Source organism: Moschus berezovskii, chromosome 1 (assembly GCF_049115385.1).
Source record: "Moschus berezovskii isolate FMDL1 chromosome 1, NW_MosBer_1.0, whole genome shotgun sequence".
Taxonomy (NCBI): Eukaryota; Metazoa; Chordata; class Mammalia; order Artiodactyla; family Moschidae; genus Moschus; species Moschus berezovskii.
In genome coordinates this window covers 1,204,681-1,346,486 of record NC_142460.1, presented here as the reverse complement: position 1 = coordinate 1,346,486, position 141,806 = coordinate 1,204,681, and the positions used below count along the sequence as shown (strand labels likewise).

At 49.8% G+C, this 141,806-nt stretch overlaps 3 protein-coding genes and 1 long non-coding RNA gene across 10 annotated transcripts in view; 3 read left to right on the top strand and 1 right to left on the bottom strand.

The window, feature by feature from the left end:
* U2AF1 (U2 small nuclear RNA auxiliary factor 1) overlaps positions 1–9,659 on the top strand; it is a 12,641-nt gene extending 2,982 nt beyond the window's left edge. Inside the window, exons 2-8 of one of the 2 annotated variants that reach the window (XM_055414750.2) lie at positions 633–720; positions 3,939–4,005; positions 7,256–7,305; positions 7,449–7,547; positions 8,044–8,177; positions 8,262–8,354; positions 9,382–9,659. In XM_055414750.2, the coding sequence (XP_055270725.1) occupies positions 633–720; positions 3,939–4,005; positions 7,256–7,305; positions 7,449–7,547; positions 8,044–8,177; positions 8,262–8,354; positions 9,382–9,520 (670 nt within the window). In that variant the 3' untranslated portion in view covers positions 9,521–9,659. Of the gene's footprint in view, positions 1–632; positions 721–3,053; positions 3,121–3,938; positions 4,006–7,255; positions 7,306–7,448; positions 7,548–8,043; positions 8,178–8,261; positions 8,355–9,381 lie in introns of both variants that reach the window. The other variant, XM_055414754.2, reaches the window with a different exon arrangement.
* Positions 9,660–29,996: 20,337 nt separating this feature from the next.
* CBS (cystathionine beta-synthase) lies at positions 29,997–53,088 on the top strand. Of its 5 annotated transcripts, none has more exons than XM_055414699.2 (17): positions 29,997–30,295; positions 34,138–34,360; positions 38,172–38,278; positions 40,503–40,637; positions 41,117–41,196; positions 41,291–41,425; positions 41,943–42,012; positions 43,133–43,224; positions 43,974–44,099; positions 44,729–44,813; positions 45,122–45,227; positions 47,021–47,098; positions 47,265–47,399; positions 48,227–48,335; positions 50,322–50,406; positions 50,790–50,831; positions 52,256–53,088. In XM_055414699.2, exons 2-17 carry the CDS (start codon positions 34,146–34,148, stop codon positions 52,411–52,413), a joined length of 1,758 nt encoding a protein of 585 aa, XP_055270674.2. In that variant the 5' UTR covers positions 29,997–30,295; positions 34,138–34,145; the 3' UTR covers positions 52,414–53,088. The 5 variants fall into 5 exon arrangements, with proteins under 5 accessions (XP_055270674.2, XP_055270646.2, XP_055270685.2 ...); XM_055414671.2 differs by lacking the exon at positions 29,997–30,295 and adding an exon at positions 30,644–30,800; XM_055414692.2 differs by lacking the exon at positions 29,997–30,295 and adding an exon at positions 30,865–31,110.
* A 3,095-nt stretch (positions 53,089–56,183) lies between these two features.
* LOC129548175 (uncharacterized) lies at positions 56,184–66,026 on the top strand. The gene is made up of 3 exons (XR_008684283.2): positions 56,184–60,630; positions 62,357–62,536; positions 65,914–66,026. It is a non-coding gene; the product is annotated as an uncharacterized LOC129548175 (long non-coding RNA).
* Positions 66,027–66,171: 145 nt separating this feature from the next.
* Positions 66,172–111,571, bottom strand: PKNOX1 (PBX/knotted 1 homeobox 1). Of its 2 annotated transcripts, none has more exons than XM_055414724.2 (12): positions 111,441–111,571; positions 92,175–92,243; positions 91,128–91,234; positions 88,620–88,747; positions 86,478–86,649; positions 84,578–84,748; positions 80,616–80,715; positions 79,542–79,639; positions 75,899–76,027; positions 72,172–72,248; positions 69,893–70,065; positions 66,172–69,217 (listed from the first exon to the last, which is right to left on the bottom strand). In XM_055414724.2, exons 3-12 carry the CDS (start codon positions 91,176–91,178, stop codon positions 69,006–69,008), a joined length of 1,311 nt encoding a protein of 436 aa, XP_055270699.1. In that variant the 5' UTR covers positions 91,179–91,234; positions 92,175–92,243; positions 111,441–111,571; the 3' UTR covers positions 66,172–69,005. The 2 variants fall into 2 exon arrangements, with proteins under 2 accessions (XP_055270699.1, XP_055270707.1); XM_055414732.2 differs by lacking the exon at positions 111,441–111,571 and adding an exon at positions 93,280–95,366.
* Positions 111,572–141,806: the final 30,235 nt, after the last annotated feature.

Here is a 141,806-nt window from a genome sequence, read left to right as displayed (position 1 = left end):
AGTGCCAGCTCTCTGCACAGTCAGTAATCCAATCCCAGTTTATTTAACCTCCAGTCAGCCCTTCGTGTCTGCTGTTCTGAATCCTGTGATTCATCCAACCATGGGTCCTGTAGTATTGCAGGATTTAATAACTGAAAAATCTGAGTGGAAGTTGTTCAAGGATCAACCGTACTTGAAAATGAAGGGGATTTGAATGAGGAGGAAATCAGGTTAGAATAGAGTGCCATGTTTGAAGAGGGGCAAATTGAAGCTAAGCAAACCAGAGCTTGCCAGGGTACAGCCGTGGTGAAGAATCTGCCTGCATGCAGGAGACGCGAGGTTTGTTCCCTGGGTCAGGAAGCTCTTCTGGAGGAGGGCATGGCAGCCCCCTCCAGCATTCTTGCCTGGAGAATCCCATGGACAGGAGTGTGATGGGCTACTGTCCATGGGATCACAAAGAGGTGGACACAACTGATCAGGTGGGCAGGCAGACCTAAAATATGAGAAAGTACCCATTACCAAGAAAAACAGCGTGGCTAGGTCTTTGTGAAGTAAAAGAAAAGTAGTGTGGTGGCATTTGTCGTGTTGATGACATATTTCCATCTATTTGATGTCTTTCCAGCACAATAATCAGCTCTCGTTTTCCCTTACAGAGTCAACTGTTCATTTTATTTCAAAATTGGAGCATGTCGTCATGGAGACAGATGCTCTCGGTTGCACAATAAACCGACCTTTAGCCAGGTTTGTTTGTTTTTCCTTTTTTTTTTCTGTTTTCATGTAAATTATCAAGACTTCATGTACTTTGCTGAGGCAGTTAGTAATTTCCATGTGTTAATAAGCAGGGTTTCTTTTTTTCCTCTAGTTTTATTTTTCTGTTTGTGTTCATAAATGTGTTCTGTTTAAATGAGAATGAGGCAGTGAAACCCCAGCAGAAGGTCTGAGAGCTCCATTCCCTGTTTTTATCGTTAGAGAAACTTGTTGGCTGTGACTGGTTCTCACTGCCTTACCACCCTCCCTGCCTCTAATAGACGTGTGTTGGGAGGGGCAGCCAGGCCAGCGCTGACCTTGCCTCTTCTCCAGGCTGGTAGACGTAGAGGTAGGCGGGGCCCCCTTGAAGGAGATTGCCGTGCTCTGCACACGGGGGCTCTCCAGTACTACTGGGCATGTCCCCTTAAGACCCCAGCCAAGGACACAGCCAGTTGTATCGTGTTATAGAAATATGAAAAATGAAATTTAACCTTAGAAGGTGGGCACGTCCCTTCGGGTTAATGGCCAGTCTGTTCAGTTAATTGAGAGATTGGGCTTAGCTCTGTTGGAAGTTTAGTCAAAAATTGTGATTTTTGATAGTTTCTTTTCGGCTAATTGTACAAAAGGCAGGGGTTTACACCCTTCAAGTGATCCGGTGAATTTAAGGGAGATGGCACCTCCGAGAGGAACAGAAACCTTCTGCCCACGTTCACCTGAACATTTGGAATTTGAAAAAGATCTAGACTTCAGTCTTTCTAGACTGAGGGCTCTTGAGCTTCTTCAGATGGCCCGTGAAGTCTAAGTGTGCAGCCTCCACACCAGTGGATATGTTTACGAAAGCCAGCCAGGTGGTGTAAGAAAAAGACAGTGGTTTCTAATTTAATTGCTTTGAGCATGTCTTTTTTGAAATTCAGAATATTGAAGGATTTGCTTTACATTTGTTGTAATATTTTTTCTTTAAGTGCTTCCATTTGTGAACTAAGTCTCCCCCACTAGGCCAGTGGCCATGATTCCATAAAGTTTGGTGGGAGTCGGCTGTATGTGTTAACTTGAACATCTTGTTTTGATTCATTTGGTTGGTTTCAGGTAATCCTGACCTCCTCTGATTTTAATGGAACTGCATTACTCCCTTTAAGTGTCATTTTATTAAACGGTCACTGCCAGATGACCTGGGTGAGATCTAACAGGAGTTTCCTGTTGGAGAGTTGGGCTCCGTATAGCTGTCCATCAAACTTGTCATGCTCAGGTGGTTTTAGTTAAAAGCCTAGTGTGGTTGGCTTTGGGGAACAGCCAAGGCCTGAGATAGGCCGTCAGTAACGTGAGGGAGAGGCCAGGCTGGAGGACGAGGCTGTGTTGTGTGGCGGGTGGTCATCCTCCCCAGGGGGTTTCCCGGAGCAGACCTTTGACTGGGGGGCTCTCTCACAGCCACTTCCCTTGAACACTCGTTTACAAGTGGAACAGGCCAGTTTTATAAAACCACCACCAAAACTGCTTTGGATACATGTTGAGACTGAATATTTATTTTCCTAAATTATGCCGTTTATTGGTTCAGCTTGTAAATCTCTAACATAATGTCAGTGTGGGTTTCTTTTTAAGCTTCTTACAGTGATGTGGACATTAAGATTCATGTAATGTGCTAGCCTACTAACTTAAACATGGTTTGTTTTTTCAGAAAACTTGATTTTAAGAAGAACGGTACAATATAAGGTTTCAAGTCTGCCTGATCCAGTTTAAAGCACAAGGGCTAAAAGGATTTTTTTCCCTTAAAAGAAGGATCGGAAAAGAGCAAATGTTTTAAGCTATTGTATTATGTAAACAGAGATCCCACCAAGAAAATGTAAATGTGCTAGATGCCTCTGAGAGTTAGGAAACCCATTCGTGTGCCTGTTTCCTACGAGATCAAGAGAGCTTGATGGACTGCATATGCTTGAGTTACACATTTGGTTTTAAAAACATAATTTCATATGGGGAATATGATTATAACATGAATTTTTTTGACATCATAGTGTCTGCTAGCTTGAAGCATAAAAAAATGTTAGTGTTCTGTTGCATTAAAACACTTCAATAACATGGGCCTACTCAGAATAACAATTTCTTCTTGGTTGCTGGCTGACTTGACCTAAGTCACTTGACCTAAGTCACTGCTCAAACTCTGTTTTCATAATATGATGGTTTGGGTGTACTCTTCAGAAGACAAGTGTCTGATTTGCAGGAAGCAAGCAAACAGCAGGCGTTGAGCCATTTGCAAACAAGTTGTCTCTTTGCAATTGTCTGATATATGCACAGCAGCCAGTAGAATTCCCCTTTTTATTTTTTTTTCCCCGCAGACCATCTTGATTCAAAACATCTATCGTAATCCCCAAAACAGTGCACAGACGGCTGACGGCTCACACTGTAAGTCCCACAGTTGGAGAAGTGTTTTTAAGACAATGGTGTTAAAGAGCCCACTCTTAATTGAGACAAACCATGTTGGCTTCTGAGCTGCTGACATAGAGCTGTTGCAAACAGGACACGGTGCCGGAGGTCCTTGGCATTCACAGTAAGAACTTGATACTTGGCCGAGGTCAGCAGGCTGGCCGGGGAGGTTGCTGGCCAGGCCTCTCCCGCCCTGGATGTTTGTTAGCGAGAGGGGCCCGGCCCTGTGACAGTCGAACGTCACCAGCCAGTTATTGGTGTTACCAATGGCTGAACCCCTGGCAATTATTAAGTTCTTTCTGTGAAATCAAAAACCTTAGGAATATGTAGGAATCAATAAGGTAAGTTGCCCAGTAAGTGTGGGTTTTATTTCACCATTACGATTTTTCCTCTAGGGAGTGGAGATTTCATGATATGTAATTATTGTATTTCTCCAGTCCGTTTATACAGGCATGCTTCTTTCTCGGTTGTTCATTAAGTTTCCTGTCACAGGAATGGTTTTCGTGGTAGCCTGCGGACTTGTCTGCATTCTTAACTGAATTGGAACTTTGAAATGGTAACTAATTCTAGTCTGTGACAGAAATACAATACTAGCATATCATGGGATCTCTGTTACACTGAAGTGTTAGGGCGCTCCAGGACAGCCATCAGCTGAGAGAAAACATCACTGCTTCAAAAGAAAATAACTTGCTCTTTTTTCAGCACTGAGTCTTGACTGAAGCGATCGCCACAGGAAACCGGTTAAGTGTTTACATTTAATTTTCCATAATATAAAGTTGTTGCGTTTTGTATTTCAGACCATTGCCCTCTTGAACATTTACCGTAACCCTCAAAACTCTTCCCAGTCTGCTGACGGTTTGCGCTGTAAGTTCATACAAGTTCCTTCCCTGGTTCCCTGGGCTTGCGCGTCAGAGCTCAGTGTCGACTGCGCCTGGTCTGCCGCTGTAGTGTTGAGGACCGCCTTTCACTGGAGGTGTCAGAGCTTGTCCCCCTGAGCCCGTGGAAACCTCTGCTGGAGGTTTGACTGTGCCCACTTAGGAAGGAGTGAGTGCCTAGAGAGGGTGCCCTTCCCAAGAGCGCAGAGCTGCTGCTCTTCTGGGACCTTGGCCGTCATCCGGGAGAATGTGTGTCAGCTTAAATGTGGGCTCACGTTTTTCCCGCTTAAAGTGAAAGTCGCTCTAACTTTAAAAAAATAGTTCTGAAATTATTTTTTCAGGTATTATTTCTTACTAGAGTTCTTTTCCCTTAAACTCCCATTTGGAGATCATGCTTTTCACTGTGAAAGCATTGTCCTGGGCGTGACCCCAGTAGGGCCCTCCCAGTTGCACTGACCTTCAACACCAGTCCTATGCGGGCTCTGTTTTCATCAGATATATCAGATATTTTACCTAGGTGTCTCCTGCATTGGGGAAATAAAGGATACTTGGCAGGGAATAGCTGTGGAGTGGGCATTCAGTGGACATCACTCCTTTATGTACTGGGGAATGCTAAAGTCAAGTCACGGATGTGGTATTGATGGGTAGTTTTTAGGGAACAGTAGAAATAATAACTGTTGAACTCTAGAGTAAATGTAGTCATTTGAGGATAAGCTAAAACGAACATCCTGGACTCGTGTTAAAATCAAAGGGTCCAAACCAAAGGGTAGGTGCTTCTCATTCACCAGTTCGTTTTAAAGCTGTTTTAAAAAAAATAGATCACAGAATAACACCACGAAGTACCTTTGGTGGCCACATGCCTGGATCAGATACACCCTTGGCCCAGAGCCCCTCATTTTGTAGGGTGACCTGTGGTGGGTGAAACGGTCCTGGCAGCCGCCACCTCCCTGAGCTGGTCCAGACTGGGAGGCCTCCCAGTTCTGTGCTGTGGTGCGTGGCACCTGCGTCCAGGGGAAGGGACTGGTGCGCTTTTCCTGCCAAGACACTAAATGTTTTTCAATGCTAATACTGACCTGATAAGAGAATTTCTTTCCTTGAATCTGATGGTAGCAGGACTTGGTAGCCCTTGGTGTATTGTTTTTTTTAAAGAAACAAGATCAATGGGTGAAAGAAACTGTTCCTGTTTGGATGGTTAAGTCATTTTGTAACAGCTCTACCCTGGGGTAGAAGCGAATGAGAAGTAGGGGACTGAGTAACACAGTGGGTCTTGTTTTTGTTTGTTTTCTGGGGGACGCGCATGCTTTATTGACGGAAGGATGTTGTATCAGTTCTCTGTGTGTATATTTGTGATTCACAGGACTCTTGTTTTGCATATGCTACAAAATAAAAAGTTTAGCTGTACTAGATGCTGCAGTTCTGGAGTCTAGATTGTATCGATACAAATTAAATGCAATTCTGATTCTACAGTTTAGCTACTAGGTTCATCACTGCTGGCTCTTTAATATAACTTTGTATCTGCCGAAAAATAAACTTTCTATGCTTGGATTAAACTTAAATATGAATCCCAGTTTAACAATGTTTCTTTAAGAAAACTGGGTACTTGCAAGTTGTATTTAAAATACACTGAGTCGTGTTAATACTTTAGTTGAATAGCTTTTTTAATCAATCACTCACCTCTGCCTTTCAGGTCATTTTGATTGACTCAAAAAATTTTAACCAGAGTATAGGAGATAAAATATGTCCACTAGGAAACATTTTAAAACATGAACTTTATATAAGTTATTAAAATACAATATTCTGTTTATGTAGTAACAGAATAGAAGTACCAGTCCCACAAATACAGCCAATAGTTTAATGGCCACCAAAATGTGATTCTCGGTATTGCTAAGACTTTGAGCGTGAATATTTTCTGTCTTCCCATTTTCCTAATGTGGAGAAGGAAATTAATTTTAAACATTAAAATCTGCCCTTTGGAATGGGCTTCTCTTGACTGGCTTTTCTGTTTAGACTTTGGTTTCTACTCAGGGAAGGAGATACACTCATTGTAACTTTTAAATCAAGACGAGCTGTCCGGAGTGGCGTCACCGCATGTGTTCACTGAACTCTGTTGTAAAGCGAGCTGGGTTCCTGGAAGTTCAAAAACAACTAAGATGCAGGGACACACCCCCACCCCCACCACCCCCACCAATGGCTAGAAAGGGAACCTAAATCATTGCCAGAATCGAAAGATTGAGGTTAGTTTTTATCCTTGGAAACAGTTTACGGAGAGCTAAGACATTGTGGACAGAGCCCATGGCTACAGCCTAGGGCCCTTGGTAGGGGCCCAGAGGAGGCTGCCAGTCCAGGAGGATTCCTTTGGAAGGTGGCTGTTAGCAACAGGCTGTCCCCACTGTGAAGCTGCTGCCAGTCTGGCTGTTGGGAATAGCAGCTTACTGACACTCCAGCTTTCTGCTTCCTCAGATTTAGGTTCAGAGAGTGTCAGAGTTTGAATGGTAGAATGTCATGAGGACGGGATGTGAATTTGCTGAATCTGTCCACAGAATGGACAAGAGTTCACTTAGTGCATGTGAATTATGAAGGATAAACTTGATGAAAACAGTTTGGCATCTAAAACAATGCTTTCTGCAGCGAGAACTGTAACTTCCCCTCTGTGCCGAAGAGGGCACTCAGACCGCTGCAGGTGAGCCTGGTCGTTTTCCTGCTCAGTCTGCACTTCCCATCATTTGGGTTCTCATCGCATCAGAAAGAATTAATAGCATTCTGTGTAGCTGACAATTGGTAAAAGAAGCTGGTAGGGAGCAGCGATTTTAATCATCTCCCCTGCCTGATTGCCACCTTTCATTTTAACCTAAGAAAGGAAAGGGGGAAAGTCAGTATGATTACTTGCCCTGCATCTTAAATCCAAAAAGGAAGAGAATTTTAAATTTAAAAATTTCTTTTGAGAGTCAACCTTTTCCTCATGCTTTCTGAAAATGTTGGCCCTTTGATGCTGATGAAAACTTGTCGTGATTTTAATATTTTAATAGCCAGAACTGAGGTGGTCATAAGGGGCTTTTAAAATCTCACCACACTTTAAAACTTTAACAAGTGGCTGTGTGACGCACTGTCTTCAGTCTCCAGTAGAGTGCAGCTCTGTTTTCTCTCTAGATAAGCTGATGTGTGTTACATAGCAGTTTAAGCACAGAGCTCTGGCGGTCACAGTTCCCGGCTCTAACCAGCAAGCTCTCTGTTGTTCACAGGCGCTGTGAGCGATGTCGAGATGCAGGAACATTATGATGAGTTCTTTGAGGTGAGCTAGTGACTGAACCCTGTAGACCTGTTCACCCCCCGTGTGGGGATTGGGACTTTACTCCATTAGTAAGAATACGTACTCGTGAGTTCTGTTCCATTTTCATCTTTATTGTGACCCTCTAACCCCTGTTCTCCCCTTAGGAGGTTTTCACAGAAATGGAGGAGAAGTACGGGGAGGTGGAGGAGATGAACGTCTGTGACAACCTCGGAGACCACCTCGTGGGGAACGTGTATGTCAAGGTAGGACTGCGGCGGCAGTTAGGGCCGAGGCGTGAGGACTGCCTGCCTCCCCTTAGCTAACAGCCCTGCTCAGATCAGGCCGGAGCCTTAACGCCCTGACCAGCCTTCGTTGGCCACGGCTCCTGTCCAGCAGCTGGCATGTGGGTCCCGGGAGGATGGGTGTCTTAGGCTGTTGGTTAGTGGTTGTGGGACTGTGGAGAAGAAACTGAATTATATGTTTGGTTTCTTTTTCCTTTTTTTTTTTTTAAACTTCTCTTGCCTGGGTAAATCACATTTGTGCTTTTAACCAATTGAATTTGAAAACCAAGGCAGCATGCATGGCATGATCTTGGACTGTTGTAAAAGTAAGTCATCGTTAATAAAGGATGGTCCAGTTTTTAAATTGCTCTCTTGCATTATGCCACCTGTGTGAGCACGTGATACATATTCGAATCAATCATTGAAGATGCTTGTTACTGAAGTGTGGGTGGTGAGCAGTTCTGCTCTGTCTTTTCAGTTTCGCCGTGAAGAAGACGCGGAAAAGGCTGTGATTGACTTAAACAACCGCTGGTTTAACGGCCAGCCAATTCACGCCGAGCTCTCCCCCGTGACCGACTTCAGAGAAGCCTGCTGCCGCCAGTACGAGATGGGGTAGGTGTGGGCCGGCCCCAGGGGAGCGGGCAGGGAAGGAGGGGTTGTGTACCCTGCTGTTCTGACTGTTCTGTTCTCCTGCAGGGAGTGCACGCGGGGAGGCTTCTGCAACTTCATGCACCTGAAGCCCATCTCCCGGGAGCTGCGACGGGAGCTGTATGGGCGCCGGCGCAAGAAGTGAGTACTGGGGCCTTGTCTTCAGAAGGCTCTGCTGGGAACGTAGTGACTATTCCTGGGCAGGCTCAGCCCCAGGGCCTGCTCTTTAGAAGGCTCTGCTGGGAACATAGTGACTGCTCCTAGACAGGCTCAGCCCCGGGGCCTCCTCTTCAGAAGGCTCTGCTGGGAACATAGTGCACGCTGTGAGATATAAAAGGCACTCTGAGGGACATTCCACACACGTCTTCCTGCTTGTCAGGTGGAGATCAGACCTTGTTAACAGGGACCCATCACGAGGGTGACCATTTAAAAGTAGATTTGTCTGCACAGGATCTTATTCTGTCCCCTCCATGTCCGAACTTCTTTTTTCCATTGGATTTTCTTGGTTTGGCAGGTCTTTGGTTGTGGGCTGGGGTAGGGGGCGGGCACTGTCCTGTGAACCAGAGAAAGTCGGGCACAGTCACATGGCCGGTCCTAGTGCTCAGCTGCAGGTGGGTGCTTTTCTCAGAAGCAGAGAAAAGGCGGGGGTGTCAGTGTAACAGTCACTCTTCCAGCTCAGATTGTGTTCTGGCCCCCAGAGGGGTTCTCATCCCTCTCCTGTTAAACATATGTTTGGAAATCCATCATTGGTGATCATTTTATTGTTAGCAGAAAAGTGTAGGAGAGAAAGAACCCTGTTCTCTCTTCCCCACAGTGGGCTGGTGGGCCCGTTGCTGAGCTGAGAATATCTGAGAGGCTTAGCTCATGTGAGATGGTGTGCATGCCCCTTCCATTCTGGGTTATGGCTCCTCTGGCCACTTGAGTTGGCTCCACAGGCGAAGGGGGAGAAGGTGTCATTCCTCTTCGGTCCCCAGTTGCCCGTTTTTACCCCCAGACACTAGACTGTCTGAAACCAGGGCACGTGGTCCAGTGTCCCCTGTGGCTCCGTCGGCAGCGTTTCTCCCTTCATCAGTGTGACGAGCCGCCGTGTTTAGGTGCCTGTCACTACCCTGCTAGGTTGCGTGCTGTGGTTTGGGTGCCACGGTTTGTTTCTTGTTCTCTGTTGCAGGCATAGGTCGCGGTCCCGCTCCCGGGAGCGTCGCTCTCGGTCTCGAGACCGTGGTCGCGGCGGCGGAGGTGGCGGTGGCGGAGGACGGGAGCGCGACAGGAGGCGGTCGAGAGACCGGGAACGGTCCGGGCGATTCTGAGCCATGCCATTTTTACCGTATGTCTGCTAGAAAGTGTTGTAGTTGATTGACCAAACCAGTTCATAATGGGAATTTTTTTTAAAAAACAACAAAAAAAAACAAAGATGGGTTTCTGAATAAAATTTGTAGTGATACAGTGTTCTTGTGTGACTTATTTCTTGTGCACAGTCTTTGTTTTAAATCTTTTCCTTCATGTCACGAGTCTTTGAAGCGACAGTATTACACCAGTCACTCTGGGTATAAATGACAGATTTTTAAACTTAGGAAATGAAATAAAACACCTCCCAGTTAAGGGGAAATTCTTAGGAGAAAACGTCAGACCTGTTTCTTGTTTCCTTCATGTTAACAAGTGGTCCAGTGTTTCTCTCCTGAAGCTGTTAGTAGGCTGGCGTAGAAGCTGCCAACAGTGCTGGCTCTCAGAACAGAGCCAGTCCTTGGAGAAGATGTAGTCTGTGGCCCCTGCAGGGGTCGGCTCTCATATCGTGAACTTCTAGTGTTGCTCCCAGAGCCACCTTGTGTCCCTGAAACTTGGGGGCATGTGACACAGGGGCATGCCCAGACCCTCGCATTCCTGTTTCACCCTGACAGTAGCAAGACCACCAGGGAAGCAGGAGCACAGCCCTGTCATCACATCTGCCTCTGCAGAGCCTTCGTGTCTGGTGTCCCCTCCCCAGACCTTCGTCATTGATGAGGCAGGGCAGTGTAACTCACTGCAACCATGGACTTGTTCCAGGTTCCTGCCATGGCCACACATTGGCTAGGGTCACAGAGTTTCTAAGAGAAAGTCTTAACCCAAAGACCAACCAAAACTTAGTTCTGGGTGGTCACCTCAGGGCAGCACGCTGCGTCCCTGTGCTGGCCCATAGTAGTCCTCCAGGCACTCACTCGCATGCCGCTTGGTGACATGAGTTCAGAGGTGTCCCGTCTGATCCCCTTAAATCCTGTTCATGGGAAGGCTGCCAGGAAATCGCTACTTCCGTCAGTTTGCTTCATGGACATCAATTTTTTTTTATTATAAAAAAGCGATTCTAATGGCTGATAGTTCTGTTCAAGTTTGCTGTCTTGAAATTACTGTATTTTTTTCACAACAGTAGAGGATTTTGGATAAATGAGTGGCACTTTAGGTAGGCTAGGAAGTTTTAAGTCATCTTAGTTTTTCTTCTAGAAAAGTAAATACCAGTACTTCAGATCTCCCTGAGTTTGGTCTGAGTTGTAGAAATACTACCACTGCCACTCCATCTGAAAGAGGGAATGTGGTAGAGTTTAACTTGTATTAACTTTAAGTTGGAGCAACCCCACGTCCAAGGAGTGGTGGCTGCACGGGCGCAGGAGGGCCAAGAGGAGCTACTCAATGTTCAAGGTCAGGAGGAGCGACCTCCTGCAAGGTAAGGGGCAGTGGCTGCGCATTGCTGGAGCGGCCATGAAGAGGCCCACGTCCAAGGTAAGAGAAACCCAAGTGAGATGGTAGGTGTTGCAAGAGGCCATCAGAGGGCAGACACACTGAAACCATAATCACAGAAAACTAGCCAGTCTGATCACACGGACCACAGCCTTGTCTAACTCGATGAAAGCAAGCCGTGCCATGTGGGGCCGCCCAGAATGGGCGGGTCATGATGGAGAGGTCTGACAATGTGGTCCACTGGAGATGGGAATGGCAAACCACTTCAGTAATCTTGCCTTGAGAACCCCATGAACAGTATGAAAAGGCAAAATGATAGGATACTGAAAGATGACTCCCTAGGTTGGTAGGTGCCCAATGTGCTACTGGAGATCAGTGGAGAAATAACTCCAGAAAGAATGAAGGGATGGAGCCAAAGCAAAAACTACCCAGTTATGGATGTGACTAGTGATAGAAGCAAGGTCCAATGCTGTAAAGAACAATACTGCATAGGAACCTGGAATGTTAGGTCCATGAATCAAGGCAAATTGGAAGTGGTCAAACAGGAGGTGGTGAGTGAACGTCGACATTCTAGGAATCCGCGAACTAAAGTGGACTGGAATGGGTGAATATAACTCAGATGACCATTATATCTACTACTGTCGGCAGGAATCCCTCAGAAGAAACGGAGTAGCCATCATGGTCAACAAGAGTCGGAAATGCAGTATCTGGATGTGATCTCAAAAACAACAGAATGATCTGTTTGTTTCCAAGGCAAACCAATATCATGGTGATCCAAGCCTATGCCCCAATCAGTAATGCTGAAGAAGCTGAAGTTGAACGGTTCTATGAAGACCTACAAGACCTTTTAGAACTAAAACCGAAAAAAGATGTCCTTTCCATTATAGGGGACTGGAATGCGAAAGTAGGAAGTCAAGAAACACCTGGAGTAACAGGCAAATTTGGCCTTGGAGCACGGAATGAAGCAGGGCAAAGGCTAATAGAGTTTTGCCAAGACAATGCACTGGTCATAGCAAACACCCTCTTCCAACAACACAGGAGACAACTCTAAACATGGACATCACCAGATGGTCAACACTGAAATCAGATTGATTATATTCTTTGCAGCCAAAGATGGAGAAGCTGTATACAAGCAAAAACAAGACCAGAGCTGACTGGCTCAGATCAGAAACTCCCTGTCAAATTCAGGCTTAATTTGAAGAAAGTAGGGAAAACGACCATTCAGGTATGACCTAAATCAAATCCCTTATGATTGTACAGTGGAAGTGAGAAATAGATTTAAGGGACTAGATCTGATAGAGTGCCTGATGAACTATGGATGGAGGTTCGTGACATTGTACAGGAGACAGGGATCAAGACCATCCCCATGGAAAAGAAATGCAAAAAAGCAAAATGGCTGTCTGAGGAGGCCTTACAAATAGCTGTGAAAAGAAGGGAAGTGAAAAGCAAAGGAGAAAAGGAAAGATATACCCATTGAATGCAGAGTTCCAGAGAATAGCAAGGAGAGATAAGAAAGCCTTCCTCAGCGATCAATGCAAAGAAATAGAGGAAAACAACAGAATAGGAAAGACGAGATCTCTTCAATAAAATTAGAGATACCAACGGACATTTCATGCAAAGATGGGCTCGATAAAGGACAGAAATGGTATGGACCTAACAGAAGCAAAAGATATTAAGAGGTGGCAAGAATACACAGAAGAACTGTACAAAAAAGATCTTCACAACCCAGATAATCACGATGGTGTGATCACTCACCTAGAGCCAGACATTCTGGAATGTGAAGTCAAGTGGGCTTTAGAAGCATCACTACAAACAAAGCTAGTGGAGGTGATGGAATTCCAGTTGAGCTATTTCAAATCCTGAAAGATGCTGTGAAAATGCTGCACGCAATAAGCCAGCAAATTTGGAAAACTCAGCAGTGGCCACAGGACTGGAAAAGGTCAGTTTTCATTCCAACCCCAAGGAAAAGCAATGCCAAAGAATGCTCAAACTACCGCACAATTGCACTCATCTCACATACTAGTAAAGTAATGCTCAAAGTTCTCCAAGTCCGGCTTCAGCAATACGTGAACCATGAACTTCCAGATGTTCAAGCTGGATTTAGAAAAGGCAGAGGCACCAGAGATCAAATTGCCAACATCTGCTGGATCATGGAAAAAGCAGGAGAGTTCTAGAAAAGCATCTATATATGCTTTATTGACTATGCCAAAGCCTTTGACTGTGTGGATCACAACAAATTGTGGAAAATTCTTCAAGAGATGAGAATACCAGACCATCTTACCTGCCTCCTGGTCAAGAAGCAGCAGTTAGAACGGGGCATGGAACAACAGACTGGTTCCACATTGGGAAAGGCGTACAAGACTATATATTGTCACCCTGCTTATTTAACTTATACGCAGAGTACATCATGAGAAACGCTGGGCTGGAAGAAGCACAAGCTGGAATCAAGATTTCTGGGAGAAATATCAATAACCTCAGATATGCAGATGACACCACTCTTATGGCAGAAAGTGAAGAAGAACTAAAGAGCCTCTTGATGAAAGTGAAAGAGGAGAGTGAAAAAGCTGGCTTAAAATTCAACATTAAAAAACCTAAGAGCATGGCATCTGGTCCCCATCACTTCTTGGCAAATAGATGGGGAAACAGTGAGAGACTTTATTTTCTTGGGCTGGAAAATCACTGCAGATGGTGACTGCAGCCACTGGATGCATGGCATCCACTGGTTGGATGGCATCACCAACTCGATGGACGTGAATTTGAGCAAGTTCTGGGAGTTGGTGATGGACAGGGAAGCCTGGCGTGCTGCAGTCCATGGGGTCAAAAAGAGTCGGACATGACTGAGCGACTGAACTGAACTGCTCTGTTGATTAGAGAAAACTCACTTCCTTTGAATGAGACAGCACTGGAGAAAGGGTTGCTGGTGGGGTCCCTGCAGTACCACTTCCTCCTTTCTTAGTTCAGGAGTTCTTACCCAAAAGGGGTGAAACAGCAAATGATTTCTTTTTTTAAAAAAGTCTATGCAAAACACAGAAAACCAGTATTAGAAATGTGCTTCTAAAGCCTTTGTGATGCAAAATCAGCAGGGTCTTGGCAGTCAGCGTCACGTGGGACTCAGTGTGGCTGACCCTGGTGAGGTTAGCTTTGTGTCCGACAGGTCCCAGACTTGGGGTTTTTCACAGACCATGTAGATTTTCCTAAAGAAAGCAGGATTGTGATCGACATAGGATTCTCAATTTCTGATTTTCTAAGTGGGACTATTTAGATTGCTCTCATTAAAGTCCACCCATCATTTCATGAAAGAAATTTCAAGTTTTTATCATAAAGATTTTTAAACATACTCAAAAGTAGAGAAATTGTGGCAAAGCCTGATATACTTAAAAGTTGTGTACGTAATGTCCACATCCCTGACTTTTACCTTCTCAGCAAAGCACAGCCCTCCAGTAAGCTTGGCTCCATGAACCACCCCCAAAGGTGCCCTGCCTGCCTTGCCTTTCATCTCCTTGGGCCAGGGTGTGGCAGCTGCATCCATCAGGGTATCTCGGTGTGTGTGTGTGTACTTGCATGCATGAGCACGCCTGCACGTGTGCCAAAAGTGAGCAAGATGGAATAAACGCATTGTTGGCACCTGGCATTTCAGGGTAGAAATAGGCTCTACCCTGGAGAAAAGTATGGTCAGCCAGAAGAGGTGGTTCAGAAGACCAGGCACTCCGAGAACTGGTAGGTCCAGAGAAGCAAGTTGGGAAGAGACTGGGCTCCGTCCAGGTGCACAGGGATTTAGACTCTGAAGGCTTTGGACAGGGCAGCATGAACTAGCCCTGGGGGCTGGTTCCTGTCCCTGCCCAGCCAGACACTGGCAACGCAGAGCATGTCGGGAAGAGATGGCATCAGCTTCTTATCCCAGGTAATCCACATAACCTTTTAAGAAATAAGAGAAAACTGCTCGGAAAGGTAAGTATATTGATAAGGTGCAAGTAGCAGCAGATACGGCCTTCCAACCACAACAGTAAAAGATGATGTAATGGCTTACTGACCCACAGCAGACAGGCTGCTGGTTATTTCTCCAGCAAAGATGGGCTTATTCGGGATCTGCAGAGAAGGCAGCCTTGAGGAACACCTGCAAGTCCCCACACGGCCAACAATATGACGAAAGCCGGGCTCCAGCTGTATTTCTCAACCAGCTCCAGTCCCAGCCCTTAGGGGTTTGTGTCGCTTTGGGCCAATAACGAGTGGGCTGCAGCTTCTCCGGGCGTCATACTGACAGAGGAAGGACACCTTCCCCCAAGACCCCCAGCATTTCAAAGCTCATTGACCCAAACTGGTGCCGCTTATTTGTCTAGTCAGAAAATGAACAGCTTCCAAATTCTTCACATGAAATGAGCATGATACTGACAAAACCTCACAGATGGAACACACACAGAAAACCACAGGGGAGTCTCAGTTCTAAATATAGATGCAAAAGTCCTAAATACTGGCAAACAATCTTGCAGTACATTAAACATGCTAAATTAAGTGGGATTTAGTCTAGGAATTAAGGATGAATGATACAAATGTTTAATTTGCTCTGCGTTTTCTTAGACTCCCATTCACATGTGTGCTGTACCCCTTAGCCAGCTCAAACACTGTATTTCTCATGGGCTGCCTGATGCCTACAACACATTTTCAGAAACAGTTACGAGGGTATGAGCCCCCGAGTAGGTCCTGCCCAGTCAAGAAGAAGCTGCATGGGCCAAAGCCCAGCCCAGCCTCCTGGCCACAGAGTTCCTCCTCCCTCCTGGAGGAAATGGCCATCTCAACATGTGGTCATGGTCTTGCTTTATTACCTTAAAAACTCTACACAGATATGAAGTAATTCAGACAGAGAAACACAAATATATGACATTACTTATATGTGGAGTCTTAAAAAAATGGTACAAATGAATGTACTTACGAAACAAATACTCAGACAGGAAACAAACTTCCGGTTACCAAAATGAAAAAAGGTTGAGGGAGGGATAAATTGACAGTTTGGAATTTAGATATAAAATACTACATATAAAATAGATAACCATATGGCAGAAACCAAAACAGTATTGTAAAGCAATTATCTTCTAATTAAAATCTATTAAAATTTTTAAAATGCTGCTAAGAACAAAAAAAGATAACCAGCAAGGACCTACTGTACAGCACAGGGAACTATATTCAATATCAGTAATAACCTATGATGGAAAAGAATCTGGAAAAGTATATACATATCCACACACATACAGGTGGAAGTAGCGACAGATTCCACCTCTTGGGCCGTAAAACCACTGTGGACAGTGACTGCAGCCATGAAATCAGAAGACAATTGCTCTTGGCAGGAAAGCTGTGACAAACCTAGACAGTGTGTTGAAAAGCAGAGACATTACTCTTGACGACAAAGGGCCATATAGTCAAGGCTACGGTCTTCCCATATGACACTGAAAGATGAACTCCCCAGGTCAGTAGCTGCCCAATATGCTATTGGAGAAGAGTGAAGAAATAACGCCAGAAAGAATGAAGAGATGGAGGCAAAGCAAAAACAACCCCCAGGTATAGATGTGACTGGTGATGGAAGTAACATCCTATGCTGTAAAGAGCAATATTCCATAGGAACCCGGAATGTTAGGTCCAGAAATCAAGCTAAATTGGAAGTGGTCAAACCGGAGATGGCAAGAGTGAACATTGACATTTTAGGAATCAGAGAACTAAACTGGACTGGAATGGGCGGATTTAATTCAGATGACCATTATATCTACTACTGTGGGCAAGAATCCCTTAGAAGAAATGGAGTAGCCCTCATAGTCAACAAAAGAGTCTGAAATGCAGTACTTGGCTGGAGTCTTAACAACAGAATGATCTCTGTTCATTTCCAAGGCAAAGCATTCAATATCACAGATGTCTTAGTCTATGCCCCAACCACTATGCCAAAGAAGCTGAAATTAAATGGTTCTATGAGGACCTGCAAGAACTTCTAGAACTAACACCCCAAAAAGATGTCCTTTTCATCACAGGGGACTGGAATGCAAAACCAGGAAGTCAAGAGATATCTGGAGTAACAGGCAAATTTGGCCTTTGAGGACAAAATGAAGCAGGGCAAAGGCTAACAGAGTTTTGCCAAGAGAATACACTAGTCATAGCAAACATCCTCTTCCAACAACACAAGAGACGATTCTACACATGGACATCACCAGATGGTCAACACCGAAATCAGATTGATTATATTATTTACAGTCGGTGATGAAGAAACTATACAGTCAGCAGAAACAAGAAGTGGAGCTGACTGTGGTTCAGATCATGAACTCCTTATTGCCAAATTCAGACTTAAATTGAAGAAAGTAGGGAAAACCACTAGATGATTCAGGTGTGACCTAAATCAAATCCCTTACAATTATATAGTGGAAGTGACAAATAGATTCAAAGGTTAGATCTGATAGACAGAGTGCCTGAAGAACTATGGATGGGGGTTCATGACACTGTACAAAAGGCAGTGATCAAGACCATCCCCAGGAAAAAGAAATGCAAAAAGGCAAAATGATTGTTTGAGGAGGCTTTACAAATAGCTGAGAAAATAAGAGAAGCTAAAGGCAAAGGAGAAAAGGAAAGGTATGCCCATCTGAATGCAGAGTTCCAAAGAATAGCAAGGAGAAATAAGAAATCCTTCCTCAGTGATCAATGCACAGAGAGAAGAAAACAATAGAATGGGAAAGACTAGAAATCTCTTTAAGAAAATTAGAGATACCAAGAGAATATTTCATGCAAAGATGGGCACAATAAAGGACAGAAATGGTATGGACCTAACAGAAGCAAAAGATATTAAGAAGAGGTAGCAAGAATACACAGAACTGTACAAAAAAGTTCTTCATGACCCAGATAATCACGATGGTGTGATCACTCACCTAGAGCCAGACATCCTGGAATCCAAAATCAAGTGGACCTTAGAAAGCTTCACTACGAACAAAGCTAATGCAGGTGATGGAATTTCAGCTGAGTTATTTCAAATCCTAAAAGATGACGCTGTTAAAGTGCTGCACTCAATATGCCTGCAAATTTGGAAAACTCAGCAGTGGCCAAAGGACTGGAAAAATCAGCTTTCATTTCAATCCCAGGAAAGGCAATCCAAAGAATGTTCAAACTACCACACAATTTCACTCATCTCACATGCTAGCAAAGTAATGCTCAAAATTCTCCAAGCAAGGCTTCTATAGTACATGAACTGAGAACTTCCAGATGTTCAAGCTGGATTTAGAAAAGGCAGAGGAACCAGAGATCAAATTGCCAACATCCGTTGGATCATTGAAAAATCAAGAGAATTCCAGAAAAACATCTACCTCTGCTTCATTGACTACACCAAAGTCCTTGACTGTGTGGATCACAATAAACTGTGGAAAATTCTTCAAGAGATGGGAATACCGGACCACCTTACCTGCCTCCTGAGAAATTTATTCAGGTCAAGAAGCAACAGTTAGAACCGGAAATGGAAAAACAGACTGGTTCCAAAGTGGGAAAGGAGAGTATGTCAAGGCTGTATATTGTCACCCTGCTTATTTAACTTCTATGCAAAGTACATCATGCTAAATGCCAGGCTGGATGAAGCACAAGCTGGAATCAAGATTGCCGGGAGAAATAGCAATAACCTCAGATAGGGAGATGACACCACCCTTATGGCAGAAAGCAAAGAGGAAATAAAGAGCCTCTTTGTGAAAGTGAAAGAGGAGAGTGAAAAAGCTGGCTTAAAACTCAACATTCAAACAATGAAGATCATGGCATCTGGTCCTATCACTTCATGGCAAATAGATGGGGAAACAACGGAAACAGTGTCAGACTTTATTTTCTTGGGTTGAAAACCACTGCAGATGGTGACTGCAGCCATGAAATTAAAAGACGCTTGCTCCTTGGAAGAGAATCTATGACCAACCTAGACAGCATATTAAAAAGCAGACACATTATTTTACCAACAAAGGTCCGTCTAGTCAAAGCTATGTTTTTCCAGTAGTCACATATGCATCCAAGAGTTGGGACTAAAAAAAAGCCGAGCACCAAAGAATTGATGGTTTTGAACTGTGGTGTTGGAGAAGACTCTTGAGAGTCCCTTGGCCTGCAAGGAGATCAAACCAGTCCGTACTAAAGGAAATCAGTCCTGAATATTCATCAGAAGGGCTGAAGCTGAAACTCCAATCCTTTGGCCAGCTGATGGAAAGAACTGATTCACTGGAGAATACCCTGACGCTGGGAAAGACTGAAGGCAGGAGGAGAAGGGGTCAACAGAGGATGAAACGGTTGGATGGCATCAGTGACTCGATGAACATGAGTTTGAGCAGTCCCCGGGACTGGTGATGGATAGGGAAGCTTGGCATTCTGCAGTCCATGGGATCGCAAAGAATCAGACACGACTGAGCAACTGAACTGAACTGAACTGACAGTCTTCCCAGTAGTCATGTGCACTTGTGAAAGCTGGGTTATTAAGGCAGAGCGCCAAAGAATTGATGCCTTTGAACTGGGGTGCTGGAGAAGACTCCTGAGAGTCCCTTGGACAGCAAGGAGATCAAACCAGTCAATCTTAAGGGAAATTAACCCTGAATACTCATTGGAAGGACTGATGCTGAAGCCAAAGGTCCAGTATTCTGGTCACCTGATGCGAACTCATTGGTAAAGTCCCTAATGCTGAGAAAGATTGACGGCAGAAGAAGAGGGCGTCAGAGGATGAGACTGCTGGCTGGCACTACTGATGCAATTGACATGAACTTGGGCAAACTTCGGGAGATGGGGAGGGCCAAGGAGGCCTGGCATGCTGCAGTCCATGGAGTAGCAAAGAGTCAGACATGATTGGGCAACTGAACAACAACATACATACATATAACTATTTACCTATATAACTGAAGTACTTTGCTGTATAACTAGGAACTTTCCTGGTGGCCCAGTGGTTAAGAATCCTCCTGCCCATGCAGGGAACATGGATTTGATCCCTGGTCCTGGAAGATCCCACACATGGCAGAGCAGCTTAGCCTGTGTGCCACAACCACTGAGCCCAGACTCTAGAGCTGAAGAGCCTCCACAAGAGGAGCCACTGCAACGAGAAGCCCACGCACTGCAACCATAGAGTAGCCCTCGCTTGTCACAACTCAGAGAAAGCCCATGCAGCAACGAAGACCCAATGCAGCCAAAAACAAACAGAATTTTAAAATAATAATAAAAACAGAACTAAAAAACAATCTACATAGGCTTCACCAAACATTACAGTTTTGCCTGTTCTTAATTGCTACATAAATGGAATCATTCTGTATCCCCTTGCCTTGCTTTGGTTCAGCTTGTCTGAGGCATTCGATATGTTTTTGGACTCAGAGAACTTGGAATTTGCAGCTTGAGGATGGAGTGAATAGCACTGAAACATGTGTATTATCATATGTGAAACAGATCGCCAGTCCAGGTTCGATGCATGAGACAGGATGCTCAGGGCTGGTGCCCTGGGATGACCGTGAGGGATAGGATGGGGAGGGTTGTGGGACGGGGGTTCAGGATGGGGAAAACATGTACACCCATGGCTGACTGATGTGAATGTTTGGCAAAAACCACCACAATATTGTAAAGCAATTAGCTTCCAATTAAAATAAATAAATTTTTTAAAAAAAGGAATGTGGTAAGAAAGGCATCCAGTAGTTCACACGTGTTTCTGGCACACCTGACCACCTGGAGGAACAGGAGGAGGAGAGGTCAGTGGGGCAAGTTCCCCGAAGCAGGTGTGAGCTGCACATGCGTGGATCAGGACAGGCTGGCACCAGCCCAGTGCTTGGAAACACGTGGCCCATTCCCCTCTCACCCCATGCGTCCGCTGAGAGCCTGCTGACATGACTCCCACCGCTGACGCCTTCCCTCGGGACAGCTGGTGAGGCAGCTCTTGCCTGGATGGAGCCCTGCCAATCGCCAGTGCAGAGAGAGGGGAAGCCCTTGCTGGTTCTTCAACTCTAATCAGGGCAATGGATGAACTTCCACATTTCACGGGTCAAAGCAAGTCACATGGCTTCTCAGGACTGTGGTCAGGGGGCGCCAGAGGGAGGGCAGGGGGGTCCTGGGATGCCGGGTGGACAGCAGCGCCCTCCAGAGGGCATCCAAGGCACAGCAGGAGGGAAAAAGGGTGTCATCACACAGGGCCTTGTGAGCTTGGGTAGGCGGGACTGGAGCTCCTCTGAGTCGTGGGCAGGACAAAACGTTCTGACTTATATTTTTAAATAAGTGACGTCTCACTGCAGGCTGGAGAAGAGACTAAAGAGTGGACGGTGGGGACCAACGTGGACGCTGCTGCTGTGGTCCAGGCAGGCAGGGAGGGCAGGTGGGGCTGTGGGGCCGGGCGTGGAGGGGAGGGGAGGCTAGAAGACAGTCTGAGCCCCCTTTGTCTTCCAGCTCCTCCACTGGGGCTGCAGTGACAGTCACCGGCTTCACCGGGCACGTCCCCAAAGGATGGATGAGGCTGCTGCCTTTTCACACCGCCGGCGACGTGCATGTCTCTGTGAAGCGCCTGTCCAAGCCTCTTCCCATCTTAAAATCCAGTAGTTTATCTCTCTCCTGTGTATTTCTAGGAGTTCTTTACCCAGTCTGACTCCTTTGCTGATGGGCGTTGCAAACGTCTATCCCCGTCTAGGGCTTCCTTTTCCCTCCCAATGGCATGTTTTGAACACATGTCTTCAAACTCAACTAGTCCTGTTGAGCAGTATTTCTTCTAAGGACAATGCTTTCTGCATTCTGTTTAAGACATCTTTGCTCCTGAGCCCCCACTGATATTCTGGCTTTCAGTTCAGTTCAGTTGCCAAGTCCTGCCTGACTCTTTGCAACCCCATGAACCGTAGCACGCCAGGCCTCCCTGTCCATCACCAACTCCCGGAGTTCACCCAAACCCATGAACATAGAGTCGGTGATGCCATCCAACCATCTCATCCTCTGTCGTCCCCTTGTCCTCCTGCCCTCAATCTTTCCCAGCATCAGGGTCTTTTCAAATGAGTCAGCTCTTCGCATCAGGTGGCCAAAGTATTGGAGTTTCAGCTTCAACATCAGTCCTTCCAATGAACACCCAGGACTGATCTCCTTTAGGATGGACTGGTTGGATCTCCTTGCAGTTCAAAGGACTCTCAAGAGTCTTCTCCAGCACCATAGTTCAAAAGCATCAATTCTTCGTCGCTCGGCCTTCTTTATAGTCCAACTCTCATATCCATACATAACCACTGGAAAAACCATAGCCTTGACTAGACGGACCTTTGTTGACAAAGTAATGTCTCTGCTTTTTAATATGCTGTCTAGGTTTGTCATAACTTTCCTTCCAAGGAGTAAGCATCTTTTAATTTCATGGCTGTAATCACCATCTGCAGTGATTTTGGAGCCCAGAAAAATAAAGTCAGCCACTGTTTCCACTGTTTCCCCATCTATTTGCCATGAAGTGATGGGACCAGATGCCATGATCTTAGTTTTCTGAATGTTGAGCTTTAAGTCAACTTTTTCACTCTCCTCTTTCACTTTCATCAAGAGGCTCTTTAGTTCTTAGGGTGGTGTCAAATGCATATCTGAGGTTATTAATATTTGCCATAAGCTTATTATCTTCCCTGCACATTTAGGACTAAAATTCTTTTCTGATCGCTTTGTGTGTAGGGTGTAAAGTTGGTTGTTTTTCTACATGGAGAGCCCATGGCTTCAGCATCTTTCAATGTGGAAATAGCCACAACCTTCCCCTGCCACACCAAGGGGGCCTCTGTAGATGAGGTGACCACACACATAGACAAGTGTGTTTCCAGGGTCTCCTGTCCAGCCAGGAGAGGGGGACAGGAGAGCCAGTCCCCAGGGTTTGTCCCTCTTAAACTGACCAGTGTCCTGCAGTCAGGCGATACAGACAAGTTACGGTCATCCTCCGAGCAGACACACCACTCTCCTTTCCTGAGAAAGAAGGGATTTGGGAGGAGAAGGGAGGGGTGGCGGGTGCTGCTGCTGAGCTAAAGGGTTGTCACTCCCCACCCCTGGATCCTTAGTTCTCCCAGCCCACTGCACAGAGGCCAGGGGGGTCCACAGTGGGCTGGAGGGGGAATGTCCCTCAAGACTGCCCTTCCTCACACACAGGCCGTGTCCCCAGTACCCCTCTCCAACCTTCCTGTTGGATGGCTGACTCTATTCTAAGAAAATCTGAACAGGTAAGAACTGTGTGGTAATCAACTCAAGGGCTGCCCTGAGGTCCAGGCTGAAACCTCAGTCCCTGTCCATTGGTCTCCCCTGTGGCTCAGTCCTACTATCCAGGGAGGCTCCCCAGCAGCTGGGCAGGAGACCTTATGAGAACAAAGCCAGCAGTCTGAAACTGTTGGAACAGGGAAATGTAACCCTCCTCCCACGTCAAACCCCTAAGACAGGGCACGTCCAGAGCTGAATTCTCCTTCTCCTTTAAAGTTCAAAGACATTGACGCTCAAGGTCTCTTCCTCCCACGGCCTCTTACATACTGGAGGCTTCTCAACCAAACAGTCCCGAGGCCAGCAGGTGACTGCCCTCCCTGCTCCTGTCACCAGTTCCAGGAGCTGCAGGACAGGCCTGGAAACACAGCCCTGCCAGTCCACGAGGCAGGCCCTGCTCAGGGACGTCAGAGCCGCACCCAGCCCTGGTGGCAAGTTCCCGGAGGCTGGATGACTCATGCAGATGTAGAGCCTGGCTCTCGGGGAGACCTACCTACCTCAACATACCTTTGGACTTAGAGTGAGCTTACCCCAAAACAGCACCCCCATCTCAAGGCAGACTTCAGTCTTTTGCTCAGAAGGTTCCTCCAGGTGAGCCTGGCTTTCTCAAAGCTGCTGCTTCCTCTAGAAAATGTGTTCAAACCTTTCACGACAGAGCCTTAAGCTCAGAAAATCCTCACCTGTACTGGTGAACAAACATTCCAGCACCTGCCTCAAATCCCGGATCTTCTTTTTTTTTTAAAAAAAAAAAAAAAGCAAGTTGAATGAAATGAAATTGCTGGGTTTTGTTAGGCTAAAAATGGTGGACTTCCCTGGTGGTCCAGTGGTTAAGAATCTACCTGCCAATGCAGGGGACACGGGTTCGATCCCTGGGTCGGGGAAGATTCCAAAGGTTGTGGAGCAACTGAGTCCATGAGCCACAATTACTGAGCCTGTGCTCTAGAGCCCGTGCTCTGAAACAAGAGAAGCCACCACAATGAGAAGCTGGCAGGCCGCAATGCAAGTGGCAAGCCTCACTGCATTTAGAGAAAGCCCAAGTGCAGCAATGAAGACCAGTGCAGCCAAAAATAGATAGACTAATTATTGGTAAACATTTATTTATATACTATTTGGCTTCACTGGGTCTTCACTGGGGCACACCAGAGCTCTACTTGCAGCATATGAACTCTTAGTTACAGTATGTGGAATCCAGTTCCCTGACCACAGTTTGAACCCAGGGCCCCCTGCAGTGGGAGCACAGGGTCTTAGCCACTGGACCACCAGGGAAATCCCAATAAATTAATTTTTAAAAGTGGTCAAACATCAGCTGCTTCATGGGGTTCAGCCTCACATATCCCAACTGCCATTGCAAAACAAGCAAGGAAGTCAATGAAGAAAAGCAGAGATGCAGGCGTCTGACAGCCTGGGTGGAGTTCTGGCTCTGCTCCCCATTAGCTGCAGACCTTGGGCAAGTCACTGGCCTCCTCTCCGAGGAGAGTTATGAAGACTCCATTAGTTACTGTAGGGCAAGTTCCTAGAACAGTGCCAGGCATGTGCTTAAGCTGGGTTAAGCTGTTGTTATTAGTGGAAACGGTATTAGTAATTGAAGGTAGGACATGGTGGTGTGGAGAAGGGTGAGCAGAGGAAAAACCAGGAACCCTAATAGGCCTGCTTTACAAAGTGAAGACTGGACAGGTGCTGTGTGAAGTTACTGAGTACAGGCCTATATGGGCAAATGATCTAGAAAAGTGGACAAATGATCTAGAAGAGTGGACAAATGCACATGTATAACTGATTCACTTTGCTGTAACCTGAAACTAGCACAACATTGTAGATCAACTGTAATCCAATAAAATTTTTTTAAATAAGAAAAATTTTAAAGAACTTACTTAGTATAAAACTTACACTCTGAAATTGACAAAACATCATGGGGAAAAGTAAAGTAGACTTAAATAAACAGACATCCTATGTTCATGGACCAGAAGACTTAATTTTTTCCCCCGGCTGGGCCAAACATTCACACTTATTCTTCCAAATTGACCAGTCAGATACATTGCTCTTCCTTACCTAGGACAGAGGAAGCAGTGGAGACAGGCTGGGGAAATTCCTCCACATGCATACACGAGAGGAGAGGGAGACATCTGCCCCCAAGCCGCTATGCAACAATTAATATCAACAGTTAAACCCACACTCTGCCACTCCTTCTCCTCTTCTCCATGGCAGCATGCTTCAGAAGACTTGATGTTGACTCCCTAAATCCAAAAGAATAGAAGAATTAGGAATAAACTTAATCAAGGAAATGTAAGACTTGTACACTGAAAATTACCAAAAAATTGCAAAGAAACTAAAAACAAAACAAAACAACTAAATAAATGAAAGGGTATCCTTTGTTCACAGATCTAGAAGGTTTATCATTGTTAAGATGGCAGTACTCCCCCAAACCAATCCACAGATCCCAATCAGTCCCTCTCATCATCCTAATAACCTCCTTGCAGGAATGGAAAAGCTGATCCTAAAATTCTGTGGAATTGCAAGGAACCCTGGGCTTTCCTGGTGGCTCAGATGGTAAAGAATCCACCTGCAATGCAGGAGATCTGGGTTGGATCCCTGGGTTGGGAAGATCCCCTGGAAGAGGGCATGGCAACCCACTCCAGCATTCTTGCCTGGAGAATCCCCATGGACAGAGGAGCCTGGAGTCCATGGAGTCAAAAAGAGTTGGACATGACTGAGAGACTAAGCTCACAAAAGTAAAAAAAAAAAAAAAAGTAAGTAAAGTCGCTCAGTCGTGTCCGACTCTTTGTGACCCCATGGACAGCAGTCTACCAGGCTCCTCCCATGGGATTTTCTAGGCTCGAGTACTGGAGTGGGTTGCCATTTCCTTCTCCAGAGGATCTTCCCTCCCAGGGATCGAACCAGGGTCTCCTGCATTGTAGGCAGACGCTTTACCGTCTGAGCCACAAAAAGAACCCCAAGTAGCCAAGACAATCTCAAAAAAGAACAAAGTTGGAAGACTTACACTTCTGGATTTCAAAATTTAGTACAAAGTCATGGTAATAAAAATGGTGTGGTTTTGGCATAAGGACAGATGTACGTTGTTGTTGTTCAGTCACTAAGCTGTGTACAACTCTTTGCAACCACATGGACTGAAGCACACCAGGCCTCCCTGCTCCTCACCATATCCTCACCAGGATAGATGTAAAGATCAATGAAATAGAATTCAGTTCAGTCACTCAGTCGTGTCTGACTCTTTGCAAGCCCATGGACTGCAGCATGTCAGGCTTTCCTGTCCATCATCAACTCCAAGAGCTTGCTCAAACTCATGTGCATCAAGTTGGTGATGCCGTCCAACCATTTCATCCTCTGTAGTCCCCTTCTCCCCCTGTCTTCAATCTTTCCCAGCATCAGAGTCTTTTCCAATGAGTCAGTTCTTCAAAACAGAATTACAGGTCTATAAGTAAACCCTAACATCTATGGTCAATTGCTTTTGACAAAAATGTCAGGACCAGTCAATGGGGATAAAATGGTCTCTTTAACAAATGGTGCTGGGACAACTTGTTATACACATGCAAAAGAATGAAGCTGGACTCTCACTTCACACCATAAACAAAATATTTGCCCAAAGTAGGACTTCCCTGGTGGCTCAGTGGTAAAGAATCTGCCTGCCAATGCAGGAGACACGAGTTTGATCACTGATCAGGAAGATCCCACATGCCGCAAAGCAAACAAGCCCGTGGGTCATAACTGTTGACTGTGTTCTAGAGCCCGTGCTTCACAACAAGAGAAGCCACCTCAGTAAGAAGCCCGCACAGTGCCACTAGAGAGTAGCCCCTGCTTGTGGCAACTAGAGAAAAGCCTGCGCAGCAACAAAGAATCAGCACATTTATAAATAAATAAACTATTTAAAAATTTACTCAAAGTAGATAAAAATCTGAATATTATAATTAAACCCATGAAACTCATCAAAGACAACACAGTAGATCTTCACGATCTTGGATTAGGCAATGGTTTCTTAGATACGACAACAAAAATGCAACACACAAAAGAACAAAAAGTAGGTAAACTGGAGTTCATCGAAATTGAACACTTCTGTGCATCAAAAAACACTATCAATAAAACGAAAAGATGCCTCACAGAATGGGATAAAATATTTGCAAATTACATATCTGATAAAGGATCCAGTATCCAGAATATAAAAAGAACTATTACAACTCAACCACAAAACATCAAGCAACCCAATTAAAAATGGGCAAATGATCTGAATAGACATTTTCCCAAAGAAGATATACAAATGACCAACAAACACATGAAAAATGCTTCACATCACTTGTCATCAGGCAAATACAAATCAAAACCACAACCAGATACCACTTCACATGCCCTAGGATGGCTGTGATCAAAACAAGGAATGATGACTGGTGTTGGTGAGTGCGTGAACAAATTGGAACCCTCCTACATTGCTGATGGGAGTGTAACGTGGTGCAGTTGTGTGGAAAACAGGCAGTTTCTCAAAGGTTAAACGTAGAATTTCCATATAACCAAGCAACTCTATCTTTAGCTATCTATCCAAGAGAAATGAAAACATATGTCCACATGAAAACGTGTCCATGAGTATTCAGAGCAACATTAATCATACTAACCAAAAGGTGGAAACAATATAAATGTCCATCAACTGACAAATAAATAAAAAAAATATGAGCTAGCCATAAAGTATCGATACGTATAACAACACAGATGTACCTTGAAAAAACTCTAAGTGAAGGAAGCCAGTCACAAGAGACCACATGCTATATGATTCCATTAATATGAAATGTCCAGAATAGGCAAATCTAGAGAGACAGAAAGTAGATTAGAGTTTGCCAGGGGCTGGGGGTATGGAAAAGGTATGGAAAGTTTGGTGTGGGAGTGATAGCTAAGGGGTTAGGGTTTCTATGGTGATGAGAACATTCTAAATTGACTGTGGTGATGGCTGAACTTTTCTGTGAATATACTAAAAGTCATCGAATTGTACACTTTAAATAGGTGAATTGTAGAGTATGTGAATTGTATCAATTAAACTGTTGGGATTCCCTGGTGGTCCAGTGGTTAAGACTCCAGGCTCCCAATGCAGGAGCCCTGGGTTCAACCCTGGTCAGGGAACTAGATTCCACATGCTGCAACTAAGATCTGGCACAGCCAAATCAATAAATTTTAAAAATAAAACTGTCGCAAATATAAAAAGTTGTCAGCATAAGAAAGAGCTTTTTTTTTTTAAGCTGTGCTGGGTCTTCATTGCTGCATGCAGGCTTTCTCTAGTTGCAATGTGCAGGCTTCTCATTGCAGTGGGAAAGAGAATTTATTTTTATTGTTTAAATAGGTATGGTCTGAAGTCCATAAATCAAGAAAAGAAACACAGGATGTTGTCTACATAACGGTGATGAATACCATTTGAAAATGTGTATGAATCTAAGAGAAAGAGATACACACAGAAAGAAATGCAAAGCAAATGTAATACAAATTTAACACTTGGAAAATCTGGATGAGGGGCATCTGGAAATTCTTTGCACTATCTTGCCACTTTTCTGAGAGTCTAGAATTATGTTGAGGACTTCCCTGGTGGTCCAGTTGTTAGGACTCAGCACTTACCCTGTTGAGGGCTCAGGTTCAATCTCTGGGTTGGGAACCAAGATCCCACAATTTGTGCAGTGCGACCAAATAAAATAAAATGATATCTGAAAATTTAAAAATTTTTAACGTTTGCATTTTAAAACAACACAAACTTACTGTCTCTCACAGTCCTAGAGGCCTCACTCCCTCTGAGGGCTCTGGCAGAGGGTCCTCCCTGTCTCTTTCAGCTCCTGCTAGTTGCCCATGTTCTTGTCCTGTGCCCAGATGACTCCAGCCTGTGCCTCTGTCTTCACGTGGCTGTCCCCCCTCCGTGGGTCTGTGGCCACATTTCCCTCTTATGAGGACTCAGTCTTTTTGGATTTAGAACTCCCTTCTTTGTCCAGTACAACCTCATCTTGAGTTGATCACATCCTCAAAGACCCCATTTCCAGATACCTCACACTCTCTTAGTAAAAGTTTAACATCTGAGAATCCAATTCTCACACTATTCTTGCCACTTTTGTGGCGATCTGAAATTATGCCAAGAGAAAATAATTTGAGTATAATCAAAAACTCCCCACCGGGAACCCTCTCAAGTGCCCCAGGTCATCGAGGCCTAAGTCAGAACCCAGGTCCGGCCCCAGCCACCCCTCCCACCCTCTGGGCACTCCTGTTCCTTCTCTGGCCACATTGACCTTCTCTGGATCCCCTGCTTCTGGCCTTTGCACTACTTCAGCCAGGGGCCTCCTTCCCCGGAACAAGGTGTGGTTCCTAAGCTCCCTGCTCAAGGGTCACTCGTCCAGAGAGCCTGCTGACCACCTGATCTAGGACTCCCATTCCTGCCCCTTTCCATTTATCTCTCTCACTTTGTCATTCTTCCTATCAGTCTCATTACTGGAAGCTTCTTACAAAATGATGTCTGTCGAGCCTGCTCCCCTAGAACAGCAACCGCTCAGGCGCAGAGGCCGGGTCTGCACTCCCTCTGTTTCCCCAGGCAGGCCCCGGTGCAGTGCCGGCACATGGTCGGACCCTAAACAGTTGGGTACTGGGCTCAGTAACTCCATCCTCTGCCCAAGCCTGGCGGCCCCGCCCCTGACTTAGTCACTACCGTGCAGGAGAAACTCAGTGTTTCTCTATTCAGCTCAGGAAACTCAAGAGAAACGCAGGCTCTTTAAAAATCGAGAGCAACCAGTTTGGAATACTATTGCTGGCGGTGGCCTTCCCAACGGCCAGGGCCATCCTGGCGGTCAGCCATTGGCTCCCGGGGCTGGGGACAGCCTGCCAGCAGCCCGGTTCACAACGGCTTTGTGGCTTATGCCATGTCCACGAGCGCTCAGCTTCCTCCCTCATGGGAGCGGTCACCGGGCGCGGCCGGCGAGGCGCTGTATGTGCCGGCCCCTTGGACCACGAGGGGCAGGACAAACCCGCGGTGATGGATCCGAAGCCCAGGTGCAGAGCGCCTAATGTCTGCGCGCTGGGCCCCCAGGTTTCGGCCCCTTGGGGTCCCGCGACCTGAAAGAACCTTGTCGGGTGGTCGCGGGACTGGGGCCCGCGTGATACGTGCTGAGGCTCATCCTCACGTCCTTCCTCGCTCCAGACCGCAGGCTGAAAGTAAGAATGTAAGTATTTCTTACATTCCCGCAGAGCAAGGAGTTACCCAGGTAAAACAGAATCGGGACCCCGGGTACAGAGCCTTCGCTCCGGCTGCGGTCTCGGGGTAGAGAAGCGGGGGAAGGGAAGGGGTAGGCGAGGCGGGTGGGGGTCCCGGGAGCCAGCGGAGAGGACGAGACTCGGGCCCCCGCCCCTCGGGGCGTCTAACCCGAGCCGGGGTGGGGCAGTGGGGGTGAGGCGGTGGGGGAGGGAGGGGGGCGGTGCGCTGGGGGCGTGGCGAGGGGGCGGGTACGAGCGAGGTGTGTGTGTGGGGCCCTCCATCTGCAACTTTGGATTGGCTGGGTGCAGGCCCCGCCCCCTTCTCTCGGCCAATCGCCTTCCTCCCACTCTGGCCGCGGGGTGCGGGGTAGCCAGCCAGCCTTGGGGTCGCATCTCCGTGTCGCAGCTTTCCCGACCGCCGCTCGCCGCTCCCCGACGCGCCCAGCCCTCTTCTTTCTTCGGGTCTCGGTCCAGGTGAGCACCTGTAGGACCGAGACTCGCCTCACCCCTAGGCGGAGGGATCTGGCTGGGTTCTCGGAAGGGGTCCCCGCCGCCCAACCCTGGGCCAGTGTTGCATCATCGGCATCTGCCGGGGCCGCGCCTGGGCGTCCCAGACCCACTCCTAGCGCGAGTCCAGACTCTCCTGAAGCCGGGGTTTCCGCGCCAACGTGGCGTAGGGCCTCCGCTCCAGCTCCCGAGACTGAGCAGGGGACGGCAGGGGCGCGAGCCGGGGAGCTTGGGGCCGAGACCTGGCGAGGGAACTTTCGGAAGGTGCACTCTAATGGTGCGTGCCATCATTGATTTTTTGCTGCTTTTTGGATGAAAAATGGTCGTTTCGTAAATTGCCCTTTTCCGTCAGTTCTATGAAGTGGAGTGTGTGTGTGTAAAATATTGATGTGGTTGCGCGCGCCGCACGAGCGCTGGCTGCCCGCGGGCGGGGGTAGGGTGGCGAGGGAGCGCAGGGCACGCAGGGCCCTGGCCCTGGCACAAACCAAGGGAATGGGGGAGGGTGCCATTCGACCCCATACTTTGAGCCCTAGGCGGGGTGGGTGGCTGAGCTGGACAGTAGGGAGGGGAAGTGGAGGAGGAGGAGGGGCGGGAGCGCCAAACGTAGCCTCCCAAGGGTTACTTGGGGGTGTTTATCCCACACGGTATCCCCAAATGCCCCTCCGATAGGCTGGGTGACTCGCGGTCTCCAGGTCCACTGGGGAGGCTCGATTTCCCGCCTGGAAAGTCTCACTGGGAAACAGGAGTTTACGACCTTCCGCGCCCTTGGCCCTGACTGGACGCCTGGACCGACTGGGGCGCGTGTGCAGAGTGCGGGGAATGCGGGTGCTGTCGGGGGTCGTGACCCCAGGAGGGTCTTGCGGTTTGAGGTGCGGCAGGAGCCGGCAGGGCGGCGCTAAGTGAGCCCGCCTGCCCCGGACGCACATGCGTCGGCGCGCTGGGCGCTGTGCCTGCGTGGAACTGAGCCCACCTGGAGCCTAGCCAGGCTGGGCAGGACCGAGTTCGCGGGTTCGGGGCCCAGTCGCCCAGCGAGCGTCGCGCCGAGCGCCTGTGGGTTCTGTAGAGACTGTCTGCTCCAATCTGAGTTCCCAGTAGCTCCTTACCTTCCGGAGGTTGCTCGAGGCGAGGTAGGTCGCCACCTAGGAGGCGCGGGGCTGCCTGCGTCTGCGGGGTATTGTGGCCAGTCCCCCGGCCTGGGGCTGCCGGCCTGTGGGCCTCTGATGGGGAGAGAAGTCTACGACTGGGGCGCTTTTGCGTGATGGAAGAACCACCTCCCCCCGCGGCGGGTGCCCCGCGGAGCTAAGGCAGTGTCCCGCTTACCGCACGGGCTTTTTGATAAGGAGCAAGAATGACGTAGGCTATCCTTGCAGCGTTTCATGAGGGGACTTAAACCCCTGAAAAAATATTTGCTGACCCCAGGGTTTGAAGGAACCACTGCTCCAGGCACGTTTCGGGCAGACGAGCTGGAAGGATGATTTCTGTCCCGGAAAGCCGGGGGAGAATTTGAAAGGACATTGGGAATTTGAAATGGATGTGATTGCAAAGGGTGGGGGTCTCCGCCTCCCTAGGCTTCCGCCTGGGCATCTGGGGCGACCTGCTGGGCTCTGGTCTGCACCTGACCCTGCCTTGGGAGACAGGGAACCAGCTGGGGCTGCCTCTACTCTTGTTGATGGCAGCAGTACCCACAGGGCCTGCTCCAGAGGAGAGAGCCAGCTGGTCAGTTACCCTCCATGTGTACTTCCAAGTGTGGGGCCAAGTTCTGCCTGGACTACTCCACCTGTTCACAACATAACTGCTTTCCTAAGCCTCCTGGGGAGCAGAGGCACAGGTCTGGGGTCTGGGGTCCCTCTAGCTTCCAGGAGGAGGGCGGGATTGGGGGCTGCACTCAGAGATCACCTGGAGCCACATCTCTACCTTGAGCTCTTCTCAGGGACCTTCAAAATCCACAGGTCTCCAGATAGGTTGGGGAAGGGGAACTTTAGATTTATAAAAACCTTGGGAAAAGAACAGAGTTCTCACAACCCAACCCCCTCTCCGCCCCACCCCCATACACACATAGGCACAGTTCCTCCTCTTATTACCATCTTAGGTTTTTTTTGCAATCAGTGAACATTACTGTTAATTAAAGTCCATGCTTACTCAGAGTTCCTTAGTGTCCCCTTTTCTGTCCTGGGCCTCCTGGAGACCTCATTCCATTCAGTCTTCACTGCTCCCTACAGAGTTGGAGCCGTGAGAAGTTTTCGGTCGTCAGCCTGGTGAGTGATGGCTGTCCATTCCCATTTCTTTCTCTCCTTTTTTTTTTTTTTGTCATCTGTTTTAAGGTTCCATGAGATTTTAAAAGTTTGATGAAATACATGTAATATGTTGTTTATTTTCACCATTCATAACTGTACAATTTGGTAGCAATACTTACATTCGCAGTGTTATGCAACCATTACTATTATCTGTGCCCCAAACTTTTTCATGGTAACTCTATCCATTAAACAGTGACTCCTTCCCTAGCTCCTAGAAACCTCTGTTCTCACTGTCTCTGATTTTGTCTGTTCTGAGTACCTCGTATAGGTGGAGTCACAAAATGTTTCTTCTTTGTCTGATTTACTTGACTCAGCAGAATGTTTCCTTTAATTAGGGTAAAAATATATTTATTATCTTCCTCTTCCTCTAATTATTTCCATCATTAAATGTAGTCTTTTTAACACAACATTATTGAAATATCTTTGATGCATAAAAGTTGTGTGTATATTTAAGGTATACAACTTGATGTTTTGATTTACCTATGCATTGTGAAAAGACACCACAATCAACCTATAAGATAAATAACATTCATTACCTCTATATAGCTGCTGTGTGTGTGTGTTCATAGGTTGAGAATTAAAACTTCATTCCATTTTTGTGACCAAATACAATTCCACTATGTGGATAAGCCCCATTTTGTTTATCCGTTTGTCCACTGATGGACATTTGGTTTGTTTCCATGCTTTTGCTATTGTGAATAGTGCTGTTATGGATGTGGTGGACAATTACCTGTTTCCATGTTTTTGGGTAGGTGTGTAGGAATGGAATAGCTGGGGCACACAGTAGCTGTACGTTTAACCTTTTGGGAAAGTGCCCAGTTGTTTTCCACAGCAGCTGGTGCCTGCATAGTTATGCCTCTTCTTGTCCAGCTTCTTGAGTGAGAGGAACCCCACACCCAGAGCAAGCCGGGTGAGCAGAAGTCCCCAGATGAGAGCTGTAAAGCAGCCTCTTCTGCCGGAATCTGGAAACAGGCCGAACTGACAGCTTCTCCTCCCCTTCCCTTTGGCAGGTCTCATCATGCCTTCTGAGACACCCCCCGCAGACACCCTCTGCAGGTCTGAAGGATGCCCCCACCTCTCAGAGGCACACTTAGGGAGAGGGAGCCTGGAGAAGGAGCCTCTGGAGGACAAGGAAGCCAAGGAGCTGCTGTGGATCCGTCCCGATGCCCCAAGCAGGTGTTCCTGGCAACTGGGCAGGCCAGTCACCGACTCCCCACATTGCCATGCTGCCTTGTGAGTCCCCCTAATGATCATAAGATGGCCCATCTGTTACCCTGGTGGGGAGGGTCTGTTTCCTGGAAGCCAGATGGTCATGTGGACCTGGGGTATGACCCCCCCATTCCTTTGCAGTCACTCTAGGTGGATGGTGAGTTGAGGTGGGAGGTATTTCATAGCTGAGTCCCCCAAGGCTCAGAGAGGCCAAGGCCTGTTTGTGCTGTAGCCCAGCACCTAGGTGGGGCTTCTCAGGTGATAAAGAATCCACCTGCAATGCTAAGGATGTCTGAGGGCTTCCCTGATGGCTCAGTGGTTAAAAAAAAAAAAACTGCCTGGTTAGGAAGATCCCCTGGAGGAGGAAATGGCAACCCACTCCAGTATTCTTGCCTGGGAAATTCCATGAGCAGAGGATCCTGGCAGGCTACAGTCCATGGGGTTGCAAAGAGTTGGACATGGCTAAGTGACTTAGTATGCACACACGCTAGCACCTAGGTGGGTGCCCTCCCCCTCAGGAGCAGATCCTCAATAAATAAAGGGATGAGCCCAAGTCACACACTCTGAGTGACAGGAGGGAGGGAGGTTTCTAATCCAGATCCATCTGACTGCACATTCCTGTAATTAGGACCATGTCTGCCTTCTCTCCTTAACTCCAGGTTATGAAATATTTTTTTGTAGTTGGACTGAGACTGTTGGATGAATAAACCTTGATTTTAAGCACTCTCAGGCATTCACTGTGTGCAGTGATCTCGGTTTGAAGAACTGCAGTGGAAAATAGAGTTAATTTAGTGCGTGTGTCTTTATTAGGCAACTCCTATATCTGTGCCCTGTTCTAGGTGCAGGAGATCAATCAGTGGGAAAGACGAAAAGGCAAAAATCCCTGACCTATTGTGAAACTCAAATCAAGTCCACTACATCTTAGGATTATCTTTATTTCCCTGGTGTAACCTCCCAACAGTAGAATAAGAGTGTCATAAGAATGTACCTTTCAGGTGCTTGATTCTTACTCCTTATACACTGCTATGCCAATGCTGATAATTATTGATCTTAGATTCAGAATTGGGGATGTGCAGGGGGTGTGCTCTGAAGTGGGATCAATGGACAGAAATGACATTTACAAACCCAGAAACTCCCGACATTAAACATGTCTCGATGCTGGGAGCTCAGGAGGCCAAGATGGCTGCTGGCCATATGTCATGAGCCCTTGCTGCCAAAGCAAACCAGGGCAGGGGGTGAAGGGCCCATGTGAAGCTGGGGTTGGGGAGGCCTGGATTCCCGATGGCTCTGTGAGCATCTCACCTGGGCCTGGACACCGTTGTACGGAGGCTGTAACCTGGCACCACACCTGCGCTCCACGCGGTGGCCTAACCCTCCTCTAGCGCCCTGGAAGGATTGCTGTCCCCCCCAAACCACTTGACACAGCTCAGGTTCACTGTTTATGAGGAGCTGGGCTTGGGCCCGAGGCACTAGGGCTCACCTACTGTGGGACTCTAGACCTGGGTCCCTGGAGGAGACAGCCTGGGGTTCCTGGTGGGGAGAGCATAGGGGTGATGAGACGGTGACGTGGCCACCGGATGGCATGGCTGGGTGACTCGGGGAGACTTCAGGGGTGGCACCTGGATGGGCAGGAGATGCTCGCCATGTGGGTATCTGAGGAAGGGGATTCCAGATGGTTCCCAGGTGGGGTGGACTTAGAAAGAGGAACAGAGTGGGAGCACCAGGCCAGGGGAAGAGCGCGGAGGGGAAGGGGAAAGCAGGCCCCTCCTGGTGAGGGGTTTCAGGTTTGTTCCAGGGTGCTGTGGGCTCTCCTCCAGGAAGAAGGGAAAGCAACTGAAATGAGGTGTTATAAGTCTCCCCGCAGGCTCCTGCCCTGGTCACCTCAGGCCAACTTCTCCCGTGACTTTCTGGCCCCCAGGGCCTAGTGCTGAGTCGGGAACTCTGAGTTCTCCGCTTGCCCATCAGCCCCTGCTGGGGGAGGGGGGTGTCGGTTATAGGCAGGCCAGGCCTCCCGCTCCTTCTAGTCCATCAGCCTCTGCTGGGGGTAGTTGACTCAGCCACCCCCTCCTGCCCTCCCCAGGTGTTTACTTCTCCTGCCTTGGCTTTAACTAGTTAATGAGTCAACCCCAGGGTTAACCCTAGGACTTGGTCTCCCTCCAAGGCTGGCGTCAGGAGCCCTTTGTCCCTGCCCAGGCTCTCTGCCCTCACCCCAATGCCCGCACCTCTATTGGCTGAGCCTGCCTCCGGGGCGGCACAGGGCATCTGTTTTAGCTTCTCGCCACCTTGGAAGGTGCAAGAGTTCCAGCCGGGCCATGTCACCGCCTGTCTGGGCTAGGGGAGGAAGGCAGCATTCTTGGGGAGCTGGCTCACCACCGTGGGCGGGTGAGGAGCCCACATGGTTAACGGGTTCCTGCCGTGGGGGCCAGGGCGCCTTCAGCCGTGGGAGCCATGGGGATGGCACAGGAGAGATCCAGGGCATAGAAACCCTTTGTGTTTCTTGGAACTTGGCTCAGTTTTGCATATTCCGGCAAGAATATTTGGTGGCACCTCCTTGGCGTGGACGGGGCAAGAGTGTGGGACCTGAATCTGTCCTCGAAGGTGAAGATGGAGGGTGCGTTGTGGGGGCCACTTGGGAGATGCAGGTTCAAGGTGTGTACATAGCTGAGCAGCTGCTGGGCTGTCCCACACCCTCTGTCACCTGTCACCAGCTTCTCAGCTGGAAGAACTGCTGCGGGGGGTGGTCACTCAAATTGAAGGGGGACCATTGACCCATGAGAAGTGAATCTGACTCTGAGCCTGGAGGCCCACCTGGGAGTCATCTGACCCTAGCCCCAAGCACAGGGATGACCAGCATTTGTTCTTCAGCCTGCGAGTCGAGCTTCCCACCGCCTGTGCCAGACATCCGAGTGATGCCTGGGTGGGCTCCGCAGTCACTGTCACTGTCTGGTGGCTGGACCCTCTGAGGGGTCCCTGCCCTCCGGGCCCCACTAGTTTTTTCATCAAAGAGAAGGAAAAGTGGTATTCCAGGAGCCAGGAGTTGTGAGAGGAGATGAATATGAAAAGCCTTAAAAAGACTGGGGCTTCCCTGGTGGTCCAGTGTCTGAGACCCCACACTCCCAGTACAGGGGCACAGGTTCCATCCCTGGTTGGGGAACTAAGATCCCACATACCATGTGGTGCAGCCAGAAAAATGAACAAACAGAACCCTGAAAAAGATAGACCAGGACACGCTATTGTTTTGAAAAGTGAAAGTGTTAGTCACTCAGTCGTGTCTGACTGTCTTCCACCCCTTGGACTGCCAGGCTCCTCTGTCCATAGAATTCTCCAGGCAAGGATACTGGAGTGGGTTGCCATTCCCTTCTCCAGGGAATCTTCCTGACCCAGCGATCGAACTCGAGTCTCCCACTTGGCAGGCAGATTCTTTACAATCTGAGCCGCTGTTGTTTTGAAGCCAGTGTTTAACTTTTTTATTTGGAAATAACACTCAAAAGAAGTTGCAGAAATAGCAGAGAGAGATCGTGGGGACATTCACCCAGCTGCCCACTGATAACATCTGTTACCACAGTGCGTTTTCAAACCCTGGAGACACTGGTGCTGCTATTAGTAAATTGCATTCGTTTTCATGGGTTTTGAGGTGCAGTTGCCCGTGTGTGTGTGTGTACGCCATTTACCAAGTGTAGATTTGTATAATCACCATCCTAATGCTTGTGAAAGCCAATTCTTTGATTTATTTAAAAGAATGTGCTAAAAAAATAAATAAATAAAAGAATGTCCTGGGATGCCAAAACCGGTTTTGTTTTTTTCTGAGTAATCACTGACTCCTCCTCTGTTTAAGGGCAAAATCTCCAAAAATCTTGCCGGATATCCTGAAGAAAATCGGGGATACCCCGATGGTGAGGATCAACAAGATCGGGAGGAACTTCGGCCTCAAGTGTGAGCTCTGTGAGTGCTGGCCTCCTCACCCTGTGCAAGGCTTGTGGGCCTGGGGGCCCCTAGGACCCTGGGTGGGTGTCCCTGCACATTGGGTAAGGCCAGAAGCATACATGACAGGGAGGGGTGCTGGGGGGTGACCAAGGCCACTCCGGAGTCTTCAGTGGTAGAGAGCTGAGACCTGAGTGTGGAGAGCAGTGTGTCCAGGCAGACGTTGGGGGTGGTACCCAAGCGGGGACTGCGGGTGATGTAACCCGGCAGCTGCAGAAGAAGGAGGCTGGAGCCCAGGAGCAGAGTGGGACCCTTCTGTCCTGGACCGTCACAGGGAGGAGCAGACACGCCATGGCTTGGATGGGCTGGCGTGACAGTGGGGGCGACTATTGTGAGGAAGGTCTCAGCCGCCAGCCCGGCAGGAAGTGGCTGCCTTGGTGCTTAGACAGACACTTGTCATTCATGAGACGCAGTGGGAATTTGGGAGCTGTGTTTGCCTGGGCCCCGTACACAAGGGGATCACCCTTGAGTCTCCTCCAAGTCCTCTGGGGAGGGGGTGTTTTTGCAGGGCTATCTCCAGGAACACAGGAGGGTCCGGGGCTTTCTTCACCTCCACTCTTCTGGGCACGGAACCCAGGTAGATGTCAGCCTTGACCCAGAGGAAGTGGCAGGTGCAGAGGTCCTGGTTGGGGGGAAAGGGGACCAGGCCCAGTGCTGGAGCAGAGAGCCGAGGAGGGGAGAGTGTGGGGGTCTAGGGGCCTGGTGCCCCCTAGAGGGACTGAGGCCCTGTGGTCGATTCACCCCAGAGACATCATCATTAGAGCCTTTCTGCGCGCTCCCTGCCCCTGCCCCCCGCTCCCCCGGCAGTGAAGAGTTTTCTCCAGAGCAGTGAGCAGAACACACCACCCGGTGGGGGGGTGGGGTTCGCTGCTGAGGCTGTGCCATAGTGGGCTCCGTGCTCTCACGTCAAATAGAAGCCATTACCTAGTACCCTGTAGGCATGGGCCTGCTGCTGCTGCTAAGTCGCTTCAGTCGTGTCCGACTCCGTGCGACCCCGTAGATGGCAGCCCACCAGGCTCCCCCATCCCTGGGATTCTCCAGGCAAGAACACTGGAGTGGGTTGCCATTTCCTTCTCCAATGTGTGAAAGTGAAGTCGCTCAGTCGTTTCCGACTCTTCGAGACCCCATGGACTGCAGCCTACCAGGCTCCTCTGTCCGTGGGATTTCCTTGGCAAGAGTACTGGCCTGCTGTACCTCAACTTGGCAAGAGCCCTTGAAACAGATTTTAGTGTGTCCATTTTACAGGTGGAAAAACCGAGGCTCAGATTGGTTATGTGGCTTGCCCACGGCCGATCAGCTGGAATCCCTGCCTTCGTGCCAGCCTTTGCATGGGCTCATTAGAATTTTCTAATTCAAGTGTGTGGCGGCAAGAGTCCAGGGTGCTGGCCTCCTCAGTGGTCAGACACTTGAGAGCCCCCCTTCACTGTCCCAGCAGGTCCTCTGAGTCCCAGGGAAGAAAGCCTGTCTCTGGTTGTGGGATTTCAGAAGCCAGCACAGACCAGGACGGAGTGCCATCTATGGGCCCTCCAGGCCGGCCTGGGCCCTGCCAATCACATTTGGAGCCACATCGCCCCCTTTTACTGACGTGGCGTAGTTTTAAGAGGTGGGAGGGAGTGCCCCTACGGAAAGACAAGCAGAGACTTGGGCACAGCAAGGGCAGTCCTGTCTGCAGGATGGGGAGGATGGCCGAGAGCCCCGCTGGGCCAGGAGGCACGGGGGATTGGGGTGTGGAGGGTCTGCCGGTTGTGGTCCGGCCATGTGATGGGGGGGCTGTTACTTCAGGATATGAGGTCATTTGGCAGGACCACTGGGCACGATTTAAGCCTGGAGTTCCAGTCACCACCCCACCCTGTGCATGCCCAGCATGTCTTTGGGACTGTGCTGCCCCATGGGGGTGGCTCTGCTCTGTCCATCCAGTGGGGGGCCCCCTTGGCTCCTCTGTCTCGTTCACCTGGAGTCACCGCATGGTCCACGGCGGGTGGGATGGACAGGTGGGAGAAGCCACAGTGGGCCAGCACCTTCGTCCAGGTCAGGTGTGGGAGGCGCAGTGGAAGGTGACGATTTTCAGAACCCCTGAAGCCTGCCTGCCGCTGCATCCCGAGCGTATCAGGTGATGGGAAAGGGACGGCAGGCATCAGTTAGAGCTCACGGCCTCTTCCTCTCGTGATGCGTCTCTGGCTCCCAGTGGCCAAGTGTGAGTTCTTCAACGCGGGTGGGAGCGTGAAGGACCGTATCAGCCTGCGGATGATTGAGGACGCCGAGCGTGAGGGGACCCTAAAGCCTGGGGACACGATCATTGAGCCAACGTCAGGGAACACAGGTGGGCTCTGCCTCCTCCTCTGGGCCCGTGGTGGGGGTGGGAGCGGCAGTGCCCGACTCTGGCTGCATTCAGGGTCACTCTCCCCTCTGGTGCAGCAGCCCCTGGGTCCACAGTGAGCCCCACAATGCTGCTGTTGCTTTTTGAAATATTTATTTACCCATTTGGCTGTGCTAGGTCTTAAGTGTGGCATGTGGATCTTACTTGTGTCATGTAGGATCTAGTTTCCTGACCAGGAATCAAACCCAGGCACCCTGCTTTGGGAGCTTAGAGTGTTAGCCACTGTTATTATCACCTCCCGAGCTCCCAGTAAGAGCTGGAGGAATTGGGGTTCACGATGTGCACCCCTTTTCTTCCCTCATTCGAGGGCAGAAGGGGGTGATGGAGGGCCTTTTTTCAGTGCCCTCTCCCCTGGGCCTTTGGGGCTGGCGGTGGGGCCTGGAGGGTGCCATGGCCCCTCTCACCCCACGTCCTGTCCCCAGGGATCGGGCTGGCCTTGGCTGCTGCCGTGAAGGGCTATCGCTGCATCATCGTGATGCCGGAGAAGATGAGCACGGAGAAGGTAGGCAGGTGGGCGGGGGGTGGGCAGCTTCTGGGCCTCGGTCCCCACGCTGCAGGCCCGGCGGGGAGGTGAAGGTTGCCACGTGCCTCTGCAGGTGGACGTCCTGCGGGCCCTGGGGGCTGAGATTGTGAGGACTCCCACCACCGCCAGATTCGACTCCCCTGAGTCGCACGTAGGGGTGGCCTGGAGGCTAAGAAATGAGATCCCCAATTCTCACATCTTGGACCAGGTGAGTTTGGGGCCGGGGGGTGAGCATGCTCCCAGAGGTTTAGACCGAGTGTGGCCTTCCCTGGGGGATCTCTGTTGGGGGCTTGCAAGTGGTATCACCTCTGCAGGAGGAGGGACGGGGTGCAGAGTGACCGATGTGCTGGCATGCAGTTGCTGCCCTCTCCCGGCCCAGTGTGTGGCCAATGTGGTCGGCGAGTCTTTGGCTCTGCTGCCCGTGTGCCGGCTTCAAGGGCTCACCTTAGCACACTGGGTTGGAATGTCCCTTGCAGAGGACCCTGGGAGCTCTCTAAGACATAAAATGCATGCAGACCTTTTAACTGGATGCTCTTCTTTGTCATTCACTCCACTTCTGGGTTAATTCAGAAATCTCATCTTCTGGAGAGCTGGTTTTGATGCTTGCTGTCTGTTGAACCACAGGATCCTCTCTGGCTTGCACTGAGTCATTTGCTTGGTACCCTGTGGCTGCTGCCAGTTCTGTGCATTGACCTCATCATGGCCCCTTTACTCTTTCCTGGCAGTACCGCAATGCCAGCAACCCCCTCGCTCACTATGACATCACGGCCGAGGAGATCCTGCAGCAGTGTGACGGTGGGTACTTCTAACTCTGTTGTCCATCTTGACTGGGAGTGTACACTTACCCGCTCCTTGGTAAACTCCTATTCATCCTTCAAAACCCAGTTCAAATATCCCTTCTCTGTGAAATGCTGTCCTGAATATTTCCCAGGAATAGTTTCCAGTTCTGCCCTCTTGGACTCTTCCCATGCCTTGCCTACAACACCCAACTTATCATGCAGTCATATCTGTTTACCTAGTAGTCTTTTCCTCCAAACCTGTAGGAGCTCCTGAGTGCAGGGAACAAGCGTGTCCCAGGCTGATCCTGGGCTCACAGTGGGGGCTTCACATTGCTGAACGGCACTGACAGCAAACACCAGTGTGGGCACTGAATTCAGCGTTTGGGTTTTCTTGTGTGCAGACCTGGGGTGGTGGCTTGCAGCTTGGCTTCTTGGAAGCTCTCTGCACATTTGGTGCCAAGCCCCATGGGGGTTGCAATGTTCTCTAAGGGCTGTTTCCTAAGAGAGTCCTGGGAGTGGCTGCCAGGGGCTTGGCACCTTTGGCTTCCTGTTTGGAGCCTGTGTTGGCTAAAGTGCCCTCATTCTGTGCCCAGGAGCCAGGCAGCATGGTCCAGGCATTTGATCACCGAGGTTTTACATGTGAGAATCCTCTCATTTGGCAAAAACAGTGCGTTTGCCTCAGCACAGCTGCCTGCGCTGACTTCTCTGCTTGGTGCCTGAGCTGGCCACCAGGTGCCGAGAGAGCCCAGACAATGTCAGAGCTGAGCTGAGTGGTTCATTTTAGCTCCTTTGATAATTCAGTTCACTTACCCATGTCGTCTGAAACCAGACAGCCCCCTGTGCCCCACCTCCTGCAGGAAGGTCCCCTGTTAATGGATTCACAACTCTCATGGGGGTTTTAGTGGCTGGCTGCCGTTTGGATTAAATGGGGCTTCCTGGGTCCCATTACGGTGAATGCTTCTTCAAGGTGGAGGATGTGATGAGAGGTTTCAACATGAGAACAGGTCTGCTTTTGCCCTTTGAATGACCTGCCTTCGTCGTGTGTATGAGAGCGTTCTTGATTCCTATGAAGAGTTGGGGGGGCACGGCCGCTCCTTCCTGGGGATGTCCTCCCTGACACACTTCTCCACCTCCAGGGAAGCTGGACATGCTGGTGGCGTCAGCGGGCACGGGTGGGACCATCACAGGCGTGGCCAGGAAGCTAAAGGAGAAGTGCCCTGGGTGCAAGGTGAGGGACTTTGAGGGGCATGGGCACCACCCCGTCCTGCCCTGCCCAGAGATGGGGGCCTGGACGCAGGTATGTTTCCCACCTGTGGCCTGAACTGCAGCCAGAGGCTTCGCCATCAGTCTGCTTGGCCTTGGGCACCCAGAGTGGCCTCTGCTTTAGAGCTGAAAGTTCTCGCTCCCGACTCTTCTGCCTCGATAGGCTTGTATCTTGTAGGGTGTGTGTGCCTGTGCCTGCCAGGTGATAAAGGACAGCAGTGCATGACCCGGGTGCCCAGATGGGCTGGGGTGGGAGAGTGCAGTTGGGGGGCCTCCCAGGATTGTCCCAGAGCCGTAAGCACTCAGGCTCAGGTCCTGGACTCTGAGACAGGGGAGGGGCACTTGGGCCTGGGGAGGGGCTCAGACAGACCCCACTGGTGGTGCCCGCATCGTTTCTCATTGTCTGTTCCTCTGATGTCCAGAAGCGGTCATCCCAGTGCCGCCCCTCACCCCAGCCTCCCACTGTCCATAGGTGTCTCTCCAGGGCTGTCCCAGGCACCCTGCACAGGAGGAGCTTCCCGGAAATCCACTTTCCCCAGCCTCCCACTGCCCCCACCCCGAGTGCCCCGAGCTGGACATTTAATGTGTGGTCTTCCAGCGCCTGGGCCTGGGCTTCTGGGTTTTGAGTCTTGAGGCCTGGGAGCGGGGCTGCACCCTGATGCCAGCTGGGCATGTCCAGGTGAGACTGGAGCCCTAAGGACGCCCACTCCTCAGATTATTGGCGTGGATCCCGAAGGCTCCATCCTTGCAGAGCCCGAGGAGCTGAACCAGACGGAGCAGACGGTCTACGAGGTGGAAGGGATCGGCTATGACTTCATCCCCACGGTGCTAGACCGCACGGTAGGCAGGGCAGCAGTGACGGGGCCAGCCTCAGCCTTGTCCTGCTGGGCACGGGTGGCCGGCCCAGAGGGAGCAGAGAAGCGAGTTCCAAGCTGTGTAGATGGCGGTAGACGAGGTGCCGTCCCAGGGGCCCTCACGTGGTGACTCGCGGTACCGTGATCACTGAGCTCCTGCCATGGACACCGAGGCCATGGGTGGGGGTGCGGCACGTCCTGTCTGTGCACAGACCTCCCTGCAGAGCAGGGGAGCTGGTTGGCTGGGGCAGGTGAGCATGCCGAGGAGGGAGATGTGAGGAGCACAGAGAAGGCTCCTTTTAAGGACCGTGAAGGGAGCTTCAGGCAGAGAGACCTAGACGAGAGGGTGGCCATGCCGCAGGGCTGGCAGGTGGTTTAGGCATCGTGGGCACACTGTGCTGGACCCTGGGGCAGGGGGAGGGGGAACGACCTAGGTCTGCAGAGTGAGTGTTGGATCCCAGACAGAGGCCGGGCTGCATCCCCGGAGGTCACGGCCACCTGGACCACCGTCATCTGCGAGATTGCAAACTGGGCCATGGGCCCCACGCCCACCCCCACCCGACTGCCGAGTGCTGGGCGCTGCCCAGGCTGACTGCTGCCCTCGGCTTCCCGCAGGTGGTGGACAAGTGGTTCAAGAGCAACGACGAGGAGGCCTTCGCCTTCGCCCGCATGCTGATTGCTCAGGAGGGGCTGCTGTGCGGTGAGTGGACGCCGTGCTCCACCCTGCCAGTTTCTGTCCAGCGTGCGACAGACACCCTCTCTCTGGCCACCCGGTAACCTGCCCCCAGGGCTCTGAGTTCTGTAGGAGGTTTTGGTGGTGCAGTGCGGAGCAGACGGGAGACGGAGCAGGGTGTGGACGCACAGTGAAAAGTGGGGTCCCCCAGCACCCCACGCCCAGCTCCTCCACCTAGGATCCCTCCAGAGCAGGTGTGGGCGTGCCCACACCTGGGTGCACATGCAGCCCCCCCGCCCCCCAGGCAGGCCTGACCCCTCCCGCCCTCTCGGCAGGTGGCAGCTCTGGCAGTGCCATGTCTGTGGCTGTGAAGGCTGCCCGGGAGCTGCAGGAAGGCCAGCGCTGCGTGGTGATCCTGCCGGACTCCGTGCGGAACTACATGTGAGGCCTCCGTCCTCCCCTGGCCTCCGGTGCCGGCACCGTCTCTGCTCCCGGCCGCGCCCCCCAGATCCTGGCCTCCGGTGCTGGCACCGTCTCTGCTCCCGGCCGCGCCCCCCAGATCCTATGGCAGCGGCCCAGGAGCCTGGGGTCTGCGGCCCCGCTCCGCGTCCCTGGAGTTCACGCGTTCTTGGCTGCCTTGTCCCCGGCTTGGGTCTCCCAGATGCCTTTGGAAGTCTGTTCATCGTGGCAGCACTTGGGGGCCTGGAGGGACTCCCCAGGGAAGGGACCCCATGTGCCCGCTCACTCCTTCGAGCTCTCGGGGCCTCGGAGGATGAGGACGAGGATGCGGCCGCCCTGAGAGCAGCTCCCCACCCCCGCCCACTGGATCCTTTGCTCACTCACAGTCCGGCCCTGAGCTGGGGGGACCCAGGCTGGGGTCCGTGGCCCCCGAGGCCCCTTCGAGTCCAGGGGTCCTGAGTGTCTGTGCACCTGCCGCATGTGCCCCTGGAGCTTGCTGGCTCCTCTGGGCTCACGGCCCTGCCTGGGGTCACTGGCCGAAAGCACCAAGGTTGGTGTGTGGGCAGGAGGTCACAGGGGCCTAATGCCCTCCTCCATGGATGCATGTACCCTCTGGTGTCCTCCCTGACCCAAGAGTGACGGGCTACACACCTCGAGTGAGCTCAGCTTCCCCCAGGGGGTCATTCTATAATTGGGACTCCAGCTGGGGGTGAGTCACCTCTGGGTGTCCACTGCCAAGTTGCCCTGCGCCCGCTACCCACCCACACTACAGAGTGTGTGAGAATGGCCATCTCCCCATGCGCTTGGCTGGCCTGCTGTGTGGGCGCACGTGTGTGCCTGTGTGCGCGTGAGAGATCGTGTCCTCAGGCACGGACGTCTGGGCTGGGGGCTGGGGCCCTGTCTGCCCCTACTGTGCTGGCCCTCATCTGCCTTTCGGGGCAGGTCCCTGGCCGTCCCTGAAGCCTGGCCTGGTGTCCTCTGACCCCTGGTGGGACAGGCTCCCCCTGCCAGAAGCCCCGAGGGGCTGTGATGACACGGGATTCGGGACAGAACTGTTACTGACTAGGGTCTTGGACCCTTTGATCAGTAGAAATGGATCCGAGGCCAGACAGGAAGTTCAGGCAGGGCTTTACCGGGACTTGTGCTGCAGCAATGGGAGCAAAAACAATTATTAACGGGTTCCCTGGCTTGCTCCCTGAGTGTGGGGGGTGGCGAGCTGGGTCCTTACACGGGGTGGGTCGAGGGGTCGGGCCGGAGGGTGGCCTGGGTGGGCTGCCCACTGCTGGTGGTGGTGTGCGCAGGGGGCATGAGCAAGACCCTGCCTTTGCTCCTGACACATCGGACGTGGCAGTTGGGTTTTGGGTCTTTCAGCTTCTTGTCCAGTTTGTCCCAACCGCACACACACATGGTTACTTCTGGTCCCTTCTCACTTCCTTGTATCTGTTGTTGGAGATGTTTGTCCAGGTGCAGGCACTGCAGCGAAGGGTCCTGCGTCCCTTTGAGGGGCCCATCATAGACCCTTCTGCTGTGCTCTGGGCTTCTTCAGTTCGGTTGGCCAGATACCTGCACCGACCACCATTCCCTAGGAGGTCTTTCTGGCCTCCAGCCCTCAGATCTCTTCATGGAGCCTCCAACCAGCCCCTTGGGGTCTCTGCTGGACGGTGGGGTCTGGTGAGGGTGGGGTCTGGGCTTTCTCTGAGCCCCTCTGCCCTCTTTGGTGGCGGGGGGGTGGTATTGAGACCCTCCACCCAGCTCTGTGGCTTCTGATGCTGTAGGTCCAAGTTCCTGAGCGACAAGTGGATGCTGCAGAAGGGCTTCATGAAGGAGGAGGAGATCTCGGTGAAGAAGCCATGGTGAGGACACCTCTGGGCAGAGACCGTCCGGGTGGGGCTCAGGACTCGAGGGCCTGGTCCCCAGCGGCACGTGCGTGGGCCCCCACCTGGCTGGACGCCCCCGCGGGCTCCCTGTTCTCACTCGCCTCTCGGTTCACAGACTCCCTGGCCCGCCCTCTTCCCTCAGGTGGTGGCACCTCCAGGTTCAGGAGCTGAGCCTCTCGGCCCCGCTGACTGTGCTGCCCACCGTCACCTGTGAGCACACCATCGAGATCCTCCGGGAGAAGGGCTTCGACCAGGCACCCGTGGTGGACGAGTCGGGGTCAGTCTCAGCCTCCGTCCAGCGCTCTGCCCTACCGGCCCTGCCTGTGTGCCCCTCTGCTCCATCCGTGCCTGCTCTGCTGGGCAGGGTGGCCCAACAGACCCCACAGCTGGCCAGCTGACCTTGGTCACTCTTCGTCCAGATGCTCAGAGCATTGGACAGCTGGTCCCTGAGCCCTGGCCGGGGTGGGGGACTGGTCGTATTAACCCTTCCCACCCCACTGCACCCAGTGTGTGCACGGGAGCACGTGCCTGCCTGGAAGACCATGGCAGACGTGCAGTGGTGACGGTCCCCCATCAGGACTCTCCCAGGACTGTCCCAACTCTAGCACCAAAAGGTCCACATCCCAGGATGCTGGCCAGTTGGTGACCCTTGACTCTTGTCAGAATGGAGATGCCCAAAGGATTCACCCACTGGTTTGCTGTCTGCCTGCACCGGACAGTCAGCTCCAAGGGCGGGGCGTCGGGTCACTGCTGTGCTACACAGAAACCCTGGGCAGACAGTGTCAGTGTGTTAGTCGCTCAGTCATGTCCAACTCTTTGCAACCCTATGGACTGCAGCCCGCCAGGCTTCTCTGTCCATGGGATTCTCCAGGCAAGAAATCTGGAATGGGTTGTCATTTCCTTCTCCAGGGATCTTCCCAACCCAAGGATCGAACCCGGGTCTTCCACATTGCAGGCAGATTCTTTACTATCTGAGCCACCAGGGCAGATAGTGGTTGATTCCAAGAGGAGTCTGGGTTTGGCCCCAAGGGCAGCTGTGCTGAAATCTGCCATATTGTAGGGGAGGCACCAGCGCTGACCACTACCCTGTGTCCACTTCTGCAGGGTGATCCTAGGGATGGTGACCCTGGGGAACATGCTGTCGTCCCTGCTCGCAGGGAAGGTTCAGCCATCGGACCAGGTTTGCAAAGTCCTCTACAAGCAGTTCAAACAGGTACGTGCCCCGCGTGACCCAAGCAGGCAGTGCTGAGACCAGCTCTGTCCTGGAAGGCGGGGCGGGGAGCACTCTCAAGTGTGCTGGGTCCCTGACGCTCAGCTCATCAGGTCCATAGATCAGAGGCTTTGCCCTGGCTTCACAAAGTGAGACACCCCAGGTGGGGTGGGAAGAGGCCGGCATCGGCGAGGTCTCACCCGCGTCCACACCCAAAGGCTCCCTCAGCCCTCTGCTCCCGGCCCGCTGGTGCGCACCCTGTCCCACAGACGGTGCACACTCCCCGGGCTCGCGTGTGCACACAGCCCCACCGTGTGTGCCCTCCCCGGGCTCGTGTGCACACGCAGCCCTGGTGTGTGTGCCCTTGTCTGGCTGCTTTGACACAGTGGAGCGTTTCAAGGTCCCTCCCAGGTGTGGCATGCTCACCGTCCACCCTTCCGTGCCTGAGACCAGTTCCGTTGTGTCTCTGGCCTCTCCTGTTGATTCTTCACTGTGTGTGTGTCCCTCCCCTCCCTCGGGGAAGAGCCAAGCCTCTAAGTCCCCCTACCTTAGTGTCCCAGGCTGGCCTGCAGCCACACCCTTCCTGCAGGGGGTAGCTGAGTCCCCGTCCCCTGGACTCCAGTGCCACCCAGATCCTCGGGGGCCTCGGTTCCTTGCCACTGAGGTGCTGGGTGGGTGCAGGCAGACTCAGGAGGTCCTTCAGTGTGGTCGCACGCATCCCCGTCCCTGTCCAGATGGTGTCCCAAGAGGAATGCAGCACTATGGAAACCCGGGGGGTCCCCTCTCCTGGGCACACCTTCCCTGCCCAGGGCTGCCCCTTCTCAGCGCCGCCACCTCGGGGCTGGCTGCCGTCACTGAGCAGCGTGAAGAGGTCCCCGTGGAGCTCTGGCTCCCCTGATGACCCGGTTCTCCCAGCGGGGAGGAGGAGTCCTGAGCCCCGTGGTCTGACTCCGTCCAGCATCTGGCCTCATGGAGACAAGTGCTGGGGAAGTTGCTCCTGCAGCCCCGCACGGCTGTGTTGTACACCCCTCACCTTGCACGCGCACCCACCAGGCAGGTGGGCCCGGCCCTTCCTCACACAGGTGAAGGCACTGCTGATGTATTTCCTCCTGCCCTGAAACTCGCATCTTCTCCCAGGGAACCTGCCTCCGTTACTGGAGTTGAACTAGAAAGCATTCCCAGTGGGGTTTCCCGGGGGCTCACTGCTTTGGAGATCACCTTGGGGGTGGAAAATGGACCCTAAGTGTGCTTCCTTCTTTCTCTTGGAAGCTCTCCCCATATGTCTGTCAGGCAGGTGGACCAGAGGGCCCCATGCTCCCCTCCCCTCCGTGCCCTGCACTACTACGTCTTGTCCTGGTGTGGGATTCGTTCCAATGGACGGTGAATACTGTGTTGTTCATAACTGAAGCCCCTAGTTCACTGAGGGGCCAGTCGTTGGGTTCTGCAGTTCTGTTGTTCAGTCGCTCAGGCATGTCCGACTCTTTGTGACCCCGTGGACTGCAGCACGCCAGGCTTCCCTGTCCATCACCAACTCCCGGAGCTTGCTCAAACTCATGTCCATTGATGCCATCCAGCCATCCCATCCTCTGTCGTCCCCTTCTCCTCCTGCCTTCACTCTTTCCCAGGGGTCTTTTCCAATGAGTCAGTTCTTTGTATCGGGTGGCCAAAGTATTAGAGCTTCAGTTTCAGCATCATTCCTTCCAATGAATATTCAGGCTTGATTTTCTCTAGGTTTAACTGGTTTGATCCGGATTGACAGGTTTGATCTCCTTGTTGTCCAAGGGACTCTCAAGAGTATCCTCCAGCACCACAGTTCGAAAGCATCAATTTTTCCAGTTCATCCAGATGTCCTTTTATGAGTGTTGAGTCCCATTCAGTCTCTTGGGTCAGCAGGAGGCTCCAGAAGAAGCCCTGTGGGGACCCCAGCCTCTCTGCCACTCCTTTCCTTGGGCTCCGGCCAGCGAGCACTGACCACGGCTTCTCTTCCAGATACGCCTGACAGACCCGCTGGGCAAGCTCTCACACATCCTGGAGATGGACCACTTCGCCCTGGTGGTCCACGAGCAGATCCAGTGTAAGCTGGGTCCCCTGGGGGCTGGGGGAGGGGGGCAGGAGCAGGAGCTCTGTGGGATGCTGGTTGCCGAGTCCCTGACCTGTGAGCTTTCCTGCCCTGAGCTCCTGCGAGCCAGAGATGCTGACCCCCAGCCTTGGATGCAGATCCCAGAGGGACCCCACTGTGGGCCAGGCCTGGGTGCTGGCTACCAGTGAGCTAGGGTGCTTTATAACCCGGGCCTCCTCGCTGCATCTCCAGAGGCTGGTGGTTCTAAGCTACAACAAGGTTGTAGAAATCCCAACAACTGGTGGTGGGCTCCAAGGCCACCACCCACTTTCCCACTGAGGGTTGGTCCAGGAGCCTGGGCGCCAACTCTAACCCCTCTCCCGTCCTTGGCTCCACAGCACGGGACCTGGCTTTGTCGGGAGAGGTGGGGGGGCCGGCAGGTATGTACACCCCGCCCACCCCTGGAGCTCGGAAGGTGCTGTGGTCAGTATCGCAGCCTCTGAGCACAGGGGAGGGCATCCAGCCCCGGACCCTGAGCCCAGCTGGAAGGGTCCTCCTCCGTGTTGACCGTATTCTCGTGTTTGAACACCCGCACACCCTGACCGGGGATCCAGTTTCAGGGTCTGTGAGTAGTTTCCGTGGACGCAGCCCTACCTGGAAGGACCACCACGGATGCTTTTGTGCTGTGTTGGCAGAGCCGAGTGGTCACAGCAGACGCCCAACAGCCCTTTACAGAAACTAAGACCTGGTGTTGGACGGTGTCCCCAGGGGGCCTGGAGGCCACTCCGCTGCCCTCCCCTGAGGGCTCAGTGCTCCTCCAAAGCTGCCCCTTTGCCTAAAGCCCCCGATCTCTTCTGGGTCCCTGTGCTTTTTTCTGAGGTGCCCCAAGCTGGCACCTCCGTGCCTCCCTACCCCCACCCTGCCAGCATCTGCCCTCAAGGTTGTCAGGGACAGACGGAGGCCAGAGCTGGTGGAACAGGATGCACCCTGGTCATTTCCCACCCACTGCTCAGCTCTGCCCCACCCTCTGTGGGCTTCTCCACAGCTGTCAGTCAGCATTCTCCTGAGAAAGAGAGCCAGCAGGACATGTGCATATAGAGATTCCCTGCAAGGAATCAGCTTACAGGCTGGCATGCCCCAAGAAGGCCTGCAGGGCGAGTGGGCAGGCCTGAGACCCCAAGATCCAATGTTCCCAAGTCCAGAGGCAGGACTCTTTCTCTTACTCCTGGAGGGTCAGCTCTTCTGTTCTATTTGGGCCTTCAACTGATTGGACAAGGCCCACCCACAGGGCAGGGCAATCTGCTTTACTAGGTCCATCCATTTAAGAGTTGTTCACATCCAAAGACACCCAGAATGATGTCTGACCCAATATAGGGGCCCTCCATGGCCCAGTTGGGTTGAAATGTTGAATTAACCATCTCAGCCACCCTTTCTACCCTTGGGCTGCAGGGCAAGGGGCCCAAGTTCATTCTAAGCCTGAGAGAAAGTCGTGGGTTTGAGTACAGAATTGTAAGCCAGAGAAGCAAGCTGGTGGTGGTGGTGGGTGTGAGTGGGACTGGGATTTCAGGCCAAGACTCAGACCTTGGGCACCAGCTGCTCCCAATGACTTTGACCCTCAGGCATCCCCCCATGGGTGTGGCTCAGAGGGGTCAGGCCCTGCTCTCTGCAGCCTCACCTGCGTGGATACTCTTGGAAGAAGAGGGCACTTGTGGTCGGATACACTTGTGGTCGGATACACAGGTGCCCGTGGACGTGGGACAGCCTCAGGGCTGGCCCGCCTGCCCTTGCCTGGGGATGGGCTCAGTGGCCCCAGCTCTGCTCTGGGCAGAGGCCCCTCTGAAGCTTTGGCCTTGTACCTCCTCAGACCGCTGCCACAGGGAGTCCAATAAGAGACAGATGGTGTTCGGGGTCGTCACTGCCATCGACTTGCTGAACTTCGTGGCCGCCCACGAGCGGAAGCAGAGGACAAAGCCAGAAAGTGCTTTAAAACTCAGAGGTGCGGGGGCTGAGGCCCAGCTCTGACTCCCTACCACAAGCCTGCTTGGTTGCTCTCTTTTGCTTTTGTAAATACCAAACAAACAGGTGATTTTTAGCCTCCTGGTGCTGGGCGTCACTCTGTCCAGACCAGTAGCAAGACTGCTTATAGCTTAGCCCGGGGTCGGCAGAGATCTTGTAGTTTCCTCATCTTTAACACTTGTCTCCCTAAATGAATCTATGTATGGTTTATTCCATTAGATGTGATTTTCTTTAACTTTCTTTTAAAATTTTTCAGCAAGCAAATCTATGAAAAGAGAATCCAGCCAGGCAGATAGAGCCCTGAATGACCAGGGTAGGGAGACTGAAGGTGGAGGCAAGAGGGTCCAGAGCGGGGAGCAGCAGAATGGGGCCCAGGAAGTGTGGGTCAGGGCAACAGTCCACTTGGAGCTGGGTCAGTTGGAGTGGCTGGAGTGCTTGGGGTTTTTTAATTGAGGTGAAATTCTCTTAACCTAAAATGATTGATTTTTAGATGTGTAATTCAGTAGTGTTTATCAGAGGTTGTCCAGCCACCACCTCTGTCAAATTCCAAAACCTTTCATCCGCCTCTCAAACTATCACTCCCATCTCCCCGCTTCGCCTGGCAGTTACCACTCTGCTTTCTGAGCCCATGGATTTACCTGTTCTGGACATTTCATATAAAGAGAATCATACAGTCTGTGACCTCTCGTGTCTGGCTTATTTTATCTTACGTTATGTTTTTGGGGTTCGTTCACACTGTAGCGTGAATCAGTACTTCATTCCTTTTTGTGCACTGGTCGCTCAGTCGTGTCCAACTCTTTGCAACCCTGGGGACTGTAACCTGCCAGCCTCCCCTGTCCATGGGATTCTCCAGGCAAGGATACTGGAGTGGGTTGCCATTCCCTGCTCGTGGTTGCTTACCCTGGTTTTGATTTGCATTTCCTTAATGACTAACCGGTGTTGAGCATCTGTTCACATGCTTTTTTGGTCATTTGTGTATCGTCTTTGGAGGAGTGTCTGTTCAAGTCCCTCGCCCACTTCCAAGTCGGGTTGTCTTCTGTTTGGTTGTAGAAGTTCTTCGCCTGTTCTGCATACCGGGCCCTTCTCAGACCTGTGGTTTCCAAACATTGTCTCCCATTCTATGATGTGTCTTTTCCCCTTTCTTGATACTGACCTTTGGTTCGCAACAGTATTTTATTGTTCTGTTTGTTTTTGGTTTATTTGGCCTCCCCCTGAGGCATGAGGGATCTCAGTTCCCTGACCAGGGATTGAACCCATGACCCCTGCATTGGAAGCCTCGTGTCTTAACCACTGGACCCCCAGGGAAGTTCCAGCAGTGTTTTGTTTGTGATGAAGTCCAATTTATCTTTTTTGCTTTGGTATTATATCTAAGAACCGCTGCCAAATCTGAGGTCATATCTTCCTCTAAGAGTTTATCATTGTGGCTTTTAAATTTAGTTCGTTGGTCAGCTTTGAGTTAACTGTTGTGTCTTGTGGGAGTACGGAGTCCAGCTTTATTATCATTGTGGCTTTTACCTTTAGATCATTGGTCAACTTTGAGTTAATTGTTGTACCTCGAGGGAATCCGGGGTCCAGCTTCCTTCTTTGGTGTGGCTCTTCTGCTGGTGAAGAAACACTCTTCCTCACTGAGGGCACGGCCTGGTGGGTGATGCCATTGTCCCTCAGGAGCTTTGTGGCGGGGGCTCACAGCTGCCCCCCGCCCCGCCACCTCCGGGAGCTGCCTCTTGAAGCAGTACAGTTTCTACGAAAGGCTTCCTGTTGTGGATGTGGCTTCACTCCTCAGGGAGGATCCCAGGTACAGCAGGGTGTGCCTTGTGGGAACGGCTGGTCTCCCTTAGTCATCAACAACTCGTCTCCAAGACTAGAGGACCAGGTGTCCTGCAGCCTGGGGTCCCCCGGAGCCACAAGAAGGTCACACCACCATCCCCACCAAGGCTGTTCGGGCCCAGAGACAAGCTGGCAAGCGGAGGTTTTCCCACTCAGGCCCCGGGACCACACAGAGCTGGCGGGAGATGAACTCCCACCTTGGGGGTGGCTCACGGATGATTTGACTGAGAACAGCAAAATGGTTTGAAAAAGTGTTTTTTAACAGAATGGGTAGGACAAATAATGTGCCCCAGAGATGCAAGGTCCTGATCCTGGAACCCGAGAATGTTCCCAGGTGGAAGTGTTTACAGATCCCCAGGTGGAAGCGTTTGCAGATCCCCAGGTGGAAGCGTTTGCAGATCCCCAGGTGGAAGCGTTTGCAGATGTGAAGAGATTGAGGCTGGAGGTGCACGACGATCCCGGATCACCCAGACAGGCCTAAACAACCTCACGTATGGAGAAACAAGGGTCCAGCTATGGGAGAAGCAAGGGGAGGTTTGAGACATGGACAGGAGGCGGACGCGGCCACACGCCAAGGGACACCGCCAGGGACCTGGGAAGCCAGGAGAGGCGGGAGGCCCCACCCCCAGTGTCTTTCCAGGGAGCACAGCCCTGTGACACCCTGACTGCTGGCTTCCTGGCTGCAGGGGATGACGGTCTGCTGCTTCATGTCCCCATCAGGGACGCTTCGTTTCGGCAGTCCCAAGACGAGTGCAGGTTCCTGTCAGTGGAGTCATCAGGTTATACTCTGGTGTTTCGCTTCTTTCACGCAACACAATATTCTGCTGACTTTCAAAATTTATTTGTTGATGTGGCTGCGTTAAGTCTTAGTTGCAGCATGTAGGATCTACATTCCATCATGCGGGATTATTCATTGCCGCACTCAGACTCTCCAGTTGTGGCTGCAGGCTCAGGAGTCGTGCGCTTGGACTTAGTTGCTTCTCAGCATGAGAGCTTGTTAGCTCTCCCACCAGGGATCGAACCTGCGTCCCCTTCATTGCAAGGCAGATTCTTAACCACCGGATCCCCGGGAAAGTCCCTTTTTTAACAAATCAGTTCAGTTCAGTTGCTCAGTCGTATCCGACTCTTTGCAACCCCATGGACTGCAGCACACCAGGCTTCTCTGTCCTTCACCAACTCCCGGAGCTTGCTCAGACTTATGTCCATCGAGTCAGTGATGCCATCCATTTCATCCTCTGTCGTCCCCTTCTCCTCCCGCCTTCAATCTTTCCTAGGATCAGGGTGTTTTCCAAATGTCAGTTCTTCGCATCAGGTGGCCAAAGTATTGGAGTTTCAATTTCAGCATCAGTCCTTCCAGTGTATATTCAGGACTGATTTCCTTTAGGATTGACTGGTTTGATATTCTTGCAATCCAAGAGACTCTCAAGAGTCTTCTCCAGCACCACAGTTCAAAAGCATCAATTCTTTGGCGATCAGCTTTCTTCACAGTCCAACTCTCACATCCATACATGACCACTGGAAAAACCATAGCCTTGACTAGACAGACCTTTGTTGGTAATGTCTCTGCTTTTTAATATGCTGTCTAGGTTGGTCATAACTTTCCTTCCAAGGAGTAAGCGTCTTTTAACTTCATGGCTGTAGTCACCATCTGCAGTGACTTTGGAGCCCCAAAAATAAAGTCTCTCACTGTTTCCATTGTTTCCCTATCTATTTGCCATGAAGTGATGGGACCGGATGCCATGATCTTCTTTTTCTGAATGTTGAGTTTTTTTAACAAATAGTTAAAATCTTTTTTTGGCTGTGCTGGGTCTTCGTTGCTGTTGGGGCTTTCCTCTGGTTGTGGAGAGTGCAGGCTCCTCTCGTTGTGATGTGCAGGCCTCTCACTGTGCTGACTTCTCTTGTTCCAGAGCCTGGCCTCTAGGTTGCGGGCTTCAGTAGTTGCAGCTCCCGGGCTCAGGCTCAGTAACTGCAACATGCGGGCTGCATTGCTCCATGGCACATGGGATCTTCCTGGATCAGGATCAAATTCGTATCTCCTGCATTGGCAGGTGGATTCTTTACTGCCTGAGCCTCCAGGGAAGCCCAGACACAAACATTTCTGAACACAGAGGCTGATCCTTACAGATCACCATTATGAACTGGTCACTGTTCTCGGCATTTCACCTGTATTCGTTCAGTTTAGGTCTCGTGACTTAACCTCTGTGCTTCTACGAGACAGAAAGAAACTCACCACTCTGTTGTGTGAGCCGCGGATATTCTGGGTGTGGGCTGCTCACAGGGGTACTTAGGCAGGAGGAGGGGGCAGCTCTGGAGCAAGGGGGCCAAGGCCGGGGTGTGGGCAGCAGGTCCCTTCTGGAGGCTGCGGGGAGGGTCTGTCCCAGGCTCCTAGCTTCTGGAGGTCTCGTGGGGTGTAGGAGCATCACTGTGACCTCTGCCCCCATAGTCACACAGTGTCCTCCCTCTGTGTGTCTCCACGTCACCCCCTTTTATAAGGAGCCAGGCCATTGTCTTAGGGCTAATCCAATGACCGCATCTTAATTAACTGCATGAGAGGCCCTTGGACTGCAAGGAGGTCCAGCCAGTCCATTCTAGAGGAGATCAATCCTGGGTGTTCATTGGAAGGACTGATGCTGAAGCTGAAACTCCAATACTTTGGCCACCTCATGCGACGAGTTGACTCACTGGAAAAGACTCTGATGCTGGGAGGGATTGGGGGTGGGAGGAGACGGGGACGACAGAGAATGAGATGGCTGGATGGCATCGCCGACTCGATGGACATGAGTTTGAGTGAACTCTGGGAGTTGGTGATGGACGGGGAGGCCTGGCGTGCTGCGATTCATGGGGTCACAAAGGGTCGGACACGACTGAGTGACTGAACTGAACTGAACTGACTGAGAACAACCTTATTCCAGATAAGGTCACATTCCGAGGTGCTGGGTTAGGACTTCAGCATGGATTTGGAGGGGACTCAGTCAGCCCCCAGCAGCCCCTGACACAGCCTCCCAGTGTTGGGACAGCTCCACCCTGACAAGCGTTGGGCCCAGCAGAAAGCGGAGTCAGGACCCGGCTCAGGCTGGGTTGGAATGCTGACTGCAGGCTCCTTGGGCGGGTCGCCCTGATTTCCAGTCTATAAGAAGGAGATGAGATCAACACTACAGGTTGGAATCAAGTCAAATGTGACCAGGCCTGCCCAGTGTCACGGTCGGTCTCAGCGTGGTAATAGCTCTCCCCTCTCCCTCTCTCTTGACCCTCTTCCCTGTCTCCACCTCCTCCGGGCTCTGCCTCATGGGACACGGCTTCTTGCTCACATGCACTCGTTTCCCAGGACTTGCACACCCTTGAGACTTACATCAACTTGTCAGTGTGCGATGGGACTGAATCTGGACTCTTCTGGGAGAAGTTCCAAAAGTTATTTGAGAACAGATTTTTAAAACTCAGTCGAGAGCCTGATCCTCCCTGTATCTATTCCTGAGACTATCTATTTCCCTCTTCCACCCATTATTGAGAAATGGGATCCCAGGAACCCGGAAGGTCTCCAACCAATCAGCATGGATTAAGTTCTTTGGAAAGCATGCTTTGACATAATTTACCAAGAGCAATAATTTGTGTGGAGCTGTCACCTGCAATCACTGTTCCTCTGAACAAAGGGACTCCTCAGGGGTGAAGAGCTGGCTGATGAGAGAGCTCTGTGGTTGACTGCTAGCACTAGTGAAACAGTTATGTTTCTTTCTGCAGGGCTTCTCAGAGCCTTTAATATGCTAATGAGCATCGAGACTCTCTGTGAAAGTGAAAAAGTTAGTCGCTCATTTATGTCCACCTCTTTGGGATCCCATGGACAGAGGAACTTGGCAGGCTACAACCCATGGGATTCTCCAGGCAAGAATACTGGAGTGGGTTGCATTCGCTTCTTCAGGGGATCTTCCTGACCCAGGGATCAAACCCAGGTCTCCCACATTGTAGGCAGATTCTTTACTGTCTGAGCCACAAGGAAGCTGGCTCAAGACTCTATATATCAGCTATAATTCAGTTCTCCTGCAAGTGATAGAAACCCCAGATGCCAATGGCTCCATTCAAGTTAGAGGAGTTTATTTCTCTCTCACCGAATCACAGTGCAGAGGCCAGCAGTTCCATCATCAGCAGAAACTCAACACCTTTCTAACTTGCCGCTCTTGCATTCTCAACACAGGCTTCTACCTCATGATCCCAGAGGGCTGCTGATGCACCAGCCATTAAGTATAGGTTCCAGTGGGCAGAGAGAAGGAGATAAAGAAGGGTGCCCTCTTCCCTTTGTCATACTTCCACTTGGGGCTTATTGGTTGATCCATCTGCCAACACAACAGTGCAATTTTGGGGGAATTTGAAAAAGGCAATCCCTCTACCAAACACAGCCCTGAGGACACACAGCTTGACAAGGTCATAGTGCCTTTGTGCAAACTGGAAAAATGGTGAATTAGTCCATCACTGTCCTTTCTCGAGGCAGACCTGGGACACAGCCCTGTGCTGGGGACCCTCTAGGTTAAGCAGAGGGTATGTTCTCTAGGCCCACCATCTCTGCTCCAAACTCTCACACTGGGCACAGCTGGCATTAGTCAGCATGGGAGGCTGCCCTGCCCCCTGACCTGAATATGGGAACACGGCCAATCTTAGCTACAAGGAAGGCTGGGAAGTGGAATATTTACTCAGTGGTCACAGGCTCAGCTTAAAATAGGGGTGTTGTTCCAAAGAAGTCCTAAGGAAGAAAAAAGTAGGGTGCTGGTTTGAGTCTCTGCCACACCCTCACCCCAGGAACCCTTTAAAATGAAACCCCAAATGACAGCCGGCTCAGGACACTGGGGTCCCAGAGGGCAAGCTGGTGGAGTACCGTGGGTCCAAACCCATGGTCATTCCACACAGCTGATGGACCTTCCCTGCTGGGGGAGTGGACATGGGTCACGCTTGGCAGTGCCCAGCAGGAAGGGGTCTTCCTGGGCTGTGGTTGCCTCGTCTCATTACGCACATCCTGGGAGGAGACCAAGCCCACCTCCCAACCTCTGGACCAGAGCAGCAGTTACTCCCCCATCAACCCAGGCAGCTAGGGTGCAGGCCTCGGACACGCTTGGAGAAAGAGACCAGGACCAGGACCTGGGCCACCAGGAGGGAGGGGGATGTGGAGCTTCTGCACAGGGGCTGGCTGGCATGCAGAGGGCAGTGCCGCCCACCTACTCATGGCAGCAGCATGGCTGCCTCCCCATCCCTGGCATGACCAGCTGTGGGTGGGTGGCCAGCCTGAGCCTGCCTCTGGCTTCCTGGCTGCCAGTTAGGCCCCCAGGTGGTCCCCCTTCTGAACAAGCCCTGGACTGTGTGGGTCACAGCAGGAGCCCTGAGGTGGCGTGTCCCCTCCACCACCACTGCCAGGGATGGCTGGGTTTCCATCCTGCCCACGTTCTCTGTCACAGCTGAGCGCAGGGTGAGTTCCAGGAGAACGCACACTTCCTGGAGCCAAGCCAGTCGGAGAAGGAAGCAGCTGAGCTCCATGTCAGTCTGGGAGGGGCTGGGAGGACTCCTGCCCCTGTTAACACAGAAATACCATCTTCAGCAGAAATACCTTCCCAAATATTCATTGGAAGGACTGATGTTGAAGTTGAAGCACCAGTACTTGGGCCACCTGATGCAGAGCCAACGCATTGGAAAAGACCCTGATGGGAAAGATCAAAGGCAGGAAGAAAAGGGGATGACAGAGGATGAGATGGTTGGATGGCATCACCAACTCAGTGGACCTGAGTTTGAGCAAGCTCTGGGGGATAGTGATGGACAGGGAAGCCTGGCGCGCTGCTGTCCGTGGGGTCGCGAGGAGTCGGACACGACTGAGCGACTGTCCGCGGTACTTCATTCATTAGAACACTGGGGTGGCACACGCGCCTCCACATGGACACAGAGGCATGCCGGCTAGCATGATTTATCTGCCAAATTGGTCAGTATCAAGAGAGAAGCAGTGGAGAGGGGTGCTGGGCATCCTCGCCCCCTTCCCAGGAGGCGGGCCTCTGCCAGCTCCAGACCAGGGGAAATCAAACTCGGGCAATCCCTGGGGAAGGTGGCCTGACAGCAAGGGCCTTAAAATGCTCCCTCCCGCACCAGCTAACACTGAGCTCCCACCAAGGATCAGGTACTGGGGCTTCCTTGCCCATGGGAGGAGTCGTACAAGAAATAAAACACCTGGAGAGGGCTAGAGACCAACAGAAGACAGATAAAAAGTACAGTGTGTACACATGGACGAGAATTCAGACTTGGAACATCCTGACATGCGCATGAACCTGCAGGACGTGATGCTGAGTGAAGTACGCTGGTCACAGAAGGACAAACACCGAATGGTCCCACCCACAGAGGCCCCTGGAGGAGTCAGCCTCCCAGAGACAGGAGGTGAGAATAGTGGGGGCCGGGGGCAGAGTCGGGGTGATGGGAAATGAAATAAACCGTGCACTCCTGGTAAATGTTATGATATGTGTAGTTTGCCACAATTTCACAAAGAAAAGAAAATCAAGGAAAGGGTTGAAGAGCCCCAGGGGGCAGAATGGCCACACATCCCAACAGATGGGTGGGACTGCCCAGTAGACGGCAAGGGAAGAGCCCAGCAGGCCGAAGGCACAGCCGGTGCAAAGACCCTGGGGTGGGAGAAGCTCTCCAAGTCAGGGGAGGGGCTGGGGCACCAGGTTCAGAGCTGAGTCGGAGGGTGGTCCCTCTGTGGAGGCAGCCTGGTCGTTTCCCGCCCAGCACACTGACTCCTGCAGGAGCATACTTGCCCTGCTCTGCATAGCACACCCAGCTTCCATCACCATGCTGCCAGGATGGCCGGCATGGAAGTCCCCTGCCTGTCTGCTGTCTCCGTCAGATCACCAGCATCTCAGGCAGGGCTGGGCCTCCTGCGGCCTCAGAGAAGGCAGTGCGTGGCCGGGTGCACTCTTGACAGGCGGAGGGTAAGTTACCAAGTCGGGAGGGAGAAGGGACGGGGGACAGAGCTGCCTTGTGACGTGTCCCTCATGGCCTAGTCAGGCTCAAGACGGTCAAAGGTAAGCTTCACACCCTGGATGAGGCAGGTGTCCACTAGAGGAGTGAGGTCCCTGGCAAGATGGGTCATGGGCACCCCAGCCCTTTCGGTGCCTTTCTGGGGCCCAACACCAACATGGGGGAAGGCTAGTGGCTGGGTCCAGAACCAGCATCAAGATTAACGTGACTCACTCTTCTCCTGGGTCCATGGTGCCCGACACTGTGGAGGAGGGGAGGCCCCATGAGGGCACAGCACGGAGGAGCACAGGGGCAGGGGCCACTCCGGTGGGTACCCCCAGCGGCACCAGGCAATGGGGATGCCCATCTGCTCATGCTTCCCATGTCCAGCAGCCACCCTGACCCAAGGCGCAGCTCCCAGCGTCTGCGTCCCCTGCCCATGTGTGTTGGGAGGTGGATGCTATGCCTGGAACCACTGCATGTGGCCTGGGCTTCCTTACACATGGGACCCAAGGGCGCGTGGCCTGAGAGGTAGATACCCAGGAGGACGAAGGCCACGTTTGTTCTGACCTCGGACCCCAGCGACACAACTGTTGCCTCCTATCCTGACGTCAAGACAGCACCAGACCTCACCCACTTCCCAGAGAGGGCGACCTGCTTGGAGGATGAAGTTCTAGAAGAGCATCAGGACCTGGAAATACTGTTGTGTCCACTGGGAAACTCACCTGCTAACATCCCAGTTCAAAGAGCCAGGATCTAATGGCTTTAGGTCACTCGACAGTAAGGGGGAGATCATCAGACAGCACCTTCAAAGCTGAATAAAAACGATTTCTAGCACAGTTTTTCCCCTTCTCGATTCTCACATTTAATTCCTGGCCTCTGGTGCAAAGAGCTCGCTGTGCATGCCGCCCACCCCCTTAATTTGGCCAAGGCCCCACCTCATCTGAGACTGGCTGGTCCTTAGGACATGCTCACTCCTAATGCCCTCCCTCCTGGGCATCCTTCCTGGGGTGTGCGCCTTTGGAAACAATCCTTGAAAAATAGTGCTTTCTACATTCCTCATTTACCTAAATGGGATGGTGAAATGGGTCTGGTTCTACTTCCTTTCTTTCCATTCAAACTGATCTTAAAATCTTGTTTTCAGTACGTTTGGAGGCTCACTTCCATTTCGGATGTAGAAGCCACGAGAACACTACTCACAGCCTATCAACAAGGAAAAGTGAAGGATCTACAAGATCTTTAACTCTTCCTGAGCTCAGAGAGCTGAGGCTGCAAGGCGACCAGGTGACTGAATTCTGAAGAGGGACAAGCCCCTCCAAGTCAGGTGAGGGTGGGGCACAGACTCGGGAGGGGGCAGATGCAAAGGAGGCAGCCCGGCCTTTGAGGACCACCCCCTGACTCGGGGGTGAGCATTATCTCACAGGAGTGCAGGACGGGACTGGAGAGAACCCCCAACCCCCGGGGTGAGCCGGCATGAAAGCCCACCCACCACCCCGACCCTTCCCTCCTTTGAAGCAAAAACCTCAATCTAATGGGGGAGGAAACTGGCCCCCCACCCCAGACAACCTGGGTGAAGACTGCTGCTTCTGGGTAGGAGTGGGTAACCTTTCGGCCCCAGGCACGCGGGCCCCAGGCCCCCACCCTAATACACGGCAGAGGCTGCGGCAGAGGCAGGAGAGACCAGACCACTGGCCAGGCTGACCCTGGAGGCCCAGGACACAGGACTTGCTCAAGATCAGAACATCTTCCTCCACCCAGGGTGGGGGGCCGAGAGCAGAGACACCCCCACCCCAGGGTGGGGACAGGTGCACAGGACCAACTGAAAGCTGGAGGCAGGGCAGGAACACAGAGGGAGACTTTCTGGCAGGACGAATCTGAAGGCCACGAAAGCCACGCTGAAACTAAACCCCACACCCAGCTCGCCGGCTCAGCAGACGGACTCAGCCCCACACCGCGGGCCAGCTGGAGGGTATGTCCACTTCCGGGGCCCAGGACTCTTGGCTTTGACCTCTGTTGTGCTATAGAAAGCATCTGGCATTTGGTCAGGAGTCATGAGATACAGCGAAGAGAAAACCACCCATCCTCAGAACCAGACCTGAGAGTATCCGCCTGCCACTCATTGTCCATCCCTGAGTCCATCAGCTGCACGGCTGCTCCACTCGGCAGGGACCCCAGGGTGCTTCTGTGACTCTTGCTGCCACAGCACCCACATGCATCGCTGCCGGTTCCACATGACCCTGTAGGAACCTTCTGGTGGAGCCTGTAGGATGACAGAGTCCAGCTTCATCTCCTTGGGGACCACTAGGTTCCATGACAACTGCCCCAGCAATGCTCCCACCAGCAGCAGCCAACAGTAGGGCCACCTGCTAACAGTAGGGCCGGATAAAGGGTCTCCATGTATGTGTCAGATGAGGCCAAGGCCCAGAACATCTTCATGCACTTGTTGGCCGCATGGCTTTTCTTTTCAGGGAACTATTATGATCCTCTGCCATTTTCTCCTGATTTCCAACATTCTCCTTTAACCCTAAATGTGAACTCCTTGCCAGCTTTAGCATTAAAAAGAGAGAGGGAGGTTTCCTCCCAGATGGTCACCTGTTCACAGTCCAGGCTCTCCTCCTCCTGATGTGGCTGCATCTTCCAGGGCTTCCACTGATGACTCACACGTATCTCGTAGGTCTTCTTCACCCTGAGTAGCTATGATCAGCTCCCATGTTACCTTCGGCTGGCTTCACGCCCCCACCCCCAGGACCCCTGCATCTGGCTTGGCCCTGGCCCCGCTAGGGCTGGCTCTGATCAAAGCCACCCTGGTTCCCATCCAGTGTCCTCCACACTCAGCTCCTCCTCTAAACTCCTTCCGAGGGCCCTCTGGCTTCACTTCCTGCAACATTTCCTCCAGCTCTATGGCTGTCCTCCTGCCAACAGACCTCTCTGGCTGGAAAACTCAGGTCTGCACTCAGTGTACACTGCTGACGGCTTCGCCTCTTATCTCTGACACCGACTGATCGTGGTGTTAATGTTGGAAGAAAACTGAGTTAACATGAAGCAAAATGTGTTTACAATATACCTGATTTTTTTCTACCAACCATTTTCTAAAGATGTGTAAGAAACTAAAGCCACTAATTTCATTAAAATGTTCCTTTTCAGAGATACTGGAATAAAAGAATTCCTGCTTTATCCCTGTATATTAAACCCATCTCTGGCTTTTACAGATTGCATTTTTTTTTAAATGTATCTTTTCTCCTCCATTTATTTAATTTTTTGGCTTCACCTGGTGTGGCTTGTGCGATTTTAGTTTCCTGACCAGGGATGGAGTCTGGACCCTGGGCAGTGAAAGCACTGAATCCTAACCACCGGGACCCCCAGGGATTCCCCCCAGGCCCCAGTTTGGGGTTGTTTCAACAGTGATACAAAAAGTGGGAGCACTTGTATGAGACAATGCCTCAGTACCATTTGTATGCAAATTACTCACCAAATCATTTAGTTAAGAAACACTAATTAGTTATTTTTAGACCAATTAGAGATGAGACAGACCGGGACCCTGCTTTGCTAAGGCCAGACCTGGGCCTGGGGGTCAGTGTGATGAGCAGAGTGGTCATTGGAAGCTGGCCGTAGGCTGAGACGCCTGCCTCCTAGGCCGGCAATCATTAAGCGATAGCTCTACTGTTTAACAAATTTTAGTTTAAAAATGGTACAGAGATCTTAAGTCTTAGTGAAAATAAGAGGGTTTGTCTGTAAAATGGCAAAAATAATTTGTGCTAAGAATTTCTTCTTAGAGGGTATAGAGCACAGTACGTGGGCTAAACATAATACACATTATTGAGGACATCTGCAGAATGCAGCAGAACGCAAAACACTGAACATGTGGCCCCAGTACAGTTATTTTCAGGATTTGCCAGGTCACTGCTTTTGAACATTTTGTTTATTTCTGGCCGTGCTGGGTCTTTGTTGCTGTGCTCAGGCTTTCTCTATTAACAGCTGCAGCGCAGCCTTGTCATCACAGTGGGTCCTGCTGCAGCATGGGCCCTGGGCACACGGGCTTAGCTGCTCCTCGCCATGCGCAATCCTCCTGAACCAGAGATCCATTCCAGGTCCCCTGCTTTGGTAGGCGGATCCTTAACCACTGGACCACTGGGGCAATCCCCAGATTGTTATTTACTAGTTTCTCTTCTGAGAGAATATTATTAGTCAAGTATTACTTTGAGCTACACTATATCTTATAAACCAGTTTCTTCTTGTTATGAATGAAGCACTTGGGGGCTGAAGGCTGGGCCAAGGTCTCGCTGGGTGAAATTTCATGCCCACCCTCTCGCCTCTGACCTAAAGGAGTTGGAGACAGAACAGGGTGACTGTCTTCTGTCAAATCAATGAGAACCGTGTCTTAAAACAACACACTTCACCGCTGTCATTCCTCACTCCAGCCAAGTCCACAATTTTATATGCACTTAAAAAAATACTTTAGTCTGCAAACTTAAGCCTCTACGTATAAACAGTTTGGCAATTAAAACTCCCTGACAGTGGATTAATGGACTGTTCAGTGCAACCAGGAATTTCTTGGCAGGAAATTTCACATTATGAACTACAAAAGGTAATACCTTACCGATAAATTGTTTTCTTCTCATCACTATCAGAATAATTAGATTTATGGTGAACTACAATAAAAAACAAACTGAAGCTTCCCATTTTTTTTTTTTTTTTCCCTAGAAAACCAGTGACTACCTCAAGAAACTTAGAAAACATTCTTGAAGATGCAAATGGGCCTGAGTGCTCCAGGGTGGTGCAATCCTAATTTTTTAGAATCTGTGGGGGGGTCACAACAAACCCCAAGTGTCACCAGCAAACATGTCAACATCTGAATGTTGTCCTTAAAATGGAAAAGCATCTGTGGTGACATGAGTTTTAGAAAATAAAACGTCCATGAAGCATGTTTGTTTTTAATTTTTTTGTTTTGATAAATCAGTTGCTTCACAAAAATCCCTTTCAAAGACAACAATCCAAGAAAACATTGTTACAGCATTCACATTTAAAGATTGTCAGTTCACAGACCAGACAGAACTAAACTAGGGGAGGGTGGCGGGGTTTTTTTTTCTGTCCCTAACTGCCAGAGGCGGGCCGTTCTCACTTTCCCGGGATGTCTGAGCTTGTCTGAAAGAGAGGTGTTCCCCCACTTTCTTGCCCGGTAAGAGTCGGGTCAGGTCGTGGGCAGGTCTGGGACTCAGGCCACGGCGGCTCCAGCATCAGGGCCCGGTATTCTTTGAGCAAGCTGGGGCCGTGGCCCACCGTATGTTGCACGCTGAACAAACGCTTACACTGTTTTATTTCTGGAATCAGAACATGAAAGCTGCGTTATTGCACCAGCTGGAGTGTGGCTAGACGTGGCCCAGACATCTGCTACCCGCTCAAGAGCTGAATAACAGGTAGCACAACACGTTCAACCTGGGTTGCAAGACCACAGTCAAAATCATCCTTCAGGGAAAAGAATTTAACAAGAGCAAATTCCTTTAAGATGAGAGCTCAGCAGGGTTGTGCTCTCACAGATGCTCTTAAAACCCCAGGAGTTGGAAAATGAGTCTTTATTAGGTGCCAGCTAACTACCAATGCCCCAGACAGTGGCTTATGAGCCAAAATAGTCTGCCTGTTGGGTTAAGATCCCATTAATCCCATTTGAAACGCCCCCTCTCGAATGATCTTTATCCTAGTCCTCCGAATGTAGCAACCAGGACGCAGACTTCAGCAGCAGGGAGCAGGGACTGAGACCCCAGGCACCAACTGCCAGACCCCAACATGGCCCTGATGTGGCCCCATGTCCACGCTGCTGCAGCCTGTGCAGCCCGAGCCCTGCACCCCAGCTCCAGGGAACAAGATTTCTGCTTGGGGAAACTGACCTGGAGTGACCACACATTGTGGTCACCAATCTGAACCTGAGGTCAGAGGGACAGAGGGAGGCGAGGGAGGGTGGCTGGCCAGCTTCCACAGGGTCTCGTCTTAAATCCTAACTTTGTTGGACTTAAAACAATCTTTCAAACTGGTATCACTGAAAAGATGTGACTTAAAATATATAAAATTGTTTAAAAGGAACACAATAGCTGCTTAAAAATGTTATTTTCTCCCCCAAAAGAGAGTCAAGTTTTTCTTTCAAATCTCTGAATTATTTTAAAAGAAATTCCTCAGTATTTCTTGCTTCCTTCTAAGTTATCCAGGAGGTACTCTCCTATGACTAACTTTAATTATTAATAATTTGGGAAGAAAAAGTCAGTTCCAGAAAAAAAAATCTGCACTTGCTCGAAACTCTCCTGGGTAGCCTTGGTCCACAACCAATTACTGTCGTTGCTTTTCAGGAACTGATGACCATTAGGCTGTCCTTCAGGGCTTCAGGCGTCCCACTGATGGTGATGCAGAGACATCTTCTGTGAAACCAGGTCTTGTTTCCTTTCTGAGAAGAAGCCTCACTTGAAACAGGCGGATGCGAATCCAAACCCAGGGAAACAAACCCAGGCTGCTCTGTGGTCCGTCTGGTCACCAGGAGCCAGTCCCACCGTTATCCAGACGTGATGTGATCAGGTCGGAGGAAGAACCACTGACCGGGTGATGACGAGCAGCCGCCACCCCACCCCCAGGCCCTGCTGGTTCCTGTCCATCCTGCAGTGGACATGCACTAATCGTGGAATAAAGCCGAGGGTCTGCTCTTTGCCTGCTCTGAGCCAACAGGATGGACACCTGATAGTGGTTTATGACACACGTTCAATGCATAACATACGCTGACCAAAAGCTCCTAAGACAACGCCCAGCTAACATGGCACATCACCACTTAACTGTGGTCAAACTTAAATTAGACGGAAATAGCCAGCAAAAGCTTTTAACTGACCGCTGGCTACCACTTCTTAACTTATTTAAGCCCTACTTAGCAAATACCTTGAGACGTACATTTAGATCAAGTGTAAATTGCAATCTGAGCAACATATTGACTAAAATTTGAAGATATCAAAATTTCATTAAACAGATGTTTCTTTTCTAGTAGAAAATGTGAATTACTACCCTGGGAGAGCAGAGAACCAGAATGCTAGCTAACTGGGGGCAGGTTCATCAAATTTGGCCAATTCAGAACATTCCAAATTGAGATAGTCAATAAGTGTGTACTGTTTCTCCTCTAGAATTTACCCTTGACATAGTCATAATCCAATTCATAAGGAATTTATAAAAATAGCTTTTTATCCAATAATTCCAGCAAGGTAAAAATAGGAGTTTCTTTTCATATATAGCAAATGACACAGGCTCACGGAACATGAGAACGGAACCACATTTGAGTCGCCAAACATTCACCACAGGTCACACGCGGTTTATTGTGCTGTCATCCGCCTCGCACGGGCGGTCTCCAGGTGCAGAGGCTTCTTCCTAATCCTGGGGCTGACAAGTAAACCAGCCCCCTGAGACCTGCCTTAACCACAGAACGAAATTAAAACTGCATAATTGTTCAGAAAGTGGCAGCACTAGTCCTTAATCTAATTAGGGGCTCATGGGGTGGGGGGGAGGTGTTTGTCATTCATCACATTTTTAGCGTTAAACCTTTAAAGAATCTCCTTAAAAACACAGGCACACACACGCGCACACACACGTGCACACACGCGCACACACACACCTTGAAAGAAGAAGTCGCTGCACCGGCAAAGACGCCCTGGAAGCTTACTATGAAATACAAAAGTGCACTCTTCTATGCCTACATATAAAACATATTAGAAATAAAACTGTGTAAAATGTTTGCTGTGCAAACTATAAAAAGGGGGGCCGGCGGCCGGGCCCTACTGCAGGGAGTCGCTGTTCTCCAGGACCAGCCCACCCAGGGGGCCGGGCGCCAGCGCCGCCCCGCCATCCCCCGTGCTGTCCACCGAGTCGTCCTCACTCTGCTCGGCCATCATCACCTGCTGCACCGCCAGCGTGGCCCCGTCCGACGACAGGGACTGCAGGCTGTCCACGTTCATGCTCACGGGCGCGGTGATGGTCACAACGGCCCCTGCAGCACAAAGCGGCGTCAGCACGCCGTCGGGGTTCAGCCCGCTGGCTCCCCCCGACTGTTTCTGGGACCATCCGCAGGGATTTAAGGAATGTCTCTAGGGTCGTCCCAGACCCTGCAAAGCTAAGCTCTCTGTCTAGAGAGGGTCTGAGGGTCAGGATGGTAAACGGGTGGAAAGCAAGTGTCACACAGAGGACCAGGGGAGAGGCCACAGGGGACAGGCAGGGGTTGGGGTACGGAGGTCAGAGGACGGCAGGCCAGTCCACGCGGGAAAGCGAGCACCTGAGACACGCTCCTCGTGCTGCAGCCCAGCTGGGGGGACAAGAAACTGCCAGGGACCCGCGAGTGGGACACGGACTAGAGACGCTGGCCGTGAAGGCTCTGCGCCGCGAGATCGCACAGCTGCGTGAAGCCTGAGGGGCCATAAAGGGTGACATGCCAGGTGGCGGGCGCCTGACACACTCACACCCTGCACTGATGCAGGAGGGGCAGAGAGAGACGGCAGCCGCCTTGGGCGTCTGGCCGCGCACCCCACTCTCCTGGGCCCGCCTGTACCGCTGACGGGCACCTGGACCAGCACTGGCCTCACGGTCAGACGCAGCAAGACTGCTGCCTGCCCTTGGTTTACCGCCTCACCTGCACCCGCAGGACGGGGTCGCCCAGCCCGGTGCCCACCTTCAGACACAGTCAGCTCACTGGCGGCTGGCTGTGCTGCTCCCGAGGCGATGGAGTCGGGCCAAAACCTCTGGACGGGTCTGTTCTGAGCAGTTTTTTTCTTTGTTTTTGGAGTTTCTGAGCAACTAGAATCCAACATCGGCTGTAGGATTCGTCTTCTCGCATTGATGAACCTGCGTGAAGGAAATACTCATGTCAAAATGGCCTTTCCAAGGCCCCTGTGGCCTCAACGACAGGCCAGGTGCTTCACAAACTACATGAATGTGACCACATATTCCCTGCTGTAAGAAGCGCTTAAGAGTAACGCCAAGCATCTCGTCTAAACTTCCAGAGAACAGAGATGTTTTTAGAGTAATTCATTTGAATAAAGACAGACAGTCCCACAATGTCTTTTCTCCACTCTGATTTATCCACGTCTGTGAATTGGGTATTCATGATGACACAGATGACGCTGTTAAAACTGTGGATGTGAATGCCCTTCTCTAAGGAAGCAGCAGGTTAGATCAGCAGAACCAGGCACCCTGCAGCCTCCCGATACCCGAGGCCCGCAGGCGGTGCGTCTCTGAGAGCTCACCCAGTCAAGCGCTGAGTGTGGACAGATGTCCAGCTCTGAGGCTGCCTAACTGTGAAATACTAAGATTCAAAAACATCTCCAATTGCCTGAGGACATATTCTAATAATAAATATGAACAGGCGGACACCACAGAGCTTCGTTCAGAGACCGTCTCTGGTCCCTGCGGCTGAGCGTGAGCCGGACTGAAGGGTCACAACAGCCCCTCGGTGCACCACAGACCCCAGCATGACCTGGGAAGGAAGCCCGCTGCCATCTCTATGTCTGTCTGTCCTTCTCTGTCAAAGCTGCTGTGAGGCACGGGCGTGAGCTAATGATGGGTGTGTCCAAATTCACTCCAAAATACAATTTTTGCAAATGTGAAAAGAAAGAAAGTCACAAAAGGTAAAAATAGCCACTAGAAGATTTAGAAATTTTAAAATTTATAAAAGACATGTATTAAACTGTTAATAATTTTAAAATGAAAAGCTGAGGTCAAACCTTCTAGAAAAGAGAATTCTGTTAATAGCACAGAGGAGCAAGTTAGGAATGGCAGGGGCCCACAGACGAAGAGGCTGACAAGCCACCAGCCATCCGCACACCCAGAGACACTGGTCTGTCCTCCAACCCTCACCCTTCCGTCAGTCACTGAGCCAACACACAGTTTCTAAATGGGACGCTGTGAAGACAATGGGGACGATGACAGAGAAAGACCTGACAAAGCTCACAGCAACAGAACACTCAGAACCTTTCAACTCTTGTTAACACTCTGTTTAAAAGATCCAACAGGAAATAACCCAACATCATGGCTTATCATTGCCACTTAAGTCAAAAATAATAGCTCAAAGGCAAGATAGTGGAAATACATAATGCAGTGCCAAAGCATACCTCCGCCATGTATAACTGCACAAAATGGAAAATTTTTATTGTTTATATTGGAGTCTACTGACCTTCAAATTTAAATTTTAACAAAATGAAAACACAACAATGTTCACAAGTGGCAGAAACTGTGTCTTCTTTTACGCATGCCAATGTTATTAAGCTGAAATCATTTCCCACGTCTGAATGATAAGTAAAATAATAAGTAGTAACAATAAGTAAAAACGAAGTAAAAAAAAAGACTGAAAGTGCAACACAAGTGCACATTTAGACCCCAACACTGCTTAGTGACATCAGTGCCTCTAATTTAAGAGGAAACACGCGGTCAGGGTCCAAGTGTCCACAGTGACACGTGACACCGGAGCCACAACAGGGTGCTTCCTCTATAAAGTACACGTTTCCTTCTCAGGACCCCGTGGGCCTGTTGTGGGGGAGGACCACTGTGACTGGCCAGCTGGGGGGCTGCCTTGCCACATCACTGTTGAAAGGATACAGGGTTTCAAAAGGAGGGAGGGGGTGGGGGCCACCAGTGATCACGTGAACTCACCTCAGCTGTCCACGGCCCAGGGAAACTCATCCACAAAACATCATGGTTTAAGGGGGGTGGGGGGAGGCCCTGGAGAAATGCATTTCTGATTGAGCGAGTAGATCGTAGGGAAAAGTCCTCGGGCATCGGTCACAAAACTTAGGTGAAAGTGTGTGCAATTTATGCTTAAGTGGCCTGCCGCCAATTCCAGACTCTGATAACAGAGGAATGCGCATGTAATCACCCAAACTGCACTGTCCACTGGTGTCAGGATTTCCAGGAGTGCTGTTGAAGGTACAGTTTCAGGAAGTGGGTGCAACTTACCAGTTGTTAACTTGGAGTAGTGTCAAGTTTGTTTGAGCAGCAATCTGTTTTTTCTCATCTTCCGTTGGGTATGGATGCTGAAAATAAAAAGGAGTGTCACCGTGAACTTCAGTTTTTAAAAAGGAACTCAAGACCATCCTGGTAAAACAGAAGCACACCAATAACTGTCAGTAAAAACTGGTGTGAACAGTGCTTTTAGCTAAAACTTTAGTCTTATATTTCTTTTCCAGAAATGCCTAAAACAGAATGAAGCCTTTCTCCCAGTTGCCCAAGAACACAGGTGTCGCAGCAGCTGCTGGAAGCCCAGGCAGAAGTGTTGTCCAGACAGGAGTCTGGCTCACAGGCCACAGGGAAGGTAAGAGATAGAGGTAACAGCACTGGCAGTGGAGGGACTCCGGGGGCTCTGCCAGGCGCTGCTCTAAGCACCCAATACAACTTACAGTTTTTCTATCGGCTTCACAGGTGTCATTTCAGAACCATAAACTGTTTCATTTAAAGCAGATAAATGGCAGCGTTTTGACCCACAGCACGACAGATAATGTGATCACCCGCGTACATCCTACACAGGACTCCACTGATTCTGCACACTCACAGATGAGGAACCCGAGCAGGGCAGGGCACACCCTCCCCATCCTGGGCTGGTGGAACAGGAGGCGGCAGGAAGCGGCCCGGACAGGCTGCCCCAGGCCATCCCATCCAGGTGGCACATTCTGTTGCGGGAACTATGAGCAGGAAATGGACGGGGACGCACTGCGGTCACCTCACAGTGTCTGCTAGGCTAACAAGTGCTGTCGGCAGAGAACTCAGCTGGGCGCTGGGGAAGGGGTGTCTGCTATTTGTTCTTTCTTTCATGGATGACTGAGATACATCACTTAGAAAAAACAGAATTAAACCAAAAGTAAATACAGACACACCTAGGAAATACTGCAGGTTCAGTTCCACACCACCTCATTAAATCGAATACTGCAATAAAGTGGGTCACAAATTGTTTTGCTTCCAAAAATATATATGTTGTATTTACACTATACTGTAGTCCAGTAAGTGTGTAATAAGCATTATCGTCCAAAAAAAGTACACACCTTAATTAAAAGAAACTATTGCTAAAAATCACTAACCATCGCCTGAGGCATCAGTGAGTCATGATCTTTTCACAACAGTCACATCAAAAATGACTGAGCACAGATCATCCTAACAAATATAACGATGAAAGAGTTTGAAATAAATATTGCAAGAATTACCAAAACCTGACCCAGAGACACAGGTGAGCACATGCTGTCAGGAATAGCACCAACAGATCTGATTCACGCTGAGCTGCCACAAACCTTCAACTCGCAGAAATCACAACATCTGACAAGTGTGATATGCTTGTATCAAAATTCACAGAAGCACCAAAGGAAGGTAATTTCTATCTACAGGAATAATGTGTCCAGAGGTGACTATTGTCCGCATGGGGGACCAGAGAGACATCTACTCTAAAACCGACATGCACTCAAGGCCTTCATTTTGCACCGACCAGGACCTCAGAGAGTGGGCGGCGCCAGCAAAGAAGGAGCTTGGGAGTGTGTTTCAGTTCTTAAGTGAGCATCCTGTGTTGGAAAAGTCGCTGTGTATCTTGGGGACAACGGAACAGCAGCAGATTCATCTCAGCAGCTCTCCAGGGCCTCACACTGACTGACAGTAACTTTCTTACTTTCCAAAGGAGCGCACATGGAGGCAACTGAGAGCTTCTGGGAACAGAAATATTGTTATTGTCCTCTAAAAAGCTTGTAAGATAAAAAGGTGACAGGAAGCAAGTACACCAACCAGGAAAAAAAAGAGTAACAACTTCTGCCTAGAGTGTGAGGAAAACCACAAAGGGAGGATGATATTTACAGGAAACGAGGGCAAGAAGACATGGAAAATGTTTACATGGGAAAAAACTGGCATTTTAAAATGAACCTATGAGCAAGGTCTATTTTAGAAATGATTAATACCGTAAAGGAAACAACAGGAAAAAACCCAATTCCATTACATGTGTAACAGTCCAACCACCACATTACAGACGTGCTCACTAGCTGTAATAATCACAGAACATTTAGAACACGTACGATCTGCTTTCTCACCAGGCACCTACGCTTCCTAGTGCTTTGGGCCCTCACTCACTGTGTTAACTATTGCACAACCTTCCATCAAACCCATGGCCCTGATTCACACACCACCTCATTCCCCATTATCATAATGAACATCACTGTGACATTCTAGCCATGAAATCTCCATTTCCTTCTGACTCTTTCTAGGACCAGCTTCCCGAGGAGGCTGTACTGAGGCAGACAACAGTGTTCTCCTTCCACATGTGTGTGTGAGCTGCCCCCTCCCGCCGGGGCCCAGCACGCAGAGCCTGACTCCAGGCAGAGGAAAGAGGCTTAGCAGTGACCAGGGCCAAGCCCCAGGGGGACACGAGGTGACAATCAGGTGTTGGCCTTGGGGCTCCCAGTCAAGGGAGGACAAAGAAGATGCCAAGGAACAACCTTGGCCTTAGCCCAGGCGGCGGGCACCTCTGAGGGGAAAGGGGGACTGTGGAGACCTGAGGGCACCACGGTGCACTGCGCAGAGGCGAGCAGGCTGGGACAGTGAGGATGCGGCTGCAGGGGGTGATGATGGTCGTGATGCCAAGGGGCAGGTCAGGGCCCGCCGGCTCAGCTCAGGAGCAGCCAGGGGCAGGACTGTGGAAGGAAAACCTCATGGATGGAAATGCCTGGTGGAGAGGGGCTTCCTGCCAGCCTACCTGGCCTCCCACCCCTCTGGACGCCACAGGCAGCCTCCGCATCTGCCCACAAGCCCCCCTGCCCCCTCCTCCACCTGGATAGGCTGTAACTCAGTGGGAGAGCACTTTCCTGCCTCCACCCCCTTCTACCTCCCCCCACCCCCCGAAGGTCAGCCTATTCTTCCCAACCCAGCAGCTACACCACTGTCACCCCTGAAAACTACTTGGGGTCACCCCCTCTCCTGAGTCAGGGGCATGAGGACTGCAGCTTGGGTGGGTCATGAGCGAGTCTTCCCGTGAAATCAACAGACCAAGCTCCACTTCACAGTCAAAAGCCCATCTGCCGACGACTCTGCCCACAAGCTCAACGCCTCACCTCCCCTTTCAAATCCAGCAAACATGAAGTGTTGAAAGTGTTAGTTGCTCAGTCGTGTCTGACTCTTTGTAACCCCATGGACTGTAACTCTGCCTATGGAATTCTCCAGGCAAGAATACTGGAGTAGCTTGCCATTCTCTTCTCCAGGGGATCTTCCCAACCCAGGGATCGAACCTGGGTCTCCCACATTGCAGGCAGATTCTTTAGAGTCTGAGCCACCAGGGAAGCCCATAACATATATAAAACATAACTATTTTGCAAGGTTTTGCCCAAAAGCACCATTTCTCTGCCCGCTTCTCTAATCAGCCTCGCCTCCCCCAGGTACGTTTCACAGGCAGTTTCTCCCAAGCTCAGGCACCGTTAATATCGGCTGAACTCTTTCCCTCTCACTAGTGGTATCCCTGGTTGATGTCAGTTTTTTGAAGCCTGCCCTCCAATTCCGGGTAGCCCTCCCTCCTGTCTCATGGTCTATGCACTATGGACAGTCAACAAAACACCGATTCTTAAAACCTGGCCTACCAGCCCATGTAAGTCAATGTTTCCTAGACAATACGCAGAAAGACAGCATCTCGAAGCTGTGCTAACGGGGCAGTCACGTCTGTTCTCACCCCGATGTGCTGAAAGAGCCAGGACCGCATCACGTTGGTGGCATGCTTCGGCAGGACCCCCCTCTTGTTCTTAGATGAGCCGTCATCTTGATGCAAGATGCTGAGATCTTGGTTTAACTGTAACTGAAGCTTTTAAACAATTGAAAATAACATTAGACAGCACAGAACTTGATGGCATATCCAACTGGCTTATGACTGCAGGTGGCGAGAACAGCCAAGGCTCTTCTGGGTAAACAACTTATTTATAGTGGAGGCACAAGCACTTGGACTCCATATGGGTTAACTTTCTGAGGAGTCGGTCCCCGCATTGTAACTATTTACACTCGTGTCTCAGCTAGAGCGCGTGAGGCAGGTGGGACGGGCACTGAGAGTCACCCGCTCTGCAGACAGGTGAGCCCCTTCTTGTGCGTACCTGTCCTCATCTCGCTGCCTCTAGCAACAGACGTGACAACAGCCCATTTGCTAGCCTAAAAGCAACCAATGAGAAGGGACAGGGAAGCCAGAAGTGCCACTAACTACAGGAGCCAGGCCAGAACAGGAAGTGTGGACAGAAGGGCTGGTGGGCCCGGCAACCTCGGCTCCACAGCCATTTGAGACACGGCCTCCCTTACCCTGAGCAGGTACGAGATGCCTGTTAATTCCATCTTGGAAGAAAAAGGACGCATGTGTAACAGCCCTCAGATGGGGGTCCTGCCACATAAACACGAGGAGAGAGCCTGGGGCCCCGTGCCAACCCTGGGCCGCACCTCACTCCCAGATGCTGCACAGACGGGGCCGTGGTGTTCACCACCCAGACCAGGGACAAAACCACAGCCCACGTGGTGGCCTCCTCACTGGCACAGCAGGGCCTTGCTGCTGGGACCTGTGCTTTAACTCAGAACTTATGGATGAGGCAAACTTTATACATAAATATGCAGGAGCTTCTGCAGGTCAGTTTCAGTATCATATAGTCATTAACATAATTTATAGGATTTGGAAGTTCATTTTGGAGAGTGAAATATATTTTCATTATATTACCTGTACTTCCTCTGGATTTATATCATTTTGGATAAATGAACGCCAACATTTAAACAGAATTTATGACTTAAAGGAGACATTACAATCATTAACTGCATCTAAAATTTCTGAAAACTCAAGATTACTACCGTGAGCATGACTATTTTCTGGGAGGCATGTGTGTTTTTAGTGAAGGACTGGGCAGTATGAAGCACTGCCTGTACACTCACGTGTGTGCACACATGGAAAACGGACTTTTAACACTAGTTCCACTGGGGCTGGAATGGAGCCTGATGTGCCTGCCTCATTTACAGCCTTCTTCATGAAATCTGACACAGGGCTCCATTTCAGTGTTGCTCTTCTTGTGCAGAGTGAAAGCACATGTGGCTTCATGAACAGGGAAAGTGACAGCTGGCTGTGTCTCGACTTCACGGACGCCACCAAGAGGGTCTGGGGAGGCAACTAGGCTGAGGACCTGCGAGGGGACCAGCATGCCCAGCCCGCTGCCCTCCAGCACTGCCTGGGCCTGCACGTGGCCGGGGGACTTATAAGCTGAGGAACCTGGGTGAAAACGTAAGCAGGAGTGAGACCGCCACCACCCCCATCAGTCTCAGCGCATGACCAACCAGCCATAGCCCTGCAGGGACTCGGGGCATCTCCCCAAAGAAACAGAACAGAGGCTGCAGCCTGAGCACAGCTGGAGGGCAGGGGAGGGGGGCAAGGCTAGAAAGAGGCTGAGGAAGCTTTGCACAGAAGTGCGAGACCCCCACCCACTCCTGCCCCTCCCCCAAGCAAGAAATCTAAGTCTGCTCCAGCAAACTGCAGAAGAAGGAGGGCAGAATTTGGAGGTCAGGCCACAGAAGAGCCGGCTGCCATGGCCCACAGCCTGACAAGCAGCAGACTGCATTCATGTTTATACTGAGAAGAACAGTCCCCTCTCCCCTGACACCTGAAAGCCTCTATCACAAACCGCAAACACCAATGCAATGAACCAGGTGTGATGCAGAGGAAATGGACAGGGGACCTTCAGGATATCATTTCTAAAAAAAAAAAAACCCACAGAGGGCCAAGAAGAGTTTTAGAAATTAAAACTACGCTTAGTATTTTAAACTTAATAGATGGGTCGGAAGATAAAAGGAAATTTCTCAGAATGTAGACAAAAACTGGACAGTGGGGACACAAAGACAACGATACAGGAACATCAGAAGACGCAGGTTAGCAGGTCGCGTGTCAGTTAGTAAGGGCTCTGCAAGGAGAGGATGTGCATGGGGGTGGAGGTGTCCCAGAGAGTTCAGGGAGACGGCCCAGACTCAAGGATGCGAGGTCCTTCGCAGTGCCTGGCATAGAGCAGCCCAAACAGTTCTGGAAGAACCATATAGGGAAATTTACAGGTTTTATTACTCCCAGCACACCCCACCAGCGCCCCCGTCAAATCTATTAACTCTTCTGTGAAAAACCCCACGGGGCTTGTTTCTCTGCTCCCAGCCCTGCTGCCCTGGAAGTGACAGACACCCGAGACATGGCAGGAAGGGGACGAGGGTGGGGGAGGGCCTGCAGGGCTGGCCAGGGCCAGGGCAGAGGGGGCTCGCTCGTCAGCCAAGCTGCATGCTAGAAGGGGCTCCACTGACCTAACCCACACTCTGCACATCAGTGGGCATAGTCTCCCTTAAATCACAGCACGAATGAGCCTCTACAAAGCAAATGAGCATGTAATTTAAGAGTGCTCCTCCCCTAATTCTCTGCTATGATGCTAGGAAATGCTCTGCAAGCCAGCTCTATGTTCAGAGCCGCTGTAAATGGAAAACTTCAGGGAAAGCAGGCTTGTGGCCGGGCGGTGGAGGAAGGGTGCTAGGGGGCCTAGCCCCACCCTCCCTGCTGCTGGGCCTGTGCAGCCACCTTGTGTTGTGGGCCTGTGGGCCCAGCAGGCCCCTTGCCCAGGCCTTCTCATACCTGCTTCTGAGTTAGGAAAACGTTGGCATGCCTAGGGCTGGGCCTCCAAGTGGCCAATAAGGATGTAGAAGACACCCGTGCAGGCCAAAGAGAACTAACGTAAACAATGGTCTGAAATAAAGTACTGATAACAGAAACACTGTTTCTGATATAAACCCAGCGAAGTGGAAAAAAAAAAACTGCGTGTGTGTGTCTAGAATAGAAAGGAGACTTGCCTTATTTCACAAGGCACAGAGAGGGCAGGAGGACTTCACAGTGGGGCACACCACAGCATTTCTAGCACCGCCACTGCCGCAAGCCCAACCCCACGCCCTCAGCTAGAGGCCTGCAGTCTGCCGTGAACCTCCAGCAGTCTGGGAAGGATGTGTCTACACAGCCTCCCATCTCCAGCAGTGGAGACAGCTGCACAGCCTCATGTGCTGGGGAGGGGTCCTGAGTGACCTTTTCCTCCTTCCTTAGGCTTCTCTGAACTTTGCAACAATAAGGCAGACGAAACATGAAAAAGACAGGCAACATGGACATTCAGATTAACTGGGAAGGACCTGAGGAAGCAGGTCTGGGACAATGGCCTTCACGCAGAGGGGAGAGCTTGAGCCCAGCTCCACCTGTGCCCCCACACTGTGAACACGTGCCCCATCCTCCCCCTGCACTGTGAACACGCGCCCACCCCCACCCAGCCCAGCCCACTTCCACGCACCTGGGAGTTCTGGATCCGGATGGTGCCAGGCGACAATGCCTGTGTCACCACTTGGCCTTGGGGAGTGACAACTGTGACAGGCTGATAGACTGTACCCCCTGGAAAGGACAAGAAAAGTTAAATCACCCCAAGCCTCGACAGTGAGCACTATGCCTCAACGTACTCATGGAAGAATAAAGTCATAGCTTACGGGCTTTGAAAATCATTTCAGAAGGTCACCAGCACTTTGCTAGTTGACCTGTCCCTTCCAGGGTGGGGTGGAGGGCAGCCAGGGCTCCTCATGAGACAGAGGCGGGGTAGCTGGGGGAGGTGGGGAGTCCGTGAGCCCCTGCCTTGGCTCGCCTCTATTTCCTGGCACGTCCTAGAGGACTCAGGCAAAGGTATGCGATAACAGTTCTTTTTACTCTAGTTGTTTCTTTCATCCAAGGTGCTATCATCTTCCCGGGGAGGTTTCCTTTTGTGCGATTATGTGGGGGTTTCAGCATCAATTCCCCCCCGTCCTTCAGTGCCCTTGCCCTTTTCACGATGGTTCTGATGTGCAGTGTCTACTAAAAACCATCACAGGAGGACAGAGTCTGCAGTTCCCTGGTGCATCAAGAACAGGTAATCCCAACATTAAGACTGCATTTTCATTCCTTGTCATCAATTAATAACACGACTTAACGGAATTCTAGCTGAGATATTTCAAATCCTAAAAGACGATGCCATGAAAGTGTTGCACTCAATATGCCAGCAAACTTGGAAAACTCAACAATTTAAGATTTTCCAGGTGCTGCTAGGAGGACAATTAAAAATTGTGCTATTTAAAAATTTCAGGTGGTTTTGCTATGTATTTTCAACTTCTACATAAAACCTTTCCTTCCCATATTTTTTGACAGGGAAACACAATTTGCATAACACATTTGTTACTGAGAATTAACAAGAACCAGGCATTCAAAGAGATCTAGACACTGGTGGTCCTGTCCTGGGAACTGGCGTTAATTAGAAACCGTGGTTATGTGCTGCTTCATTCTAATATGAAGGACTTTTTTCTGCAAAAGCTCAAGGAAAGTGTCTCTTTCTCTCTCATCGTACCTGCCACTGTTGCCATGGTGACGTTCCCCTGCTGCAAAGCGGATGCTGGCACCACGATTCCTTGGGGGCTAAGAGTGCCTGTGATGGCACTTTGAATCTGCTGCAAGTCAGAAACACACAGTGAAGAGGTTATCAGAAAACAGAAAATCCATGGTTAACACTTCACAGCAAGTGGCATGAAGGCATCATTAATAAAGGAAAGATGCTCGAGAAAAGAGCATCATCAGATGACAAGTCTTCACAAGGCATGTGCTACATCCGTATCTGGAAACCAAGAGATGCAAAACTGACTTTTAAATATAATGATCAGTACTGAGATAGGACTTTCAATTTAGCTTCCAAAGATTATCTTTCACCTCATCAGCATAATAAACACACCCTACAGCCCTGGAGGTATAATTCAGTTCAGTTCAGTCGCTCAGTCGTGCCTGACTCTTTGCGACCCCATGAATCGCAGCACGCCAGGCCTCCCTGTCCATCACCAACTCCCGGAGTTCACTCAAGCTCATGTCCATCGAGTCGGTGACGCCATCCAGCCATCTCATCCTCTGCCGTCCCCGTCTCCTCCCACCCCCAATCCCTCCCAGCATCAGACTCTTTTCCAGTGAGTCAACTCGTCGCATGAGGTGGCCAAAGTATTGCAGTTTCAGCTTCAGCATCAGTCCTTCCAATGAACACCCAGGATTGATCTCCTCCAGAATGGACTGGTTGGATCTCCTTGCAGTCCAAGGGACTCTCAAGAATCTTCTCCAGCACCACAGTTCAAAAGCATCAATTCTTCGGCGATCAGCTTTCTTCACAGTCCAACTCTCACATCCATACATGACCACAGGAAAAACCATAATTAGGAAGACAAAAATTACCTGATCTCATGACACTCCTTTTCTATTCAACTCAGCTCAGAGTTTTCCAAGAACCAAAGTCTCCTGGACAAGATGAACTATTCAGAAGATGATGCCACAGGGTGGGGCTGTTGGGGGGCGGAGCGGGGGCGCACCCTGGGGCAGCAGAGTCTGTACCTGCCCTTCCTACTGCGCAGAGCACATCACAGCCCCCAGGGTTCAGGTGTGCGGGGTGCTGGGTCTGCGCCTGGCTGACTGCAAGAGCCATGAAAATGTCTGTAATACCACACTGGAGGATCTACTCATCTGAAGTCAGATCCAAATGGGCTAATTTATCCATTTTCTGTGATGGCTGCCCTGGAAGTTGACAAAGGACAGGCTCTCTGCACCTGGCTTCCAGCACTGGTTTGGCACAGAGCAGGCACCCAGACATTTGAGGGGTTAAACAGCCTATGTGGATATCCTTCAGAGATAATTCCTCTGTGTGCCATCACGTCGATTTGAACATAAAAGCTCCGGTCAGTCTACATCAAGTTTGCTGCATAAATACAAAGCTATCTAAATCAGTCATCTAAGCTCCCACATCAGGAACATAGAAAAAGAGGAGCAAAATGAGATCAAAGCAAGCAGAAGGAAGGAAATAATGAAGATGAAAACAGAAATAATGAAATTGAAAATAGAAGGACAGACAAAGCAGGGATAAGAGCTGGTTCTTTGCAAAGATCAATACACTGACAAATCCCTAGTAAGACTGACAGAAAAAAAAAGAGAGAGAGAGAGAAAAACAAATTAGCAATATTGGGAATGAAACAGGGCCTAAAAAGACCCTAAAGACATCAAAAGATGAAAAAGTAATACACTGTAAACAACTTAACACACATAAATTTGACATCTGCAAAGTCCAAAATGCAGCATAAAACAGATAATCTGAATAGCCCTATAACTAATAAGGAAACTGAATCAGTAATTTTAAAACTCCCAAAAAAGAAATCTCCAGGTCAAGGTAGGTAGGAGAATTCTGTCAAGCATTTAAAGAATTAACACCAGTTCTACATATCTCTTCCAGAAAACAGAAGAGGAGGGAATACTCTCTAATTCGTTTCATGAAACATATTATCCTGATACCAAAGTTAGCCAAAGACTGTACCAAAAAAGATAACTAAAACTAAGATCATGGCTTCCTATCCCATCACTTAACGGCAAATTCTATTTGGGGGAAAAATGGAAGCAGTGACAGACTTTTCCTAGGCTCCAAAATCACTGCAGATGGTGACCGCAGCCATGAAATTAAAAGACACTTGCTCTGTCTAGTCATAGCTATGGTTTTTCCAGTAGTCATGTATGGATGTGAGAGTTGGACTATAAAGAAACCTGAGCACTGAAGAATTGATCCTTTTGAACTGTGGTGTTGGAGAAGACTCTTGAGAGTCCCTTGGATGGCAAGGAGATCAAACCAGTCAATCTTAAAGGAAATCAACCCTGAATATTCACTGGAAGGTCTGACACTGAAGCTGAAGCTCCAACACTTTGGCCACCTGATGGGAAGAGTCAACTAACTAGAAAAGACCCTGATGTTGGGAAATATTGAGGGTAGGAGGAGAAGGGGGTGACAGAGGCTGAGGTGGTTGGATGGCATCATCGATTCAATGGCCATGAGTTTGAGCAAACCCCAGGAGATAGTGAAGGACAGGAAATCCTGGAATACTGCAGTCCACGGGGTCAAAAAGAGTCAGACACGACTTAGCAACTGAACAACAATTATAAAATTTATAAGGAAAAGCAAAGGAACTAGAATATTAAAAATAATTTTGAGAAAGAATAAACTAGGAGAAATCGACCTACCCAGTTTTGAGACACATATAGCAGCAGGAATCAAGACTAGACAGTCTAGATACACATAACAGAGAACACAGAAATGGGCCCTACTAATATACTCAACTAATTTTTTACAATAGTGCACACGTAATTCCATGGAGTAAGTATAGCCTTTTCAACAAACAGCGCTGGAGTGAATGGACAAACGTAGGCAAAAAACAAACCTCAAAATGGGTCACAGGTTTAAATGTAAAATATAAAATTTCTAGAAAAAAAAGTAAGAGAAAAAAATCTTTGGAATCAAGGGTTAGACAAAGAGTTTTTAGACTTGGCACTGAAAGTGTGACTCATAAAAGGAGATTTGATAAATAGGACTTTGTCAAAATTTAAAAGGTTTGCTCTGCAACAGACCCTATTAAGAGGATGCAAGATAAGCTACAGACTTGGAGAAAATATTGGCAAACAATATTTCTAATGAAGGACTTGGATCTAGAACGTTCAAAGGTCAACAATTTTTTTAAAATCCAGTTGGAAAATAGGCAAAAGACATGAGTAGAGTCTACACAGATGGAAATAAGCGCGTGAAAAGACGGCCGTCATTTTCCTGATGGCTGACGTGAGAGACAACCAAAATGAAATGTTACCCCACTTTCAGTGGCTGAATACAACAGTGCTCCAGCATGGATGAACTTGATGACATTGCGCTAAGTAAAATGCACCAAAGGAAAAATGCGTCACGATTACCCTCACACAAGGTACCTAGATCAGTCAAGTTCCGAGAGACATAAGGCAGGATGTGGGGCCAGGGGCTGGGGGTGGGGAGGACGAGGGGTCAGTTTCACGGGGGCGGAGCTTCAGGCTGGGAAGATGGCACGTTCTGGAGATGAGGGTGAGGACGGCGGCACAACCCTGTACGGCTGCTTGGCGCCCGAGCTGTGTGCTCTAAAATGGTCAAGGTGGTCAATTCTGTGTTGTGTGCTTTACCACAATTTAATATATTCATTTACAAAAAGAGAAACAAAGAAATGACTGGTGCTCTGCCTTGGGCTCTGGGGTAGGATGCAGTCAGGCCTACTAGGTTCATGGCGTGGAGCCCAGGCGGGAGGTCTCTCTGGCCTGAGGGGCCATGTGTGTTCCCAGCACAGGCCATGTTCGGAGACCTGGAGGCTCCTCAGAGCAGGACAGCCAAGCACAGTCCCCGCCCCCCTCCCAATCTTGAACAGCCTAGTGGCTTTGGACATCCACACGTTTCACCCTTGCCGACACCACGGTGACCCAACAGGCGTGCAGCCCTGACGTAAATACCTGGGACTGGACAGGGGAGTATGGGCTGCCGGGTTCCCCGCTCAGGAGAGTCTCGCTGTTCATCTTCGTTTTTAGACAAGCAATATAGCGACTGCAGAAATCTTTGCAGAGTTCATTAACCTTTTCCAGCTCAAGAAGATGAATACGCAAAACCTGGATGGCTTTCACCATCTAGAAGCAAGAAAATCGAAAGTTTCAGACAAGAACCAGGGAGCATGAGGGTAAGCGGCCATCGTCAGCACACAAGTCTCCTGTACAGACACAGCCGCCCGGGCTGCCAGGGCCAGATGGAGGAAGACTCAGAGTCTGCAGAACCAGCAAGCACTGCAGCCGCGCTGACCTGTGGCTTGCCGTCGGGCTCACCTGGGAGTAGGGGGGGCCTCCCAGATGGCAGGCACAGTCTGGGAGCTGCCAGGCTCAACCTCGGTCCCCTTGGGTGACTCACCTTGCTCTGCTCTGGTTCCTTCATCTGTAAACGAAGATGAACCTGTACCCACCTCCCAGGTGCTTCTTAATTTTGAAGAAGTTCAACTTACCAACTCTACTTGCAATGGATTCTGCTTTTGGTGTCAAGTCTAAGAAGAACTCTCTGCCTGGCCCTAGACTAGCCCCAGATCCTAAAGATTTTCTCATAGTTTTCCTAAAAAGTTCTTCAGTTTTATACAAAGGCACTAAATTTGGGAGTAATTTGCCTCCCAGTAGTACATAACATGGACACTAGTGAGAACCAGTACCACAAACACCACTTCCTGTGAACCCACAACCTAAAACTCAGCTCCAACCCCGTGACCTTGGTGGCAGCGGTTCAGGCATCTCCATGGAATGAGCCAGTCAGCCAGCTGATGCCGAGAATGACCATGCACCAGCCCCGCTGGCCCTGTGTGGGGTGTCTGGCAGGAGGGCCCCAGTCCTTGCCAGCCGGGCCCACACTGGCACTCCTGCTCCCTCCTCACTGATGGCAGCACATGGAGGGCCAGAGGCAGACAGCGCACATGGCCTTCATCCCCAGAGGGCGGGTGCTGTTGGCTCCATTTGCAAGATGAGGACTCAGACTCAAAGTCAGACACCTCATCTAGAAAATCTATCTAGCTGTAAGGGTGAATACATACTGAAAAATTAAAAACACCTAAGACCAAGGCAGTTTATTCAGGGAAGTTTTCCAAAAACCCTTCCCTGATGATGAGGGGCCTCGGGCTATGGTCTGAGAGCTGGCTGACTCCAGCGAGGATCTGGTGGAGGAACGCATCCCAGGCACAGGCTGCCAGAGCTGCCAGCGCTGGAGGGTACCACTCCCCTGGGGCACTGCAGTGACGTCACCCCAAGGAACTCTCCGCTGCCTTCAGAAAGCAAAGAGAACCCAGAGCTTGGGAGCACTGCATCTGGGAGGAAGGCGCCCTCATGAGCCAAGCTGGCTTCGGACAGAAAGGCCAAGGGAGGCCATGAGGGGCGCCAGAGGCTGTATTAAGCCAGTCCCTGCTCTGTGCTCATGCCCCAGCCCGCTCCTCCCCAGGTCTTCACACAGTCTGTCACCCACCCCCAGTGCTGGCCTCCAGAGCAAAGCCAGGGTCCACGATCAGGGAAGAGCTGAGAGCTGAAGCTGGACTCAGACACGCTGCCTGGGAGACAAGGCAGGGGACACGACGATGCCAGTGAACCTTCGCAAACACTCGGGAGGGACTGAACTCCTGGCTCACTCAGGTCACGGGCTCAAGCCATCTGGTTGGATGACTACAGGAAGGGGTCACCGGAGAATGCTGGAGACCTGGCTGATCTCAAGAAGTGGAAAATTCCCCTCTTCAGTAAAACCAAAAACAGTCCAAAGTCCTAATTAGAAATGTACAGTTTATTGAACAGGTTACACTTAGAAGAAGTAAAAATGAAAACCACGAATGTTACTTACTAAATTGTCAGTCTCTGGATCTTCACAGAAGAAGGGCTTTCCCTCCTTCTCCTGCTTCCTCACAAAGTTCTCAATGTCCACGTCGAAACTGGCAGAAGTCGTGCCTTCCGAGCCCTGTGTAGACTGTTCACATTTTTCAAACAACAAAGCTAATAATGGAAATAGTGGATGCCTGGGGGGAAAAAATGTTAAAATATGTGTTCTACATTTTCATGAAAATGCTTTAGTATGTATATACGCACTGTTTTATATAAGAGCTTTGCTGAGATATAATTCACCCGCTTACAGTTTATAACTCAGTGGATTTCAGTATAGTCACAGAGTTGTGCAACCACCACCATAGTCAATTTTATAATATGTTCACCCCCCCAAGGAAACCCTGTAGCTGTTAGTAGTCACTCTCCATTTTCTACCAAACCCCAGCCCCAGGTCACCACTAATCTGCTGTCTTACAATTGCCAGTTCTAGACATTTTACACAAATGGAGTCATATATTACGTGACCTTCAGTGCCTGACTTCGTTCACTTAGCATGCTGTTCTCAAGGCTTGCCAGGGTTGGAACATGTATCAGTCAGTACTCCATTCTTTTTCCTGGCCACATAATATTCCACTGCATGGTTAACACCAGTAGGATAACTCCAGAATTCACATTAGATTCATACTCCATTTTGAGTAGATTTTTGTATAGGATGTGAGATTAGGGCAAGGATCTCCTCTACTCATTGATGTCCAGTTGTTCCAGCACCAACTGGAAAGTCCACCTCTTCTCCACTGAGAAAATCAAGTAGACAAATTCTTCCAACTTCATTCTTATTTCTCAAAATTTTTTAGCATGTCTAGTTCTTTGACTTCCATATAAAATTTACAATCAACTTGTCTATACGTATAAATACATCCTGCTAAGATTTTCATTGGAACTGTTGCAGAGCTAAAGATAAATTTTAGGACATCTTTACTATGTTGAATCTTCCAATCCATGAAGATGGCATGCCCTTTTATTAAGGATTTCTTGGATTGCTTGCATGGGCGTTTTTCAGTTTTCAGCATAAACTTTCTGCATGTGTTTTGTCAGATTTACACCAAAAATTTTTTGGAGCTTTTGTAATGGTGTTATCTTTTTAATTTCAGTTTTCAATTGTACACTATAAAATAGGATTGGTTTCTATGTGTTGCTGTTGCAACCTGTGACCTTATTAAACTCAATTGTTTCATTCCGGAAGTTCTTGGGTAAACTTTAGGATTTTCTATACATAGACAATCATGTCATTTTGCATAAAGCTAATTTAATTTCTGCCTTTCTAACTGGATATGTCTTTTCCTTGTCTTGCCTCACTGAACTGGCTAAAGTTCTGTCAGAGAGATGAACAGGAGGAGTCAGGGTGGACACCTCTGCCTTGTCCCCAGACTTGGGGAAAACATTCCATCTTCCACCATTAAGTATGATGTGAGCTATAGGTTTTTTTGTAGTTTCCCTACATGAGGTTAAGAAAGTTCCCCTCTTACTGCTGCACTGATGGTTTTTAGTTATAACTGGATGTTGACTTCTGTCAAATACTTCTTGGCATCACTTGATACGATCATGTCACATGGCTCACTGGTTGATCTCTGAATGATGAACCAGTCTTGCTTCCTGGGATAAACTCCACCTGGTCACTAATAATCTTCTTTTTCCATGCGGCTTGATTGTGTTAATATTTTACTAATGATTTTTATGCCAAAGTTCACGAAGCACACTGACTGGTCTTCACTTTTCTTTTTCTGTATTGTCTTTGTCTGGCTTTGGTACCAGAGTGGATGCTCCACTCATAAGGTGGTTCAGAAGCACCCCCTCTTCTTCCGTTTGCTGGGAGAAATTGGGTAGACTTGCTGTTTTTCCTTCTTTGTGGTAGAAGTCTCTAGTACAACCATCTGGGCTTAAAGACTGCTTTTTGTAAGGATGACTAAAATGCAGACTTATATTCCAAAACTTTTTTAAAAAAGATACTAGCAATTACATGGTAACCGGAGAAAACTTTCACCCCAGCATCATCATATCCCAGCCCACTCCTCTGCCCAGCCACAGCTCACTGTCGGTTTAACCAGGCTTCCATCCTCATCACTCCTCTAAGCGGACACCCACACACTCCGCATCTCACCGCTACCTATAAATGGCCTGCTTGTCTGCATCCATCGGTGTCTGGGACCCCACTGGCGGAGGGCTCACTCCTTCCACATCTGGTTCAGAGCAGTTGGGGTCTTGTTCCGTTTTTAACTCTGTGACTACTTGCATCTGTGAGAGGAGGAAGAGTATTTTTGTTACTAAAAACAAAGTAAGTTGCTGCTAAATATTCTATTATCAAAGCAGTGGAACGGCAAACTGCCAGATGGTTATATAACTGGCAAGAGTACGAAAGGAATAATACCAACAAAGCTTTGAATGTACTAATAATATGCTTTTAAATGGCTTAAAAAAAAAAGGTCAGATTTCCAAACCATTTTAAAATTGAGAGGACTGATGTGTGAAGAAACACTTATTATTTTCAAAACCTCTGAAGGGAACCGGTGCACATGAGATCTGACCCATCCGCCTCTCCTTGCTGTAACATCCTCACAGTGGGTAATGCTGTGGTTGGAGAAGGATAAACAAACAGTCCACGTTCTCTTATCTTGTCACAAAAACAACTCAAGCCAAGACACTCCATATATGTGAAGGGGCTGGAATTCTCCCTTGCTGCTGCTGCTAAGTCGCTTCAGTCGTGGCTAACTCTGTGCGACCCCATAGACGACAGCCCACCAGGCTCCCCCATCTCTGGGATTCTCCAGGCAAGAATACTGGAGTGGGTTGCCATTTCCTTCTCCGAATTCTCCCTTACCAGTCCTTAAACTCAGGAATACACGAGGTATAAAACTTTAAGGAAAGTCACTGCATCTAGAAAGCAAAGACCAGTTGTGTTTAAAGAAACAGTTTTAAACATAAGAGGAAGTTTTAAAGCTATTATCATTGAAATTGCTTTGGCTGGCTGTGCTATTTGGAACTTAGGGGAAGAATATTTAAATCCCTAAACATAACAGAAATCAGTTTACAAATAAAACAAAACCACTCCATTAACTTCTCTTATCCTTGAGCAGATCAGCGCCCTGGCTTCTTCAGGGCTGGGGTGTCTGGGATCTACCCGCCTTGCCCCCAGCTGCTACCCCATGCCCCTCAAGGAAGCAGACTCTTGGGGGAGCCTGGGTGGGGGGCTCATCCTCAGTCAATAGAAGAATCTGCGTCCTGCCAGGAGGGCAGCCTGGCGCTCCGGGCCGCAGCCCTGCAGCCTGGCTCGGGCTTTGTTCTCGTCTCTCCAACAGAACAGAGCCAGCAGGTCACTCCATGATGCCTCTGGATGAAACAGCATACTTGGGAATAGTTTCTCTCTAAATATATAAACCAAAACCGAAAGCAACTGACTGAAGCCCAATCAAACACAGTATTTCTGGAAAGAAGAAGTCTAACAGTATTATTTTTTAAAAAGCTTAAGATTTATTTCAGGATTTTAAAAAATGATTGTGAAAAAAGAGAAATCTAACTGTTCACCCTCAGAGGGCTGTCTAAGTAGACGTGGTCAGTCTATATATGTAGAAAATCAAAAGCTTACTGGAAGGAACGCTCACATCGGTTTTCCACATCCTGAGAGGTGCAGAATTATTTCAAGCACTGGCCCAGCCTTCCCTGGACTCATTGCCTCAGGGTGGGGGTCAGCTACAGGGGCAGCGGAGGTGAGAGCATGTGAGGGTCCAGGGTCCCCAGGGCATGAAGCCCGTAAGAAGCCGCCACAGGGACGCCATTAGATGTGCCTCTGAGAAACAAAATCACTTGGAAATAGAAGAGGACTTCTGGTGAAGAGAGCAACCCGAAACAGAATTCCCTATCTCTGAGAAGTAAAAACACTTAATTTGAAAAGTCAACAAAAACAAAATTGCTGCAATGGGAAATATCCCAGGAATGGCACAAAACTGTCCATCAAGGAAAGACCTAACTTGGAAAGGGAGGGGCACAGCCTCCAAATCTCACTAAGTGGGGAGTGACAGGTGGGTGAGGTGCCCCAGGCTTGGGCGCTCCCTAAACCCTCAAGCAGGGAGCCGGGGATCGTGACCGCCTCCTGCAGGGATAGGAAAAGTACAGACAGAACCCCACGTGTCATCAGATGAGTCCCCTCCACCACCCACGTCCGGGGACAGAAACCGAGCAGATGGTCCGGCTCTACTCAGCAAGCGGGCAACATGGGAATCTGCGATCATCACCACAACCAGCTTTTCTGTAAAACCGATTTACTAACACTAACATTAAAAAGGTAAATTCCCAAGAAACTCTGATTTAGGGGACTCAAAATTACTGAATCTTGGTGTTATTTAGGAAACAACTTGAACAATTCTATAGCTAATCTTTTGAAGTACCAAGATGTAATAAATGCATCGAGCGTTTAACATTGAACCTGCACCTGCAGGGAGACGTGTGAACACACAGGCACTGCTGGTGTTCCAGCGCCAGGTCAGTGGACTGCTTAGGATGTGGGACAGAAGAACCTGCATCCATGGGGAGACGTGTGAACACACAGGCAGGCACTGCTGGTGTTCCAGCGCCAGGTCGGTGGACTGCTGAGGGTGTGGGACAAGGTGCAAGCGCTCACTTGTTGCCCATCTGGATAGCTGTCTATGCTCAGGGTCTGTGTCGCCATCATGGTGAATGAATTCCTTATAAAACATCAGATCGTCTTGAGTCAAACGCAAATGGTGTCTGGGAAAACAAAAGCAGGGAAGCGTCAGTCACTGAGTCAGAGCATTGCTGTCCCCTTACTCCACAGCACCCGTATACCTTTTAAAATACATTATTTCCACATGGAAAGTAAAAACCACCTTCACTATGGTCTCAGACAAATACTACGCATCACTTCGCACCTGCCTGCTAATCACACATTAGTACCTGCCTGGCCGGATGTGTCGGCTCATTTGCAGGCATTTGGGTCTCTTCCTCACTCACTGAGCGACACCTAGTAATGTCTACATGTGCAGGACACTGTCCTGGGCCCTGGGGCTTTCCCAGGACCACAAACAGGAGGGACAGCAGGCAGCACCCAGGAGACCTGGGCAGGGTAACATGACAGTGGGTGAGCGTGCAGCTGGCGGGTCCCAGGGCCATGTGACAGGGCAGGTACAGAGACACTGAACCTGCCAGGAGGCCAGTCTCAGGCAGGAAGGACACAGGAGGGCTTGGAGAGGCTGCGCCAGGCATCGGCTCGCATCACATGCAATGCAGAGGTGGACACTGACACCCACCTGTCAGCGCGCACTCAGGTAAATGAGATGAGGGAAATGGGTGGGGACAGGATGGCGGAGGCAGGGGCAGCTGCCCGCCTCCTACAGGCAGTAGGACAATGGTGCTGTGTGCAGAGGGACAGCAGGGTGGGGGCGCTGTGGGGACACAGAGCAGGTCACACCTGCTCACGGTCCAGGTGAACACTGTGGTCTTCCTGGGGGGACAGGAAGTCCTGGGAAGGTGTGAGCAGGAGGGCACTGAGGCTTCAGCTCAGGACAGTTCCTCTGATGGTGTGCAGGGTGGACTGAATGACTGTGGAGATAAGGAGGGTGGGGGCACGTGGACAAGAGCCTCGGGAGCAGAGGGCGTGCAGAGTGTCTGCGCTGGGCATGTAAGGGTCGGAAGAGTTGACGGTTCTCACCTGAGCAACCGGCCGAACAGAGCCGCATGTCCCGAGGTAGAGCCGACTGTGGAGAGCAGGTTCTGTGACCTGGGGGAGAGAGAGCAAGATACAGGACATGGCAAGCTCGAGACACTTCTCAACATCCACAAGGGAACCTGAACAAGCGAGGCTGGGCCACAGGGATAAGCCCAGTAGCCATCATAGTGTGGCCAGCACGTGCAGAGGTCCGACATGTCCTCCAGGAGGGCCCAGGTCCTATCCCGGGCCTGCACACGGGGCCTTACTTAGACACAGGGTCTTCACAGATGTCATCATGTTAGGGGTCTCGAGAGGGGTGTCCTGAAAAGACGGGGGAGTGGAGAGGCTCTAAGGGGCAGCCAGGTGAACCCCTGTGAACTGAGGCAGAGACTGGAGTGACGCTGCGACAAGCCAAGGACTCCTGGAGCCAGCCGGTCCTGAGGGGACCGAGCTGGGAGGGGCCTGAGCCGCTCACTGACTGGTGTCCCCCTGACAGCAGTTTCTGGGCAGGTCTGCCACATTCCCTACAGCAGACCCGGATGAAACGCAGCAGAGGCCCTAGAGAGTTCCAGGCAGATGACCAAGGCCACAGCCATGTCGGTGTCGGCTGGAAGCCAATTCCCCAAGGTCTCTTTCGAGGACCCACCAGCGGGGTGGAACACACTGCAGCCAAGCCCACTGCTGCCCAATGCAGGTCGTGGGGGTTGGGTCACGCTTCCACTCTTTCAACTTCGGGGGCTTTCAGAATGCCTGCAATGAATACTAGGGACAAGTCAAAATTTTATCAACAGAATATATAGATGTGTAGTCCTTCTCACTACAAATTCTGCTTAAACCTTCAATATGGGACCTACCTGGGTACAACTGTTCTAAAAGAGAATTTTGAAATTCGTGTCAAAAGTTTTGAAAATATGTGCACTGTCTACAACGGAAGAAACTGGAAGAAGTGGGGGTGGGGGTGGGGGGGTAGCAACTCCATGTAACTAACATTTCATTGAGTAAAGATGGGGGAGAGACACAGACGTATAGAACAGTCTTTTGGACTCCATGGGAGAAGGCGAGGGTGGGATGATCTGAGAGACTAGCATTGAAACATGTATATTACCATATGTGAAACAGATCGCCAGTCCAGGTTCGATGCATGAGGCAGGGCACTCAGGGCTGGTGCACTGGGATGACCCTGAGGGGAGGGATGGGATGGGGAGGGACATGGGAGGGGCTTCAGGAAGGGGAACACGTGTACACCCATGGCTGATTCATGTCAATGTATGGCCAAAACTACCACAATATTGTAGAGTAATTAGCCTCCAATTAAAAAAAAAGAAAAAAAGATGGGGGAAAGAGTGCCAAGGTGACCGACACTGCCACAGGACACCCAGGAAGCCAGGAAGAAGCAGCCAGCAGATGGTGCTGTCTGCGTGAAAGGGCGGTCCAGGTCCAGGCCAGCCCAAGGCACTGTGGCAGCAGCAGCAGAACGATCCTCCACCTGGGCAGTAACACTGACTGGCACCTGTGGGCAGGCAGCAGAATTCACGGGGTTCACCCCAGCAGAGCTGCTTGGGCATGGGAGGAAGGGTCTGCTCTGGTCCAGGCCTCTGCCAAGCTGCTCAGCTATAGGCTCTCCCCTATTGCACAGAAAGTAAGTTTCTATTATGTTCAAACTCAAACAACAGTGTCTTCACTTCTTTTTGGAAAAGATTATACTCCATTTATAGTTACTTAAAAATATTGGCTATATTCCCTGTGCTGTGCAATATATCCTTGAATCTTACTTTATTTTTAAAAAATATTTTGCTTATTTGGCTGTGCCAGGCCTCAGTTGCAGGATCTTTAGTAGCGGCACACGAACTCTTAGTTGCAGCACGTGGGATCTTGTTCCCAGGCCAGGGATCACTTGGGCTCCCTGCGTTGGGAGTGCAGAGTCTTAGTGAAGACAGGGACGTCCCTACCTTGCCCACTGTACACCTAGCAGCCTGTGTCCTTAATCCCCCACCTCTGTTTGCCTTTCCCCTCTCCCTGCTGGCAACTCCTAGTTTGGTCTCTGTATCTGAATCTGCTTCTCTTTTGTTATATTCACTAGTTTATTTCTTAGATTCCACATAAAAGCGAACCATGCAGTACTTGCCTCTTATTTCACTAAGCATAATATCCCCCATGTCCACCCATATTGTTTCAAAAGGCAAGTTTTCATTTTCATGGCTGAGTAATATTCCATTGTATACATGCACCACTTCTTCTTTACTTACTCATCTACCAAGGGACGCTTAGACTGCTTCCACATCTTCGCTATCGTAAATAGTGCTGCTATGAACATCTGAATCAGTGTTTTCGTTTTCTCCAGATACATGCCCAGGCGTGGGATTGCTGGATTACATGGTAGCTCTATTTTCAGTTTTCTAAGGAACATCCATACTGTTCTCCACTGTGGCTGCACCGATCTACACTCCTACCAACTGTGCACACAGGGCCCCTTTCCTCCGAGTGTCCTCACTACTTACTGTCATGTGAGGCTCCAACTCATTTGAAAAGACCCTGATGCTGGGAAAGATTGAGGGCAGAGGAGAAGGGGACGACAGAGGATAAGATGGTTGGATGGCATCACCAACTCAATGGACATGGGTTTGGGTGGACTCCGGGAGTTGGTGATGGACAGGGAGGCCTGGCGTGCTGTGGTTCATGGGGTCGCAAAGACTCAGACATGACTGAGCAACTGAACTGAACTGAACTGAGGCTCCAACATACAAGTTGGAGAACCACCAGCCCAACAGACATACAACACCCTGTTGTTCAAGGGCAATACGACATGGGCTTTGTTTATTTTATTCTACAAGTTTCATCCAGTTAAAAAAGGACACATTAATGGAAACTGTCACTCTGATACTCTTTCAAGAGTCCAACCAGACTAATACAAATGAAGACAATGCAACTTTCCAAACTTTATGTACAGAAATCTTAAAACTAAAAGTAATTTAAAAAGTACAAAATTTAAAACAATACATCCTTTTTCAGCTGGCAATTATTAACTAAAAGAGCGGTACGCCACTTTGCTAGCAAAGATGAAGTGAAACCTGCCGCTCTGAAGGAGTCCCAGGTCCCACAAATCATGAAAGCAATTTGTCAGAAAGCAATTTGATCATATGTATTTGAAGGGCATGCTCAATCACTAATTCATGACCAACTCTTTGTGATCCCATGGACTGAAGCCCACTAGGCTCTTCTGTCCATGAGATTTCCCAGTAAGAATACTGGATGGGCTGCCATTTCCTTCTCCAGGGGATCTTCCCGAACCAGTGACCAAACCCATGTCTCCTGTATTGGCAGGCAGATTCTTTACACTGGGCCACCAGAGAAGCCCTGACCATATGTATGCATACTAAATTGCTTTAGTCATGTCCGACTCTTCGCAACACTATAGACTGTAGCCCGCTATGATCACCTATCAATAAAAAGTTGCAATCTTCTCAAAGTCAGCTAAGAAGACAGCATTAGTGTTGTGACCTTGAAGGCAGACAAAAATATGAAATGTGAGTCAAATCTAACAGGCATTTTAACATTTCTGAGCATTCTAGTCCAGGACAACTGACAAATCAGGGAAGAACCAGAGGCAGACAGACTGGCCGAGTCCCACCAGGTGGACAGGAACTTCCTGCTCAGAGCAGGTGGGAAGGCCTGAGCTGGCTCAGTCCACAGGGACCGGAAGAAGAGGTGCAGCACGGGGGCCAAAGGAGGCCCCAGCTTGGCAGCACCCCAGCTCCCCACATCCCAGCCCACGACACCCCCAGATGACAGCCTCGACACGCCTGAGATGACTTCCCTGTTGCCACAGTAGTGTCCCTAAGCCCTCAGGGGGATTTAGATTTTGATATTATTGTGTTTAGCTTCACAGAATAATCTGTGCATTTGGCACTTCTGTTTGAAGTATTTAAGAAAACTTGGCAACTTAATCTTAGACATCAGCTTTAATTCCAATTTAAAAGGTGTAACTGAGTTACTGATTTTAGACATTTCTTTTTTAGGGAACAGGTATGAGGAATTTACTAAGACTGCAAACATTTCTTCTCTTATGCAAGTTTACTGACTGCCAGGGACTATTCTAGGTCCCAAGGGTACAGTAGTAAATAAAATCAAGTTCCTCATCCCATGGAAGTCACTTCCTGGTAGAAGGCTTGGGAAGTGTGATAACTTGAGACTTGCCACAGTGTGTGATTTGGAGTGACTACATCTACTTGAGAAAGTTTGATTTAGTCAGATAGTTAAGAGGCTTAAAATGAAAAAGGTCTCTACTAAAAACTAGGTTTTCAAACTGCATAAGGAGATTAAAGTTGTATATGGGTACACGGTACATGTAAAAATGGTACATGCAGTCTGATCATCTTGAATTGATCAAAGGCTGTCTTATGGGTGAAAGAGCAAAACTGACTAAACTTATAGAGAGAATAATAAAAATTGTACATAAAAGCATAGAGGAAAAAACAGGCCTGTAGCTTTAATAAATACTGATTTTATTTTTTTATTTTTAAAAATAATTTTGTTTATTGGCTGTGCCGGGTCTTCGTTGCTGTGCAGGTTTTTCTCTAGTTGGAGCGAGTGGGGGCTACTCTCTGGTTGCAGTGTGCAGGCTTCGTATTGCGGTGGCTCCTCTTGTTGCGGAGCTTGGGCTCTGTAGTGCTTGGGCTTCGGTAGTTGCCATTCTAGAGCACAGGCCCAACAGTTGCGCACATGGTTTAGCTGCTCTGAGGTATGTGGGTATCTTCCCAGATCAGGGATTGAATCTCCTACATTGGCAGGTGGATTCTTTACCACTGAGCCACCAGGGAAGTCCATAAATGTTGATTTTAAAATACCATCAAATAAACTCTCTATGCTCTAAATTTCATTTCAAAGAGCATTAAAAACTCACGGAAATGTATCCCATTGTTCATTGAGCACTATTTAAAATAGCTAGAACATGGAAGCAACCTAGATATCCATTGACAGATGAATGGATAAAGAAGTTGTTGTACATACACACAATGGAATATTACTCAGCCATAAAAAGGAACACAAATGTCAGTTCTAATGAGGTGGATGAACCTAGAGCCTATCATACAGAGTGAAGTAAGTCAGAAAAAGAAAGATAAATACTGTATTCTAACACATGCATACGGAATCTAGAAAAATGGCACTGAAGAATTTATTTACAGGGCAGCAGTGGAGAAGCAGACACAGGGAATAGACTTATGGACACGGGAGAGGGGAGGGGAGGGTGAGATGTGTGGAGAGAGCCACATGGAAGCTTCCATTACCATATGCAAAATAGATGGCCAATGGGAATTTGCTGTATGGTTCAGGAAACTCAAACAGGGGCTCTGTATCAATCTAGAGGGGAGGGAGATGGGAGGGAGGTTAAAGAGGAAGGGATCATATGTATACCTATGGCTCATTCATGTTGAGGTTTGACAGGAAACAACAAAACTCTGTAAAAGCAATTATCCTTCAATTTAAAAATAAATAAAAAAAAAAAAACTCATGGCAAGAAAGCCAGATGGAAATGATGTGTTTTATCCACATTAATAAAAAATGGAAACAGAACCTACACATCAGCCACAGGGCAATGGTAGAATCCACAGTGGCCCCGACCATCAATCATGAAGGTAAAGTCCATGGAAATAGGCTCATGGTGCTGTCAGAAGGAAAGGCAGGGCACAGAGTCTGCTGGGCACATGGCTGGGCCTTCATGCAGCCCACAAACATCTACTGAAAGTCTTCTCTGAGCCAAGCTCTGTTCTCAATGCTGGGGATGGGGCAGCAAACCAGACACAGTCCCTGCTGTCAAGAGACAACTTCATAACCATGTTGAAAAAACGTCCAGGATTAATTTGGGAAGAAGAGACATCTGTGAGCACAGTGAGCATGTGGCTCTCTCCCACATCCTTTATTAACTGATGTTCTTTTCTGTGGAGGTCTTCTGTACTCCTGGTTAATTAATACTGAAACATTTTACCGTTTTTCTTGCTACTGTCAAAAGTATCTCATTGTCGCTATACTTTCCGGTGGACTGCTGGGTAAGAAACGCCCCCAGTCTGCAGGCTAACCTCATACCTACCAACAGTTCTAATGGTTTACAAAAAGTCTACTGGTTTTTCTCAGCACATGTAGATAAAATCCCAATCAACATTTCTGTTTTTTTCTTCTTTTGAGAAACTAAAAAAATGTCAAGCTATCCTGCAAGGCCACAGTAACAACAGAGAAGTGATAATGGCCCAAGAACAGGTAAATAGGCCAGAGGAACAGCAGGAATGGGACATCAGACCTTCCAGGCTGGAAGGAAAAGTACCAAAGATGCAAAACGCTTTGGAATCTTGATGTGTTTATGAAAATCTCTCTGAACTCAATCAATGCCTGCAAAGTGCTAGTGAACCCGGGGTTCTGGTGCTGCTCCCCGCAGGCACTGTGGTGGTCAACCACGTGCTCCCACTCAGCGTAGGGCATGTGGATTCTAGGGGACCTGGGCTGGCAAAGCAGAAGCTCCACAAGGTCAAAGCTCCATGTCACCCTCCTGTTTATGTAAGCCACACAACACAGAGACACACTGAGCACTGGTCCCAGGAGGGACCATCTTCATTGTACTGCCAGTGTCACAATGGGGCTTGGGGAGGGTGGGAGGGAAGACAAGGCAGGCAGTATCTACCCAGGGTCTGCTTGTGTCCAGACCTACGCAAGCAGTTTAGAACACATCCCCAAACTCTGACATGCCTTCCTCCTGGGAGGAGGGTCTTTGTCCCCTTCTCTGAAACCCGACCCTAGTCACTTACTGGGAACCATGCATAAGACAGCATCCAAAGTGAGGCTGTGTGAGTCCAGGCCTGCGGCAGCTCTCACCATTCTCACTGGGTCACTCAATCAATCCTAGAGCCCTGAGCGTCCCCTCAACCCCCGCCAAGTAAGAAGTCTGACTAAAGAGAACCCCACCTCCCCTGCCATGAGGAAGCTCAGGCCACAGGGAAGGTCCACGCAGAAGTCCACAGCCCAGCTCACGCCCCTACTGACAGCTAGCACCAACTTTCCCATTTGAGAAAATCCCTCCCCAAGACTCCAGCCCTCAGACACCAAGCCACTCCCGGACCTCCTGGTCCTCCCAGCTGAGGACCCCAACCTGTAGGGCAGAGACAGGTCACTCCCTCTACACTCTTTCCAAACTCCTGGCCACAGACCCAGGAGCAGAATGAACGGGTCATCCTGTGCCCGCACCAGTAGGGACCAGGACACTTGCCAGTCTCTACAGCCCTGCCTGGCCTCCTCCCACTCATGAGGCTGAGTGCCTCTGCAAGAGTCTGGCTGCCAGGCCCGGCCTTTCCCTCTACATGCTATTTCTGAGAGCACAATAGACTTTGCTTTGTGAAAATTAGTAAACAGAAACCTCAATGAAACAGAGTCAGGAGGCCAGCAGTGGTACTCTCACATCCTGACAGTAGGGACAGTCAGACAAGAAATGGACAGACTCTTCTCCCCACTTCTAAGTTCAGCCAATGAGGCAGTGTCCCAACCCAGCAATGTGAAGCCACTAGATGAACCCTGGATTCCTCCAGTGGACTCTGTTAATTCCAGCTCTCCCAACCTCCCCTTCTCCTTTTAAAAAGAGTTCTCCTCTCCTGGCCAGCCAGGGACTTGCCCGGGGTCCATGTGGTTGCAGACCTGAAATTGCAATTCTTTGTTGATCCTGAATAAACCCAGTTTTGCTGCCAAGATAACTAGCAGTCTATCTATGTTAGAGCAACTGTTTCTAAGATAACTATAGAACTCCCATGGGAATCAAGAGAGTATTTGACAATCTGACAACTTTGATGCCTACAAATATTAATTTCATCAATTCAATCTGTGAATTACTGTGTCATTCAAAATGGGAAACGCTGAGAACAGATGAAGAAGGTACACAGCACGACCTTCAGTCATGTGATGTTCAATGCTGCACAAGTGTAACTCTGCACACACCAGTGAGTCTAAACAAAGTGCCGCCCTGGTTCCAAGAGGCATCTCCCAGCAGCAGTCAAGGTGTGCAGTCACACATTTCCAGAATATCCCACCACACATTCCTGAAGAGGAAAGAGACTCTTCCTCCTTGCTCATCAACACCTATAGGAAATACATACTGGAACCAAACATGTTAACAGCACATAAAGGACTCTTGACACTACCTGTGAGTATCCAGGTTAAAACACTGCGCCACAAAGACCCTGGGGCTTCCCAGATGGCTCCTAGGTGGTAAAGAATTTGCTTGCCAATGCCAGAGATGTGGGTCTGATCCCTGGGTTGGGAGGACCCCCCTGCAGGAGGAAATGGCAACCCATTCCAGTATGCTTGCTTGGGAACTCCCATGGACAGAGGAGCCTCGTGGGCTATAGTCCAGGGGATCACAGAGTCAGACACGACTGAGTGACCAAACAACATGCCCCACCACCATCACAATGTCTGGTACACAGCAGGAGCACAACAACTTTGTTTGGTGAACGGCTGCTCCATTGGGAATTATCTGTTTCATGAAAGTTTGCTGTAATTCACCCCAGTGCCTCTTTAAAAGAAATCTTCTTTATTGTTTTAAATTTTATTTATGCTGGCTCTTTGTTGCTATGAGTGTGCTTTCTCCAGTTGCGGCGTGCAGGCTTCTTCTTGCAGCGGCGTCTCTTGTGGAGCATGGGCTCCACAGCGCAGACTTAGTAGCTATGGCACATGGGCTCAGTTGTTTTGCCATATGTGGGACCTTCCCAGCCCAGGGATGAACCTGAGTCCCCTGCATTGGCAGGCAGATTCTTAACCACTGGACCACCAGAGAAGTCCAAAAAGATAAATCTTGACTACCTTTTCCATCTCACCTAAAGTTGCTGGTCTGCGCAAGTTTCCTACCTCCAAGGTCAATTCTGGTCATGTATGCCTTCTTTATAAACCACCCACATCAGCTACTTGGTCTTTTTATCGTCTGCTCTGGAGAAGGAAATGGCAACTCACTCCAGTACTCTTGCCTGGAAAATCCCATGGACAGAGGAATCTGGTAGGCTACAGTCCATGGGGTCGCAAAGAGTCGGACACAACTGAGTGACTTCAATTCAAATTTACCACCATCAAATTGTACGTGCATGTTGTTATTTGTAAAATTTTCATATCTGTAGCCACATCCCTTTAAAAATACTGTGTTCTATCATACGTGAAATGAATCCCCAGTCCACGTTCGATGCATGATACAGGATGCTCGGGGCTGGTGTACTGGGATGAACCAGAGGGATGGGATGGGGAGGGAGGTAGGAGGGGAGTTCAAGATGGGGAACACATGTACACCCGGGGCAGATTCATGTCAATGTATGGCAAAACCAATGCAATAATGTAAAGTAATTAGCCTCCATTAAAATAAATTTAAAAAAGAAAATAAAATACCATGTTCTCATTTCCTCATAATCAGATTTGCAAAAAGCAAAAATAGATTTGCCTTAGCTTTATTTTCACTGGAGAAGGAAATGGCAACCTACTTCAGTGTTCTTGCCTGGAGAATCCCAGGGACGGGAGCCTAGTGGGCTGCCGCCTATGGGGTCGCACAGAGTCGGACACGACTGAAGTGACTTAGCAGCAGCAGCTTTATTTTCCTGGTTTCTTGAGTTGAAAGCTGAATTCATTTACTTTTCCTGTTCCCTAATAAATGGTTACATCTACACACTTTCTTCCTGAGAGCTGTTTTCGCCTCACCCCATGGGTAGTGTTCGGTAGCCTTCTTTCATTTACAGAATGAACACTGATCTCCTCTTTAACCAGCATTGTAAAGAAGGGGGTCCTAGCATTTTCAGGTGGATATTTTTAGCTGTCCTTTCACTCTTAGGTTCTGTCTAGGTTGCACTGTGGTCTGAGAATCTGGTCTACAGAATTAACTTTTCAAAACTTCGATTCTTCTTTGTGGCCTAATATGTGGCCGGTTTTTGTTCAATGTTCTGTGTAACTGAGAATCTATACTTTAGGTTTGTTGGACACAAATTTCTGTACATCCACCAGTTCTAGCGTTTAAATCCTTTCTATTAGTGGTTCTCTACTGGGGGCGATTCTGGCCCCCAAGGGACGTTTGGCAACTTCAATCAACATTCTGCTTATCACAGTGGGCAGAGGCTGGGGACGCTGCTCACCCAGCTACAGTGCTCAGGACAGTGCCCACACAGAACCACGTGGCTCCAGGTGCCAGTGGCACCGAGTTGAGAAGCCCCTCCACACCTCCTCTTCTCTCTGGTCTAATCTGGTTTGTGGCTTGCTGTCCGTGGCTGTCTGGTTTGAGGGCCCTTCTGTCCACTTCTGCCACTTGGATCAACCCTCCAATTTTTCTACATTTTGATACATTATTGACACATTGATACATTACTGATACATTAACTTATGACAGAAAGAACTGCTCTTCTCATGCTTTTTGCCTCGAGTTCAGTTGACACTGGTATTGCTAAACCTTTCTTTCTGTAGGACTGACAGTTTTCTATCCCTTGTTTCCCACCTTCTTGTTTTAGCTTAAGATAAAAAGGTTGCTTATTTAGGTTGCTTACATACTGCATCAGCCAGATTTCATTTTTCTACTAAATCTGGAGTTTTTATCACTTGGGAGAGCTAACCCTTTTATATTATTCGGTGTCTCTGGGCTTGCTTATGCCATCTTACATTGTTTGCTTTTTAACACACCAAACAAACCTCCTCGTTCTCCGCTTTTTCCTGAATTCCTTTTTGTTGAGATAACGAAACTCTTCTTTGCTCCACTTTCCCCTAGGGTACCTGGGAGTCCCACATTCTACCTTCAGTCTCCTACTGGTTACCTCACACCACCTCAACACTAACACCTACCTCCCAATCTGCGTCTAGAGCAAGCTCCGCTCCATCGACGAAACGTCAACCTGCGTTATCATTCCACACTTGAATCTGTGCTCCTTAGCAGCAGGGATTCAGCGCTGGCAGTGAGCACACAGCAATCTGGGAAGGCAAATGTGTCTAGGACCATTTCAGGATATTTTTTAAAACCTTCAAAATGAATTTCAGGGCATTTAAAGGCTACACTTATAATCTGGGGGTTTGCCTGACTATAATGCTTCATTCTCATGAATGACATGTATGTAACCTGTCTAATACCATTTATACCCAGGCACGTGTATATCTGATATTCTATTTGTTCAGCAACACAGAGCTAACAACAATGCCTCCTTCCAATGGGGGACCAAGTCAAGCTTAGCAAAGCACCTTACAGTAACTAGTTCTGAACAGTGGGGTATTCTGACTTGTCTAGACAAGAATTCAGATTATTTTAATGACATTCTAGCTAAAAGGAGAAAATACTTAAATGTTTTCTCTGCACTATAATCATCATCTTCAATATTATTTATTTTATGAAAAAAATTACATTAGAAAAGCATTCCTTTAAGTTTTGATGGCAGAAATACTGGGGATATTCCATAATATGTATTTCACTCCATGTATCAAATTCAACGGTTGAATTCTCCACTTGGAATTCACAAAGAATCTTTAAAAAAAAAACAAAAAAACAGGAAAAATAACATACATAAAGATGGAGAGATTTTTAAAGTTTAAAATAGTTACAGGTTATAGTCTTGGGATATACTGGAAAGTGAAAGTGTTAGTTGTTCAGCTGTGTCTGATTCTTTGCGACCACATGGACTGTAGCCCGGCAGGCTCCTCTGTACACAGAATTCTCCAAGCAAGAATACTGGAGTGGGTAGCCATTCCCTTCTCCAGGGGATCTTCCCAACCCAGGGATCCAACCTGGGTCTCCTGCACTGCAGGCAGATTTTTTACCAGATTCTTTACCATCTGAGCCACCAAGCAAGTCCCAGGATATACTGGACTAACATTAAAATTGAAACTGAGAAATAGGGACTTCCCAGGTGGTCCAGTGGTTAAGAATCCACCTTGCAATGCAGGAGATGCAGGTCCAAGCACTGGTAAGGGAACTAATATCCCACATGCCCTGGAAGCAACTTAAGCCCTGTCCCTCAACTAGAGTCGTGCAACAAAGATCCCCCATGCTACAACTAAGACCCAATGCAGCCAAATAAATGAATAAGCTTTAAAAAATAAAGAAAGAAAGAAACTGAGAAATAAACATCTAAATAAACAACAGGTAAAGTATGTCCTCAGGCAAGTTAACTAAACATTATCTGGGGACCTCCCTGGCAGTCCAGTGGTTAAGACTCCAAACTTCCACTGCAGGGGCATGGGGTTTGATCTCTGGTCTGGGAACTAAGATCCCACATGCCATGCAGCATGGCCAAAAAAATAAAAAAATTAACATCATCCAGTCAAGTCAAAAGGGTCCATAAGAAAGTAAATCTCAGAAAAGTACTCAAAGAATTGAGGATTACTCCATCTCCCGTTTTCATTCCTTTCACATAAGAATCACCCAAAGAGATATGAAGATCAAGGGGAAAAAAAACACAAAGATTCTAGAAAGAAAAAAAGAAGCTGTGGTGAGCCAAAGACCAGCAAGGGCACTGGCTGGGCCTGAATGAGGCTCTGGTCCTTTCCCCAGCCTGGGTTCCAGGCATGTAGGAGCTAGGCTGGCCTGCTTTCCAGCCAGGAGCTCCGGAGCTGGTGACGTAGAACCCTCTGGCATCTGGGGTCTCAGAACAGGGGCTTCTGGGCAAGGCAGGGGCACCCATGAGAGAGAATTCGACACTACACTGACTCTATCGGAGAGCAGGGATTCTTGGTGACCAGATGACCAACAGAGAAAAATCAAAGAGCAAGGACGCATTGGGAACTACCCACTAAAACAGAAGTTTCTAGATTTAGGCTTCCAGCATTTATTCCCAAGGAACCCTCTAGAGTTTCATCAAGAGTTAAGAGCTGTTTACATAGGCTCTGTGTTGACACCCATCACACTGCGTACTGGTCATCACAAGGTTAAGAGTCCAGCGAGAGAAAATACCCACCCTTTCCCGTTATTAGTCATATTTCCCCAACACACTGTTCGATCCATTTAGATCCAGACCGACTGGTTTCAGGGGAGCACTGAGTCGGCCAGCACTTTTCCCTCTGGTAACTGTGTGTGGCTCTGCGGGTTCTTTTTCCTCTGCAGTATACCATGGACGGTTCCAGGGCTGTACAAAATGGGCCACAGCGGGACGCGGCACACAGGCTTACCAACCCCAGGCCTAGAGTTTAGCTGTCCCAGGAGACACGCTGCACTACAACCCCAACTGCGTGCTCCAACTCAGCCTCAGTGACGCAGACCCTTGCATGTTTCATTTAACCCACACACATGCTGAGGAGTCCGGCAGCTCCCTCCCTTTCCGGTTGCCAGGCCCACCCAGCAGAGGCTCAGGTTTCCCAGGGAGGGTCCTCAGCCACTCTCAGAAGCTGCTCTATGAGCAGGATCAATTCCATCCACACAGAAATGCAGGAAATTCTGGGGTAATTTCAGTTTTAGTGGCTGTGAGAGCTGGTAATGAAGCCAGAAGAGGAAGGAGAGACAGTACAAACTACACCTTTAGACCGGGGGTGGGGTGGGTGGACGGGATGCGGAATTGATGATCCTTCTCTACACCAAACCAGTGTATTAATAAAGCTGAGAGAGCTGTTAAGGACCCCAAGAAAACTGTCAAAATTCTATATTCAAAAAAAGAGACATTTTCCAACGCCCTTGGAGGACAGCAGCTGTATGTCACTACAGCGCCATCAGTCTCCATTCCTGTATGGGAAGGGCTGTGACTGTGGCTAGAGAACCAGCCGCCTGCCCCCCTCCACCCTGCCGGGCGCCCCTCCTCCCTCGCCTTCCATCCACCTTCACGTCCCTCCCCAGCGAGATGGTCAGTCAAGAACTCATTCTGAGGAGAAATGTTTGTCAAGAGATCACTTTATTTTTCAAGTAAGGTTTTAAGAGGCACCACTTGAAGTTTAATATAACATTCAAAGAAAATCACAGATGTTAAATCCTATCAAAACAAAATCTAGCCCAAAAAAGTATTTCCCAGCCAACCACATATGTTCACAAGAGACACAGCAAAATTCCAACAACAAAGGTGTTTAATGGTTTCAGAATCCATTTCAGTAAATTCTGACCTGAAAGGCCTATCACAGCTGGTAGAATTTAAACTCACATCACAGCTTTGTTTTTGAAACCATGACTACCACTCTCATTAAAAACTGACATTCGAAACTTTCATGATACACTTGCTATTAACGGTCAATGAGTATGTTTTAGGTTCAACAGGAACCCCAATCCTTCAAGGCAGGGGTTATGTTATGGTACCATCTTTCTCCTGAGGGCACCGTCTGAGCTCAGGGACTGACCCCTGTGGACATGGGCCTGGCAGCCTCGTCCCTGCCCTGATCCGGCTGGCACTCAGCTTGGCAGGCCAGAGGATGATCAAATAAACACAGGAAACAACAAGACCCACAGGCTTGAAAGGCTCTATCTACACCAGCAGGGACGGACACACACGCACAAAACCAGAATCACAGAACTGTAGTAAGATCGTAGATAAACGATGAAAATGAGAAACATGTCAATTACATAAATACATGAAAATACACATAACACTGACTAAAAATACAACTCAGAAGAGCTGCACTGATGAATATGTAAAAACTTATGCCTATCCCATTAAACTCGGGTTCCACACAAGGTGGTTTGGAAAATGCTGTTCCAGAGCACTACTTTTCAACCAGGGGGATTTTTTGTCCCCTAGCAAACATTTGGCACTATCTGAAGACATTTTTGGTTGTTACACCTGTTGGTGGGGGTCCTGCTGGCATCTGCTAAAATCCTACAATGCACAGGATAAGAAGTACCCAGCTTTGTATCCCTGCCCCAGAGGATCACAGGGGTGTTTCATTTATGCAGCAATAAACTGTGAACTTGTTTTAAAAAAAGATACTTTGCATAAACACATAACTGAATTTATAATAACACAAAATTATACTCCCGATTTTTTAAAGCAAAAAAAAAAAAAAACCTTGATAAAATGTCTCAGCTATAGTGTGGCATATACTGAGGGCTTGCCAAGATCTCATGAAGGCATTCTTTCTGCAAATCCAATGAGACTGTTGAGGAAACTGCAATCACAATTCCTACCACCTAGTCCCTTCCAAGTGACCCATCCCACTGCAGGCCCTGTGGAAAGGGGGTGGCTGTGAGCTGGCAAAAGCCCACCCCTCCTTGGGGACCAGGTGGGCAACTGGGGGACACAATGGAGGGCGAGACAACTGTCACCCTGTCTACAGGGTGGGCAGGGTGTGTGAGGCGAACAGGAGAGATAAGGCGGGCAGAGCCAAGGAGCAGAGAACACATGGCAGAGAGTGTGTGGGAGCAGCACACGGTTGAGATCAACAAGGGAAGAGCAAGCCGGGAAGGTCAAGACCGGGGTGGCAGCCAGATCCCGCCAGGCCCCAAGCTGCAACTCCATCTACCCCCAGGCCCAGCACTACCTTGGTCGTTGGACTCCACTAGGTTCCTTTCTCCCTTATTCCTGCGTGACCTGCCGGTGAAGTCAGCCTGCTGCCTGCCACCCTGGGGCCTGAGTACGGCAGCCAGGCGTCAAAGATGCAAACACCAAAGGCATTTCCCACCACGTGCCCTGCAGTCTCTCCCCGACAAGGCTGGAGGCTGCCCCAAATGACAGACACCTGTGGGTGGCAGGGTCGCCCTGAGTAGCATAATCCCCAGACAGGAATGCATGATCCCACACTGGGCAGGCCACCCTGAGGGGAAGAGAAGGCTGGGGGACTGCTGGCTGGACCTGTCCGGACGAGTGCATCCTAACACTGAAGGGAAGGCTCAAGACAATGGGAACTGAAAATGTTCACCAATGCACAGGCCCTCAGTTCCGAAACCTGACTGATCAGCACTTTTCAAGATTCTAGAAGAGCTGGAGGACTTTCCCCCAGGGAAGCTGAGATGGAGTGAAGCAGCCACTCTGTCCCCTCTGCAAGTCCCCAGAAGTGACCTCAGAGCCATAGAGCTTCCACATCCAGAGTCTGAAACCACCTCGTCAGACAAAAAGTTGGCTGGGCCAGCATCCGGCACAGTCTGCAAACCTCCCAGAAACAGGGAGTAGACCACTGAGGCTGACACACCAAGATGAGGACAGCTGCCGGCCGAGGGCACCCAGCTGCCGGGTGCCCTGACCATTCGCTGGCCAGGTGGGTAATACGGCCAGAGGGGCCTTATTTGACAGTCTCTACTCTTGAGAGTCCCTTGTACTGCAAGGAGATCCAACCAGTCCATTCTAAAGGAGATCAATCCTGGGTGTTCACTGGAAGGACTGATGCTAAAGCTGAAACTGCAATACTCTGGCCACCTCATGCGACGAGTTGACTCACTGGAAAAGACTCTGATGCTACAAAAGGTTGGGGGCAGGAGGAGACGGGGATGACAGAGAATGAGATGGCTGGATGGCATCACCGACTCTGTGGACATGAGTTTGAGTGAACTCCGGGAGTTGGCGATGGACAGGGAGGCCTGGCATGCTGTGATTCATGGGGTCGCGGAGAGTCGGACACGACTGAGCAACTGAACTGACAGACAGGTCTTTCCAACCAAATGCCTCTGCCTCCCAGTCCCTGAATGTTGATTCCAACAATTTCTCAACTGAACCCTTTCAACACTATACTCCACTTTCCTAAACAACTTGTACAAGACAGACGTGTAACTCATCCCACGTGTGAGTCATCACTACTGGTGTCAGACAATTACTCCAGTGACTCACCCTGCTATGACCCCAGACAGTTCAGCTCTGGGTTCCCTGAGCTGTGATGTTTTTACTTCCTCATCACCCTTGCCCCTCAGCACAGCATTACGAGGAAGAAAACGGGGGGCACACACAAATTCCTAGGAAGGGATGCGCTGAGAGCAAATCAACTGCTAGTGCAGAGACTCTTAACTTGGTCTCTGTGAACCTGAATGAGAAAAAATCACACCTTTATAACGTCTGGCTGAAATTTAGCACTCATTCAATTCCACAGGTAGTCACAAAATCCTGGAATTTGCACAACATCTGTGACTTCTTCACCAACAGAAACCAGAGTTTCACAAAACATTAGCACTGTACAAAAATCTCAAACTGTCACTTATACTCATCAATACTCAAAAAGAATTAGATCTGGTGTTCCATCTGTTACTACATCAGCTAATAAAAAGCAGGTCAGGAAATTCATCACAAGTTCAGTTCAATATTTTTGATAACTGTATTTCAGTATAATAGGTTCTCTTCCTGATCCTATTTTATTTTTTCTAAAACGTTTGTGCCAGGAAGAGGAGGAGACCAGAGATCTGGGGAGGGCAGGAAAGGCCCCCTGGGGCTCATGATTTGCATCACTTTTCACTTTCACACATTGGAGAAGGAAATGGCAACCCACTCCAGTGTTCTTGCCTGGAGAATCCCAGGGACGGGGGAGCCTGGTGGGCTTCCGTCTATGGGGTCACACAGAGTCGGACACGACTGAAGTGACTTAGCAGCAGCAGCAGAGGTCTCAAAGTGTTCTTCTAAACAGTTTCAATTAGTTTGCAACAAAAGTGAAAGAGTTACGCTAGAATGTTACTATTCGCCCAGTACCTTTCACTGATCCTAAGTGGTACTTTCCTAAAGTTACAAACACACTGAAACAGACACGTAAATATCCGTGCCCTAGACGACAGCGTTAGCATCCAGTATCACCAGTGTCTGCACTTAGATCGTCAGCACGGGATGTTCGCCTCTCCAGTCCTGCCTCATACCATATTTCACCAACTCTAATCCCCACCTGTAAGTCTCTAAAGAAGGAAGGGTCCTTTGGGAAAGCCCTGTGTCCGACAACTCTATTCCACAACCGTGCTGAATGAAACGCACGACTTTCTCCACGCTGGGCAAGTGAAGGAAAAAAACCGATGAAAGGCAAATTGGAGTCAGTGGGCCACCTTCTAAATCCACGTACACCTAGATTTGAGAGCATCACCAGCAACTGTATTGGCAGAATTTTCACATTTCACTTCGATTTTTCCACACAATATTCAGAAAACACTGCATAAAACATTATGCAAGTACATAAGCCCTTCCTTAACATGTCAGGAGAAATCATACAAGTATATCCAACGAAAGCTGAGGGTTTCATTTAGCATAAAGCGGATAGTGTCCCTACCAGTAGCTTCCAGTGAAAACTAAGTCTTAGGATCAAAATTGTTAATCAGAACTTCCTTACAAACGGCAAATCTACCCTGGATGGTGCAGGTCTGCGATCAAAGTTACCGAATGCACATTAGCGTCAGTACAGGTATTCCCCTCCCCCTCCCCAACATCCGCCTTCCGCCCTCGCCCCGGGACTCCGACCCCGGCAGCACGCGCTAAGACTGATTCAGGAGTCACGCATCACAAAGGAGAGCCTAACGGGCCCAGCCTCTGAACCACGACGCCGCGTCCCAGCAGCCTCTGCGCTGAAGTAGAGCAGACTCCTCTTTCCCTGCCTCTCCTGAGGTGACTCACGACCTCTCCCTCAAGGAATGTGGGGGCCGGCGGGCGGCCGGGCCGGGCCCCACACCGCCGACCTCTACTTCTAGTCGGCCGTTTACCACGCGCGACGCCCGTGTCACTCGTTCCAGACACCGCGCACTCCGGCTTCCTAACAACACGGGACCCGCCCTCCGCCTGCCGGCCTCGGGGACCCCGGAAGCCCGCGGAGCACGACGCCCCAGTCTCACGGCCCCCGAGCAACCCCGCAGTCGCCTCGCGAACGTCCGCCCCGCGCGCCCCCGCGCGGCCCCGCCCCCGCGCCCCGGACGCCGGCCCCGCCCCCGCGCGGCCCCGCCCCCGCTTGGCCCCGCCCCCGCGCGCCCCGCCCCGCCCCCCCGCGCGCCCTCAGCCCGGCCCCCGCCCCCGCGCGCGCCCCCGCGCCCCCCGCCCCGCCCGCGCAGGGGCGCGCGCCGCGCTCCGAGAGGGACGGTTAGGAGCGCGCGCTTCGCCGCGGGCCCCGCGCGGCGGCGGCGGCGGAGCCTTCCAGAAATTTCCGCGTCCCTAAGCCCACAGCGAAAAACAAGCGGGGCGCGCCCCCGCGCCGGCCCGGCCCTCAGCGCCCCTCCCCGCGGCCGCTGCTCCCCTCCCCCACCCGCGCCCCCTCCCCGCCCCCTGCCCCGGGCGGCAGGTCCGGCGCGGCCCTCCCGGGCGGCGGCGGCCCGCGGAGACCCGGCTGGCGGCGGCGGGGCGGCGGCCGCGGCGCCGGCGGGCCGGCGTGATTGATAGGGACGGGGCGGCGGAGCGGCGGCGGCGGCGGAGCGGTTGAGTGACAGCTTACCTGGGTGCCAATCTTCATCACACTGACAAGCGGCTGCAGCAATCGGGACCCGCAGTGCCGCGCCCGCGTCCAACCGTCACGCCGACGCTGGGCCACGCGACACAGCCTCGCTCAATGGGAGGAGGGCGACGCCGACGCGCGCCGCATCAATATTCACAGAGGGGGCGGGGCCTGCGGGTCCCGGGCCCCGCCCCGTCCCTGCGCCGCGGCGGCTGGAGGCGGGGCCTGGGCGCCGCGGGCGGAGAGTGAGCCGGGGGCGGGCGGTGGCCGGCCCCGCCCCCGCCTATCAGTCGGGACCCGCCCCCAGCCGCTGCGCCGCGGCGCGAAGAGCGGCCCGCCCCTCAGGCCGCGAGCCCCGCCTCACTAGTATGCAGATGAAGGCGTGGCCTGCTGGCGTCACGCCCCCTCCGCTCTTTCCTCAGAGATCGGGGGAGGTGTGTGCAGTGGGCCTGGATGGGCGAAACCATCCGCGACGGTCAGGCGGGGAGGGCGGGCAGTACCATCCGCGGGAGGAGCCCTGAATGCGCGCCCTGGCGATGCAGGGCAGGCCAGCCCCGGGTGTCCTCGGAGGCCGGGCCGTGAGGGCGTCTGGCCCCCAGGCCCCTGCTCTGCAAGGCGCCCCCTTTGCGTGCCGGTCCGAGGCAGTCCCCTGCTTTCTTCCCGGAGGTTGCGCACGTGCGCCCCGAGAGCGGCGGCAGTACCCTGCCACCATCCTGACCCCCGGCGCCCTCAGCCGCGGTCTGGGCTCCAGCCACCGCTGCAGGCTCGCCTCTGGTACCGCGCTCTGCCTTCAGGCACCTGTCCCCCGGTGGCCCACGCAGACCCCATCAGTGAAGTGGCACCGCTTAGGGCGACGCGGAAAGTATGGTGTATCTCAAGGTGGACTTTCAAACACGGTGCTGCAGCGGGCCCGCGGGTCCCTCCGGTGGCCTTGCCCTCCAGAACGTTAAGGAAAAGACAAGGCCTTTCCTACAGCAGAGGCATGAGGTCTGAACGGCTGTCCGTTTCTACAGAAATGTTCCTCCTCGGTGGGATCTCTGTCTGGAGAAGGGCTTGCGCGCTGCCCCGGGACCCAGGACTGGAACTCGTGGAGGGTGCCTGGTGATTCAGGAGGGAGTCAGTCGGGAGCCGCCGTGAAGGACCTCCCTCCTAAGTCTTCAGGACTCCTCCAGCACCAGGAAGCTGCAGGCAGTCTGCGTGGTCCTGCAGAAATGCTCCGTTTTCTAGAGAGAAGGCTGTGATAGCAGCGCCTGGGCTGGGGTGCAGTGAGCCACTGACTAGTGGAGAGTTGGAGGGAAGGGACCCCCACAATTCAGTGGTGCAGACCACCTATCTGTGTTTGCAGGGCCCAGTGCAAAGTCAGAATGAACGGTCCCTTGTTCAAGAGTCACTAAGAATTTTAAGGCAGGGACAGGAGATTATTTTACCCGGCTGGGACCCCAACTGATGGCACTGCTCACAGGCACCCTGAAGCAGCCCTGGCCTGGCTGGCCTCACCCTCTCCCAACCTAAGACTGAAACTTTCATCCGGTTCCCATCAAGTGTGTGAGGTGGCAGAGGTCTCTGTCCAGGAGAACCTGGGGGTGTGGTGTCCCCTGATGGCCCGAAACAACTGTCCCAAGGCAGTTGAGACCTAGGCCCTGCACCCCTGTCTGGCCTCTGTGCCTGGCCTCCTCTACCCGGGCCCCCCGTGATCTTCCTGCCCTTCCTTTCCTTCTCTTCATGGGGCGAGCTCCAGAGGAGAAAGGGCTGGAAGCGTCATCAGTGACACTGTGGCCCAGAGGCTCACACACCAGGGGGCCCTCTTTAGAAAAGGTAAATGAAAATGAGGTAGAAGTGGGGCCTTTGCTTTCCTCTGCCTCCACCCATGGCCTCCCCCCAGTGGTGGCACCAGGGTGGTTTATGAACAATAAAGAAAGATTTGTGCACTACAGGCGTTTCTGCCTACTTTCTTCCCAATTTCTTTGTTAAAGACTTGCTGCTATTTCCTCAAGGACCACATTTAGGCATATGAAGTAAAAAGCCACGTACAATTGTTCATAGAACTATGTGGATGACAGCAGGTGCTGTGAAGCCAGGAGGGGAGGAGGGAAGGTGGGAGCAGGCAGGCAGGTGAAGGAGCTTTGCAGGACCCATGGGGAAAGGTAGAAAGAACTCTGCTGAGGTGCCAGTGGGACACAGAGCCCCGCTCCATGCAGCCCTGTCTCAAGCTGGAGAAGGTGGGGAGAATGTAGGGGAAAGGTGAGCCTTGAACCCTGCCTGGCAGAGCATGTGAGACAGTGCACAAAGCCTGTGGCAGCCAGGATGGGGTGCAAGGTGCTGTACTGGCAGGGGAGATTGCAAGGTGAAAGCTGGAGGAGGTGCAGGGAGGCAGGATTGGGGCCATATTTAGAGGATGACTGGGATCTGGGGCTTTGGTAAGAAAAATGAGTGGGGGGGGAAACCTACAAAATAAGGGCAAGTCTCTTGGCTTGTCAAGGCAGCCAGCATGGTGGAGAATAAGCCACTTCAGTTTGCACAGGTGAGCAAGAAGTCACCAGCGATGAGTCAGACCCCATCACTGCTATGCTCAACCCCTCCAAGAGTTCCACATCTCATGTAGAGCAAAAGTGAAGTCCATGCAGTGCCTGCGAGGCCTCTACCATCCCTCTCCCCTCCACACCTCTGACCTCAGCTTCTGCCACCCTTCCCCTCACCTACTATGTTCCAGCCAGCCTCATAGCCACTCCTAGCTCACTCCAAGTGTGATTCAGCCTCAGGGCCTTTGCACTGCTGATTCCCTGTGCTTAAAGCACTCTTCTCAAAGGCGTCTCCCTGACTCTCACTCCATGAAGCCTTTCTCAACTTCACTTTCTCAAAAGAGGTTTAAAATTGCAAACTCCCAAACCATTCCCTACTGCTTCCTCCTCCTATGGTACTTCTGTAGATACATGTAGCTTGCAATGTAGCTGTGTAACTATGTAATTTATTTACATGTAACATATACAACTGTATCGGAGAAGGCAATGGCAAGCCACTCCAGTACTCTTGCCTAGAAAATCCCATGGATGGAGGAGCCTGGTAGGCTGCAGTCTGTGGGGTCGCTAAAGGTCGGACACGACTGAGCGACTTCACTTTCACTTTCACACGTTGGAGAAGGAAATGGCAACCCACTCCAGTGTTCTTGCCTGGAGAATCCCAGGGACGGGGGAGCCTGGTGGGCTTCCGTCTATGGGGTCACACAGAGTCGGACACGACTGAAGTGACTTAGCAGCAGCAGCATACAACTGTATAACCATGTAGCTTACTTACATGTAATGTACAATGCAACCACATAACCATGTAACTTTTACTGTGTCTATCCTCCAATACCACCCCTGCCCCCGTTCAGTTCAGTTCAGTTCAGTCGCTCAGTTGTGTCCGACTCTCCGCGACCCCATGAGTTACAGCACGCCAGGCCTCCCTGTCCATCACCAACTCCCGGAGTTCACTCAAACTCCTGTCCACAGAGTCGGTGATGCCATCCAGCCATCTCATTCTCTGTCGTCCCCTTCTCCTCCCGCCCCCAACCTTTCCCAGCATCAGAGTCTTTTCCAGTGAGTCAACTCTTCGCATGAGGTGGCCAAAGTATTGCAGTTTCAGCTTTAGCATCAGTCCTTCCAATGAACACCCAGGATTGATCTCCTTTAGAATGGACTGGTTGGATCTCCTGGAGGTACAAGGGACTCTCAAGAGTCTTGTCCAACACCACCATTCAAAAAGCATCAATTCTTCGGCGATCAGCTTTCTTCACAGTCCAACTCTCACATCCAAACATGACCACAGGAAAAACCATAGCCTTGACTAGACGGACCTTTGTTGGCAAAGTAATGTCTCTGCTTTTTAATATACTGTCAAGGTTGGTCATAACTTTCCTTCCAAGGAGTAAGTGTCTTTTAATTTCATGGCTGCCATCAGCATCTGCAGTGATTTTGGAGCCCAAAAAAAATAAAGTCTGACACTGTTTCCACTGTTTTTCCATCTATTTCCCATGAAGTGATGGGACCAGATGCCATGATCTTTGTTTTCTGAATGTTGAGCTTCAAGCCAACTTTTTCCACTCTCCTCTTTCACTTTGAAGAGGCTTTTGAGTTCCTCTTCACTTTCTGCCATAAGGGTGGTGTCATCTGCATATCTGAGGTTATTGATATTTCTCTCAGCAATCTTGATTCCAGCTTGTGCTTCTTCCAGCCCAGCGTTCCTCATGATGTACTCTGCATATAACTTAAACAATACACACACATAAATAATAGAATCTAAGCTCCAGCTCCAATACTTTGGCCACCTCATGCGACGAGTTGACTCACTGGAAAAGACTCTGATGCTGGGAGGGATTGGGGGCGGGAGGAGATGGGGACGACAGAGCATGAGATGGATGGATGGCATCACCAACTCAATGGACATGAGTTTGAGTGAACTCCGGGAGTTGGTGATGGACAGGGAGGCCTGGCGTGCTGTGATTCATGGGGTCGCGAAGAGTCGGACACGACTGAGCGACTGAAGTGAACTGAACTGAAGCTCCAGAAGACCAAGAATTTTACTCTGTTTTGTTCACTAATGTACGCCAAGCACCCGTGCTAGTACCTGGCAAGTAAATATTTGTAGAATGCATGAACCAGTGCTTCTAATACATGGTGTATTGGCTACCTATTGCTTTGTAACAAATTATCCCAAACTTAGTGACTTAAAACAACATATATTATCTCACAGTCTCTGTGGGCCGGGAATCTGGGCATAACTTGACTGAGCCCTGTGCCTCAGGGCGGGTCATGAGTGGCCTCCAGGGCTGTGGTCTCACTTGATGGCTTGACTGGGGAAGGATCCACTTCCTACCTCACATGTTTGTGGGCAGATGGACTGAGGGCCTCAGGTCCTTCTGGTTTTTGGCTGGAGCCCTGTTCAGTTTCTTTGCCACATGGACCTCTCCAGGGAGGAGATGGAGAGGAGAAGAGCCAGCAGCTTGCTTCATCAAAGCCAGCAAGAAACAGAGTCAGTGTGGAAGACAGAAGTTGCAGTGTTGTATAAAGTAATCCCAGAAGCATCTTCCAATTGCCCTTGTCTACTCTGTTGGTTAGAAGCATGTCTCAGGTCCTGCCCAAATACAGGGGGAGGGGGAACCAGGAAGACACAAACAGCAGGGAGAGAGAATCCCCCAGGACCATCTTAGAGCCTGCCCACATGGCATTCATTTTTCTGTGTAAAAGAGCCACTGTGGTGTAGTCAGGAGAGCCCTGGGCTTGCAGTCTACAGTGCTGGATGTGGACAAGTGGCAAAGCCACGTGAATGTGGATGAGGCCACTTCACCTCCCTGAGATCCAGTTCCCTGCTTTCCATGGGGATGGTCGTGCATCTCTCAGGGGATTCTGCAGAGGAGGCAGTGAGCTGTGTAGGAAGGCCTCCAGCATACATGCGGATGTCCATGGTTCTTCAGGCTTGAGCCCCCGTTTTCTCCAGAGGACAGTTCAACAATGAAGTCCCTAGAAGATGAGGGTAGGAGACACTGCCCTCACCTGTGACACGGCCTCCTTGAGGGCCCCAGCCCAATGCAACAGGGAAATGGCAGCCATGGCAGTGTTAAGCATGATGTTGGCCCGAGACAGAATCATGACTCTCAGGCAGACATGCAATCAACGGGTGGCAAACAGCTTCCTGAACTCACTGATTGATTGAGGGAATAGTAAGATGTCACAGCCTGATCAAAGGAAAATGCGAAGAACAAACACTTATATAGGCTGGAATGTTGGCGTGAACTCACAATTTGTGCAAACCTGGCTTTGAGTGGAAGGACTGAGAGCCATGGGGTGAGGGTTGTCCCTTCATCACATAGTTGACAACGGAGGGACATCTGCATTGTCACCCATTCCTGACAACTTAGACTGTAGAATAGCTCAAAGACAATGAAAAACTGGAATCAGAAAACCCAGAAGGTTGAGCTCTAAAGAGAGCAGAGTTTCCCACTGGAGATGCCCAGCAAACCTTTCGCTTGTTCCAGGTCTCCTTATACTGGTAACACACTAGTGTGTTACTTTGCTGGGGCCGCTGTAACAAAGTGCCACAGGCTGCCTGTGAGTGCCTGTGCTTCAATGATTTCATGTATGTTTGCATTTATTGGCTGTGCTGGGTCTCTGCTGCTGCTCGGGCTTTTCTCTCGTTGCGGTAAGCAGGGACTGCTCTCTAGTTATGGTGCTTCTCATTGGGGTGGCGTCTCTTGTTGCTGAGCATGGGCGCATGGGCTCCAGGAGTTGCAGCACACGGGCTTAGTTGCCCCGCAGCACATGGAATCTTCCCGGACCAGACCGAACCAGCGTCTCCTGCATTGGCAGGTGTTTCTTTACCACTCAGCCACCAAGGAAGCTCCAGACTGCATGGTTAAACAACAGAGTTATTCTCTCAAGTCTGGAGGCTAGGAGTCCAAGGTCAAGGTGTGGACAGAGCTGGTTCCTTCTGAGCCTGGAAGGGAAAAATACGTCCCAGGCTCTTCCTGAGTTTCTGGTGGTTTACTGGCCACCTTCGGTGTTCCTTGGCTTGTAGAAATATCACCCAGATTCCTGCTTTTGTGGTGTTTTCACTGTGCACCTCTATGGGCCCAGTCTTCCCCTGTTTGTAATGATCCAGCTTACTTGGGTAACTCTCTGTCAACTTAAAATCTGATCATCAGGAAAATGTTTACTGAGGAAGCATCCTGGGGGTGCGGGTGGGGGAGCGGTGGGAACACTGTGGTGAACCTTGTCTCCCAGACTTGCATGCTGGCCAGGCATGCTCCCCTGAGATGAAGCTGAGACTATGAAACATGAGTCAAAATATTTTTGGTTGTTGTTCAGTCACTAGGTCGTTGCCGACTCTGTGTGACCCCATACGCTGCAGCACACCAGGCTTCCCTGTCCTTCACTGTGTCGCGGAGTTTGCTCAAATTAGTGTACATTGAATCAGTGATGCTACCTAACTGTTTCTTCCTCTGCCACCCCCTTCTCCTTTTGCCTTTAATCTTTCCCAGCATCAGAGTCTTTATCAATGTGTCAGCTCTTTGCGTCAGGTGGCCAAAGTATTGGAGCTTCAGCATCAGTCCTTCCAATGAATATTCAGGGTTGATTTCCTTTAGGACTGACTGGTTTGATCTCCTTGCTGTCTAAGAGACTCTCAAGGATCTTCTCCAGTACCACAATTCAAAAGTGTCAGTTCAGTGCTCAGCTTTCTTTATGAGCCAACTCTCACATCTGTACATGACTACTGGAGAAAACATAGCTTTGACTATATGAACTTTTATCAGCAAAGCAATATCTCTACTTTTTAATATGCTGTCTAGGTTTGCCATAGCTTTCCTTCCAAGGAGCAAGTGTCTTTTATTTTCATGGCTGGAGTCACTGTCCACAGTGATTTTTGAGCCTAAGAAAATAAAATCTGTCATACACACACACACACACACGTATGTATCAGCTGCTACTACAAAAAGCCAACTTCCTCCCAGTTTTATCCTGACCTTTTATTAACCAAGTTTTTAAACTAAGTCTTCTTCATATAAATAAGTTCCCTGATACAAACTCATGTTTTTAGGCTGTGAAACCAGTTTTCTTCTTATCATTTTCAGGCACCCAGAGTCTTAACTGTAATACTGGATCTTCACCTAGATTTTTGCTACGTAAACTATATTGTTCAGTTAAAAAAAAAAAAAGAACATGAAGCACCACCTGAGGACAGCAGTAGCGGTTCCCGGCTTTTCCCTGTGTGCACAGCCTTTGACAACTTTGTCAGTGAAAGAGCTTTGTCCCGGCCATGCCCCAGAACAGCTGTGCCCACAGCACGAAGCTTTGCCTGCGGCTCCTATTTCACAGTAATCATCTCTCCTGCTCTCGTCGTGGTCATACCACGACGACTGCCCACTCCTCAGACCGACCACGAGTTTGGGAAATTGGCTGCTCCCGATGAAAGCTGGGTGGCGACCTTTACAGCAGGACCCCATCAGACCTCCTTGGGCTACTCAGCTGCCAGTGACACAGTGACCTGGCCGCTTGTTGGCAACCAGCAACTTTCCAAACCCAGCTGCTGCCTCAGCTTCCTTTGCGACCGGGCCAGTTTCTAAATTAGGTTCACAGTCAAGAGGCATGGTCTGTGATGTCGTGCATGTGAAAATCTGTTTCTCCTTGAAGTACAAAAGTAATACCAACAAAAGCTTTTGCAGGGCTGAGCTCACTTTGTTCTAGTCTTGGCCACCGGTGTCGGGGGTCCAGGGAGGTGGATGGACAAAACCCACCTCTGCCCAAAGCATCCAGCCAGGCTGTGCACCCACTTCCTGGTCTGAGAAACGGAACCAATAATCAAAATTCAACTTCTCTTTGTTGTTTTCTGTGAAAAGTGATCCACTTTAAACATTACTCGAAGGTCCCTGGCTTATTTCACTGAGCTCAGGGTCTTCAGCATTCTTCCATGTTGTAGCTCGTGACAGGAGTCCCTTCTTTTTTAAGGTGGACTAATATTTCATAGTCAGAATAGAGCACTTCTTGTTTATCCATTCACCAGGCAGTGGACACTCGGACTGTGTCCACCCTGTGGCTACTGTGAATAGTGCTGGTGTGAACGCAGTGTACAGATATGTTTCACAAATGGAATTACTGGATCATACAGTAATTTTATTTTTAATTGCTTGAGGTATTGCCATACCATTTTCTACAGTGGCCATGTAATTTGACATTCCCATCAGCAAGGCCCAAGGGCTGCAATTTCTCCACATCTTTGCCAAAAGTTATTATTTTCTGGTTTTTGATAGTGACCATTCTCATGGGTGTTAGGTACTAGCAATGATTTTTAAGACTCCTTTGCTTTCAATTTTCTTTTGCTGTCTTTCCCTCCCCTCTTACCTTCTGAAATACTTAAGAGGTTTTATATATATATATCTCATAAAAAGAATTTCGTAAAATGAGGAATTGGGAAGTTTAAAGTTAAATTTCCCAGAGGGGTTGGAATGAATCACTTTATACCACACTGAACTCTCCCAGCCAGAGCCTGCCCTGTCATACTTTACAGCTGGATTTGGGGTTCATGAAAACATACTGTATTATAAATTAAAACTAAGAGACTGCTTTAAACTCATTTTATTAATTTATTTAAACTTACAATAAAAACTGATTCCCTCTTACTCAATGATAAACAGCATTCTATGAAAAATCATTATTTTAAAAAAATGATTAGTGAGAACAGTGGCAGGCGTCATATTTCTGCAAATCTCTTCAACGTCTAGCTTAAGGGAAGACAGTGGGATTCTCATGTCCGCTTCTGTGTTCAGTCTGTTATAATGTGTGGTTTCAGTTGATGTCTGTGAAGAAAACGTGGCCTTGTGGAGATGGGTAGCAGGATAATGGAGGAGAGCTTACATAGATTCTCCACCTGACATGAGGACATTTCTTTCAGGTTCACTGCCATGTGGACTCCAGCACCATAGCAATGAGCCTTTCCTAGTGTAGACCAAACCCCGCTGGTCTCTCTGGCTGGCTGGCTGGATCTGTTTCTCACACATGATTTTGTAACATGGCCATTCAGTCATTTGGAAAATATTAATTCCCTGAGGTATGCACTTATTCCAAATGTTGACCCATTTCAGCGTGTCTGGGCTCAGTCATCAGTCGCGTCTGACTCTTCGCAGCCCCGTGGACTGTAGCCTGCCAGGTTTCTCTGTCAATGGAATTTTCCAGGCAAGAATACTGGAGTGGGTTTCCATTGCCACCTGCAGGGACTCTTCCCTACCCAGGGATCGAACCTGTGTCTTTTGCGGCTCCTGCATTAGCAGGCAGATTCTTTACCACTGAGCCACCTGGGAAGCCCAACCCATTTCACCAGACATTATAAGATGTATGCATTCAGTGTTCACAGCAGCATTACTTACAATAGCCAAGACGTGCAAACAACCTAGGTGTGACACTGTCTTTCCTTTGTGGTGAGAGCATGGCAAGGAGCTGCTCAGGGACAAACAAGCAGGGGCTGATGCCAGGTCTTCACCAGGGGCCCAGAAAATGCAAGGAACGTCTTAGTATTATCAGATAAGTACTTTTTTGTATCATTTATTTTTCAATTGAAGTATAGTTTATTTACAATGTTGTGTTAGTTGCAAGTGTACAGCAAAGTAATTCAGTTATAAATACATGTATGTACTTTTTTTTCAGATTTTTTTCCATTGTGGGTTACTTATAATTCCCTGTGCTCTACAGTGGGTCCTTGTCATTTACCTCTTTTATGTACAGTAGTGTGTATCTGTTAATCCCAGACTGCTAATTTTTAAAAGGAGTATTGACCATGCTGATCCCTGAAAGGGTCTGGACGCCCTCGCTTTGAGAAAAGCTGGTTAGGCGTGTGTGTCCCATGGGAGAATGCTGTCCTTGGAATGGTTTCTGGTTAGTTACCTGCCAGACCTCTCCAATATTGTCTTCTCCTTGCCATCTTTCCCTGCTTATTGTCCTGTAGCTGGGAGCCAGCACAGTGCGAGGTCCCAAGCGGGTGTTCAGTGGTCCGTGTGACCCTTCCTCTTTTGATCTGGAGCAGAACGCTCATTTCACACACTCCCCCCGGCCCTCTCACTCCGCAGGAACCGCACAAATATCGTCTGGGCCCATCATTACAAATCGCTCAGTTCTGTAATCCCGTAAGAGATCCTTTGCGAGGAGGTTGCCAAACAGCCGACATGTGACGACAGCAGCAGGACGGAGCAACCAGCACATGCGCCCGGTTGTCCAGGAATTTAACAGGATTCAAGTCGTACAAAGCACATTCTCACACCGCAATGGAACTTACCACGAATCAGCAACAGAGATGACAGGAACCTTCCCATCCCACCCCCCAATATTTGGACCCTGTATCACACACCCTTGGGGCAGAGTACACAGAACACAAGGTTTGCCCTTCTGACTATCTGCAGGCATCGGGTCACGGTCTTGAGCACAGGTAGCCCCACCATCCCCTTCTATCTGTAGTGCTCCATCGTCTTGCAGAGCTGAGGCTCTGGGCCGTGGAACGGTAGCTCCCCGCCCCTGGGGGAGGGAGGTGAGGGGGTCACAGCTCTGCCTTCTGTCTCTGCCTCATTGGAGGGGAATTGGGCAATGTTTGTCTTTCGGTGATTGGTTTATGGCACTGGGCACGGTGTCCTCGGGGGTTCACCCATGTGGTGGTGTGGGGCCGAATTTCCTTCCCTTATAAGGCTGAATGATAATCGTGCTGTATTCTAAAAGAGAGAAAGAGAGAGAGGATTTCTTGATTAGGTCAATAAACAGTCAAAACATGATAATCAGCCAGAGGGTGGCTGCAGTGGAGGGGAACAGACCGCACAGCAGGAAGGAGAAGGCTCGGGGTTCTGGGCGGACAGGGGACTGGGCTGCAGCCAGCACCCAGGTCCTGTTTTAAGGGAGGTGCCCACTCTGACAGGCTGGAGGAGACACGAGGCCAGAGCTGTGAGGTGACCCAGGGTGTGCGGCTGTCACTAGGCATGGTCTCAGCCACCTTGGGTCTGGACGGGATTCCTGGGGCTTTGGGATGGTTAGTTTCATGTGTCTGCAGGGCTGGGTGGGGGTGCCCAATTGTGTGGTCAAACATCAGTCTAGATGCTGATGTTTGAGTCTGACTTTGAGTACAGCAGGTCACCCTCTGCAACGCAGGTGGGCCTCACCCAACGAGTTGAAGGACTTAAGAGGAAAGGTTGACTTTCCCTGGGGAAGAAGGAGTTTTCCTAGCAGACTGCTTCCCTGAACTTCCAGCCTGCTAACCTGCTTGCACACGTTAGGCTTGCCAGCACCCACACGGCACGAGCCAGTTCCTTAAAAACAGTCTCTGTCTATGTGTGTGTAGCTGTCACGTCAGTCCCTCAGTCATGTCTGACTCTGTGATCGCCCTGAACTGTAGCCCGCCAGGCTCCTCTGTCCATGGGATTCTACAGGCAAGAGTACTGGAGTGGATTGTCATTCCCTTCTCCAGCAGATCTTCCTGACCCAGGGATCAAAAACCAGTCTCCTGCATTGCAGATGGATTCTTTACCATCTGAGCCACCAGGGAAGCCGCATGTGTGTGGACATGTATCTGTGTATCTTTCCTCCTTTTACACAGGACATGGACATGAACTTGGGCAAACTTTGGGAGATGGTGAGGGACAGAGTCCATGGGGTTGCAAAGAGTCAGACACGACTGGGTGACTGAGCAACAAAAGCAGCGACAATCTGTCCGTCTGTCTATCTCTCCATCCTGCTGGTTCTGATCCTCTGGAGACCTCTAAAACAGGACCCCTTTCTGTCTCTATACTGTAGGTCCTCATACACTGAGGCCACCAGGAGAGCAGCGGGCTTCCTTTTTTTACTGCACCATTCCATCCTTTCCTACTGTGGCCAGCAAGGTCCCAGTGGGAGGGCCCTGGAGGGCTTGTGTCTGGCTTCTTCCTAGAGGGATGATACAGTTGGGGGCTCAGTCCCACAAGACATGCTTTTGAGTCCCGCTTCCTCTCTGCCCACAGCCATCAGGGTCCTTGGGAAGGGTGTCCTGCCTGGAAGGGCTCACCTGCCTGGCTGAGCAAGAGTAAGTGAGGAGAGAGATCAGAGAGGATGCACAGACAGGCGGATGACTGCCAGCCTCTCTCTCAACCCTGCCCAGCGGCTGGCCATGCTGACGTTTGCAGGGCCTGGGCTCTCTGTGGCTTGACGGGTAAGGCTGACAATGGAGGTCCGGGGGAGAGGGAGGAGGAGCTGGCGCGCTGTCCTCCTGCCCTTGAGATGGCTCAAAATTAGCACAAAAAGGAGCATGGAAACAAAACACTTTTTTCTTTTCTTCTTGCCCCCAAATTCTTGGCTGTTTTCCAAATCTTGCTGAAATGAATGTTTACCCTCTCTTGAGAAATCGGAAACAGAGCTGGTGTTTCTACAATGTATTTTCAATGAGAACGAAAGACAGAACCAAGTCTGGGTGGCTGGCTGGCTGGCCGATGGCTGGCCGTCCTGTAGGCTGCACCGCCCTGTCTCTGTCTGTCGGACTGGGTGACCTCTCATGTGCTTGCATCTACACATATTACATGATCCAAATGCAGTTTTAGATAATGCAGATCAATATGTTTCTCTGGTGCAAATATTAGGGCCAGTAGAAAGATTAAAGAACAGACTTATTACAGGAAAACAGTACTCATGCAGTTAGACACCTGGAAGAAAACTCTGGGTCCCTTTATATGGGGAGAAAACTGTCCGGACAAGTTGAAGGCTCTTGGCAGCCCTGAGGGGCCATGAAGACAGGCTGGGCCCTCATCCCGCTGGGGCTGTTCAGGCTTAACTACCTCTTCAGGGCACCCTCCGTGACTGCCTTCAATTTGAACAAAGAACACAGACGCTTTCCTGGTCGGGATTCAGACGTCTTGTTTAACAATGAGATGGAACCCTGTATAATTAGCTAAGCGTTTGCCAATTGCATATAAAAGCTTTCAAAGCCTTTTTAAAAACATTTCTCACTTACTCAGATTTCCCTGCAACCTTATTTATCTCACATCTTATTATCTCATAGTTGAAGTGTTTGCTAACAAAGATGTTTCCACTCCTGGCTTGTTCTAACCCTCAGCCATCCTGAATTCCTGAAGACACATTTGCTCTCTGTTTTTAAAAATTAGGGAGGCCTTGAGCTACAGAGTAATTTGGGGTACATGTTTGGTGCGTTTTTAGCAAGGTGTGCATTGCCTTTCTCCACAATTATAGTTTCTTGAAACAGCTGTGGGTCCCTGTTTCTGAGCCCTGGAAGAGTTACTGCCTCCCCCTCCTCCATCAGTCACTTCAGCGGCTCAGGCGGAGGAACACACACCCTCAACCTGGCAGAGATGTTCTTCTTCTTTTTTTTTAATGATTATTATTTTTTTTTAACTTACTTCTTTTTGGCTGTGCTGGGCCTTCTTTGCTGCCCGAGGGCTTTCTCTAGTTGCAGTGAGTGGGGGCTACTCTTCCAAATGAGGGCTTCTTGGTGCCATCGCTTCTCTTGCTGTGAAACATGGGCTCTAAGCTTGCAGGCTCAGTAGTTGAGGTGTGGCAGCTTAGTTGCTCTGCAGCATGTGGGATCTTAGTTCCCTGACCAGGGATGGAACCCACACCCTCTGCATCAGAAGGCAGTTTCTGAACCACTGGACCACCAGGGAAGTCCCTGGGAGGGATGCTCTTGATAAAACCCTGAGGCATTCTTTTCCTTAGAAGTTTTTTTTTTTTTTTTGGTGGGGGGACCAGTCTTTAGCTGATGCACTTTGTCTTATCACAGAAAGCTCAGGGGTTTGTAAGAAGCCCACAGCATAGTCTCAAGCAGGGGCAGGTTTGCTGGTCTGCAACAATGCAGGATGAACTCTGATGCTTCCCTGGTGGCTCAGTAAAGAATCCACTTGCAATGCAGGAGACCTGGCTTTGATCCCTGGATTGGGAAGATCCCCTGGAGAAGGGTATAGCAACCCGTCCAGTATTCTTGCCTGGAGAATTCCATGGACAGAGGAGCCTGGTGGGCTACAGTCCATAGGGTCCCAAAGAGTAGGACACGACTGAGTGACTCTCATTTTTTTTCAAGTCACCAAACACACTTCTTCCAACATAGCCCCAGTGTTGTGATGGGCACAGCTTTCCTGGGTGAATCAGCCCCTCCCATTGGCTCACAAATTCCCCACACTCAGGGCATCCCCTCGTGTCAACGTGAATTGGGTTGGTGGGAATTAACCAGCTTCTGCATCACCTTTTTTTTTTTTTGGAAAGTGAAAGTGAAGTCACTCAGTCGTGTCTGACTCTTTTCGACCACATGGACTGCAGTCTACCAGGCTCCTCCGTCCATGGGATTCTCCAGGCAAGAATCCTGGAGTGGGTTGCCATTTCCTTCTCCAGGGGATCTTCCTGACCCAGGGATTGAACCCAGGGATCGAACCCTGGTCTCCTGCATTGGAGGCAGATGCTTTAACCTCTGAGCCACAAGGGAAGCCCTTCTTTTGGGAGGGTGGGTGATATAATTGCTTTACAATGTTGAGTTAGTTTCTGCGGTGTGACAGAGTGAATCAGCTGTACATAGATATACACATCCCTGCCCTCTTGAGCCTTCCTCCCACCCCGCATCCCACCCCTGGAGTCATCGCAGAGCACCAAGCTGAGCTCCCTGTGCTGTGCAGCAGCTCCCCACCAGATACCTATTTTACACACAGCGCTGTGTAAGGTCAGTGCTGCTCTCCCAGGTCACCCCAGCCTTCCCTTATCCCTCCGTTCTCTACATGTGCATCTTTATTCCCTGCATCTTGTTTGTATTCACTGTGCTCATCTGCCTTTGGAAACCCGTGATTTATAAATAAGTATTTATTATTGACCATTGACAAGATGGGAAATGTTATGCATGTGGAACTCCAGAAATAAATCATCAATGACGGGACAACCCATGTTTTATCTATTGCAAGTATATTTCCTGCATCAACGGTTTGCCCAGATGGCCTTCCAGTCTGTCATATGAAGATGAGATCTTCCCATGGAGCAAATGATGTTTTGAAAGCTTTATTTTCCTCTTTCACAGCCCTGCTTCCCCTGGGTTCTGGTCTACTTTCTGTCTCCTTGTCAACAATCCCTCAAGGTGTGATGCAATCATTTGAGGGCTATGGAGTCAAACTCGGTCTTGTGTTGTTTACGAGCCATCCTTCTCCACGGGACGGAATGTGCTCTAAGGACAGGTCACGTGTGGTACACAGGGGCAGGTGTTACTGTTATCTTTTCAACCTTTTTATTTTGGAAATTTTTGTTTGCACAGAAGTAGAAGGAAGGGGCTTCCCTGTAGCCCAGTGACTAAGACTCCAAGCTCCCAATGTGCAGGGGGCCTGGGTTCTATCCCTTGTCAGAGGACTAGATCCCACACACCACAGCTAAGACCTGGAGCACCAAATAAATAAGCAAAATATTTTTTTAAAAGTAGAGGGGAGAGTATCATGAACATGTGTGACCCATCATTCGGCTATAAGATTGTCAATATTTTGCCAATTTTTTATGACTTTTTTCCCTCAGCTTTTCATTATTAGAGTAATAGTTGATTTACAATGTTGTGTTAGGTTCTGACATACAACAGAATGATAATATATATTATCCGAATTCTTTTTATGGATTCTTTTCCATTACAGACACTAAATACAGTTCCCTGTGCCATACAGCAGGTCCTTGTTTATTTTATGTATAGCAGTGTGAATATGTGTATTAGTCGCTCAGTTGGCTCAGTCGTATCTGACTCTTTGTGATCTGTCCATGGGATTCTCCAGGCAAGAATGCTGAAGCGGGTTGCCATGCCCTCCTCCAGGTGAATATACTGACCCCAAACTCCTAACTTATCCCTTCCCCACCCTTTCCCCTTTGGTAACCACGAGTCTGTTTTTGATGTCTGTGAGTCTCTTTCTGTTTTGCAATAAGTCCATTTGTATCTCTCTTAGATCCCACGCAGAAGTGACATCATATGATGGATTTGTCTCTGACATACTCCACTCAGCATGATAATCTCTGGGTCCACCCATATTGCTGCAAGTGACAGTATTTCATTCTGGGGTAGTTGAGTAACACTCCATTGTATATATGTACCACACCTTCTTTGTCCATCCCTCTGTCAGCATTTTGCCTGTCTTGTTTCATCTATTTCCCATCCTTTTCTCTCCTCACACAGTGAGTGAAAATCGCTCAGTCATGTCCAGCTATTTGTGACCCCATGGACAGTAGCCTACCAGGCTCCTCTGTCCATGGAATTCTCCAGGCAAGAACAAAGGAGTGTGTTGCCATGCCCTCCTCCAGGGGATCTTCCTGACCCAGGGACTGGACCCGGATCTCTGGCATTGCAGGCGGACTCTGTTCCATCTCCTCACATAATTTAAAACAAGTCCCAGACAGTGTAGTGTCTCACTACTTTACGGGAAAATGGAGGCACTGAAAAGTGAAGACTCTCACCCAAAATGAAACACCGAGTCTGCGGGGGAAGATTGGTCCCAGAAGCCACTTTCCCTCCACCCTAACAGTACTCCTGCCAACCGAAGCTCCCTTCTGCACGCGGGCTGACTTACTCGTGCACCGAGCACATCACCCACGACACAATGCCGGAGGTATCCAAACAGATTCATCACAGAGAGTTATGTCAGCCCACAAGCATTTAAATTAAGGGCTCACTCCCTGAAAGTAAAAAATCAAAGCTGCTCTAAAGAATAACTAGGAAGCTAAATGCCCAAAGTTACACTTACTCAGAAGAATGTTATGTAAAATCCAAACATATGGAGCCATTAAGAGTAAATATGTGAACTTTTGTTCAACTGCAACCCTGAAAATACTTGCTTTTGTTGTTTCATTGGCAGCACCAACGTTCCTGTGAGGAGTATGACAGCGAACACCACCTCCTGCCAAGACATCCAGAGTTTCTGGGGTTTTCTCTTGAGTTTGGGTGCTGGGGCCTCAAGGGAACATTGCCAGACATCTGTGTCCCGTGCCGGCCTCCCCACAGAGAGCTGTGGCTTCCCTGGCAGCTCCCAGGGGCTTGTGGGCTGACTTGGGAATTTCCTTTTGTCCCTTGAGGTGACCCCCTGACAGATGTTGTATAACAGGATGTTTGGCCATCTTCCTTCTTGGGAGGGAGCCTTCACCCCTGAGACCACACCCAATTTTATGCTAATGAGGTGACTGTGTCCTCTCCAGAGCTTCAGGATGGAGGCACAGCTTGCCAGGAAGACCTCCCATGGGTTTAGAGAGTGAGGACTTTGAGCTGCGTGACCTCCAGAGAGGGGAGGGGGGCTGAGATTGGATTCAATCATGTGACCAGTTGTTCAATTGTGTGTTTATAACAAAATCCCTAATAAGAACTCCAGACGCTGGAAACTCAGATGAGTGTCCAAGTTGGCAACTCACATGGCTGGGTGCAGGGGGTCCAACACGTGCCCTCCCAGACCTCACTCTGTGGTCATCAGGACAGCACTTTTGGAGGGGGTGGTGGGAACCCCAGAATATGTAGCCAGTTGGTCAGAAGCATGAGGGGCCTGGAACCCCCAAAGTGCAGCTGGTGTCCAGAGTGAGGGCGGTCTTCTGGGGGGGCTGCACTGCCCCCAGGGTTGGTGTCAGAGTTGCTCGGCGCACTCACCCAGGGCCCAGGGACGGGTCCAGGGCAGTCCTTTGACCACCCCCAAGTCTCTGCACAGCACTTCAGGGGCCTGGGGGCCACCCCCTGAGGGAGGCAGAACCTCCAGCCCAACCTCTAGCTAGGGGCGGGTGAGGGCTGGGCCAGCCGCCCTAGTACCTCTCCTGTCACTGCTTCACACCTTTGGGAACAGACCAGTCATATTGGATTTATTTTTCATTTGTTTGTGGTCACATGCGGGATATTAGTTCCCTGACCAGGGATCAAACCCGAACTTCCTTCAGTGGAAGCACAGAGTCTTAACCACTGGCCTGCCAGGGAAGTCCCTGTATTCGATTTTATCAAATAGCACATGTCATTCGGAGCTCAAATATAGAAGCAAACATAAAAATGTAGCTTCTGATAAATGAAAATCTCTCATGTCTCCAGGGCCCTCCCTGTCCTCTGGAAGAAGTGCTCTTCTCAGGAAGCTCCCACATTTACAAGGGAAGAGGAAGCCAGACTGATTCTCATAGTGAAGTCGGGGATGCTACCCACCCTCCCACCCCAGCCAGGAGTCCACCCCACTCCTTCTTGCTCTGTGCACTAAGGGGCCACCGCACCAGCTGCCCCCTGAGCTCCTCCTCTGCTGCCTAGGTGGGCTGATCAACGCAGGTGCCATTTGAAGTCAGAGAGCAGATGGAAAGCGAGGGGGTCATGCCCAGGTCACCACGGGCACTGGGTCCCCCACCCCCTGCTACAGCCTGCTTCGGGGCTCCAGGAATGCTCCCTTCTTGCCCTCTCTTGAGGGCTCTCAGCTCTTGATAACTGCATGTGGGGAACATCCCTTGACCACAGCTGGCAGCCAGGACAGAAGAGTCCTGAGATGACTGGGTCTGTGTGTGCGGGGCCCGGTCAGCGTGGGGACGGCAGTGGGGGCGACAGAGGGGCAGCAGGAAGCAGCCTGTGCCCTTTGGGAGCAGCCGCCACCTGCCCAGCACTGAGGCTCATTGCGGGGGAGCCTGAGTGGTTCTTGGCAAACTGAGATAGGTGAGAGGGGAAGACTAGCAGAGGTCACTAAGGACAGGGCAGAGGGCACGAATCAGCTGGCAGTCCAGGCCGTCCACGCCTAGACTCTGTGCGGCAGAGACGGTGAGGCCCCTCTTCCATTGTGGGCCTGGGGTCCCCCGAGTGTCAGCTATGAGAGACCCACCTCAAGGGCCGACAGCAGCAAACTCCAGAGAAACCAGTCGACCCACAGACCAGCGTCAGAGGTCATCTCAGGACCAGGAGATGCCAGGGGTGTTGCCAGGGCAACATGGACCCTCTGACATCACTCTGATGCCCCAGAGTGGAGTTTCTCCATTTCTGGTCCAGTCCCACTTGCCTCTCAGTCACTGAGCATCTGTCTAAAGTGCAGGTTGTTGGTGCTGAGCCCCAGGAAACCCCTGCCCCACAACTTGGGTAAGACAGGCTGTCTGTGAGTTCTCAAGCCTCCCACAGGGCTCACAGAAGATGTTCTTTACACACAGACCCTCTAGTGTCGGGCAAAGTGAGCAGAGTTTCGTCCCTGTGAAACCAGCTAGACACAAACATTTCGATCCAGTGAACTGAGCCCTCCCTCTCTGACCCTGCCTATCCAGCCCAGAACCACGCTGCTGGGATGCTCTGATCTCTGGGTGGGGAAGATCCCCTGGAGGAGGGCATGGCAATCCACTCCACTATTCTTGCCTGGAGAATCGTGTGGACAGAGGAGCCTGGTAGCTACAGTCCATGGGGTCACAAAGTCAGACTTGACACAGCAACTAATTTTCACTTTTTTGGATCACAGCCTCCCCTGACTGTGGCGGCCTGAATAAAACCAGTCTTCTCTCTTGTTTGTTCTGTCCTCACAGCTCCCATCCTGGGCCCAGGAATCACCGTTCTTTCTGCCACCCTTGGGCGATTCCTATGAGGTCAAGTTCAAGCAGCTTGGCCCCGGGAGGCAGGGGCCTAGGGACTTGTCCAGGGCTGCACACTCCCGACTCAGACAGACACTGCGCTGAGCAGGTGGGGGCACGCGGGCAGCCTGCTGGGGGAGTCCGCTTTCCCAGTACAGTCGTGTCCCCTGGGGCTTGTGTTCACAGGCTGCTCTGATTTGCCCCAGGGGGAGAAAACCAGACCTCATGAATAGAAACAGATTGAAGTAAATCAATGGTAGGAGTTTTGAGGTGGAAGCAGCCTTCTTGCACGTGCCTGGGACCCGGGGCTCTTTCCTTGCTAGTCCTCCCCACACAGCCTTTTACTTTTGTCATCATCACCCCTGCTGACAATGAGTGATTCCCCTCCCTGGGAATAAATCAAGGACTGTGGTGCTGCCAGGTTCCTTGGCACGGAATTCCTCTCTGAGTCACAGCCCGAGGCCATTAGCGAGGAGGGAACAGCTGCGAGGGCCACACAGCTGCGAGTCATTTGAAAATTTTACGATGAACAGAAACGATCCATTACACAGACTTATGCATTATATATTAACCTAATACCACTGCAATTACACCACCAGCAGTCTTTTGTTGTCCACATATTTTCCTAAGGACCCTCCCACTCCCAAAACAAAACATTGACCATCCAGTGACACTACAGAAAATTTCCTTCTCGCTGTGTTGTCAGATCCTTAGGAACAAATCTAACATTCCGTGAAAGGAGGAAAGAGAAGAGGAAACCCCCGGAATGCTAACAGTGTAGAAAAGAGAAAGTTGCGTTTCAGACTGAATAACCAAAAGATTCAGCAAAAATACAGGGACCATCAAAAGATGCTGAAAAAGAAGCCTTAAATGTGGGTCAAACTGACACGAGCTCTCTAAGCTGTCCCCTGCCTTCCAGTGAGCTTGGTTTGCAATGGGACACCTGGTGCTGCCCTCACAATATTGTAACAGACTCGATGGCACAGTGAGAAGGGGGAAAGATGGGAACTGAAAACCACGAGCAAAAAAAAGGATCTGCTAACTGTTATATAAAGGAACTTCCCTGGTGTCCAATGGTTAGGACTCTGCGTGTCCACTGCATGGGGTGTGGGTTCCATCCCTGGTCAGGAACTAAGATCTCATACGCTGAGTGGGGGAAAAAAAAAAATATATATATATACATATATATTATACACACACACATATGTTCTATAAAGAATGGATAAACCAGGTCATACTATATATCACAAATAAAGTGATATATATATCAAATATATATATATATTTCAAATATATACATTCAATATCCCAGGATAAACCGTTATGAAAAAGAATGTATAAACATAAAAGAATCACTTTGCTGTACAGCAGAAATTAGCATAACATCATAAATCAAATGTGTGTGTGTGTATTAAGTCACTTCAGTCATATCTGACTCTTTGTGACCCCATGGACTATAGCCCGCCAGGCTCCTCTGTCCATGAGATTCCCCAGGCAAGAATACTGGAGTGGGTTACTGTGCCTTCCTCCAGGGGATCTTCCCAACCCAGGGATCAAACCCGTATCTCTTATATCTCCTGCATTGGCAGGTGGGTTCCTTAGCCACCTGGGAAGCCCAAATCAACTATACTTCAATAAAATCAATTTTAAAAATAATAAAGAAAAGGAGCTGCCTGAAGGAATGCAAGGCCCAGGCTGGAGCTCATCCCACACATGAACCTGGCTGCACTGCATGTACCGTCACCTCTGTTCTGTCTCCCTCCCTTCCTGGTCAGCATCTCGGGTAGGACACTCAGGTCCCCAACACCTATGTCAGGCTTCAGCAATCCTTTCCCCCTTTCCTTTGTTTTCATCAGCTCTGTCTTTTCAAAATTCTGAGAATAGCTTCTGGTGGCATGAAGCTCTATTTCAGTGCAATAAACCTACATCTTCATTTGGCGCCAGAGCACCGTTTCTTTTCTGATTTCTCCCTATTCCAGCAACAGCGACTTGCCATATGCTCCCAGGGAAACGGTATTCTCCTTGGGCTTCTCCCAGCTGGCTTGGAGCAGAGGATGATATATTTTAAGGCTCACTCTTTAAAAACCTTGGCAAAACTTCTGATGAACTAAAAACATCAAGATCAACTAGTAACCTGGGCTCTGATTCATTTGGATTTTGTGAGATTTTAACACCAGAAAGAACAAAAGACTAGGGAAGCCAAGGTGGCAGGTGGGACTCCATCCACTGAGGGCTGGTCCTGCTCTGGAGCAGGGCTGGGTGTCCCAGGACAGAGGAAGTCACTCTGTGGCCCTGGAGCCTGGATGTGGCTCTTGCCAAGGGGTATAGGTGGTTGGTCAGGCCTCCACCATCTAAGAAAGCACAAAGAAGCTTCTTCCTGGCCTTCCCAAGTTTGCCCTTTAACGTGTTTGCCTGGTTGCCTGTTTTAGATGTGAGACTGGCACTGCTGTCCCTGGGCATAGTCTGCCCTGACTTGTCATACGTGCTACATCCCACATTCAGCAGGTGGGGTCAACAGAAGAGACATCTTCAACCTCATTTGCAAAAAAGAGTCACTTTTTTGGTTCTTTAAAATTGTTTTCAAAAATTTAAAATTCTATTTTTGAGTAATGAATTCACATAATTCAAAGATCCAAATGGATAAAGGAACACACACAGAATTTGTGCTCACATCCCCACCTGTCATACATAACTCTAACACATCTTTAATCATTCTTGCGGCCCTACTATCCACACCTTTGTGAATCCCCGCCTTGAGTGTGGGCAGAATTTGCTTAACTGGATCCCGAGCAGCCCACTTTCTGGGGCACCCATTTCTGTCTTCACTCTCTGTCCGGCAGAGGAGGTGACTCAGGTTTACTGTTCCATCACCAGCATTACTTGGTTAATCCTTGATTTGTATGTGTCAAGCCCATCAGAATAAGTAAGTAAAGTTGCTCTGTCATGTCTGACTCTTTGAGACCCCATGGACTGTAGCCTACCAGGATCCTCTGTCCATGGGATTTTCCAGGCAAGAGTACTGGAGTGGGTTGCCATTTTCTTCTCCAGGGGAATCTTCCCAACTCAGGGATCGAACTCGAGTCTCCAGCATTGCAGACAGATGCTTTACCGTCTGAGCCAGTATAAGCGGGAGGTATTTTCACATGCGCAGTGCTGCAGGAATGCTGGCAAGAGGCTCAGGTGGTTTGGAGGGAGGGAGTCAGCACCCCTCACCTTCCCCTGGCTCTTGCTGCACCCCAATGTCTAGAGAAGGCTGAGGTGGGTCCCTGCCCTGGTCTACTCCCCTTTCACCAGCCTCCTGTCTCCCTGGCAGAAGAAAGCCTGGCTTCTCACCCTTCTGGAAGCCTCCTCCTATACACCATCCCAGGGATGTAAAAAAAGAAATCTCCCATAAGGAAACAACTCACTGTGTCAGAGGACACCCCCACCGGTCAAGGCCCCAAGACCCCACGTTGGGACTCCCATCTCCCCTGGTCTTGCGTGTGTGTTTCTGTGAGGAACACGGTGTAGCATTAGACACAGGAGTTTTGGCTGTCGGGATGTTGTGTATTTGGGAGAGGGGATGTGAGAACAGTGGTCACATGGAGCTCGACCCTTCCACGTCCAAGTGAGGAAGAAGCACTGGTGTCCTCGGTCAGCAGAGCAGACTCAGAGTCAGACCCCCTCCCCCGGCCGAGGGGAAGGCTCCCGGCTTCATCCAGGAGATAACCTTTGGCAGGTCTGAGACCCCAACTCAGCTGTCCGCCCATCACAGAGCTATGACAGTCAGTGCCTGCAGGACGCATGTGGGCCTCCGCATCCCGGGCATCTTCCGTATTTTCCCGAGAGGAAGCGCGTGGCTCAGCTGCATAGTTTTCATGACTTCAAGGAGACTTGAGACGCCCTCACTTGCCTCTGACAGATCAAGGCAACAACCTCAAGTAAGAGAAACAAATACTGGAGAAAACTGAACATTTCATGTGTTCACCAGACTTGTGGGGAAAACAGTCATTGATTTTTGCCAAAAGCTAACTGGATACTATAAATCCATGCTTCTTTTCTTTTTTAAGAGGGGAGCGGGGCCATCTCGCCTGCTGTCACTCATTCCTGCCCACTTGTACGTGAGGCTTTGTGTGTGGAGATGCACTTGGCCATCATCACAGCATATTTGCAAGCTGGACATTGACCGCAGCCCCAGAGGTGGCCCCCCTAACCCACTTTTGTAGCCAAGGAGACACGCCTCAGGCTCCTCCTGGGGGGAGTTGCGGACCAGCCAAGGCTTCACACAGTCAAGCGGGTGTATCAAGCCATTGATCGAAATATCATGTTATTTTTCTGAATTTTGTGAGGCTTATGGCATCTACCAACTTAAAAAACTTTATAAGCTGTGTTTTCTGATTTTAAATAATTTTCACTTTCATACTTAATTTTGAATTCATAATTCTGCATTGTCTTTGTTTAAAAGAGCTCTCCAGGGACTTTCCTGGTGGTCCAGTGGTTAAGACTCCGACGTAGGAGGCCTGAGTTCAATCCCTGGTCAGTAAACTAGACCCCACGTTCTGCAACTTGGCGTTCAAATGCTGAAACTAAGCCCTGCTGCAGCCAACATAAATAAAAAAAGAGAGAGAGTTCTCCAAATTCTGTAAGACTCAGGCCCAAGAAAACCTGAAACCATTCCCTCTATCTCTCTCTTTTTTTTTTTTGCTGTTAATTTTCATTAAACCTCTTTTAGCCTTAAGCACTAGCCATTCACGGATATAGGAACTAACTGAAAAAAAATAGTTGCATTACAAGTCACTAAGAAAGACATACCCAGTAAAAATTTACTTTTTAAGCTTAGATGTGTTTGTTAAAATTGGACTTTATAAGTAGGTTCAGTTCAGTTCAGTCGCTCAGTCGTGTCCGACTCTCCGCGACCCCATGAATCACAGCACACCAGGCCTCCCTATCCTTCACCAACTCCCGGAGTACACTCAAACTCATGTCCATAGAGTCGGTGATGCCATCCAGCCATCTCATTCTCCGTCGTCCCCTTCTCCTCCCGCCCCCAACCTTTCCCAGCATCACAGTCTTTTCCAGTGAGTCAACTCGTCGCATGAGGTGGCCAAAGTATTGCAGTTTCAGCTTTAGCATCAGTCCTTCCAATGAACACCCAGGATTGATCTCCTCTAGAATGGACTGGTTGGATCTCCTTGCAGTATAAGGGACTCTCAAGAGTCTTCTCCAACACCACAGTTCAAAAGCATCAATTCTTCGGCGATCAGCTTTCTTCACAGTCCAACTCTCACATCCATACATGACCACGGGAAAAACCATTGCCTTGACAAGACGGACCTTGGTTGGCAAAGTAATGTCTCTGCTTTTTAATATGCTATCAAGGTTGGTCATAACTTTCCTTCCAAGGAGCAAGCGTCTTTTAATTTCATGGCTGCAATCAGCATTTGCAGTGATTTTGGAGCCCAAAAAAATTAACTCTGGCACTGTTTCCACTGTTTTTCCATCTATTTCCCATGACATGATGGGACCAGATGCCATGATCTTTGTTTTCTGAATGTTGAGCTTCAAACCAACCTTTTCACTCTCCTCTTTCACTTTCATCAAGAGACTTTTGAGTTCCTCTTCACTTTCTGCCATAAGGGTGGTGTCATCTGCATATCTGAGGTTATTAATATTTCTCCCGGCAATCTTGATTCCAGCTTGTGCTTCTTCCAGCCCAGCATTCCTCATGATGTACTCTGCATATAAGTTAAATAAGCAAGGTGACAATACACAACCTTGACGTACACCTTTTCCTATTTGGAACCAGTATGTTGTTCCATGTACAGTTCTGACTGTTGCTTCCTGACCTGCATACAGGTTTCTCAAGAGGCAGGTCAGGTGGTCTGGTATTCCCATCTCTTTCAGAATGCTGAAAGACTAGTTAGCAAGGTTTCAGAATGCTGAAAGACTAGCAATGCTGAAAGGTTAGCAAGACTTGTAAAAAAATGTTTTAAGAAAAATTAATTTTTATTAATATTGAATACTGTTTTTTAAAAGCTTTATTTTTTCAAAAAATAAAAAAATTTAAATTTAAAATAATTGCAAAATTTTTAAATATTAATTTTTAAAAGTTTCTTCTGTATAAGAATCCATCAGATATAAAAGAACTCACTTGACACTTTAAAAAATAAAAAGCATGAAATTATTAACTGTTAACTGATGGAGAGAAATTGAAGTTAAAAAGAAGGAATTGCTAAACCTCAGAAAAACATTTTTTTCAACAGACACTGGTTCCTAAAAACCCCACTAAATCGAGAAACAGCCCATGTGAGCCACGCAGAGCCTAGCGGCTGTTCTTGGAGTTTCTATTTTAGGCCCCAACTAACTCGCTCTGAAAGTCAAGTCATTGGGCCTCCAGGCTGCCTCCCCCTGCCTGCTGTCTCCTCCGGGCTCCTGGGGGACTCATCCTCAGTCAGGGTTTGTGACAGTTTCATTGTTCTGTGCTAGTTACAGGCAGAGGGACTGTGTGGTCAGCCCAGCCCCGGCCACACTCCCCAGTCCTGGGTCATAGTGAGCTCACTGGGTCTCTGAGTGGCCAGATTTCACTGCCTCTGCCTCATTCTTCTCCCACCAAACAACATGGTGACGCAGGCTCGGAAGAAAGGAGTTAGAAGATGGTGTAGGTGGGGGTCAGGCAGAAATGACACGGTATCACTGAAGGTTAGAGGTCCAAATGCATGGAAAAGAAATAGAAATGGAAACGTATTAGAGATATGTGTGTGACCACTCAGTCATGTCCGACTTTTTGTGACCTCATGGACTGTATCTCTCCGGGCTCCTCTGTCTTTGGGATTCTCCAGGCAAGAATACTGGAGTGGGTTGCTGTGACCTACTCCAGGGGATCTTCCTGACCCAGGGATCGAACCCATGTCTTCTGCATTGGCAGGCAGATTCTTTACCACTGAGCCAGCCCCATTTAGAGATATATTGCAGGAAAATTTCCTCAAAGTGAAGAATTGTGTCAAGTAATGGAAAACGAAGATAAAACAAGAAACAGAGACATGTGATTACTATCACAGCAACTTGCTTTTTTTTTTTTTAAATCATGAAGTTTATTAATTTGGAGGTTATTGTTTTGGTCACACCCTGTGGCATAAGAGATCTCAGGTCGCTGAGCGCAGAAGGAGCCCATGCCCTCTGCACTAGGAGTGCAGAGTCCTAATCACTGGACCACCAGGGACGTCTACAACCTGCTTCTTAACGCTTCTAAGCCTGAAGAAGGCATGTACTCACCCACACTTAGGGGAGTGGGTTATTTATGAGTGTACACTGCAGACTATAGATACCTACTTTCACAAACCGCTGGACGGTCCTTCAGGGCAGCAGCTGGCTGCGGCCATCAAGGTCTCCGAGTCACCTGGCCACCCCACTGAGGCGCTGGGCTGGAGAGCAGGACACCACCCCTCTGCCCGGAGGCACTGCCGTGACCTGTCTTTTCTCTGCCTCAAGTGTCTCCCTTTTCAATTTTACTGTCCACATAACTAGTAGGATTTATAACAGTGAGAGTTCCCAGGGACTTAACAAACTGTGGAGAACAGAATAGTGAACTTGCCGGTGCCCATCACCCAGCCTCAGCAGTCATCAACATTTTCCTGTTCTTTCTCATCTCTGCAGCTCAGCTCTTCCCCTAATTTTTGTCAGAATATTTCAAACAAATTACTTGCTTTTCTTTTCTTTTTTAAAGAGTAAAACCAGGTATTTCATTTCTTCTCCTGCAGGACAGCCTGTTATATGGACTGGATGTCTGTATTCCCCTCAAGTTCATATGTTGAAGCCCTGACCCCATGTGGAGGTATTTGGAGGTGGGGCCTTCTGGGAAGAAATTAGGGTTAGAGGGGCCATGAGGGTGGTGCTCCCAAGAGGGGATTAGTGTCCTTCTATAAAGAGATATCAGGAAGCTTGCTCTCCAACTATCTGCCACGAGAGGACAAAGAACAAGACAGCTCGTGTGCAAGCCAGGAGGGCGGCTCTCCCCAGGCACTGGATCAGCCGGCACCTTGATCTTGGACGTCAGACTCCCAGCGTGGAAGTTACTCCCAAAGGAGCATCACTTTGGCTGTTAAACGTTTACCTCTTGGTCTTTGTTTCAGATCCCTTCTAGAAGAAAGCCCACAGGAGGGCAGAGGGAAGGAGGCAGGGGGAGAAGGCAGTAGAAACGGGTGCCAAGCACCTGAAGCAAACTAGTTTAGCCCACCCTTCACTGAATTAAATAGCCTGTGGCTGCCCCGTAACACTGGGGTGTTAAAACTTAAAACTGTGGCTCGCAGACAAACCTGTCTCTACGTCTTTTTGTAAGGCCCGCACCAAGAATGGTTTGTTTTTTAACATCTTCAGAGTTGAAGAAAAATGACAGCCACACACTGATGGTATGTAGCTAAGTTGAAAATATTTACTATCAGGCCCATTTATAGAAAAACTCCTCCCGCGCTCCCCAGGTTTAAAAGCGATTTTGTTTGCGTGGTTTCTACCTCACAAAGCCTTCCTGCAGGCTGTAGTGCATTGTCGTGTTAGCAGTCATTTCACAAGCCTTTGACTGCATTCTACACCCAAGGGACAGGACCATGGTCAAGACAGCGCTGGGGGCTAGCCACTCCCAACGTCCTTGGGTTGGAGGAGGAGAACAGAAACCATCAAAGCACAAAGCCCGGGCTTGGAAGCAGGATCAGGAAAGCCACACGATAATCTGCTGGGTTTCTGTTATTAACCAGCTGCCAGTGAGCATCAGAGCCAGAACCCACAATGAGCAGGTCTCCGTACAGCCTCTTGCAGTCCTGGGGTGTATGTCACAACACGTTTAAGAGAACCAGCGTTCAGGAAGATGCCAGTGTTCAGGTGACACGACACAAAAACCACAAAAAAGAGGTAAACTTTGTTGAACTCAAACGTATTCAGCCAACTTAAAAATCTCACAGAAATGAATGTAATACACATGTTCATCAATCACTTGTGATTCATTAGCTCAGTTTCTGGAAATTCCTCTTCAGAAAACAACGGAAAGTACAAAATGAGTTACATGCACACAGACGTTCTGGCAGCACTCTTTTTTAAAAAGAGAACATGGGAAATTACACTAACTCAACCAGCTGCGCTCGGTGGGGAGCTGTGGCCGCAGTGCCCAGATGAAGGTTCTGGGGTCTGAATGCAGAGCCGTGCCTGGTGCTATTTATTGTGGCTTCTGAGATTTTCCAGAGGGTTCGAGCCAGGGGGAAACATTATGCAGATTGAAATATGTCCAGACTTGTTTTGATGCAAAAAGAACTACAACTGAGGGCAACAAGCAGGAAGGCTATGGGTCCCCAAGAGCAGGAAACAGACTGCAAGTGTCAGACGTTTTTTTTTTTTCCTTCTCTGCTGCTGCTAAGTCACTTCAGTCGTGTCCAACTCTGCGACCCCATAGACGGAAGCCCACCAGGCCCCCCGTCCCTGGGATTCTCCAGGCAAGAACACTGGAGTGGGTTGCCATTTCCTTCTCTAATGTGTGAAAGTCAGAAGTGAAAGTGAAGTCGCTCAGTCGTGTCTGACCCTTAGCGACCCCACGGACTGCAGCCTACCAGGCTCCTCCATCCATGGGATTTTCTAGGCAAGAGTACTGGAGTGGCTTGCCATTGCCTTTCCTTCTCTATACAATATTAAAAGGTTTATTTTAAAATTCTGTGTTGCCATGACAACTGGTTCCACCAGAACTTTTCTCAAACCTTGAGCTAACCAATGCATTTTTCTTATGGAAGTTTTTCTTAAGCTATGTTAATGAACTACGTATTTACCTTAGACTCTGTCTTTCTTCAAGTTGATTCTGCCTAAGACTCAGAACCGATAATGGCTCAACAAACCAGTATGTTTTACTCATGGAAATGTTCTTAGGCTGTATTGAGACTAGGTACTTGCTTGGAAATTTGCCTTTCTTCAAGATTCACGTCAATTGTTGTGCCAGTGTTATCTCAAAATGCAGGTTGTGGGAGAGGGGCCTGGTGCCACTCTGAGTTTTGAGACATTTCCTTTCTCCAATTAGCAGCCTGCAGACGAGTGTACAGCCTCTTGCTGAAAACTAGCAGGAGGGCACTCTTTCTGCAACTTCTGATGTCTATGTCAGAAGCTTTCTCTCTTTTATGCTTTAATAAAACTTTATTACACAAAAGCTCTGAGCAATCAAGCCTCATCACTGGCCCCGGATTGAATTCTCTCCTCTGGAGGCCAAGAATCCCAGCGTCTTTCATGGTTCAGCAGCAACCTTTCACAACTCTCTGTGGTATTAACAGCCCAGGGAAGTGCACTCTGGCATCAGAGACCACAGCCCTTCACACGCCTCCACACATCATGG

Excerpts from the sequence above, each read along its gene's own strand:
- CBS (XM_055414699.2), top strand. The coding sequence starts at position 34,146 with ATGCCTTCTGAGACACCCCCCGCAGACACCCTCTGCAGGTCTGAAGGA. Across the intron at positions 41,426-41,942 it reads ATTCTCACATCTTGGACCAG|TACCGCAATGCCAGCAACCC; the intron begins GTGAGTTTGGGG and ends CTTTCCTGGCAG. Across the intron at positions 44,814-45,121 it reads TCAGGAGGGGCTGCTGTGCG|GTGGCAGCTCTGGCAGTGCC; the intron begins GTGAGTGGACGC and ends CCCTCTCGGCAG.
- PKNOX1 (XM_055414724.2), bottom strand. The coding sequence starts at position 91,178 with ATGATGGCGACACAGACCCTGAGCATAGACAGCTATCCAGATGGGCAA. Across the intron at positions 84,749-86,477 it reads ATCCAGAGACTGACAATTTA|ATGGTGAAAGCCATCCAGGT; the intron begins GTAAGTAACATT and ends TCTTGCTTCTAG. Across the intron at positions 76,028-79,541 it reads TCCGGATCCAGAACTCCCAG|CTTCAGTTACAGTTAAACCA; the intron begins GTGCGTGGAAGT and ends ATTGTTTAAAAG.